General features: G+C 44.8%; 1 protein-coding gene across 1 annotated transcript; it reads right to left on the bottom strand.

Annotated features, from left to right (window-relative positions):
• Window positions 1–1,899: 1,899 nt before the first annotated feature.
• LOC135210217 (SWI/SNF-related matrix-associated actin-dependent regulator of chromatin subfamily B member 1-like) lies at window positions 1,900–101,838 on the bottom strand. The gene is made up of 9 exons (XM_064243053.1): window positions 101,679–101,838; window positions 83,261–83,366; window positions 54,257–54,395; window positions 53,719–53,862; window positions 52,331–52,458; window positions 30,724–30,890; window positions 22,574–22,764; window positions 22,100–22,231; window positions 1,900–2,042 (listed from the first exon to the last, which is right to left on the bottom strand). The coding sequence occupies exons 1-9, from the start codon at window positions 101,754–101,756 to the stop codon at window positions 2,003–2,005; spliced, it is 1,125 nt and encodes a 374-aa protein (XP_064099123.1). The 5' UTR covers window positions 101,757–101,838; the 3' UTR covers window positions 1,900–2,002.
• Window positions 101,839–123,453: the final 21,615 nt, after the last annotated feature.

Below are 123,453 nucleotides of genomic sequence, written 5' to 3'. Positions count from 1 at the left end.
TTCTAAGGTATCACCAATCAACGGTGCATCAACTGCAAACGTCTGCTACATACTGGCAGAATATTGATTGACTAATTGGCTTAACGATTATGTATGGTTTACGTAATCATTTTTAAATGACATTGACTTACACTATTAGACAGTCTATTTGTCGTCAAAAAGGGAATATTACCAGTTAGGTAGAAGGATAACCGTTTAGTGTTAAACGATGTATTGGTGCGCTATCTGAAAGTGTTGAAGTATATTTGAATCCTGAATAGTCATATTTTAGGTTAATTTTTTGTATTGGTCCTAGGAAAGAGGAACATGAGGAAAGCCCCATGTTCTGAATTTACTAAGTTAGTAACATGAACTATAAAGCTTTGGTTTTGCTCTTTCATTTCGATTGTGACTTTGCCCATAATATACTGCTTTAGCTTCAAGGCTAACCATTATATTAAATCTCAATAGGGCACCCTGATATACTACATCTTCAAGGTTAACATAATTCTGTTCAATAACTAACAGGGGCAAGTCACATATTAATTCATTCAACCAAGATTGATTTAACATACTTTCAATGTTATATTTGGCCTTTTTTAAGGCGTATTCAATTTGGAGTGAATTTATGGTAAGCCGTAATTTGTAACAGTAAGCACAGTCATGCACAAAAAATGATAACACGAAATTCAGGTCAACTATTTTTGTGCGCTTTGGTCGACATTTTTTTTTTTGTAGTAAATCATGCTCTAGACCATTTATTTCATTAGTGACAAGTTTAATTTCCTTTCAAAGCATTTTGTTTATTTTGCTACCAAAATCCTTATACATAATGCTTTTGTGTTAATTCGTTGAAAACAAGATAAATCAATAAAAAGTAGGTTAATCACTCCTAAAACATAAAACTCATGAAAAACATTGACGATTTTACGACACTGCCAATTTTATTTTACAGGTTTTAATGTTATTTCTATTTCTTAATTTTTACTTGGCTGGAGAAATCGACACAGAGGACCAAGGGTGCCCCAGAGGTTGATAGGCTGACGATTCGTATTCACAATACAGATATTAATCCCATTCAGGATGAGTCCTATCCATACAGTGGGGTCGTACAAGGGGAGGACCAATATTGGTATCTTTAAAAAAGCATCTGCCATAGAAAATACCATGGAATAATACACCTTACCCTCAGTGCCTTAAGGGTCATCAGTCAGGGCAAGATTTAAATAAAAGTTTCCCTTTGCTTGGACAAGTTAAGTACCACAGTTGTGTGGCGGGGGAGGATTGTTGAGTTATTTCTAACTATGTCCCTTTAAAATTTCAAGAGCAGTAAGCTATCATAAATATAATACAGTGAAACCCCGTATTTGTGGGGGATGCGTTCCAGACTTCCCCGAGAATACTTGGAACCCCTATAAAAATGCCTAAACCTGCCTATTTTGTTAGTTGAAACTCAAGAAAAACCTGCCAAACATGCTTATACCTGGTATTTTTAATAGTTTCATTACAAAAAGTATGATCATGAAATTGATATGAAAATACAGTAATTTGTGGATATCTCTCATAGAAGAATACCGCAAATTCACGAATTTCCCATTAACAATGGGTAGATATGGTCCATAGAGAAATCCGTGAATACACGAGTCCGCGAATGTCGAAAACACAAATACAAGGGTCCACTGTAACAATTTTTACTAGTCCCATACATGAATATGCACCCCTCGATTACTGCTTTTTGGAAAAGCACTTGAGTTATAAGAAAATTCTATTCAAGTATAATTTAGAATAACCAAACTATTAATTTTCTTCTTACAGTACATTGAATTTTATACAATGTACAATTAAAGTTTGCTTTTTTTCTGCATTAAATATTAATGTACCAAAAACGAACATAACTATGGTATTGATGAATAAACTATAAATATAAATTATGTTTATTATAACTGATGACTACACGTGCCTAAAAAAATTCTGCTTTCCATGATTAGTGGGTTAAAACTATGAGGGTATGAACTGTTCCCCTTTACCATCCAGGAGTAGTATTTGCAAGACGACGCATTCGCCTGAAAAGAAAAAAAATTTTTTTTTAGTAAAATGTCAGGACAAAAATCATTGAAAACTAACTCTACTGGTTACATTCATTAATATCACAATTTGTCGAAAAATGATATTGTTATGATACAATAAATTTTCATACATACTTACCTGGCAGATATATAGTACTTAGCAAAGACTCCGTCGTCCCCGACAGAAATTCAAATTTCGCGCCACTCGCTACAGGTAGGTCAGGTGATCTACCGGCCTGCCCTGGGCGGCAGGACTAGGAACCATTCCCGTTTTCTATCATATTTTCTCTCTTCCACCTGTCTCCTGCGGGGAGGCTGGGTGGGCCATAATCGTATATATCTGCCAGGTAAGTATGTATGAAACTTTATTGTATCATAACAATATCATTTTCATACAATCAACTTACCTGTCAGATATATACTTAGCTGATTGGCACCCTTTGGTGGAGGGTAAGAGACAGGTACTTCTGGAACAGACAGGTAAACAACATATGTTGTAGGTATAAATAAAACCTTGGTTCCTACCTGGTAGGTGGTAGACTTCGTGGGTGTTACCCAGTAGTCTGCATCACCTCAAGAAACTTTAGCGAGATATATGATCTATGGCCAAGAGTTCTTGTGGGTCTGCCGATGGGGTCTTATCCGCTTACTCGGCAGAGCCTGAAAGGACTTTGTCAATGGGTGCTGATCCACTTATATGACAATACACCTTATGAAGGAGCATACAACCAATCCTGACCACCTGATCCTAACCACATGTTAGTAATAAAGATTGTTCCGAGTTATCCCCCGAACTCTTCACAACAACCATAACTCAAAAAACACAATACGCACACATACATAAATTTTCAAAAAAAATTTATACTCATCTAATAAGATATCACAGGAGTTTCTTACTGAACAACAATGACTGGCCGCCAGTGCGACACCAAGCCCTTTTTGTTAGAAGACTCTAGAACATATCTAAAAAGAAGGTAAGTATATACTTAAGGATTGGTGTTGGCTCCTATACCCAGGATCGTATCCGCAGACACGAAAAGACCTAGAGAAAAACATTTCTCATAGGTCACACGAACGTCTCTCAAGTAATGAGATGCAAATACTGAGTTGCATCTCCAAAGTGTCGTATCCAAGATGTTTTTAAGTGACATATTCTTTTGAAACGAGAGAGACGTCGCTACTGCTCTCACTTCATGAGCTTTCACTCTCAATAGTCGAAACTCTTCGTCAGGACAGATCTTATGCGCGTCTGTAATGACGTTTCTCACAAAGAATGCAAGAGCATTCTTGGACATCAGTCTTGTGGGGTCTTTTACCGCGCACCAAAGACCTTGTCTAGAGGCCCCCATCTGGTGTTTTCTCTGAAGGTAGAACTTTAGAGCTCTTACAGGACATAGAGACCTCTCTGCTTCTCTACCTACGAGACTCGATAAGCCTTTAACCTCGAAGGTCTTAGGCCAGGGATTTGCGGGATTCTCGTTTTTAGCTAAAAACAAGGTTTTAAACGAGCAAATAGCTGAGTCCCCCTTGAATCCTACTCTATCCTCCAGAGCATGTAGTTCACTAATTCTCTTTGCTGTAGCTAAAGATAATAGGAATAAGCATTTCCTAGTGATGTCTCGAAACGACGCCAGATGAAGAGGTTCGAACCTTTCGGATGACAGGAATTTGAGTACTACATCTAGGTTCCAGTTAGGAGGAACCGGTTCCTTAGACTTTGTAGTCTCAAAGGATCTTATGAGATAGTGGAGATCCTTGTTATCTGCCAGATCTAATCCTCTATTCCTGAAGACTGCCGAAAGCATACTTCTGCATCCCTTTATTGTGGATACAGATAGATGAGATTCTTCTCTCAGGAACAGCAGGAAATCCGCAATTTCCGTTACAGAGGTAGTGGAGGAGGACAACTTCTTAGATTTGCACCACCTTCTAAAAACCTCCCACTTGGACTGATATACTTGTCTAGTGGAGGCTCTGCGGGCTCTCGCGATCGCGCTTGCAACTTTACGAGAAAACCCTCTTGCTCTGACGAGTCTTTCGATAGTCGAAAGGCAGTCAGAGCAAGAGCGGGGAGGTTTTGATGATACCTCTGGAAGTGTGGTTGTTTGAGAAGATCCATCCTTCTTGGGAGGGATCTGGGAAAATCTACCATCCACTCCACCACCTCCGTGAACCAATCTTGTGCCGGCCAAAAGGGGGCTATCAAGGTCATCCTTGTCCCCCCCCTTTGAAGACACAAATTTTTTCAGAACTAGTCCAAGGATTTTGAAAGGAGGAAAAGCGTAGACGTCTACGTGAGACCAGTCTAGTAGGAAGGCGTCGACTATTAGAGCTCTGGGGTCTTCCACGACCGAGCAAAAGACTTCCAGTCTTTTGGAGAGGAACGTGGCAAGGAGATCCACATGAGGAGTCCCCCAAAGAGACCAGAGATCTTGACACACATCTTTGTGTATGGTCCACTCTGTGTGAAGGACCTGGTTCCTCCTGCTGAGTCTGTCGGCCCTTACGTTCCTTTCTCCCTGAATGAACCTCGTAAGCAGGGAGATGTTCCTCTGGGACGTCCAAAGCAGAAGATCTCTTGCAAGTTCGTAGAGGAACAAGGAGTGAGTCCCTCCTTGTTTCCGATTGTAGGCAAGTGCTGTGGTGTTGTCCACATTTACTTGAACTACTTTGTTCGAAACAAGAGGTTCTAGACTCTTCAGAGCCAGGTGTACGGCGAAGAGCTCTTTGCAGTTTATGTGCCAGGACACCTGCGCTGCTTCCCAGGTGCCTGACACCTCCTTCGACCCTAATGTTGCTCCCCAACCTTTCTCCGAAGCGTCGGAGTACAACACTAGGCTTGGGTTCTGGATTTTCAGGGAGATTCCCTTGTTCTCCTTCAGAGGGGGCAACCACCATTCCAAGTGAGGTCTCATCTCCACTGGAATGGGAAAGGCGTCTGAATGAAGTCCGGTCTTCCAACTCCAAGACCTCGAGGAAGAATTGAAGTGGACGTAAATGAAGTCTTCCTAGCGGGAAGAACTGTTCGAGAGAGGAAAGGGTCCCTAGAAGGCTCAGCCATTCCCTCGCCGAAGTCTGTTCCTTCCCTAAGAAGAGAGAGACTTTCTGCAAGCCTTTTGCGATTCTCTCTTGCGAAGGAAATGACTTCTCGAGGTTTACGAGTAATCCCAACGATCTGATCAGGTTTAGTGTCAACGTAAGGTCCTCCAAACACTGTCTCTCTGATCTGGCCCTGATGAGCCAGTCGTCCAGATACAGAGAGATATTTACACCTTTGAGGTGAAGAAACCTCGCCACATTCTTCATCAGGCTTGTGAAGACCTGAGGAGCTGTGGAAAGGCCGAAACAAGGCTCTGAACTGAAAGATCCTTCCCCCCGTCATGAAACGGAGGAACTTCTTCGATGAAGGGTGGATCGGGACGTGGAAATAGGCGTCCTGGAGATCCAGAGACACCATCCAATCTCCTTGGCGCATAGCCGCAAGGACTGAGGCCGAAGTCTCCATAGAGAACTTCTCCTTCTGAACAAATTTGTTCAGAGCGCTGACGTCTAGTACTGGCCTCCAGCCCCCCGAGGCCTTCGCAACCAGAAAAAGGCGATTGTAAAACCCCGGGGAGTTTTGATCCAGTACTAGTTCTATCGCTCTCTTGTACATATGATCCACCATCAGTCGAAGAGTATCCCTCAGCACAGGATCCTTGTACTTGGCTGACAGTTCCCGCGGAGTTGAAGTCAGGGGAGGACTGTCCAGGAAAGGGATAAGATATCCCTTCCTTATCACAGACATTGATGAGGCGTCCGTGTTGATACGTGCCCAGGACTCCACAAATCCCAGGAGCCTGGCACCTACTGGTGTTTGGAGGAGAGAAGCATCACTTTCCCTTCTTAGAGGGACGGAAGGCAGACCTACCTCTCTTCTCAGGAGCCTTCCTTCTTGAGGGTGCTCTGGAGGTAGGGCCTCCTCGAAAGGGCTGAACCGACGTACTCGGTCCTTTCTTTTCCACCGCAGTCGCAGGTCTCTTCTTCCTTGATGACTGGGTAAGAAGGTCTTGAGTCGCCTTCTCAGTTAATGAACGGGAAATGTCTTTCACTAACTGAGAAGGAAACAAAAAGTCCGATAAGGGAGAGTACAACAGTGCTGCCCTTTGAGAGTGGGAGACTGCTTTAGTCAAAAAAGCACTGAAGACTGTCCTCTTCTTAAGAAGTCCCGTTCCAAATAAAGAGATCTCAAACGAGCCATCCTGTACCGCCTTGTCGATACATGACAGAATACACAGGAGAACTTCTGGGTCGAGTCCTTCTGAATCATGGGCCTTCTTGGACATCACCCCAAGGGACCAATCTAAGAAGTTGAAAACTTCTAATACATGGAAGAGTCCCTTGAGGAGATGATCCAGTTCTGAAATGCCCCAAGTCACACGGGCAGAGTTCAATCCTTGCCTTCTTGACGCATCGACTAAAGTCGAAAAGTTCGCTTCAGCCGAAGACGGAAGAGAAAGACCCATATTCTCTCCCGTCTGATACCAAATGCTCCGTTTACCAGTGAGCCTCGCTGGGGGCATGCAGAAGACCGTTCTGACCAGCTCCTTCTTCGAATCCATCCACGAATTCAAAGACTGAAGAGCCCTCTTCATAAAAATGGTGGGCTTCATTCTTAGAAAAGATGAAGACTTCTTCACCTTTGCGCTCGAGAACAGAGAGCGCGGAGAAGGAGGAGCGGCAGGGGATAAAGCGTCTCCGTATTCTTCAAGAAGCAGGGCTGTCAAGACTTTGTAGCTTGACAGTCCTTCTCTTCCACGATTCTCGTCTTCCGAGTTTTCCTCCAACTCGGGGTCTAGAGGAGACTCCGTAGACAAATCAGGACGTCTTTCCTCTGGGGGAGACAAACTCCTGATAGGAGAGGGACTAAGGGAATGATAATCCCTCCTCTTCAAAGTTTGAGCTTTGTGAGAAGCTTCCCTCTTGGCTGGCGCCAAACGCCTAGGCTTCTCCCCATAAAAGGATGACGCCTCGCGCTTGGATGACGCCTCTCGTCCGCCGAGCGTCCTGGTTGACGCCTCGCGCTTGGCTGACTCCTGATGTCTGGATGATGCCAAAACCTTGGCTGGCGCCTCGCGCTTATATGACGCCTCGCGCCTGGAAGACGCCTCACGTCTATCTGGCGTCACGTCTCTGAAATATGGCTCTCTCGATCTCGATCTAGAAAGCAAAACTTCTTCAGCATGTTTGGAAGACGAAGCTTCATGTCTGAAAGACGCCTCGCGTTTGGCAGGAGAGAGAGGACGAGACTTTTTGATCGGAAGAGAAACGTCCTTCTTACGAGGAGGATCTCTCACCAAAACTCCCACCAATGAGGCTAGCTGTTCTTGTACAGCAAGAAGAATTTTCCTTGAAGCTTCTCCCACGTCATCTTCAATGGGGGGAGAAGTCGAAGGCAAGTGGTCCGCTACGTCCATGTAGGGAGACGTTGACGCAACCTTCACCTTTTTGATAGAAGAGGGAGCTTCATCTGAGAAGCGCTCCGGGCTTGAATTCAAATCAGGTTCTCTCAAATGCCTTTTCAGTGGCCTAGAAAGGTCCGAATCCTTCCACCCTTGTTTAGGTGAAGGAGAGGGAGAGGAAGAGAAACACTCTCGCAGGACGCTTTTTCTATAGCGGCCCTGAGCAGCCTGAAGCGAAACAGACCTCCTTAAGGCTTTCGACTTTCCTTCTCCTCTGGGCATGGGAGCTTGGAAGAGGTCTAGGCCTGGGAGCGTCGCAGGGACGATCAAACGCCCCCTCCACAACACTGGGAGCACTCACTTCACTGAACACTTCACTTTCACTATCCTTACCTTGTAAGACGGCCATTTTGGACTTCATCTTATGGATAGTAGCCTTCAGATCGGCGATTTCAGAGGCCGATTCTGAAAGTAAAGCTTGTGAATTCGACACAGAGGGAGAATCAAAATCATCAAGGTTAGATATAGGGTCAATAAAAGGCTCAATAGGCCTTGTACTCACACTCTTCAAACGTCTAACCCTATCCCTCTCTAACTTCCTCAAATAAGAAGTTAGAGTCTTCCATTCTTCTGCATTTAACCCCTCACATTCATGACAGGTATTAGTAGAAGAACATTCAAACCCCCTACATTTACGACATACAGTGTGAGGATCAACCGAAGCCTTCGGTATCCTCACCCTGCAGCCTACATTCACACACATTCTCACACTCACATTTGAGTCAGACATACTGAGAAAAATCAAAAAGCAAGTCCAAATTCAGTCCACAGTAGCGAATGCCCAAAAACCACGATCCAGATACGTCACCAAAAGCCGAAGAAACGATGATCAAAAGGTTGAAATAAGAATCTAAGTCAGGAGGTAGTAACAACAATGTTGATACCACCGGCGACAGAGAAAATATGATAGAAAACGGGAATGGTTCCTAGTCCTGCCGCCCAGGGCAGGCCGGTAGATCACCTGACCTACCTGTAGCGAGTGGCGTGAAATTTGAATTTCTGTCGGGGACGACGGAGTCTTAGCTAAGTATATATCTGACAGGTAAGTTGATTGTATGAAATTGGATTTTTCCTAACTATACAAACCTGAGGTCCTTTAACAATGGAAAGGTAATCAGTGCCAAGCTGAAGCGGTCGTAAGCTTAGAACAAGGGGCTCGATGGTTAACTGCTTGTCCGGCAGTCGGGAGTTCCGCCCGACAGAGAGGTGAAGAGTCACTTTGCTTTAGGCCCAAGAAAACAGATTGAGGGGTGGCATGAGGTGGTACTATGTGTAAAGGACCTCAGGTTTGTATAGTTAGGAAAAATCCAATTTTCTACAAATTGTGATTTGTTCCGATACGTAATACAAACCCTCGGTCCTTTAACAATAGGAAGACACTTATTGGTGGGTGGAATCTGAGTCTTATGAACAGACTGGTGTTCGTCCAACCTTGGTTCCCTCCCTGGTCGTAAGAGCAGAGGGAGGGATCCTAGCCTCTGTCCAGCTGATCGGGGTGTGCACTGCGGGTTCAGTGGCCAGACTTCTGCACCCAATTCATAAGAGGGAGGCAAGCGTGCCTCTTATGAATAGCAAGCAAGAAATAGTTCCTACTTCAAGAGCCAATATGAAGTTATGGCTTTGTCTCTTGTTGGCATCCACTCCCCCCCTTTTTAGGGGAGTGGTGGATAACTGCTCCTATCCCTACTGAAAGGGATAGGCTGGAGCTTGGTCGCATAGCTTACCTGCATCTGCCTCCTGTCCAGCGTAGTGATGACCCCGGCCCTCTGCCCACAGGTAGAGGAGAGAAAAGAGGAGGAAGAGAAGCCAGTCACACTCTCTTTCACTCGTCCATTCATGCAGTCACACAAGGATGCGATGCTGTTCTGTCCGCTTGGGAGCTGGGTAAGCTACACAACCTGCTGAGCAGCCACCACAGGTCCCAAGGAAAAGGTGTCCAAGGACCTGTGGGCAATATCCCGAAGGTAGAAGGAGGTAAAGGTGGTCTGGTTGGCCCAAACCCCTGCCTTCAGAACCTGCGCCATGGAGAAGTCCTTGCGGAATGCAAGGGTTGGACCAATACCTCTGACTTCGCAGGCTATCGGACGAAGGGTGCGGGTGTCGTCACTATCATCCGCGTTGTATGCCCTCCTGATCACCTCACGAACTCAGAAAGAAAGAGTGTTCTTGGATACCTCTTTCTTGGTAACCCCGGTGCTAACGAAGAGGCGTCAACACTCAGGCCTGAGGTGCCGAGTTCTCTTCAGATAGCGCTGTAGCGCCCTCACAGGACAAAGCAGCATCTCATCCGCATCATTATCAGTGAAGTCCTTAAGGGAAGGGATCGTGAATGACTCGAACCCGAAGGGTCTTCGAGTCAAACTCCTAAGGACGAGAGTCACACCCCACCCCGGGGGCCTGAGTTCCCTGGGTGGGCAAGACCTCTCGAAGCTCTTCATAAGGAGGGAGATCTCAAAGGAGGAGGAGATATCCACTCCCCGCAGTTTAAGGACTAGGGCCAAGGCGGCTCTGTATCCTTTAACTGCGGAGATGGAGAGGAGCTTCTCTCAGTGAAGGAAAACGAGGAAATCTGCTACCTGCTGAAGAGTGGCTCTGAGAGGAGAGACCCCGTCCACGACACCAACCACACAAGACTCCCCACTTTCCCTGGTACACAGCTGCAGAGGACTGTCTGAGGTATCCAGCCATCTCTGTTGCTGCTCGGCGAGAAAAGCCTCTCTCGCTCGCAAGAGATGGTGGATAACAGCCAGCCGTGAAGAGACAGGGATCGAACCGATCGGTGGTACCGTTCCATGTGTGGTTGGCACAGGAGGTTGTGCCAGGGGGGAAGCTCTCCCGGTGCTTCGGCAAGCAGAGCCAGCAGGTCCGGGTACCAAACGGCCTGGGGCCATTTGGATGCCACCAGAGTCATCCGAAGATTCGTGGTGACCAGCACCCTGCTGATCATCTTGCGAATCAGACAGAACGGGGGAAAGGCATAGACGTAGAGGTTGTCCCACGGACGTTGAAGAGCATCCTCTGCAGCTGCCCATGGGACCGGCATTACTGAGTAGAAAACCTGAAGTTTTCTGTTGTGCCGGGTGGTGAACAGATCCACGATTGGAAGCCCCCACAAGTTGAAGAGACTTTCCACCACGTCTGGGTGGAGGGACCACTCGGTCCCTATCACCTGATCCTGACGGCTGAGCTTGTCTGCCACTACGTTCCTCTTGCCTGGAATGTAGCGAGCTGACAGCTTTATCGAGTGAGCCACGGTCCACTCGTGCACCTGCATCGTCAACTGATGCAACGGGAGGGACACTAGGCCCCCCGTTTGTTGACATACGCCACTACCATGGTGTTGTCGCTCATCAACACCACTGAGTGTCCCATCAGACGGTCCTGGAACTCTTGGGAGTGCGAAGAGGCACTCCTCTTACAAGGTTCCTGTCGTCCAGCCACCAGGCTAGGTCCTGCCTCACCTCCGTGAGAGACACGGGAAAGTAAGGCGGGTCTCTTGCCTGTGACCAACTCTCCTTTAGCCTCCACTGAAGAGACCGCAGGTGAAGACGCCCATGAGGGACTAACTTCTCGAGAGACAACAGGTGACCGATCACGACCTGCCATTGCTGAGCTGGCTGTTCCCGTAGACAGGAACCGTCCGGCTGCCTCCCTGAACCTGTTGATCCGCGAGTCTGCGGGGAAGACTCGCCCTGCTACCGTATCGATCAGCATGCCCAGGTACTTCATCCTCTGCTTGGGCTCGAGATCTGACTTCTCGAAGTTTACCATAATCCCTGGCGAGCGGGAGCTCGCCAGGACCAGCCAATCGTCGAGATACCTTAGAAGACGTATCCCTACTGAATGGGCCCAAGCCAACACCAGAGTGAACACTTGCGTGAACACCTGTGGGCGGTTGAAAGACCGAAACAAAGTGCCCTGAACTGGTACACCGTCCCGTTGAGGATGAAACGGAGGTACTTCCTGGAGGACTGGAGGATGGGTATCTGGAAATATGCATCCTTCAAGTCCACCGAAAGCATGAAGTCGTTCTCCCTAATGGACTCGAGCACTAAGCGTGTTGTTTCCATCATGAACCGAGTCTGGCGATTGAATCAGTTCAAGGGAGAGAAATCTATCACCGGACGCCAGCCCCCCCGAGGACTTCTCCACCAGGGAAAGTTGACTGTAGAAGCCCAGCAACTGATCCCATACGATCTCCACAGCTCCTTTGCTCAGCATGGCTTCTACTTCCTGCCGAAGCGCTACGTCCCTGGCAGAACCGGGGATGTACGTACGAAGATGGACCAGGTTATAGGTGAGGGGTGGCCGTGACTCGAAGGGGATAGTGGATGTCCTCCCAAAGGACATCCACTATCCAGGTCTTGGCTCCATAGCGCTGCCAAGTTGCCCAATGGCTCACCAGGCACACCCCCACTTCCGGCAGCAGGTGAGGCGGAACGCCTTCCCTAGTGTTTCCCTCCTCTCTTCGACTTCTTCTACCAAGCTCCTCCTCGGGAGAAGGAGGGCTGGTGACGGTCACTCCTTAGCAAAGAAGCCGAAGACTGAGTCTTTCCTCACGACTTCGACAAGGACGTCGTCTTGGTTGAAGAGGAAGCGCTAACTAAGCTCTTGGGCTTAGCCGCAGTGGCTCAAGGCTGCCCAACTGCCTTCGAGACTGCCTGGTGGACTAGACGGTCACTGTCGTTAGTGCACCGTTGCTCCAACGCAGCATCCACCATCTCTCTGGGGAAGAGAGGGGAACTCAGCACTGGTCCGTTGCGGAGGCCCAAGGCCGCCTCACGCCCTGCCGACCTGATCACTCGGGTAAGGACTGCTTCCCTACGCCTCAGAACTAGGTTGGCCCACAGGTTGGCCGTCTGGTGGGCCAGGTAGGAAATCACCCTACCACCAGACTGGCACAGTCTCCCGAAAGCCGGGTCTCCTTCAGGCGTGATGTTTCCCGAGGAGGCCGCGACCTTAGACACTGTGAGGACCACAGGTCTAACCAAGAGACTGCTTGGAACACTGCCATGGCGGTTGATTCCAAGGCCAGTGCCTCTGACAGCAGGTGCTGAAGAGACACACCCGGAGTTAGCCTAGCTAGCTCCGGGTTAACCTGCTTGGGCGGCAGAGGGTCCTCCGATGGCACATAGAAGCGCCTGTCGTGGTAGAGGTGGGGGAAGGAGCTTGGATGCCCTGCCGGACCAAAGCGTCCTTGGTTCCCTCTTGGGTCCCCAGAACGACTCCAGCCTAGACGTAGGCTCGGAAGGTGGGATCAGCGATCCTTCCCTGAGGTCATTGTGCTGATGAATCAGCGCAATTACCTCCGCAAAAGACCTCTGGATCTCGGGAGTGACTGCGTCCTGAGGAGATGGGCCATCAAACCCATCCAAAGAGAATGCCTCCCGCGATCCTCCTCCTTCCACAGGAGGAACCACCACAGACCCCTCATGGTCTCCTCCAACCACTTGGGCGTACGATCTGATCGGTCCTAGGACTGTGCCAGGTTCGTAGGCCCTCGTGGAGGGATTGCGAGAAGCGCACTCCTCGCAATCACTCCTGATTGCCTCGCTCTTCCCGGTGTAGCCCGAGGAAGTTGAAGGGATAGGAGAGGCAGACCTGACGCTGCCCCCTCGCCCACCAGCAGAACTGGCGTGCTTGAGGGGCTGCAGGTGATCGCCAACCCGCTGTGGCGATCACGCTGCAGGCCTGGTCGCTCGGCTCTCCAAGGGAGAGCAGCTGGACCGAGAACAGCGGCGGCGATCCTGAGCGTCAGAAGAGCTGCTGCTGGTCCCCCTCTCCGACCAGTCCCGGTGGGAGTGGCCACGCCGCCTGAACCAGCCGAAGCTGGTCCTGGCGACCGAGGGGACCGCTTCCTCGCCTCAGATCGCGGCCGGTCTAGGACCGTCGCATCAACCCTGGGTACCAGCAGCTCACCACGAGAGCAATCACTGGCCTGGTGGGAGTCACCTGCGCGACTCCCGCCAGTCTTCCACTCCGTGCCTGGATCCTGGAGTCAAGCGGGCTTGGCTGCCTGGATCCTGGAGTCGAGCGGGCTTGGCTGCCTGGACCTTGGCTGCAATCACGGTCACCCACAGGTGACAGTAGATTCGGTACCTCTAGTGAACGAGAGGCTGAGATGGATCCTGGTGTAGGGGCAGAACCCTTGGCGCCAGGCGAGCAGGTACCGGTGTTAGCTGGTACCCCTCTGGTCCCCGTCTTCCTCCTTGCGGAAGGAGAGACGGGCCCCGTTCCCAAAGAAACAGGAGAACCAGTGGAAGACCCAACCTTCCCACCAGAGTGGGGCGGACCCTTAGAAGTCTCAGAGCGAGCTTTCTTAGGGGGGGAGGAGGCTGCCTTCTTCTTCCTCAGCTGTGGGGCCTTGGAAGTTGAAGGGGAAGAGGCGGCAGCAGACGACAACAACACCTTCCTCTTCTTCTTCTTTGTCAGCTTCCTCAGGACCACCGTCAGGTCTTCCATCCAGGACGGAGCCGGGGCAGTTGCCGAAGCAACAGGGCCTGGCTGCACCTGTCCGGAAGGACCTGGGATGGGGGCAGCAACAACAGTAGCAAGGATTGGTACTGGAGCGGCAGGCACAGGAACAGGCGGCGGAACAGGAGCCAGCGACACCTTGGGCACAGGTCGAGTGGGGAGTTCTTGGGACACCGAAAGTCGGGGGCTGGAGCAAGAGTGATGAAACTAGGCGGCGGGGTAACCTCCATCCTCTGCGGAACCACGAGCGGAGCCTGCACTGCAACTGTCGGGGTCACCATGGCCACCACGTGCTGCGTATACACGAGATGAGGGGGCGCAGCATACCCTGGCGTCGACATGGTGGTAGATGTCGACATCTCAGGACTATGAGTTACCGGCCTGGAACTCTGCGCGAGGTGGTAGAGAAGCCCCGAACGCTCGGTGTCCCCTGGAGCCCCAGCGAGTACCAGACCTGGCCAAGATCGTCACCCACGGCAGAAGCACCTGAGGATGGACAAGCAGTTAACTATCGAACCCATTGTTCTAAGCTTACGACCGCTCCAGCTTGGTGCTGATTACCTTCCTATTGTTAAAGGACCGAGGGTTTGTATTACGTATCGGAACAAACAATTTTCACTTAAATGACTCAAAAGTTTTGAACGTTCAACATAATTGTAAAATGGTCAACACTTTAAGCTTGTACAAGTTAGCATGTGTTCAGTTAGGAAGTCTGGTAAACATGGGTTTAGTATTCAGCTGAAAGCCATTTAAATAAATATGATATTGTTAAGATACAATAAAGTTTTGTACATACTTACCTGGCAGATATATACTTAGCTATAGACTCCGTCGTCCCCGACAGAAATTCGAATTTCGCGGCACACGCTGCAGGTAGGTCAGGTGATCTACCGCCCCTGCCGCTGGGTGGCAGGAATAGGAACGATTACAGTTCTAGAACCAGATTTTCTCTTCCACCTGTCTCCTGAGGGGAGGTTGGGTGGGCCCTCAATCGTATATATCTGCCAGGTAAGTAAGTACAAAACTTTATTGTATCTTAACAATATCATTTTTGTACATGGAACTTACCCAGCAGATATATACTTAGCTGATTGACACCCTTGGCGGTGGGAAAGAGACAACTATTTACTGAATAGACAGGTAAACAACATACGTTGTAGGTAATAAATAAATAAAACCTTGGTTCCTACTTGATCAGGCGGAAGACTCCATGGCTAATGCCTAGGAATCTGCTTCGCCTCAAGAGCCTCAGCGAGGATGTGACCTATGGCTAAGAGTTCTTGTGGGTCTGTCGATGGGGTCTTATCCATTTACTCGACAGAGCCTCTTACATGACAATATGCCTATGCCAAGTGGCATAATTAAGGAGCACAACACCGATCCCGATCACCTGATCCTAACACGAGGGTTAGTGCTTAAGTTGAAAAGAGTTATCTACAAACTCCTTTCAAAAAACCCAAAGAAAAAACACGTTAAATAAAATTTAACTCACTAGTTAAGGATCAGTATCTGCTCCCTATCCCAGCAATGTATCCGCTTAGACACGTATCAACCAAGAGAGAAGGATCCCTCGAAGGTTATCTTGACATCCTTCGGATAATGGGAAGTCAACACAGAGTTGCATCTCCCGTATGTGACAGCTAATATGTCCTTATGACATATTGTTAGGGAAAGAACAAGAATTCGGAAAAGCTCGCACTTCATGTGCTTTTAATTCTCAGCTGTTTGAAGGAATCATCAATGCACTTATCAAGTGCTTAGGAGATCACAATGTCTCAAAGAAGGCCAGGGCGTTCTTTGATATAGATCTCTTCTGGGTGAAGCCTGGAGCCTGGCTAGCGCTTCGTGCCTGGCAGGCGCCTAGCGCCTGTCTAGCGCCGTCGGAGCCTCGCCGCCTTGGCTGGAGCCTGCGCGGCGCCTGGACATGGCGCCTGGGCGCCTGGCTGGTGCCTGATTGGCTCCTCCTTCCTGGCTAGCGCCTCGCGCCTGGCTGGAGCCTTGCATCTGGCTGGTGCCTTGCGCCTGGAAGGCACCTGGAGCCTGGCAGAAGACTTCATGATTACTGTCTATGAGTCTGCATGCCTCAAGAGTTTCAGCGAGGTAGGGACCCATGACTGACAAACCCTTCTGGATCATGTCAATGGGGGCTAGCCCGCTTACACGACAGAGCCTTCTCGGATCGTGCCAATGGGGGCTGACCCACTTACATGGCAGAGCCTTACCTGTATCATATCAATGGGGACTAGCCCTCTTACATGACAGAGCTTTAGGTTTCTCTTTACTGGAAGGAGCCTTGCGCCTGGATGGATCCTCAATCCTGACTGGAGCCTAGCCTTGAAGGAGCCTGGCACCTGGATGGCGCCTGGCTGGCTTCTAGAGCCTGGGCTGGCTCCTAGAGCCCTGGCTGGCTCCTGGAGCCTGGCTGGCTCCAAGAGCCTGGCTGGCTCCTAGAGCCTGGCTGGCTCCTAGAGCCTGGCTGGCGCCTCGCGCCTGGCTTGGCTCCTCCACACTTGCTGGAGCTTCGAGCTAGGAAGAGTCTCTAGGCTGTCTGGCGATGTCCACATCGGACACTCTTATATCTGTCCGATTTGTTCGCCTCTAGGTTGGAGGCCCGCTCCTTCTCAGTATCCGACCATGACAGAGTTCCTTGGAACTGTCCGCCTCTGGCGTTTTTCGCCTGTATTGGCATTTGGCACTTGGCTGGCGCTACATTGTCCGAGAGACCTGAACAACCACATAGTTTATCAGGAGACTGGAGAAGGGTGGAAGAAATTCTTCCCCTTTGAGCTTTTGGCCCCTGGCAAGGGGAGGTGATTTTTTAGTCAAGCTACAACCCAGTAAACCGACAATAATACTAGCAATACAAGAGAGAAGAGTCTTCCTCCGAGGAGGATCCTTCGTGAACACTTCTTTTGCTAACAAGATCTCTTCTTACATGTTGATGAGGTTCCTCGTTGCAGAATCTTCCCTATCCTTGCCCGAAGGAAGGGAAGGAGTCTGGAAGTCGAAGGAGACTCTGAGCTGAAATTGGGCGGAACCCTGATTTCTAGCTCTTATTGTATCCTTCTGAATACCTTCTGGGAAGCATTTTGAGCCCTCATCGCACCCCGAAGACTCTGTAGGCAAACGTTTAAACCATCTCTTCTTCTGTAGATGAAAATGCAAGTACCCTGCCTGGACAACGAAGCTTCTATCTGAAAGCGTTGCGTCAGGAATAGAGGGATTTAGTTCTTTTGCCAGACATACTATGCTGGCAAGAACCCATTGCCGAGTCTCCATTGAATCTGATGCGAGATTCCAATGCACAAAAAATTCACTTGTCTTCTTGGTCGTTTAGGGCTAAGAGAAACAAAGAATTCCTTCATTAAACTTCCTCAAAGAAAGTTTTGATGAGGAGCAGTTCCCTTTTGTCGGAACACGGAATCTGTGGCCACAAAAAAGATCCCATTCGAAGTACATGATATCCTACTCTTGTCGTATTGCGGTATCGTATAAGATCCCGAAGATCTTAATCCTCTGTTATCTCTAATTCCCCTTGTAGAGACAGAGTATAGCCTTTTACTGCGTTCTTTGATAGCAGATATATACATAGGTGATTCTTCCCTCTGAAAGTGAAGAAAAAACCTCGCTATGTGGTTCACAGAGGTATCGGAAGAGGACAGTTTCCTCATTCCATCTAGCACGATCTGCAGCAATTCTATGTCTTAGCCATGACTATTGTCATTTACCTTGAAAAAACCTCTCATTCATGTCCACTTCTGGTCAGTCTGCACGCGGACAGACTCAGAGTGGAGAGGTTTTATAGGTCTATTTATAATAGATTCTGATAGAATATCTGTTAAGAATTTATAACTAGGGGAAAAAAGACTAAAGTTTATTCCCCTTCTTTAAATTTAAAGATGTCTTATATTGCTACCTCTCTTGGTTCGAGGAAAAAGAAGCAGTCTAAAGGAAGCCTGTTCGTCTTCTACCTTACAAAGAGATCTATGAAGAAGACTTTCCGCAGGTTCTCACAACTCTTTTCAATAAATGTTAGACATACGTTAACAGTTATTATCTTCGATCGAGAAGGTTCTCACGGACATGCAAAATCTTGCATCGAACCTCTTAAGGATCGTTACGTTCCGTGTCTGTTCCCAGATAGGTTCTCTTTTGTTAACGCGAACAGGGGCGAAAAAAGAGATTCTCGATGCTCTTTGCGATATGAGAGAGTCGTGGAATTGGCCTAAGTGATTAAAATAAATCATTTCATCATTCCTTGTAAGCGACCCCTTTTCAATTAAATGGGTAACGAAATCAGGAACGAATCTTGCCGTTACCGAGCCTGCTGTCCGAGAGGCTACTGGACTCTTAGGTTAATAACTCGTATAAAACGAGAAAATATCTTGGATGGTGCTTCTGGCGCAATTTGCGCCAGGCTGGCGCTTCCTTCTAGTTCTTTTTAGGTTATGTGCCATAACATCTATGCCTTTATGGTACCCGACATCCTTCACATGTTAATTCCGTTCTTAGTGGGAAAAAACTTTTATATACGTAGTATAGTCCATTCAGGGAAACAACTTCTGCCACAAAGAGAATGTTTCCCATCCGACTCACCCAACTTCTCTTGAGCAATATCCGATTCTAAAAAGGTTGTGTGCGTTTCTATAAAGGATGAGAGAATTATATATATCGCGCTCTGCCGTATTAGAATCCTTTATAATACTGTCACATTGTGGTAAACAGCATTAATCTAGGAAACCTTTGTAAGGATACTAGGAATTCTGTAGTTAACCTCGGTATGTGCATAAGACTTGACCATACCGTAGTCTTAAAGTGAATTCTCTACTACATTCATCTTCTCACTAAGCATGTACTCTAATAAGCCATGCTTTCGTAAGCATGAGAGCATTATACAATATAGAGTTCCGTTGCGTTAGAATCCTTTAAAAATGTTACCTACGGTAAACAGCATTGAAATGTTGTAATATCTTTCTTATTGAAAGTTTCTTAGCAAAAGGCAGACAATATTTTTATTTATTTTTTGTTTTTTTGCTTAACTATCCCTCAATCCGAGGCTAAAACCACGATTGTAGGGGAGAGACACGGTTAGTCATTCCATCCCGCAGGAGAGAGACATGTAATCGACCACTCATGACCGACACCTACATGATACTGCGTTGGTGTCTAAGGCCTAAGCGATAGCAGTCTCGTTAGCCGACTGGCCTTACTCTTCCAGAGTTGCCAGCTACTCCATTTAATAAAGGAATCTTATAAAATTATTATCGAACTTCAGGAAGTTCTTATAATGCATATCTAAGCGAAACAAGACTTCGATAAATCTAGAAGCTAAGTAGGTGTTGTCTTAACAATCCCTTTAAGCGTAGTCCTTCCTAGGAAATTCCTGGAAGGATACTGGTAATTGAGTTGCTCAGCAAAGAAGTAACTACGGTATGTGCTTATGATTTGCCGTATCGTATTCTCATACAGCAGATACTCTACTACCTTCTTTCCCTGCCGAGTCAGATAGAGAAAGGAAAAATTTTTACTATCTTCGTTCTTTTCGTTGATAGAACGATAGAAAGAAGTTAATCCAGGAACTCTTTAAATCTTCGTGATTTCCTTATAAATCGTGGAAGAGACAGAATTCCTGTTCATCTGTAGGGTTTATGGAAGGAAGTAGATATTTCCTATCCGCCACCATACCCAAACGTCGATGAGATTCTTATAAGAAAAACTCCAAAAGCTCTTGCCTCTTCATAACGAGGGAAGAGCATGAATGAAGGAGAGAGTCCTCTGAATAATGAAAAAATGGCTTCTCTTAGTATCAGAATCCTTCAGGCAAAAGCGACGGCCGCCTGTGCGACATCTTGCACCTTTGCCAGGGGAAAGTTGCTCAAGTTGAAAACTCAAAGAGGAGCCTCGCGACTGACCTCTCTCTCATAAGAAGATTAGGAATATTCTGGCACCTGGCTCCTTGCACCTAGCGCCTGGAATGTTCCGCGCGCCTGGAATGTTCCGCGCGCTAGAAAGGAGACTCGCTCCTGGAACGTTCCGCTTGCGTGGAAGGTCCCGTGCGCCCTGATAGTTCCGAGCGCCTACTAGAGCCCTTTTAGAAAGAGCCTCTTGCCCGGAAACGTTCAATGGAAGGATCGTTCTGATTGCCACTCTACTATAAGGCTCCTTGCTCTAGCCGTCTGTTTTTCTGGCGCAATTTGCGCCAGGCTGGCGCTTCGTCTCTTTGAAGGCGCCTTGCGCCAAGAAAAATTTTCTAGAACGCGGCTCGCGTTTGGTTGTAGGAACGCGGCTCGCGCTAGTCTGTTAGCTGGAACGCGCCTCGCTGCTGGCTATTGGAACGTAGCTCACGCTAGCTTGCTGGAACGCGGCTTCCTGGCAGCGGCTGGCTCTTGCTCAGTGTTCTCTTAGTTTTCAGAGAACGCGCTAGATCATCGAAACTCCAAACATACATTCTTCGTCTTTTCGGATGTAAGATGAAGAGACGCACTTTTTTAAGGATGCCTTATCAATGGCTATCCTTGGCAGTCTGGGACGTTCTACAGAACCTGCCGAGGGGACGCCTGACCGGTGGGGTTCTCCCTAACCTTCCTGCGGCTGTCGACTTTCCTCCTCCACTGGGTCTGGGAGTTTGGAAGAGGTCTAGGCCTGGAAGCGCTACGGAGCCGATCAGACGCACCCTCCACTGCACTGGGAACACTATATTCACTTCTTACCTTTTTAGAGCTCGCCTTTTGAGCTCCATCCATTTATCTTCAAATTTGCACATATGAATTTGTAGATTCTGTGGAGTAAGAAGGTGATGAGGATGCAACAACTACTAGAATTGTCAATACTCTAACTGCTCGTTAGTACGAGAGCTCTTAAAGCTTCTAAAGGAAGCGTATCTAGTTATATGCTTTCTGACTTCCTAAAGTAGGAAGTTAGATCTTATATTTCCTTCATCAAGTTCTAACACTTATACACGTATTAGTGAAAAAAAAAATCAATATTTCCCTTATTGCAAAATATATGAGTGTCTACCGAAAAATTCGGTAGTTTCACGTAATATATTCTTCGAAATTTTGAAGCCAAATTCATTAAAAAGTTAATAAAAGCGTATGCCAAACCAAAGACCCAGTACTTCCCTGCAAAAGACAGCCCAGAAGGTCGATGGCGATGAAAAAACGAAAATCAAGTCAGGAGGTAGCAACAACGTATGTTGACACTACCGCGACAGAGAAAATCTGCTTCTAGAACGGTAATCGTTCCTATTCCTGCCACCCAGCGGCAGGGGCGGTAGATCACCTGACCTACCTGCAGCGTGTGCCGCGAAATTCGAATTTCTGTCGGGGACGACGGAGTCTATAGCTAAGTATATATCTGCTGGGTAAGTTCCATGTACAAAACTGACAGGATATGGTTCAGCTTTCATGTTTGTAAACAAGTCCCTTCAATGAATGACTTACTGCTACCACTGACAATATACAGAACAATTAGGGAAGTCTGACAGATCAGTACAAAATCCATCAACAAACCATACAAGGAATTTCATCTGCTAGGCAAATACATATAACAGGCACACTTAAGAATGGTGAACAACACCCCCCCCCCCCCACAACTAGATCCTCAGCCAACCAAAAATCCGTTAATACTTAAAACCCCTCTAAAAATGCTTATAACTGCCTATTTTGATAGTTCAAACACAAGAAAAAACCCTCTAAAAATGATTAAACCCAAATATTTTAATAGTTTTTCACAAAAAATGCATTTAAGTCATGAAATTTAAATGAAAATACATTATTTAGTGAATACTTCTCTGTGAAAACTACTGCAAATGGGTGAATTTTCCACGAATAATGGGTAGATATGTTCCCTAGAGAAACCCGCAAATCTTGAGAAAGCAAACACAGGGTGATAAGCAATGCAGCTGGGACTAAAGTGAGACTGCAAAGATAAGATCTTTCAGCAAAATCTGCTGTGACTTGCAAGGACCACCATTAATATCATATCCTAAAACTATAAACTGATTTGATGCACTTTAAGTGTTAAAAATTATACATTCTCATCGATATCCTGAATAAGACAGAAGGACTAGTTACAAACCTGGTATTTCTGTCCTGATCTCTGATTTTCTTCTCCATTTCAGCATCTGTAAGGGTTTCCAGGAATGGAGACCACTGGTCTGCTTCACTCTGAGATCGGAATGGTACTTCAACACATGGAAGGGGAGCTTCACTGTGAAGGAAAAAAAAAAAAAAAAAAAGTGAAAATATTTCTGTAAAAACTTTGATTTTGTATCAGTGCTTTGTTTATAAAACAGAATTTTTTTATTCAAACCTATTTCTTGTACAATTATGTATGTTCATGATTCACTATTAAAAAAATTGTACAGACTTGGTATTTTCAATGTCTGATAGCTGTGCATACTTTAAAGTCACTGTATTAGCAAATGACAAACCCTAGCATAGTAGATAAGGAAAGCAAACCATCTCAAATGAAACATAAGATCAAAAATTCAGAGGGCAAGAACAGCCTAAACCTTGTATGTGTCCAAAAAGAAAAAAAATCTCAACATACCTGAAGGCATATGTTCGCTGATGCCAAAAGAGTTGGCCCCGTACAGAATATGCTATTGCCGTTACAAACTCTCCTCCTAGGCCCAGTTCAGAGCATAATTTAGAGGCAAAATCCTCAGGAGAATTTTCAGGTTCTGACATGTCCCATTCAAACTGATCATTAAGGGAAATGTTCCCAACATGGATATTTAACTGAAATGGAAATTAATATGATTATCTGTAGATGTACAGAGAAGTGGTAAACGTCATCAAATTCACATAAAAGGAACTGAAATAACTATATGCTACCTATTCTGACTCGCTTCAATATAAGTAGAGCATTTCTAATTACAAGTGATCATATAGCTTAAAGTGAATTGAAACATAGTTCTATACTACAACATTCGGGTTACTTCACTCATTCTGAATAACAATTAAGACATTGCATTGCAGTTCTATACTACGACATTCAGGTTACTTCACTCATTCTGAATAACAATTAAGACATTGCATTGCATTGTGTATATAACAAATCTATAAATAAATTAAACTTCCTATTAATGCAAATGACAGTCTTGTTATCCCTAGCTTGAATGTCTGAGATCGGTGTTAACACAATCTCTAGTATTTTGTCACCGTCATCTAAAGGGCACCACAAGAAAATTCTCCTTATGCTTACATATGCATATCTCCTAAAGGAATTTCCCTAAATGAACTTTCAGATGGAAGGAATACTTAGGTGGCTTTGAGATCCCAATGACTCAGAGATCTGCAGGGCAGCGTCTTGTCTAGCTGATATCTTAACTAACTACGAAATGTTCGACCAACTACCGAACAAGCAAACAACCAATGACAGGTACCCAAGCTCTATCACGCATATACTTACAATCTAATATATGAAATAACCAAACACAAAGCTTTTTACAACAAGTAAATACTAAGTACAATATAGCATAATATCTTCCTTTCACACAAGACACATTTCCACTTTATGTAAATCAGGAAAATATACAACTACGTTACAACTTGCGACAAAGTACAATCTATCTTGTCGAAGTTTCGACATATGTACTCCCCCGCAAGAAAAACTCATATCTACATTATTTACAAATAGTCCTGTTCTTATCAATGCCTTCCTGGCTTTTGTAATTTCTGAGCAGTCCTTCTTGGGCGGGTGCTTGACTGAATTTCCTCTTTCGCAGGATTAATTACTTCTATCTCCTGCCACAGCTCTAGGGGATATAACTTATTTACAGGTCTCACGAGCTATGGGCTGTTCTTATTAACTTGATCACTTGGTCCAACTTCCACTTGCTCCTTGGCCCCTCATGAATGTGGACTACTTCCCCTATCCTGTGCCAAGAGCTATGCATCATTCCTACTCGATGGGTCTCCTAATTTTGTTAAATACTCCCTCTCCCACCTTTTACACAGGTTGTCGCACAACCTGGGCACATAAGGGATCTATTCTCGGTGAACTTTCTCTGTCCATAAGTAAGGTCACCACAGATCTTTCCCCAATTTACTACTTCTCTTGGGAAGGACTCTTTCCCATGAATCAAAGGGTAAGGGGTTAAAATTTCCAAGTGATTCAAATCCCTGGGCATGTAACTTAATGGTCTATCATTGATGATCCCTTTCAGCTCCACCAATACACAGATTAGTTCTTCAAAGCTGAGTACGGCCCGGCCTACGATCTTTTTTTAGGAATGACTTAGGAAGTCCTATCAGCTTTTCCCATATATCACCAAACCATGGTGATCTTGCTGATATGAACTTCCAGTTACACCACATATTTAACAGATGGGAAACCTCTTCTGCTGCAGAACTATCTAAAACTCGCGAGGAGTTTTAGTGAATACTATACTTTTACAAGAGGCAATACCCAATCACAAAGTTACTGCACCTTTCAAGGACGATACACCTTCAGAAACTTTGTTTAATTTCTACAATTAGTATAAGTTTTCATGCTTTTTCACCCTCAGCAAACATTACGTAAATATATACATGTTTTCTTTATTTTATGACTGACTTATGAAGTTTACCTATTGATGTAAAGAAAACATCTTTTACTCTGAGGGAAAAAGAAAATGGCATCCCATAAATTGGCTCCCGGACATTTGGCCGATGGGCATTTGGTCGATGGACATTTGGCCGAAAATGAGTAAATGTACCTACACATGTCACACCCGCAATCGTTCTTTTAGTTATAACAAGCAATCTTAACAGTTCGAAAACAATCAGCATTGAGTTAACCATCTCAATTGTTTAATTGGGTAACTGCCATTTTCAGCTCAAACCCTTTGAACTAGCCATGCTCAAATGAAACCAACTTGTTAGTTACCTACCTCAACACTGATACAGTTGCTGGTCAAAAGCTTTAAAGCTAAGTTTACGTTTTCCCAGTTTTTATTTTCAATGGCTGCTATCTGTATTTATATTTATGTACTATATTACTGTGTCATATATATATATATATATATATATATATATATATATATATATATATATATATATATATATATATGTAAGTGTTTACATAATAAAAATATGGAATGTTTAGTCCATATATATAAAAGATTGCTTGCAGGAATGTGATCAGACTAGAGACGCTAAGATGACGTATACAATAAAAGTAGGCTAAGATAACATGCCGTCACCTGTAGTCATTCAATTGTATAAACATTAGTCCAAGCTCCCTGCTTGAGACAACTACCCCGACCTATGATTCAAACGGCCTACGTGATCTGTAGCGTGTCTCATTTGATTGTGTTCGTATGAAACTATGTCATTGGTATGTATGTTCATATGTTCGAACTACTGTCTGTTCCTTCATAACTTGTAACAGAGATGGTAGACAGGCAGAAGAGAGTTAGCTATCGTCATTAGAAGACCTGTACCTCTTTACCTAAGCTTTATCATGTAGAGGAATAGGATTAGCCATCATCATTGGCAGAAGCGATCCAAGCTATCGTTATTAGAAGACTTGTACAATCATATCTGATCTTCACCATGTAAAAACTTCAGAAGAATATATAATTTTTTATACTTAGTGTTTTCTACAAGAACCTCACCGAACCATGAGTTTAACACATCGTCGTAAAGATAATACCGACTTCGTAAGTGATCTACAAAACCCCAGACACTCCATTGAAGATGGAAGTGCAATACCAACCGACTTAGCGTATAGATTATCGCAAGTCTAACTTACCTCATAGGGCGCCTTATCAACCAAGGGGCACTAGCCCTAATATTGGTGGCCAGCGTACCAGAAGAACTCTACAACGTCCTACGAAGAAAAAACCAGAATAATAAATCATGTATCATAAGAAGTCAACGACGACGGAAGCAGCAGATTCTTCAAGCACCTAGTATCATCGTTAGTGAGGCGACTTCAGAAAACAATAAGAAACTTTTCAACGACGACGAAAGCAACAGATTCGTCAAGCAACTTAGTATCATCGTTTAGTGAATAACTTCAAGAAACAAAACCGACGTGTCCTTTTCCTACGGCAACGGAAGCTTCGTCTCTCATTAGAATCATTCAAGAAAACATCGTTAGTGAGCGTTTCCGCACTGCAAGAAACAAACCGAACGCGTCTGCAGCATCGGATCTTTCAAGGGCTCGAATCATCGAAACAACGCGCACGGGGGAAACTGAAGCCAAACCAGGTCATCCGCTAAATAGAGAAGGAGGACCAAGGCCGTGTGTCGTTATCGGAACACCGTGACTTCCCACAAAAGCAAGCTAAGTACAATTTTATTCATTTGGAGTAACTTTGAGTGTTTCCTTTGCAGGTCCGAATTTCGTTATTCCTGTGCTGAAGTTACGAGACATTTCTTAATCTTACTTTTTTACAGAAATTATCTACATCATTGAGGATTTCGCTACTGCGAGTTTTTTATCTTTGAGTGTCTGTTTCCAGAAGTTCTACTGAAATATCATAATCATATACTATGTTAATTTTATCATTTTTGGGTGATTATTATTAATCCCTTACGTAACAAATCATATTAAACAGTGAATATGCGTTTACGCAGTGGACGTCTGTATTTATACAGATGCATGGATAGGGTCGTTAAGCACCGTAGTGATTAGAAAACACACAAAAAACAAGTGGAACACCCGTACAAATCTATATAAATTAGAGGTAACACTATTTCGGGTCATGACAATAAATGCTCCTTTGCAAAGTCCCGATCGCAGTTTTAGCCTTGAGTTTTTTGAGTTATATAAAATATCGAACCTCAATGACTCAACTCAACTTTAAAAATATGGCTGGATTGCAAGGAATAACATGTCTGTAAAAAAACTTTCATCAGGCTAAATGCGCTGACCAGGATCCCTCACTATTTCAAATTTTAGCAAAGAATGAAGTACAAACAGTTAATATTGTATGCAGTAGTGATAACTTGTCTTATTAGTAATCGCTCAGTTCCTAATAGTTCGTCATTCATTGCTTTATACGTAACCACACAACATAATGCTAAAAACACACAATACGTTGCCGATGGTAATAAAGAGAAGGATCCTAATTATTACAAAAAGAAATAGAAACAGTAGCCCGTTCAGAATCAAACAAGCAAACTCGGTGACTGTGTCACCTAGTCAAGCGGTCAAGGTCAGTCAAAAAACTGCCGAAGTGTTCAAAGCATAGCAAATTCCACACAATAAGCGACTCTAGCAGAGTGGGGAAAAGCGATGTTGGTTTATACATGCCAATATCTTTTTGAATTAAAAAGGATTTTTCCTATGAAACACACGACCGTATAAAGTAATCAGAGCAGGTTTTCGTTTTTTTTTTAATACGTAAGTTATTATAAGTAGTGGTGGATAAAGCCCGACTGTACGCGCTGTAAAAATTAGAATATCTTGTTTATTTCTTTAGTAGACGTAATATCCTGTATTTACGGACTCACCGTCTGTTGTTCGAACTTCTCTAATGAGAAGTCCGGATAAGCGAGCGCTTACAGATACCTCTATAGTTATAAAAAACGTTGATCTGTATGTAGTGTAATTGTAAGATCCATCTAGGGGTATACAAAATATTATCTTACATCCTGCAAAATAAGGCGTGTTTATCAAAGGAAAATCCTATAAACCTTCAAACATATTAAAATCCGTTTGAACAAAAATGAGACAGTTAATCAAATAATAACTTATATAAAAGAACAAATCATTTTCTCATAAATCGTAACATTGTTTCAAATGACCCAACAGAATTCTCCCAACAACCGCAGTCGCACTTTGCACGCAAAATCTCGAGAAGCATGCACCCTCGAATGTCTCATATACATATACATATACATATAACAAATATACATACACATACACACACATATATATATATATATATATATATATATATATATATATATATATATATATATATATATAAGATATCACATATACATACACATACACATCATACATATACATATATATATATGACACAGTATATAGTACATAAATATAAACACAGATAGCAGCCATTGAAAGTAAAACTGGGAAAACGTAAACTTAGCTTTAAAGCTTTTGACCAGCAACTGTATCAGTTTACGTTTTCCCAGTTTTTACTTTCTTTCAATGAATGGCTGCTATCTGTAATTTATATTTTATGTACTATATTACTGTGTCATATATATATATAATATATATATATATATATATTATATATATATTATATATATATATATATATATATATATATATATATATATTTATATATATATATATATATATATATATATATATATATATATATATAATCACCAACCCTTCTATTTGCTAAGGAAAGAGCAATTAAATTGGGAGTTGACAATCAAGATGATAAATTCAGGGGTTACATTGAGATCATCGGAGACATCAGATATTAAACACAAGGCTTGTGTCTGTCACTGAGAAATATGAGCAGTATCAAAAAATAGATTTTCTGAGAGCAATTGCACACAATCTTTAAATACTTACTGTATTTTTTTATTTTATGGTGTTATTTTTTGGCAATAAACTGTTAATTAAAATACTTAAAAGAATTTTTTGTTACTATTCACACTTGTAAATTTTTGGCCAAATGTCCGTAGGCTAAATGTCCATAGGCCAAATGTCCGGCCACACATGAATTAGGGGAAACATTAGTATACATACATACATAGTAGTTACTGTAACTAGTTTATGTCAACCATTTATTTATTTTTTAATGGTATTGTACTAACCTAACTTTTAAATCAAATTACAGAAACTTTAATTTCATTTAAAAGTTAGCTTAATACTTAGGGAGCATGATTAGGGTCATATTTAATGTTCAAACTCTAAAAGCAAGCATTTTTAGAGAACGTGCCAAACTTCCGTGAAAATTCCATTTGCACAAGGGGGTCTGGAACCTAACCTTGTGCAAGTTCAGGGTATTACTGTTTAGGAAACTTAGCAGCTTCAGGTAACTATACATGTTCTAGTCTATCCTTACATCTTATTACCCTGTTGTCCAAGTAAAGATTCAACTGGTGTATGAGAGCTAGTTTTGGCTTTCTTAACCCTTCATCAAACTCTCGTGCTCCTCTTGGAAAAATTCCTTTTGCATGAGGACAATAGTCTTATTCTTTGCCACTTGTAGTTCTTCCAAGGTCAATTCACCAGTTATTTTCACATTGGTTGAACTCCTAAAATTATTAAAACAAAATGGTAGGATCCATGTTGTGGTCCTGTAGACCTTTTTAACCTTGCTAAATCTTTCCCAATTCCCCTGTAGGGGGGGTAGTGCCATCAGTGCACTGTAGGCATTACCTAAGGTTCTTTGTAGCGTGCCTTAGGCCCCTAGCTGGAACCCCTTTTGTTCCGTTTACTGTACCTCCTTTCATATTCTCTTTATTCCATCTTACTTTCCACCCTCTCCTAACAATTGCTCCATGGAGCAACAGCGGGGTTTTCCTCCTGTTACACCTATCAACCCTTTTGCTATCAGTTTCCATTTCAGCACTGAATGGCCTCATAGGTCCTAGTGCTTGGTCTTTGGCCTAAATTCCATATTCAATTCAATTCAATCTTTCCCAATTCATAAAGTGAGTATCATCAATCAGGTTTTCCCCTACAGTATTGGCCAAAATAATCTCTTCCCTACCCTATACAAGTGATCCACCCTCCCATGACCTATTTATTGGTCAAGTTTTTTTTTAACCATAGAGGTCCCTCCCATCAAAAAGAACTAGCTAAGATCATTTCTGTCCTTTTCCCATGTCACCAGTCACTGGGATTATCATCCGTAGGCACGTAAGACAAGACCGCCCCTGGAATTAAAGAGTTTATTTCCTCACAAATACAGGGAGAACACTTTTCAATACTAGCCAACTTAGGGTGACTTTACTGTCTGACCAAATGAACAGTTCAATAAACTCACCCTCCTTGAAAGATTCCTTAATAAAGTTGGCCATTCTTGCTGCCAGCAACAATGCCATCAACTTAACTTTTGGAACAAAATTCTTTAATGGGCAATACTCTTGCCTTCACCATCATTAAATGAGAGTTTTTGTTCTTAACTCTTTAAGCTACACAACCACATGCTGACTCACTGGCATTGCAGAATATGTGTATATAAGGAAACCCCCTCTCCTAGGTTAGTATTCCTAGGAAAAGACATATCAAGACACTTCTCCAAGTGAAGACATATCAAGACACTTCTCTAAGTGTTCAGATAGCTAAACCCATTGCTTCTGTAATGGGTCTGGGAGTTGATCATTCCAATCTAATTGTTGCTTCCACAAATTCTGCAAGTATATCCTTGGCCTAATTAGGAGCAGGTAGAAGTACTCCTAATGGACCGTAGATCTGTGCAACTGTTCTTGGTCTGACTAAACTTTTTAGTAGGCTGTAATGTAAGGTATCTTTCTCTTTGTCCCAATTCAGGCCTAAGACCTTATGAGTTGCTTGTTCTCTGGCACTAATCCCAAAATGCTCTAGTTATAATTTGCAATGATTCATTATTACTATTACATTCCCTCAGGTACAAATGTACCTATGCAAATATCTTATACTGTCTTATGATGACAGCTAATAGGCCTACAGTAATTACTGTAAATACAATACTGCACATACAAACCAATAATAATATTAAGAACAGGAAAAGTAACAGCAGAAAAGGAGACTATGTACGGTACTATAAGCCTGACATACAGGCTTACCTTAATAACTATTCTGGTATCAGAATTTTCTGCAATGATTGACTGAGATGGATATTGGTCAATTTGCTGTTTTATGGCTGTTGAAATTGCTGGCACAAACATAATGGGGTTCAAATCCAAATCATCACACAAGAGCTCTGCAAACTGTTCAGGGGTGATGAGCATTTCTGGAAATTTAAAACGATTAAAATTATGGTGAAGGAACATAAAAAAAAATGACATTTTTATAAAAATATTTTTTATATATACTTACCAGTATATATAAGTTTCTACTGGATCAGCAGTTAAAAATTCGGAAATTTGCGATAGCGTGCTTTTGTTTTGGTATAGGTAACTACATGGTCCCCACCCATATCTGGGGAAGAGTAAGTACAATAGTGCTGGAACTCCAACTTGTTTGTGCTTCATGTCCATAAGAGGGGAGGTAAGGGGGGCTTTGATCATGTAGTTACTTGGTATATATAAAACCTAATTTTATTATAAAAGTAATTTTTATATAAGTAACTTACTAAGTAACTTAATTTTTATATAAGTAACTTACTAAGTAACTACATAGATGAATCCCACACTGACAGGAGGTGGGATACATGGACATGTTCTACTCAAAAACATTCAGTAAGGAGATGAATTGGAAATAGAAGGTAGCTAGCATTGGTTAAATGGGAGTGTTTTCCTTTGCCAAATGGCCTTTAGGAAGAACTGTAGGACTCTTGTATGAAGTTTTCCTACAAGCACAAACTTCTTGATGGATGAGTATGTGCCCAGCAGACTCATCCATTCATTGGCTGAGCAACAGGTTAGAGATGAATTCCCTTACTTGTCAAAGACAGGCTTGGATCCTTTTATTGTATGGAAAAGCCCAAAAAGTCAGAGTATTGATCCTCTTCCCAAATAGAGAATCAACTGTGTCATACATTGTTGTGATTTCTGATAACTGACTGAAAGTCCCAATTCTTGGGCCAGGAGAAATGCCTTTTGCAGGTCCTCAGTGCATTTTTCCTTTGATGGGGAGTGTAGTAGCAAGTCATCTAGATAGACATGTTGATTCTCATTAGAAGGAGCCACTTCGATAATGGAGCTGTAAAGAGACCGAAGCAAAGGACCCAAAACTGAGGGACCCTGCCCTGGAATACAAACCTCGGATACTTTCTGGATTTTGGGTGTATTGGAATATGAAAATATGCATCTTGCATATCGATCATCACCATACAGTCTCCCTGATGGATGGATAACAAGACTGGTGGTTTGCACAAAGATGGGTCTGTTTCAATTTTGACCTTGGTGGTTTGTATAAAGAAGTTCAAAGTGCTGACATCCAGGACAGATCTCAATCATCCTGATGCCTTGGGAACAACAAACAGTGTTGTAAAAGCCTTCTGTGTTTACACCTTCAACCACCTCTACAGCTCTTTTCCTGAGTAGCGATGAAACTTTTTCCTTCAGGGCTGAAAACTTAACTGAGCCTATTGAGCACGCTGTTAAGCTGATGGGAGAGGCCGACAAGGGAAGATTTTTCTTGAATGGGATGGCGTAGCCCTCCTCGAGGACTTTTGCTACCCAGGGCTCTGCATTACTTGCTTCTCATCTGTCCCAAAAAGGGCAAAGCCTGGCCCCTACTGGGACACACAGGACCGGTACTCACTTGTGAGAGGCTGGTTTGTATGATTTCTTAGTAGCTGCAAAGGTGAGACTGTCCTCATACTAAAGGAGACTGAGGGATGATGGGTTGGTTCGGTGGTATGTCTTGTAGATTGTGTTAAGAGATTCTGTGTAGGCTTTTTCTGTGAGTCAGACGTGATGTGTTCTAAACCCTTGAGTACTCCTTGGAGAGAGAATAAAGCAGCCAGCTCCTGGTATCCATCCCTGATGGCCTTATCTGCACATGAGAGCACTGCCAACCAATTCGCAGAGAAGTTCTCCTGAAGGCACTTACAATCCTCTATCTTCTTTGCTAGTGCGCTGATCGTTTAATCCATAAAGCTAAAAATTTCAAAGACCTTAAAGATGTCCCTGACAATCGGTCTAACTCCAAAGAGTACCTCCTTGGCATCAAACGAGTGGGAGGAACACTAAATACAGCTTTACCAAGCTCTCTTTTCTCTTCTAACCAGCTGTCAACATTCACTAAAGCTTTCCTAGATCAGGAAAGCACCATCTTTGGTAGCCTGGCAGACTCTACAGGCTGTCTCATTATGAAGGCCAAGCCTGGAGATGAAGGTGCCCAGGGAGAAAAGAATGTTGGGTAGCAGAAAAGAAAGTACTTTAATAGCAAAGCATATGACGATGTAGTCTGTTGATCAACAACAACTTCCATTTCTTCATTCAATTAAATACCGAAAGAACGAAGTCTGGATCCTCTTGAGCAGTTGATGGGTGTTTCTGTAAGACCCACAATATGATCCAGCTGCCATTGGATAGGATCCAAGGAAGGATCTGAGACAGCAGAAGTTGGCGCTGCATGGGCCGAAGGGAGTACTGCCACAGGTGAGCAGGCGGACAGGGGGAAACGCACTGGCACTGGGAGGACAGACACCAGCTCACCTTCGACACACCACGCTTCTTTGATACAGAAAGCCGCTTTGATGCCAAATACTGGCATTCAAATACAGAAGAGACTGGGTTAACACATTTGGGACTAGCCCAAAAGTTGCTTGATGGAAGTGGACTATGCTCCTGTTCCTTGGGGAGCTTACGAGGAACGGCGAAGCCAACAGGCGGAAAATGCCTTTTCAATGGCCTAGACACTGTCGAGGAGCACTTATGTCCCCTGTTAAAACTTGAATCTGAATCACTAGACGACAAGGTATGAACATATCCAACGGTGGTCCTCTGAGTCCTGGAACTAACCGCAGGCTTGGGTGACAGAGCAACTACCTGTGGGGAAACCCCACCGACCTCCTCTAGACCTCTGGTTTGTCTCCTCCCAGGTTTGATGGAGTTTGACATCAAACTATTGCCCAGGAGCATCACTGGTGGGACGAGCAGCCACCCCATCCAGTGCACTTGCACCAACACTGACACCATTAACTTATCGATACAGGCCAGTAAGACCTAATTTTGGCTACAGAATTAGCAAGTACGCCAAACTTACTTTTCATCCTAGCTTCTAGGCTGGCAATGGCATTGGGATCAGCAGGAAGGGAGCCAGGTGATGGAGTAGGAGGTAAAGTTGGAGGGCTAGTGATAGGGGAAAAAGCAGTCACAGGTGTAGAAGGTACAGATGGAATATCAACATCCAATTTTGGAGTGGAACTGTACTAACTAATACCCTAGCCTTGGCTCTAACAGCCACTTTTCTCTGTCTTTCTTTCTGAAGTTTATCAAGTTGAGCTTCTAAAACTCTCCATTTGCCCTGGTCCCAGTCTTTGCATTCATCACATTTTAGTTCAAACGAGCAAATCTGCCCTCCGTAATTGGAATATGTTTGTGCGAGTCATAAAGAGGAAGAAAGTCTAGTCTTACAGCCTTTACTGCAATACCTAATACAGGCGGCTCTCGGTTAGCGGCAGGGGTTCCATTCCTGGACGCCGACGACAAGCAATTTTCGACACTAAGCGATTTTAAATCCTATGGCCACCACACACCTTCTTTCGGAATACTAGACCAGTTAACAGCATCCTAGAACCAGTCAAACGGCGCCATAATCCCACAATGGCGCAATAAATAAAATTATATTTATGCAGTATAGTACTATAGAATTTACTGTACAGTAGTACTGTACAGTACATTATAGTATTATAAATACTGTAAAGTAAAAAAAGCCTAGCTTTAATCCTTTGGGTGTCTAGAGTATGTAAAGATATACTAATAAGGTTTTATACAGTGTACAGTAGCTGTAGCGTTCAAGTTATGATAATTCGTCTTACAATAATCCGATTTTATGAGAGACCAAATTACAATAGCCTAACTTTATCCCATCTTCGAGTTATTCGTTTTAACGTTATACTCGTTGCGTAAACTTGTACAGCCATGAACAACAGAACGAGAAACAACTTTTTTATATTTTATTTTTAAGTATGACTGAATTGGATAACAACATCCATTTGCCTTGTATTTCAGTCATTGTACTATAGCATACTATTACTGCAGTTGTTATAAATGACATTATGCAGAATAGGACTGAGATATCTTAATGTAATAACTTTATTCGCCATAGATCAAAGATCAATCGGGAAATATACAGTTAAATTTAAACCTAGTTATAGCTGAAGCTCAGAAAACTGTTCAAGCTGCTAATGACCATTATCATGCATCGGCAACAAGGATAAAACTCCAGTAAACGTATGCCATCAAACACAACCATAGATAAAATTGAGATTAAATCATTTTAATCAAAACTACTGTGCTTGAAAGAACACTTTTTACTGTTGGTTTCATGCCGATATAAGATAAATAATGTAAAGTTTGTATTATGATGATATAAAGGAAAATTGCGAACAAAATCACACAATTTTTTTACTCCATAAACATGATGCCAACATAATCTGTTAACGATAAAAAAATTAGTTCACAATCACAATGAGACATATTCAAGTCATATTTCCACCTAAAAACACGTTGTAAAAGGAAAAATAACCTTGTCTAATATAAGGCAAGTATCTAGATATTCGTTTATGCTAACTAGAAGCAAGAAAATTAGCTCAGAATTGCATTAAATATGGCGAAACAAACTCGTATTTGCCATAAGCTGATTTCCAAACCAAAACATTGGCTGCTCCGCGGAATACTGGCTTAGATTTACCATAGTATTTTATAATACAATAATATGAGAATATGATATTGTTATGATACAATAAAGTTTGTTCATACTTACTGGCAGATATATATATAGCTTGTATTTTCTGAAGTCCGACAGAATTTTTAAAAAAACTTCCGACACACGCAGTGGTCGGCCAGGTGGTTAGTACCCATTCCGCCGCTGGGAGGCGGGTATCAGGAACCATTCCCATTTTTCTATTCATAATTTTTATTTCCACTGTCCCCTGAGGGAGGTGGGTGGGTACTTGATTATATATCTTCGCCAGGTAAGTATGAACAAAAAACTTTATTGTATCATAACAATATCATTTTGTTCATGAAACTTACCTGTCAGATATATATATAGCTGAATCCCACCTTTGGAGGTGGGAAGGGACAGAATAGAAGGATTTTGGGAAACAAATGCATGCAGATGATTTTGACATCTTGGTTCCACCTGTTTAGCATAGCTGGCTTCGTGGTTACTGCCACGTAAGTCTGCTTGTGCTACTAGAGTTGCCAGCGAGGTAGAGACCTATATAGCTGGTGCACTCCAGATGATCTGTCAAACAGGGGCGAGACCACGACGTGACTAGACCATATTGACCATACCATGAGGGCTAAGAAGTAAAATAAATATATATATATATATAAATATATATATCACCACCTGACCAACCTAGCCAAAGTTAAGGTGTGTTAACTAAGGCTTAAGAGTTAAGAAGTCGCCGTTGTCGGCGACTCAACAACTAAATTAAAAGCTCTTCCTAACCATTTTCTACAGGATAGGATGAGTGGTACTTCTTGCCCCCAAGATTGTGTCTGCAGCACGTATGGCCCTAGCGAGCAGCAGTCTCATATGCCATCTTCACATCTCGCAGGGAGTGTGAAGTGAACACAGAGTTGCTTTCGCTAAAACATGGTACTCAGGATGTTGCTGAGTGCCATGCTCTGTTTGAAATGCTTCCGAGGCCGCGCCCTCAACCTCGTGAGCATTCAGATAAAAGATTCAAATCTTTGTGCAAACACAATGAGGGCATTTTTGAAAGAACTCCCTTAACACTAAAGCCAGGCTGTTCTTCGATATGGGCAAGTCTGGTCTTTTCGGAACACTGCAGATTGCCCGATTGACTTCGACTTTCTTGAGTTTTATGTAGAATAAAACTTGAGAGACCGACAGGGCACAGGACTCTCTCTGGCTCCTGCCCACTAACTTGTGCCATCCTTGCTTCCAAGCTCCTGGCCCAAGGACAAAACGGGTACCATTCTTAGGCCACACGGAAGGGTTAGAGAGCACACCGCCTTGTGTTCTCTAAAGCCAAAAACTTGTGACGATGGCTTAAAATCTCACTAACCCTCTTTGTCGTATCTAGGGTTGGTTAGAAGAAGGGCCTTCCTGATCACATGCAAGAAGTTAACAGGTAGGAGAGGTTCGAATGCTTTGACATCAAGAACTTCAGACTACGTCTAAGTTCCATATTGAAAGCTTCGATCTGGACATGCACAGTCAGTCCTCTGTACTAAAGTCAGGGTACCGACCGTTGACCAGTCAGACGAATCAAGGACAGCAAGGCTGTACCCTGAAGACCATAAGGCACTATTCTTCGCTGAAGGATGAGTGTCTGGACTGCCTGGGCGATTCAATCTAAGCAAACCTTGGGGTGTATCAACGCAACCCAACGTCGTCAGCGAATCAACTCCGACTCGAGCTTCTGGTGCCAGGAGAAAGGAGCGAGGAGCAAAAAGGCGATTCAGTCCCGAAGGAAGAATGCCTGACAGTCCAACCTGGTCTCATGTTACACATCATCGGGGGTGTATAAACGCAACCGACTTCGTCAACAAGAAACTCAGGGCTACTATATTGTCGCCTGATCTCGCACGAGTGTCTGACTCCGAGAAAACAGGTGAGACAAAAAGTAGATGGTGAGCGAGGTTCGAGATTCCACAGAACTCAAAAGGATCGAGGAAGGGCCTTTGTTGTTTGACAGACGCAAATCTCTGAGCCCAAAGCCGTCAACAACATATTTGCGTATTCTTTAATAGTTGTGACTGCCAGCTTATCCCATTCTTCAGACGGAAATGGAAGACGGTAATCTTATTCCTGTCAACATCTCGATAGCCTGAAACGTAGTCCAAGACTCCAGAGCGGAGAGGTTATAGGTACCTTTCGAGTTAGAGTAGACCGACTCTTCTTCGGAAAAGGTCCTTGGACAAAGTGGAACTAGGAAGTATGTGACCTCTGTGAATCCAGGATCCTGAAGGCCCAAACAGGGGGGCGATCAGCGTCATTTGTCCTTTTTTGCTCCCTGGTTACGCATAAATCCTCTTATTACATTTCCTCAAGCGATTGAAAAAAGGGGAAAAAGAGACTAAATATCCATCCCCGTTTCAATATCATAGGATGGCTGTTTAATGGTACGATCCCGGATCGAGAATAAGGGAGCAGAGAAGAAGAAGCCTCTTCGTCCTCAACATATCGAAGAGAAGAATGAAAGGGCGTCCCTAAAGTCTCCACAACTCTCAACTTACTTCTAAAGAAAGATTCCACTCGGAAGTCAATAGTTGCTGCCGTCGATCGAGACGATTTGTACGGACTTTTGCAATCCGGTAAACGAACCTCTAGAGGATCGTTACATTCTACGCCTGTTGTTATAATAGGCTTTCTCGTAAACTCGAACAGGGACCGAGAGAAGATACTTCTTAAGATAGAGAGAGCTGTGGAATATCAGAGTTGATCTGGACCACTGGTTCCCAAAACTCGTTACGAGGACTGGAGGGACTACCGAATCGCTTTTACTTTCTTTCAGATTAAGATCCAGGACATCTGAAACCCTATCCAGATGTCCGGCACTTCTTTCTATCACCTCAGGTGATAAACGCACTGAGAGATGTTCAGAATCATTCCTAGATCTTGAATAATATTTCAGTTTCCCGGTAGGAAAAAACTGTGGTCTGAATTGCAGTCTATTTCGGGGAAACAAACTTCTTCAGGAAGGAAATGGTCCCCAGCAAGCTCATCCAGTTCCCTCACCCCGAGGTATGCTTACTTCCCTAATAAGGCTGCGCTTTGCCTAAGCAGGAGAGCATATACAAGTGCAATGTTGCGGTAGACTCGTAGTGTTCTATACCGTTGCTGTTCAACGAGCCACCGAAAGGATTAAGAGATAACTCTGTTTGAACATAGTAAGGCAGAAAACGAATTGCAACGTTTACGTTCATTCACGGTACGAAATCCCCTCAATCTTAGGCTAAAGTCCGTGATTGTAGGGCAGAGTTACAGTTAGTCAGTCAATCCCGCAGGAGAGACGTAACCGCCAGCACAGAGATACGGTTAGTCAGTCAATCCCGCAGGAGAGAGAGAACGTAACCTACGGCGCATGACAGCGCCCGATCTGTTACTGGCTCGGTTGGACTGGAAGACAGACACAGCGTGACAGCAAAAGCAGCCAGCAGCTTAATTACGAACGTCGTCTCTTAACTTTATGTCTGGGTTGCCAAGCTAACCCTATTCTACGAAGAAATAGGTCCGTTATTTTTTGAGCCGAAAAAGACTCTCAAGCTGGTATATTTAAGCGAAACAGAAACGCTAAATATATAGATGCGTTTGTGTCGTCAGAACACTACCATACAACGGTAAAAGATAAATCGGAAACTCCTGGAAGGCTGCAGGGAGTAACGATTAAATGTCCTAAAATTAGACAATAGACCTCTCGGTTTGTGCCATCCGAAGAGGTAACTACAGCAAGCGTATATGACTTGAACCAACCAGAAGTAAAATAACGCAAGGCAAAATATGAAATTATATCACAATAAAGTTTGTTCATACTTACCTGGCAGACATATATAGCTGAATTCGGAAATACAGCTACATACATATCTGACAGGCAAGTTTCATGAACAAAACTTAAGAGAATCGAAGCAGTCAGCTCAAGCTTCTTATGTTACCTGGACATAAGCGTTCATTGACGTAGTCTACAAGTCTATTTCTTGTACGAGTCTGCGAATGACGAATGAGAGCTCTTCCGAATCTTGTCAATAAGAGCTTATTCGCTTACGCAATATCAAGTTAATGAGAGTTTGTCAATGAGATTTGTTTGTCATGAATACCCATTTACGGGACAAAGATATTGTCAATGAGATACCCACTTACTTGACAAAACGAAAGTATATTGTCAATGGGGGAAAGTCACTGAATTGACAAAACGTAATCCGGGAGTCAAGCATTTAATTTTTTCGATTCCCGTCTCAAACGAGGAAGGGGCAAGAATCCTGTTAAGAGACTGGGCTTACGGCAGGTAGAATGACGATGTTCAATTCGGCAGCGTAGTCCCGACTAGAAACTAACAAAATCTATCATCTGAAAAACCCTTTCAGATGGGCTAAAAAGCTTGCAAAATTATCCTATGGGAAGAGGAAGAAACTCTCCAACCAGCTTCCTCTCCCGTATCACAACTAATGCCTGCTAAAGCTTAAAATTTATTGGCAGTATGGCAAAGGAAGTCCTGTCTTGCGCTTTCCTGAAGAGCTTCCTTTTGATGAGTGCCTTTGCAAGAATCCCACTGAACGTTGCCAAGAGTCCTGACGTGCAGGACATCGAGCCTTACATAACCCGTAACTGCCTTATCGCAAAGTCTTGACTGTGGTAGTGGCAACTTAAATTTATTGGCCGAATGGCAAAGGTTGCGGTAGAGCAAACGAGATCTTCCCTTGAGCTTTCCTTAACTCCATCCACCTATGCGAAAAGCAATATTAATTGACAGAGACCTCTTGAATTCACGAAACCCGATGTCTTGCTGGGTTTCGAAGAAGAAGTTGTCTGTTCACTTTAAACTTCCTCCGAAGCACTGCCTACTTCACATTCTTTGCAGGTGAGGTAGAAGGTATCACCGGAGGTAGAGGTAAACATTCTTTAGGCGGCCCATATCTGAAACAAGAGCTTGAAGAGTTCAACAGAAACGTTCAGCCAGGCGACACACCTGGCGTGCGCTGGTGCACGTCGGTTTTTTTTTCGTCCACTGGGGGCGCGCTCGCTCGGCGTCACTGGAACGCGCTCGGCGTCCACTGGAAGCCGCTGGAGCGCGCTCGGCTTTGACCCCATGGCGCGCACTTGGATTCGTGCACCCGCGCGCGCCTGGAGTCCCATCCGAGCGTCCCGGGCGTCCGCCTCTCAAAAGCTTCCTGCTACTATGACTTCTTTTACGTATTTCTCGGTGGAAAGACGGACACGAGTTCAGGCGACGTTCGCCTTCTTACTTCTCATTGAAACGCATAACGAGAGAGAGAGAGAGGACGTGAAGCGTCCTCTTCTATAAAGCTTCTATTTAGAGGCGCGAGTCCTTCCGAAAGCTCCAACCCCTGCATGGGGAGGACGCTTCGGAGGACGAGAAGCAATCTTTCAGGATTCGTGCACGCGCACGCACTTTGGCAGTCTGGGGATTTCATCAGAAAACTGCCGAAGGCACGCCAGATCGGTGGGGGTTCCTTGTAACCCTCCTTAGGCTTTCGACATGCTCCCTCCCCGGGTCCTGGGAGTCAAGCAGAGGTCCCGGCCTAGAGGCGAAACGAGGCCGATCTGACGCACCCTCCACTACACAATGGGTATCACTGCACTTCTGCACTTCACTTTTACTCTCTAAAGCAAGCACTTTCGATTCTAAGATACGAATCGAAAGAGTATCAGAGAAGAAAGGGTAATTCCTCTACAGACACTGCTTAGGGCCCGAAGGCAACACTGCAGGGGTTAGGAGTAACAATTACAGAAGTAGCACTTCACAGCAATGAAGGAGAGCGAGCACCTATCGTAGACATATTCATAGCCCGTAGGCCATACTACAGGGTTAGGCAAAATAAAGTCTACAGGAAGGTTAGCAGGTTCACTACCCTGACTTTTGTTACTGATTAATTGCGTACATACGAATCATACTCTTCCTTACGGAATTAGACATGTTTACTGATTAATTGCGTACATACGAATCATACGTCTTCCTTACGGAATTAGACGTTTACTGATTAATTGCGTACATACGGGAATAGTCATTCCTTAAACGGAATAGACAAAGTCTCACAACTCCTTACATGACAAATCTCAACAAAGAAGCAAGACCCATACCCCTCGTACATACCAAGTGCGGATCTACCGAAGCTTTCGGTAGCCACACCCTATCTTTGCAGACACACCCCGTCTGAAACTAGCCTAACTAGATTCAGATATTTTATGCAAAAATGAATCAAATTCAAATCAATTTAAGATAGCGTATGCCTCGCCACAAATCCCACAAATCCAAGTAAATAAATCAAAAGACAATTAGGATACTTAGCGGCAATGAAGTTTCCAAAATCCTAAGACGGAGGTACTGAAAACAGTGTTTCAGCACCAGCGACAGAAAAATTATGAATAGAAAATGGGAATGGTTCCTGATACCCGCCTCCCAGCGGCGGGAATGGGTACTAACCACCTGGCCGACGCCACTGCGTGTGTCGGAAGTTTTTAAAATTCTGTCGGACTTCAGAAAATACAGCTATATATATATCTGGACAGGTAAGTTTCATGAACAAACATACAATATTGGATACAGTGAAGTAATGTATAACTTTTTAAAAGATTTATGGAAAAGATGTCTCGTACCTCAATTTTATGCTAGAGTAACAAAGCAAAAAATTGACCGAGTTGCACAGTTACATTTTGTACTTCTATCCCATGGAAAAACAAACAAATTGCAGTGTTGCAAAATTGAATGTATAAGCGAGTTTTGTCTTAAAATAAATTTATGTAACAATTGTAAATATAATGTTATAAAAACGTGATTCAATGATATAAATTAAAATTTTATTATTTGGGCATGACTGAACAACCTATTGTTTTCATCATGTGAAGGGCTGTTACAAAGACTTCAAATGGACATGCATACTGCCACTATCATATTTATGTACAAAAATAAAAAAATACCCTGTAATTTGTTTTTCATACACATTTTAAACGTAAATGCAAGAAAAGCTGACGTTTCATTAACAAAATGAGTTATAATTAGCTCCCAAATTAATAAAATATAACCATGTGAAGTCTTTGTAAATTAATTTTTCAGAACAGCAATGGACAAGAACGAACATGAAAAAACATCCTCTCATAACGTGGGGGGCAGTTACAAAAGCTGCCTTAATTTGTCTCATATTTATGTACAAAAATAAAAATACCCTATACGTAATATATTTTCATACACATTTTAAACATAAAAGCATGAACATTTATAAAATCGACACATCGATTGCTAAATTTGCTCTTTTCTTAACTCGATATTTTTGGAAATGTGGCAGGCGGCGGCTTACAAGAACGAACATGAAAAAGCATCCTATTTGATAACGTGAAGGGCAGTTTCAAAAGCTCCCTTTGTATCATATTTCTGTGCAGAAATAAAAATACCCTATATGTAATACATTTTCATACACATTATAAAAATAAAAGCATGAACATTTATAAAATAGACACATTGATTGCTAAATTTGCACTTTTTTTACCTCAATATTTTCAGAAGAGTGGCAGGTGGCGGCTCACGAGAACGAACATGAAACAACATCCTCTTTGATAACGTGAAGGGCAGTTTCAAAAGCTGCCTTTGTATCATATTTCTGCACAGAAATAAAAATACCCTATACATAATACATTTTCATTCACATTTTAAACATAAAAGCATGAACATTTATAAATCGACACGCCCATAGCTAAATTTGCACTTATTTAACTTGATATTTTCGGCATAGAACAGTGTCAGAGGTTTATATTTTACCCTAATACCTATGAAATAACTCTCAATAAAAATTTTTAATATCATTTGCATAACCTTTATGGTCTGAACGGTATTTATACAAATGTATGTACTCGTTAGACATAGCAGCACTATTAACTGAAAATTATGCTTTAAAATTACCTTAAAATACCTTATTTTATAAATGAATATTTTTGATGACAGCCATAAAACCGATTCGCTAATAAGCGATTGCGCCGTTAACCGAGGGCCGCCTGTACTAGGAAAGCTAAAATCTGGCATACTGAGTCAAACTAGTCAAAAAAGGGATTTTGACTGTAAGGAAAATCTATTTCTGGGCGATTGGCTCGTGTCGCCAGCGAAATATCCTTTAATCCATTATTTCTAGGGTAAATGTACTAACACATACCAGAGAATAAATAAATAAAGAAAAGGTCAGTATAACTGACTCGCTCACTCTCCCAGAGAGTGTCGGTATGAACACTATGGCGAGTGAGACCACTACCACGAGCCAAATGCCAATAGAATTCTCCCACTACAAAATCCCCCGCCAAGAGGAGAGCCGACCCACAGAGTGGGCAGCACCTACTACTACTACTCCATCCCATGCTGACGACTGCTGCGCCTCTGGTGGCCATCCTGAAGTTAGCAGACAATCTTGGCGATGGGATGGGTAGGCGGGTATTTCGCTGGCGACACGAGCCAATCGCCCAGAAATAGATTTTTCCTTACGTCAAAATCCATTTTCTGGGCTCAGCTCGTGTCGCTGCGCGAAATCGTACCAGAGAAATAGCACAAGATTGTAAAGAAATTTAACAAAATATACAAAAGGTCCTCAAATAAAAGATAAAATAAAATAAATCAATATAATTGCTAATAAAGATACATATACACAGTGATACAAAATAGAAATATGACTTAATTTTATACTTAATTCTAATAACATTTCTTAACTTAAAGTATACATATATACAGGAGAAATGTATCATATATGTACAAAAATGGTATCTGTGTAAAGCAATGTATCAAAACATTCTAAAGCAATTAACACAAAAGTTGAATAAAACAAACTCAACAATAATAAAATATAAAGGAATGTATATGACTTAATATACAAAACCCGTAATCATTATAATAAGATTTATCTCCTAGCATAAAAATAAGAGATGACATCCACGAGATCAATAACCATCATCAAATGTGAGTGTCCCTAGCAAAAAAATAAGGGACACCCACTACATCATCATAAAAGCAGCTAAGACACAAGGTGACCGTAAATGAACAAGGCAGGAATAGACGAACTGTTGGGTGAGGCAGGTAGAAAGGAGGACTGGATCTTCTACTAAGGATTAGTGAGAGTCAGGAGAAACTATGTTCCCCGCTGCTACTGCTGAAAATTTCAGAGCTTCCAATGGCTTTAAGTAATGACGTTTGAACACTGTCGGCGATTTCCATCCAGTTATACTTTTTTCAACTCATCGAAGTTCATATGTTGGAAATAGTTAATTGAGGTGGCTACTGCCCTGACATCATGTGCTTTTTGGGAAAGAGTCAGGATTGGCTTGTTTAATGAAGTACAGGATTTGTTGCCTGATGCCTTTAATAGATAAAGTGCCACCCCTTTTTCTCTCTTAAAGAGAGGACCCGATGAGGATGAGAGGAGGTCCTAGATAGAAAGGCTCGTAAGGCTGAACTGGCAAAGAGATACATCTTGTGGAAGGGGTAGTACCTTCCATGGTTCCCACCTCATCAAAGGATCTTCATTCTTAGCTATAAAGCTACGTTCCGGAGAGAGTAGCACTTCCCCTGTGGGAAGGAACTGAATATGATCCGGATCTCTGGATAAAGCCGACAGTTCTGAAATTCTAGCTCTGAGGCCAAGCTTAATAAAACATGTTTTTCTTAAGAGCATTATAAACGAGCATGTGTCATTATTGGTTTCTGAAGACAGCTTTAGAACATCGTTTAAGAACCATGATACTGAACGTAGGCCTTACAGAGGTCTAAGTCTAGCACACGCCTTGGGAATAGACGAGAAGTAGGAATCTGTTCAAGTCTATGTTGAACCCAAATTGAAAAATCTTTTTCAAGGCTGACTTGTTTGTCGTAATTGTGCTAGCTGCTAAGCCTTTTTCAAATAAGGATCTGAAAAGGATATAGCTGAATTGATTGTCATGATCCTAATATCTGATTCTTTCAGGAAGGTTGCTAACTTTTTGACAGCAGCATCATACTGTCTCAAAGTTGAATCTCTTTTATCGGATTCCAAGAAGAGAATATTCTGAGGGTCAATATTCGCATCCCTTTTCGCTGCAAACTTCATGAAATCCATAAAGTTAGGGTTTTGAGAATCCCTGAGGAAGCGAACACAGTCTTCGTTGTACTGACTGGGAGAGCCTGGGATTGGGGATCCGAAGAGGGCGAAGACCAGTTCTAGAATGAGAGGGTACCAATTGCTCTTCAGCCAGTCAGTGGGGCTACTAGAGCCACTTGACCCTTGAACGTCCTGAGTTTGTTTAACACTTTCATGAGAAGATTCACTGGAGGAAAGACATAAATCTTCTCCAGTTGTTCCAGTCCTAGAGCCAGGGCGTCCGTGGCATAGGCCAGAGGGTCCAGGTTGGGGGCCACATAATACGGGAGTTTGTGGTTCGCTTTGAGATGCGCAAGAGATCCACCTGTAAACCTGGAACTCTCTGAAGAATCCATTGGAACGAACTGTTGTCAGTGACCATTCCGACTCTAGAGGTACTGATCGGGATAGAGCATCTGCTATGACGTTTTCTCACTCCAGCTATATGAGTGGATGGAGAGATGCCAACTGAACTTGTCCGCCAGGGAGAAGATGGCTACCATGACATGATTTAGATGACGTGACTTGGAGCCTCTGTTTACACAATGTACTACCACTGCGCTGTCCAGGACTAGCTTTATGTGGGAGTACTTTTGGCGGACGTAACCTTTTTTAGAGTCAAGAACACTGCCATTGCCTCCAGTACGTTTTATATGGAACTGACGGAACTGAGGTGAACCACGTTCCTTGGACCTTCTTGAACTGGGAATCCTCCTCCCAACCGCTTAATGAAGCGTCTGTGTGGATGGTGAACCCTGGTGGAGGAAACTGAAGAGGCACTGACACCGACAAGTTCTTGACTTTCGCCCACGGCCGGAGTCGATTCTTTAGAATCAGAGGGACTGAGGACAATTTGTCCCTGGACCTGACATTTGCTCGTGAGCGCAGATTCTGGTTAGGTCTTTCAGTTTGGCTTTCATTAGGATGTTCGTCACTGATGCAAACTGGAGAGAACCCAGGATCCTTTCCTGAGATCTTCTTGACGCCAGTTTGTGACTCAGAAATTGCTTGACTGACTTCGCTATTCCTTCCTCTTGGATGATGGAATCGACAGAGTATGGGAGGATAGATTCCATTGAATGCCTAGCCACTGAAAGTTTGACTCTGGAGTGAGTCTTGACTTGGTCCTGTTTATCTTGAAGCCTAGATATTCCAGGAACTGAATCACTTTCAGTGTTGCTCTGTTGCACTTCCTCGACTGTTGAAGCCCAGATCAACAATCGTCGAGATACGCTACTACCATAATCCCTTGCGATCTGAGTTGTTGAACTACTACTTCCGCCAGCTTCGTAAACACCCTGGGTGCTACGTTGAGCCCGAAAGGAACTACCTTGAAGAGAATGTCTGGTCTCCTATCTTGAAGCCCAGATACGGACGGAAGGTTGTCTTGCAATAGGGATATGATAGTAAGCGTCTGTAACGATCGATAGAGGTGGTGACGGCCCCACGGGGAAGTAAGGTCCGTACCTGCGAGATCGTGAGCATCTTGAACTTGTCGCAGCGAATGGCTAAGTTTAAGCGGGACAAGTCTAAGATTACCCTTCTTTTTTTGTGAGCCTTTCTTTGGCACGCTGAACAAGCGTCCTTGAAATTTAAACCTTTTGATCTCGCTATAGCTCCTTTCTGAAGGAGATCCTCCGCATACTCCGTCAGTTCCTTGGAAGGAAGTTGGCGAAAGGTCTGGATGGAGGTGGGTTCGTTAACCAGCTCCAACCCAGTCCTTTTTGACACAATGCTGTGAGCCCACCCCTTGCTGAAAAGTTCCACCGGCCGGTGGCGAAAGTGAAACAGCCTCCCTCCTACCTGAAATTCCTCATTGGTTCTGGTAGCCTCTCCCCGGCCTCCTCTGAAATGTTTTTTCCCCTATTAAAGGACCTCCCGATCCTCTCCACGAAAGGATCGTTTACCTCTGCCTCCCTTACCGAGCGGTCATACTTCTGTGAAGCTTGACTCTCGAAGGATTGATTGTAAGCTGGAGAGAGGGCGTAAGAGGTGGATGGGCTGAGGCTGAGGGAGATAACATAAATAGGCTGTGATTGAGCCTTTGAGGTGGAAGGTTGGGCTGTTTACACTAAGGGGACAGCCGGAACTTGCTGAGAAAAGCGTGCTGCTTTTTCTGATAGGGCTGGAAACGTCTGGGTTTCCTTTGACCCTTACCTCTAGCTGCTTGATCTTGCCGCCTCTTGGCCGTAAGACCCCAACGGTCCCTTAAGGCTCTGGTTCAACCTCGTAGCCTCTGATTGAACTCCTTCACCATCGCTTCTGGGAAGAGGTCTGCTCCCCAGATGCTCGACGCAAGTAACCTATTCGGCTCGTGCCGAATAGTTGCTTCTTGTAGGACATTGCTTCCTACAATTCGTCCTAGCAGTGGCAAACTCAAACATATCTGACTGTACCGTTTGAGTCAGAGATTTGGTCATAAGTTTGAAGAGCGGTTCTGAGCCATAGGCTATGGTAGCCACCTCGGTCATAGCCATGGAATAATAGATCTGGCTAACCGTGATTTGGCGTCAAATTCAGCCTGAATAAGGCTATCTGGAAGCCTAGGTAACTTTTCACCAAACTGCTCCATAGCACAGTCCGGTTTGAGTTTGCCAGCTGAGAAGGTGTTAGGTAAGTCTTCCCACAATTCTCCGGCTGAAGGAAGTAACGGAGATGTAGGATCTGCTTCCTTCAGTTGAGGCATGGGGTCCCCCTTCTGGGCCGCTGGAATGGTAGACGTCGCGATCTTTGTCAGGAAAGGGAGCGGGGTACTCTCATCCATCGTAAAGATCGTAAACGGACTCTTGAAAGGTTGGATTTTCGTATTGGAACAATCCATGTCCTCTAGACACCTGAAGCCATTCTCTCTTGAGCCTGGTCACGTGAATAGAGGACTGTCTCCTTTGGAACTTTATCATCCGAGTCATGGCTGAGGCGGTGAGCCTTGGCGTAGCCGATGAACGGAGGCTGAAGATCTTCCGGTAGAACTCGAAGTCCTCGATCCTCCGAGTTCCACATTCCGGGATAGAAATGAGTCCGTCTTGGAAGGGGGCTATGACGCTACTCTCCAAGGGTTGTTCATTGAGAACGGAGGTAATAGAGTCATACGGGGGAAGCTGGGCTCCACCTGTATTGAAAGGTGGAGGAGAGGCTAGAGGAGCTTGGCTCAGTCCGGCTATAATGCTGTCTTGGGAAGTAATCCTATCCCGACAACCGAGAGATCCATTTGTTCCATGCTACTTTTCGAGACCAACCAGGTGCCCGCCCACCTGTTTGTAAAGACCAGCATTGGAGTCCAAGCCGGAGCTGCTGCGGAGGTGGAGGGTGCTCTGAATTGGAACCAAAGGTAGCGGAACTGACGACTCTGCCGCCGGAGTGTGAGATCTCTCTCTGGAGGATTTACTCCTCGAGGACTTAGAGCCGGACCCAGAAGCTTTAGATCTCTCTGCTCCGGGATTCCTAGCCGGAGACTTACGAGAGGAAGATGACGCCGAAGCCGTCTTCTTAGACGACGACGACGTCTTTGTCAAGGATTTCACTGCTTGACCCTTGACCTTGGGTCTAACTGAAGCGTCAGGAGGAGTATATAGTTCGTCACCCGTAAAGCCTTGGAAGGATGGGAGAGGTTGCAGGAGTAGAAGAAACAGTTGCACCCAAGGGTATCCCTTGGGTGTCCACCTTAACCTACCTCGACCAACAGGTCGTCTACACCTACCATAGGTTCTACATTGATATCCAACGTCGCGACTTCCGAGGAGATGTCCTGGCCTTGGTCAGTCAATGAGGCAGCCAGCTGTTGCTGGATAAAGGCGAGTAGTCGGGGCAGCCTCTACTGGATCGACGTATCCTGTCGCCTTGCCTCCGGGGAAGATTAGTACGCTAACCTTTTCTCCAGATGTAGGGCATACCCTTGGCTGGCGTTTTTTCCCGAAACCGCCGACCCAGGCCCGCAGGTTGCCAGTGCGGTATCCCTCACGGCTGGCGCCTGGAAGAGAGGGTATTGATTAGATTTAAGAATAACTTAAAACTAAACTAACTTAAAGCATAACTTAAATTATAGGGGTATAAGGCCCCTTGAATTTACCTTAAGTTAGAGTGATTGATGTAAAACTTAAGCACTAAAACAGATGAAGGACCAGCTACCGGAGATGGTATACTTACCCCGTCTAAAAGCTGGCTCTCCCAGATCGTAACATATGGTACACGTCTCATGTACCAGACCTGGATGTCCCCGTGTGGAGTCGCGCATGGAGCATGGGACCGGCAAACTTCGTGTCCACATGGGTCCTGAAGTTGTGGCGGCGCATCCCGGATGCTCACAGTTTGGTGGTCTGTAAGTGGAAAGACACATGAGTATCTTAAAGAACATCACTTACAGGCTAAAGGACAAGAAGAACTCCGTTGCATGCCGGAGCTCGGAAAAAATTTGGGCATAGCCCCTCCTTAATCGCCTGAATAGGCTATAAACCCCGGAGGTATCCGGTGAAACCATGAAGGGATTGGGGGAATGGTTTAAGGTACTTAAGATAAACTTAATAGTTTTAACATAATAGAACTTAAACCTAAAGCTCGAACGTACCGGACTAAGTCCAGTGCGTGGCGGAGTGTATAACTCAGTGGAAACGGAGAGGTCAGAAGGGACCGACTGTATGTACCTGGTCCACCCCGTGGGGTAGACTAGCACCTTTCCGCTGGATGCCAGGTCTCCGGTGGTAAAGGAGCCCTAGTAAGGTGGGAAAGAGCAAGGGGCATACAGACTCGGGCTAGTAACGGAGCGACGGAGTAGTAACGGAGGGGGGGGAAAGGCCAGTCCCCCCCACCTTACCATCCGACCGGACCGAGAAGCCGGAGAGGTCGAGTCCAGTCTGGGTCTGTCCCGTCCCTCTACCCCCTCCGCCTGGGGGGAGAGAGGGAGGCAGGCTCGGGTATGCGGAGCGAGCATGGGCAGGCCTAACCACCCCCCCCGACCCTATGGAAGAGCGGGAGGGGGGCAAGGTGACTGGACAGGCGTCTGGCTGCCTCGTGATCACATAGTGACCACGGGGCGATAAGAACAACAACTAAGCCTAGACCACAACCAACTGATCAGAGAGATGCTATCGGGAAGCAACCGAGCTGAAAAGCGGTAACATAGAAGCCCAATGGGCCATGAACTAGGCTAAGCGAGCCAGACGCCTAACTAACCTAACAATATCACATAAATATACAAAATAAATAACAAAATGAAAGAAGAAACAAAATAGTAGGAGAAAAAAATCCAGGAGTGTACGACTAACCGAAGGCAAGTCTACCACTCAAAGCTAGCCGAGGCCGATACTAGAGCCGTGGCTAGGTCTGGATGGAAGAGCCTACATAAGGTAAAAGGACATGCATGCATGACAAAACCGTGTAGACCTTACCCTAACAAAGCGGATAATAAAAATAGAGCGTACAAAGCCAGGGGAAGTTCTGGGTATGGGCGACCCAGAACGGACCCACCACGGGCAGAACCATGCTGCCATGCTTCCGACCTAGAGACCGTATTTATACCTAAAAAAACGGCAAATACGTGCTCAGGCCGGAAAAACCAATTAGGCATAAACATTGAGTAACTTAACTTAGCTGCTGCGATGGCTGCACGCTCCATGGTAATAAAATCCAAAGGAAAGGGCACAAAAACACAGAGAAGAAAATGGCACGTGTGTCTCGTGTGCGCTAACTGAAAAGGATGGCCACCAGAGGCGCAGCAGTCGGCAGCATGGGATGGAGTAGTAGTAGTAGGTGCTGCCCACTCTGTGGGTCGCTGGCCTCTTGGGGGATTTTTGTAGTGGGAGAATTCTATTGGCATTTGGCTCGTGGTAGTGGTCTCACTCGCCATAGTGTTCATACCGACACTCTCTGGGAGAGTGAGCGAGTCAGTTTATACTGACCTTTTTCTTTATTTATTTATTTCTCTGGTATGTGTTAGTACATTTACCCTAGAAATAATGGATTAAAGGATATTTCGCGCAGCGACACGAGCTGAGCCCAGAAACTTCTAATAAGGTAACGATGATTAGCAAGAAACCTAAACGGATGAATATATCACCAAAGGTGAGAGATACAACCATCCAGCAAAATTCGAGTCAGAGCTGCCCAACAACTGATATATAATTGTTGACCAGCAAAAATGAACTGGTGTTCCAGCACTGTTGTACCTACACTTCCCCAGACATGGGTGGGGACAAATTACCTACACCAAAACAAAAGCGTGCTACCGTGAATTTTCTCATTTCGAACTGCTGATAGAGTAGAAACTTATAGCTATGTAGTTACTTGGTAAGTTACTGAAATAAAAAAGTTGTTGACCAACTACATACCTAAAATCGAATATAATCATGAACCTAATTTCTAAATTGATCAGCCTTTATTGGGGTTTGTATATATAATGCATAATGCTATAGGTAATTACAGTCTTTTTGCCTGTAAAAAGGTAACTAAATTAACTACTGTATTTAATGGGGGTATAAGACCACCCTAAACTTACAAGGGAATATTAAAAAAAAAATAATAATAATTTTTGCCATTGCAATAACCATCTATTATAGGTAAGCAAATCATACTTCAGTGTGTAACAAAAATATAGTTTTTTCCTCTAAAATACATCACACATTTAACCAAATTTAATGTAAATCCAGACTATGGAGCAGAGACTCAAGCATGTCATTTTTAAATTTTGTTACATCGGATAGTAAAAGATAACATAAAAGAACAAACTGCACTAATAAAATTTAAATACTTTTGCACTTCTACGTACCATTTTTGTTCCAAGTGAATGTATCCCTAAGCTTCTGTCCCTCAATCTCCATATCTAAACGAATTGGGACAAGCTCTTCCCGCTGACATGAATTTTCGTGAATCTGGGCAGGATCTAAGTCATCATAACTGGAATAAATACACAACTCATTATCATAACACTGTAGTGACAAAACATAAGAAGATAAATTCTTTAAATTAAGCAAATAAAATAAATAGCAGTTCTTTTCCATTCTGTGACTCAGCAGTCCACTATTTATAATTTTGCAGCACTGCAAGTTATCAAAAATTATTATTATTAAAATTATTACGCATTCAGTAGATTAAACCTTTTCATATGGAAAAAAGGCAGAGGGGTCATTAATTGAAATTTAAGCTTCCAAAGAATATGGTGTTCATTAGGAAGAATTAAGAGGAAATAAAGTGAAATACAGAAAGAAGACCTCCCACTTGATAAAAAAAAAGTATTAAAATGCAAGAAGAATATTATTAGAGTAGTAATGCATTACATTTTTGCTTGAACTTCAGAAGCTCCAACTGCACAACATCCTCTGGGAAGCTGTTCCACAGTCCAGCGGTGTGAGGAATAAAGGACCTCTGGAACTGATTAGTTCGACAGCGAGACATTTACTGCATATTGTTGCAGCTATTCAGTGGATCTGGTTGCTCTTGGCTGATAAAGGGGATCAGGAATCAATTGTGAATGTGAAAGATCTCTGCTGATATACAACTTATGAAATAGTGACAAACAAGAGACCATCCATCGATGGTCCAGTCAGTCATAACTGCTACTATTAGGAAACAGAAACCTACCACCATGAACCACTCTATCTAAAGATAAATCTCTAGCAGAAGCAGACATCCACACCAGAGAATAGTATTCCAGTAAAGGAAGTACAAATGACCTAAAACAGGTTGCATTGATTTCATCAGTTATAAATAAATGAGGTCTTATGAAAATACCTAAACCACACCAACTACACCATTCCCTGATCCAGTCCATGTCCTGATTAAGGCTGAGGGCAGCTTCATTTCTCATAAGTGAAGACTACTATACCCACAAGTGTTGCACCATAGGCATACTGAACAATCTTTTTTTCCAGGCCAACAACCATATCACTTGTATATTCACTAAAATAACAGTGGACCGAGAACACTGCCCTGTGGATTTCCATACACAATAAGTTTTGGTTCACTAAAGATCCCATCCACAGCTACTCACTGCTGCCTAACTGTAAGGAAATTTTGAAGTACACTTCATATAAAAAAACAATTTGCAAAATGCATCTGTATAAGAAAATTCAATAAACTAATCTATTCAAACTAAACATCAAAAGATCCCTGTAGAAAGAATTATGCTACAACACATTTCAATAACAATCAGCTCACCACATGGGGAATGTTCGAATCTTCTTGGAAATGATACGGTTCCTGTTTATTGGTGTTGCTTGAGGGACAGCGTCCAAATGAGATGAATTAGATATTGTTGGCACCCATGGGGCAGCTGGTTTCTTCACCTGACGCTGTTCAGCTCTGAAAGAAAGTAGTTATATTATAAACAACTATACATATATTTTGTCTAATAATAGCTAATAAAAAGAGTAATTATTATTATATATAAAAAATTTACATTCACTGCCCAGTTCACTTAAATGTTTACAGTGATGCCTAAATTTTAATGAAATTGTAACATATGAAACTATACCATTCTGCTGTTTTCTAATATAAAAGTAAATCTTCAAAAGAACCCTGAATATCTTACAATGAAACACACTACTTTAATGTAAAACTACACATAGTATAGTACACTGATTAGATCTACAATGCCAAAAAAAAAGTATAAAGCATCCCCACTTTAAAGGACCTCATCTTTTTCCTATCCAGACAACCTGAATGCTTTAAAAAGCAAAGATTGACTGAGCCATACCTTGCAGCTGCTGCTTCTGGGTCTTGCTGCTGGCGCACAGAGACAGCTTTGTACTTATCTTCATTACCTTCAATGATATCTTCTACCTCCGATGCTCTCAGCAAAGAAATGTTTGACGCCAAAACGTGCTGGGTAAGACCTGAAGTATTAAGGAAATGATTACAATACATACAATATTAAAGGTAAAATGACCAATTTGTCGAAAATTGCATTTTTCCTAACTATACCAACCTGAGGTCCTTTAACAATAGGAATGGTAACTAGCGGCAGCTGGGACGGTCGTAAGCTTCGAACAAGGGGAGAACGGTAGTTAACTGCTTGTCCGATCGTGCGCACGCCCACGCGCCCGAGAGGTGAAGAATCACTTTTGCTTTAGGCCCATGCAAAAGTTGCAGAGTGAGGGGTGGCATGAGTGGGACTATATGTAAGGACCTCAGGTTTGTATAGTTAGGAAAAATGCAATTTTCGACAAATTGTCATTTGTTTCCGATACGAATACAAACCCTCGGTCCTTTAACAATAGGAAGACTCACTTCTTGGTGGGAGGAATCTGAGTCTTTTTGGTGAACAGACTGGTGTTCGTCCAACCTGGAGTGCCTCCCTGGTCGTAAGAGCAAGGGAGGGATCCAAACCTATGTCCGATTGATCGGGGTGTGCACCGCAGATCAATGGTCAGACCTCTGGGCCAAGTACTAAGAGAGAGGCAAGCGTATCTCTTCGTACCAGCAAGCAAGAACTTGTTCCTGTTTGCAAGAGACAATCATAAAATGTGGGTTTGTCTCAATTTGGCATCCACTTCCTCCCCCTTGTTGGAGGAAGTGGTGGATATTTACTCCTATCCCTACTGAAAGGGATAGGATGGTGCTCTATTGAGTAGCTCACCTGCATCTCGTCCTTACCCAGCAGGGTGACGACCGTGTCCCTCTACCCAAAGGTAGAGGGAAGAAAAATGGGAATGAGGAGCCAGTCACACTCTCATTCCTCATCCATTCTTACGGTCACACCAGGACTCGATGCTGTTCAGCCTGCAGAGGGTCTGGGTTAACTACACAACGTGTTGAGCAACCAACCACGGTTCCCAAGGAAAAAGATCCAAGGAACTGTGGGCAATATCCTGAAGGTAGAAGGAGGTGCATGCGGTCCGGTTGGACCAGGCGCCTGCCTTCATTACCTGCGCCACGGAGAAGTTCTTGCGGAACGCGAGAGAATGATGAAGAGGCGTCCACACTCATCCTGGGTGTCGAGTTTTCATTCAGACAGCTCCGTCGCACCTTCACAGGACAAAGCAGCATAGCCTTCGTATCGGAGGCGGTGACGTCCATTAGGGGAGGGTATTGTGAAGGACTCGACCAATCGTCAGTTACCGAAGGGTTCTGAGTCCTTCGCTACGAAGATCGGTACGAAATCGAGCGACACAAATACCCCATCCCTTTGTGCTTGAACTTCTCAAGAGAAGTCATGCAGTTACCTAAGACGAAAAGAAGGGAATAGTCGTATGACCTATCCCTCTTCTCGACTTTGGTTATGTACAGTTACTCATACTGACAAGCTATTAAGACGAAGTAATGATTGCTCTGGAACAACCGAACTAAGTCCACAGCATAGTTCGTAACTGACTCGGACGCTCTGACAGCTGCCGACTGACTGGTTCGGAATCAGTAGAGGCAAGTTGTCCAAGCATCCGGTAAGTCACGTGACCTTCGCCCTTTAAAGAGTTATGCTGATAGACCAAACAAATAAAATATTTGTTAGTCACCGATGCCGGACGGCGCGGCGATGATTCTCTTAATGCATAAGCTCAAAAGGCGAAAGTCAATTGCCTTCAAAAGACCGAGGTCCCTGATGGCAAGAAAATCTCATAGACGTTTGAATCTCAGCTTAAGGAGAAACAACACTATGTGACGTTGAAGACGAAGGTAGGCAATGAATGCAACCTACGTCTTCCAGCTGAATCGAGAGAAGGAATCTCAAGATTCTAAACCTGTGCTTACAAATGACTGAAAACGCTAACCGCCATTTCATTGCTGTCCGTTGTGCAATGAAAGCGGGGCGTTCTTCAGTAATGAAACACAGGGGAGAGCCGCTTGAAGAACTGCTTCTCATGGGCTGAACGTTTGGAAGTAGAGCTGGCAGGTGTGGGAGTAGGCGATGTCTTTCAATACATCTGCTAACTCCGGGTGAACAATGAACAATTGTACACCTCCGAATACAAGATATTTTGAGGACAAACTCAGATTCCGCAAAAATCATTCGCATTATCGGGATACGATGCAGCAAGAGACTATTACAGAATTCTGTTACCGTGCGGTAAACAGAAAGAGAGTCGAATAGATATCTCTGTTTAAAATTCTCGCAATACCGAAGACGATGAATACTAGCGTTCTCAGCAGAGATGGTCCATTCATGTATGCGAGAATCCCCGTTAATCAGAGACTTAAGTCCGTGATTGTTGGGCAGAGATACGGTTGTTATTCAATCAAAGCAGGTGAGAAAAGACATAAACAACCGTCTATCTCAAAGCGGCAGCTGATACTGAATGCCTCGGGCAATTCAATACGCAGTAGCTGTCGCTGACTCGTCATCCTGAGTTGCCAAGTAATCCTTTCCACGAAGGAATGCGTTCGGCTAGAACCACCGAGCATAAAAAGATATGCTCGAGCAATTATATTTAAGCGAAACGAATTTCGGTAAATATAAAAGCTTAAATGGTGTTGTTGTGACAACACCATAAGTATATAAAAATTGAAACTGGAAACTCCTGGAGGTTGCAGGCAACCCGGGTTGCAGTTCAATTAGAATACTTTTCGTCTAAGTCGCAATCCGTAGAATAACCAGGATATGCGCCTACCCCTCGGACCATTCAACTGCTTAGCAGAATCATGTCGCGAGGTTATATACGTAGTATATTTGTAGGATTCTGAACAACGATCTCCATCCTAAATTCTTTCCTTCAAGAAACAAAATAAGGATTGGAGATCGACCACCTTCGTTCTCTATTAAAGAGAGTGAAGGAGAAGTCTTCCTCGAAGGAAAGCTTCAATGGTGAACAGAATACTAAGACGATAGTTCCAGCCAAACTGGATATTCCCGTCCGTTCTTCTCTATTCAGGTTGGTCGCCTACTGTGAGATAGTCCTTCTTTCAGCAGACAGTCTTCTTCCTAATGCTAGAAATTCCAGGAATTCGAGCATAGGCGAGGTTCCCGATTATCGTGTAACATATCGGGGATTCTCGTCTCGCTCACTTTGGACCGTGGTCTCGCCTAAGTGTTTGGAGATCGTAAGAAACTCTAAAACACTCTGAAATGCGCTAGAAATTCCGTAGAATTCTAAGCAGTCTGCGAAACCCCCACCGAATTCGTCAAACGATATCGGCTGGTGGTCCTCTCGATTCCCGTAGAAATCGAGAATGGGGCTGGATCCCTCCTCTAACGACCGGGCTTACGTCGGTAGGACCCGAAGGTGTCCCCCCTGGTAGCGCAGTCCCCAACGTGGGATCCTACAGAGAAATCTCTGTAGGATCCTTCCCCTTTCCCTCGTAGCCGTAAGGAGAGAGGGAATGGGGGTTGAATTGGATACTCGCTCGCCTTCCCCAGTGGAACTAGCAGTTGGAGAGAAGAGTAGGAGCAGCCATCGCCTTGCGGCGATGGCCTCTCAAGTCTGGGAAAACGTATCGTCAGGAGAAAACGTTTTCCCTGAGGAGGGTTACGAACTCTCACTGTAGGTAAGGGTCTGCCGCCACTGTGAACGTCGTCTGGGTGGGGCTGATCGACACCTGACAGGAGAGAGCCGATACCGTCCTCCGACTCATTCCAGTCCTCGTCGAGGTCGAAACCTCTCAGGAGGACCGAAGGAGTATTTAAATACGGTGTCCGAAGACACGTAGAAACGCCGCTGTCGCAGTAGAGGAGGTGGAAGTAGCTTGATCGACCGGCCAGAACGAGAGAGCCTTCTTGTCCGGAGACGAGAGACTCTGTTCAAGACAGAATCGTAAGCTCCGATCGCGGCATACCCACCGTCGGTTTGGGTTTCCCTCGCGGCCCCAAAACGACTCGAGCAGAGACATGGGGCTCTGCTGGTGGGAGCGGCGATCCTTCCCCCCGTCGTTTTGCTGACGAATCAGTGCAATAACCTGGGTAAAGTTACTCTGAATCTCGGAAGTTACAGCGTCTTGAGGAGTAGGACCGTCCATCCTTCCAACAAGAGCAGCTCCCAGGACCCTCCTCCTTCAGAAGAAGACCAGCAACAGATCCCTGACGGTTGCCTCCAATCACTTGCGCGTACGTCCTGGTTGGTCCTAAGACCAACCTGGCACGTGCGGCGTCGTGAGCGGGATCGTGAGCGGCGCATCTCTCACGATCACTCCTATATACCTAGCTCTTCCTGGCGTATGCCGAGGAAGTTGAAGGTATCGGAGAGACAGAACTGACGCTACCCCCTCTCCCCTGACGGTCGCCTCCAATCACTTGCGCGTACGTCCCTGGTTGGTCCTAAGACCATACGTGGCACGTGCGGCGTTGTGACGGGATCGTGAGCGGCGCACCTCTCACGATCACTCCTAGCTACCTCGCTCTTCCCGGTGTAGCCCGAGGAAGTTGAAGGTAGTGGAGAGACAGACCTGACGCTCCCCCCCCCGCTCGACCAGCGTACGTGGGGGGCTGCAGCCGATCACCAACCCGCGGTGGGGATCGATCTGCAGGCCTGGGCCGTGCCGCTCACCTGTGGCGAGCGGCTCGACTGAGCACGTCGACCCCGGTCCCCCGTGCGTCAGACGAGCTGCTGCTGGTCACCGTATCCGCCCGTCCCTGTGGGAGCGGCGGTCAGGTGACCTGCAGAGCTCGCTTTCCGCCGTGAGACCGGTGAGCGTCCTCGCGGCACGTCAAACCGCTGGTACCAAGCCGAGGCTGGTACCGTCGGTCGAGGGGACCTGGGGGACCTCTTCCCAGCCTCAACCCGTGGCCGGTCAGAGACCGTCACGTCCACCCGAGGTACCGGCTGGTCGCTGCGAGAGCGGCCGCTGGCCTGGCGAGAGTCACCTGAGCGGCTCTCGACAGTCTTCTGCTCCGTGCCTAGGTCATGACGCTGAGCGAACTCAGGCGTCTTAACTTTGGCTGCACGGTCACCCGAAGGAGATCGTACACTCGAACTTCTCACGGACGAGAAACCGAGCCGGTACCTGGCTTAGCAGCAGAGCTGCCAAGACCAAGGCGAGGGTGTACCACGGTAGCCAGCACACCCTTGGTCCCCGTCTTCTTCTTCTTCTCAGAGGGGAGACGGGCCCCGTTCCCGAAGGAACAGGAGGACCAGCAGAAGAACCCCCCCGTCACACCGGAATGTGACGAGCCCTTCGAAGTTCCCGAAGGAGTCTTCTTAGGGGGAATAACAAAACCCGGTTACCAGCTGGTCCGCTGCGAGAGATACCGCTGGCCTGGCGAGAGTCACCTGAGCGGTTCTCGCCGCCTTCTGCTCCGTGCCGTGGTCTTGGCACCGAGCGAACTCTGGCGCCGAAACTTTGGCTGCACGTCTCTCCGAGGGAGAGCGTACACTCGGGATCTCCCGCGAACGAGAGACCGAGCCGGAACCTGGCGTAGCGGCATCGCCGCTAGCACCAGGCGAGGAAGTACCAGAGCTAACCGATACTCCTCTGGTCCCCGTCTATCTCTTCCTTACGGAAGGGGAGACGGGCCCCGCTCCCGAAGGAGCAGGAGGACCAGCAGAAGGACCCCCCGTCCCACCGAGGTGGGACGGGCCCTTAGAAGTTCCCGAAGGAGACTTCTTAGGGGGGGGAGGCAGCCTTCTTCTTCTTCGCTTATGGCCTTAGAAGTCGAAGGGGAAGAGGCAGCAACAGACGAAGACGAAGATGACACCTTCCTCTTCTTCGTCAGCTCACGCAGGACAGTCGTCAGGTCCCTCCATCCAGGCCGGAGTCGGGCCTATTGCCGAAGCAACACGGCCCGACTGCACCTGTCCGTAAGGACCTGGACTGGGGAAGACACACCATGGGCAGGACCAGCATGGACAGGCGCAGGAACCAGGAGCGACAGGAACAGCAACCAGCTCAGGAGCGGCAGGAACAGCGGCAGCGGTAACACAGAAGGGACAGCCAAGCCAGTAGCGGGAACCACATCAGCGACAGGTACGGCAGGCCCAGCCATCGCCTCGTAGAATCATCGCAGCCAGCGTGGTACTGGCGCCGTCCAGGGCGAGCTGCTGGAACAGCGGAAGTCTGGGGCAGGCAACACGAAGAAAACAACGGCGGCGGCGGCATACCCCTCCTCGGTACGGCAGCGACCGGCCCCCTAGAAGCGGCACGACGGCGTCACCGACACAGATGGGGAGTGTAGACCAGCGGGGGGGAAGCTGCATAAGCGGCCCGTGAAGGTTGTAGTGGAGACCACTCCAAGGTCACCGCCCCAGACCTCGCTAGACTCTGCAGCAGATCGTGGATGCTAGGCACGCCCTGCAGCCGCAATGGTCCATAAATGTCCAAGGTCGTCTCCCACGGCTGTAGCACCTGCGGTAGCACAGACAGATTAGTAAGAGGGGTTCCCTCACGCACGGGGAGGGGGGGAGACATGCCCCACCCCGAACGGAAGGAAGACCCAAAAAGAAAAACAAATACGAGGAAGCTTGAGCTGGGGGGCAGGAAAGAAGGACGAAGAATCGGATACCAAGGGAGTCGCGGGAGAGCTTTCCGACGACTTCCTGGCAGACCTTCGCTTCCCCTACCCCCGCACAGCAGTGAAAAGTAATATGAAAATGAAACAGAATACTGCACTTGCGATTCACCTCATAGAACTTAAAGAGGGAAAATCAATTCCCGGTAAGAGCGGAAACTTGCATCCATAATAATATGATGCTATCATAATATATATGGAAAATGAACAATACTGCACTTGCTATTTTCACTTTCACAGCAATAAATCGTAAGGATTAATTCCCAGGTAAGAGCGGAAATTGATCCAAAATTAAATTTGATGCAATTAATAAATGAAAATGAAAAGAAACCGCATTGCGAATCCACTTTCATTGCATTCTATTCATACAAAATAAGAGGTCTCTTGCCGAGCGCAATCAAGCTCTCGGCAACGAACGCACAGGGCAAAAAATATAATGAAAAAGAGTACTTACATCTTTCAATTACACACTTTCGCCCAAATACATGACTCGGCGCGAGTGCGCCCGCCCTCGGCACCGAGACATAATTCAAGGGTTCAATTCATGAAAAGAGCGGAAATCGCCGTCCTCTACGGCGATAGCTCCATGTTGATTCATAATTAAGTTAATGAAAATGAAACAGTGTACTTACAGTTTCATTTTCAAGTCAAACCAAACCATTAGTAGAAAAAACACAATATAAACAAAGCATACGACGACGTTAAGCGGGCAGAGAGCGATGACGAACACGTCTTCACACCCGCGGCCGAAAGCAAAAGTGGTTCTTCACGCCCGCGCGCACGATCGGACAAGCAGTTAACTACCGTTCTCTCCCCTTCGAAGCTTACGACCGTCCCAGCTGCCGCTAGTTACCTTCCTATTGTTAAAGGACCGAGGGTTTGTATTACGTATCGGAACAATGTACTTTTTCGTTACACAACAATACCACAACTTACATATGACTTTAATGCAATAATTACATAAGGTAAAATGTTGCATTTTAAAACCATTTACCATATATAAAATCTCAAAACATATGAAAACATATTATTTGACTGACTCTTCCATTTTTACATACAACATGACCAATTAGCCAATCAATCATTTTCTGGCACTCACTGAGATGCATAGGACCTTAATGAATTCACACAACCACATTCTGTCCTGGGCTAACTCCTCAAGATCTCCCCCAGCACATATATCCTGCCTCCTGCCTCATTGCCTTCAACTGTGTCTCCTTTGGCCTACCTCTACCTCTTCTACCAAGGGCAACCCACACTGTTGTATCTCGTACTATTCAGTTTTCTATACACATGGCCTAGCCACTTCCAGCGTGAGAATCTAACATATTTATCGACTGGCTGCACCCGCATTCTTTATTTATGTTATTTGATATCCTATCCCTCCAATTAATTCCTAATATTCTTCTGAGCACCTAATTTTCAAATGCTAAGAATATAGCATGTGATACATTTTTAAAATAATTTAGGAGGGGTGCCCTGAATAATGGCCAATGCATTTAAAAGTGTTACTTTGATCAAAGAAAGACTACCGAGCTCTGCTTTGGTTTTGCCTAGTTTTGCTGAGAGAAGGTAATAAAGTAATAAAGAAATGTTATTGTCATGATACAATAAAGTTTTATGCATACTTACCTGGCAGATATATACTTAGCTATAGACTCCGTCGTCCCCGATAGAAATTCGAATTTCGCGGCACACTCTACAGGTAGGTCAGGTGATCTACCGCCCCGCCGCTGGTGGAGGGAATAGGAATCATTCCCGTTTTCTAAGACAGATTTTCTCTTCCACCTGTCTCCTGAGGGGAGGTCGGGTGGGCCATACACCGTATATATCTGCCAGGTAAGTATGCATAAAACTTTATTGTATCATGACAATAACATTTTTATGCATTCAACTTACCTGTCAGATATATACTTAGCTGACTGGCACCTTTGGCGGAGGGTAAGAGACAGCTAATTTACTGAAATAGACAGGAAACAACATATGTTGTAAGTAATAAAATTAAAAACCTTGATTCCTACCTGTGTTAGCGAAAGACTTCATGGCTACTGCCTAGGAGCCCGTATCACTTCAAGAGCCTCAGTGAGGTAGTGACCTCATGCTAGGAGTTCTTGATGGTCTGTTACAGGGGTCTTAACCACTTACACTTCAGAACCTTAGGATCTTTGTCAATGGGGTCCTATCCACTTACATGACAAAACACCTTGCATATTGGCATGATCATAGAGCACGACACTAATCCCGATCACCTAATCCTAATTGGGGTTAGTACTAAGATTGAAAGGAGTCATACCCGAACATCCTTTCAAGCAACCCACAACTCAACAACAATATGATATTGTTATGATACAATAAAGTTTGTTCATACTTACCTAGGCAGATATATATATGCTGTATTTTCTGAAGTCCGACAGAAATTCAAAAACTTCCGGCACACACAGTGGTCGGCCAGGTGGTTAGTACCCATTCCCGCCGCTGGGAGGCGGGTATCAGGAACCAGTCCCATTTTCTATTCATAATTTTTATTTCCACTGTCCCCTGAGGGGAGGTGGGTGGGTACTTCAATTATATATATCTGCCAGGTAAGTATGAACAAACTTTATTGTATCATAACAATATCATTTTGTTCATGAAACTTACCTGTCAGATACCCTGAGGGAGGTGGGTGGGTACTTAATTATATATATCTGCCAGGTAAGTATGAACAAACTTTTATTGTATCATAACAATATCATTTTGTTCATGAAACTTACCTGTCAGATATATATATAGCTGAATCCCACCGTTGGAGTGGGAAGGGACAGAATAGAAGGATTTTGGGAAACAAATGCATGCAGATGATTTACATCTTGGTTCCACCTGTTAGCATTGCTGGCTTCGTGGTTATTGCCACGTAAGTCTGCTTGTGCTACTAGAGTTGCCAGCGAGGTAGAGACCTATATAGCTGGTGCACTCCAGATGATCTGTCAACAGGGGCGAGACCACGACGTGACTAGACCATATTGACCATACCATGAGGGCTAAGAAGTAAAATAAATATATATATAAAAATATATATCACCACTGACCAACCTAGCCAAAGTTAATGTGTTTAACTAAGGCTTAAGAGTTAAGAAGTCACCGTTGTCGGCGACTCAACTACTAAAATTAAGAGCTCTTCCTAACCATTTTCTACAGATAGGATGAGTGGTACTACTTGCCCCAAGATTGTGTCTGCAGACACGTATGGCCCTAGCGAGCAGCAGATCTCATATGCCATCTTCACATCTCGCAGGGAGTGTGAATTGAACACAGAGTTGCTTCGCTAAAACATGGTACTCAGGATGTTGCTGAGTGCCATGCTCTGTTGAAATGCTTCCGAGCCGCGCCCTCACCTCGTGAGGCATTCAAATCAAAAGATTTTCAAATCTTTGTGCCAACACAATGAAGGAGCATTTTTGAAAGAACTCCTTAACAATAAAGCCAGGGTGTTCTTCGATATGGGCAAGTCTGGTCTTTTCGGAACACTGCAGATTGTCCGTACGACTTCGACTTTCTTGAGTTTTATGCAGATAAAACTTGAGAGACCTGACAGGGCACAGGACTCTCTCTGGCTCCTGCCCAATAACTTGTGCCATTCCTTGATTCCAAGCTCCTGGCCCAAGAACAAGACGGTTTCCATTCTTAGGCCACACGGAAGCTTAGAGAACGCACCGCCTTGTGTTTTCTCTTATGCCAAAACTTCTGACGATGGCTGAAAACCTCACTAACCCTCTTTGTCGTATCTAGGGTGGTTAGAAAAAGGCCTTCCTGATCACGTGCAAGTTAACAGGTAGGAGATGTTCGAATGCTTTGACATCAAGAACTTCAGACTATGTCTAAGTTCCATATTGAAAGCTTCGATCTGGACAATGCACAGTCCAGTCAGTCTGTACTAAAGTCAGGTGACCGACCAGTTACCAGTCAGACGAATCAAGGACAGCAAGGCTGTACCCTGAAGACCATAAGGCACTATTCTTCGCTGAAGGATGAGTGTCTGGACTGCCTGGGCGATTCAAGCTAAGCAAACCTTGGGGTATGAACGCAACCTAACGTCGTTAGCGAATCAACTCCTGAGCCACTCCTGACTCGAGCTTCTGGTGCCAGGAGAAAGGACGAGGAGCAACAAAAGGCGATTCAGTCCCGAAGGACGATGCCTGACAGTCCAACCTGGTCTCATGTTAAACGATCATCGGGGGGTGTGTAAACGCAACCGACTTCGTCAACAAGAAACTCAGGGCTACTATGTGTCTCCTGAATCTCGCACGAGTGTCTGACTCCGAGAAAACAGGTGAGACAAAAAGTAGATGGTGAGCGAGTTTCGAGATTCCACAGAACTCAAAGATCGTGAAGGGCTTTGTTGTTTGACAGAAGCAAATCTCTGAGCCCAAAGGCCGTCAACAACATATTTGCGTATTCTTTAATAGTTGTGACTGCCAGCTTATCCCATTCTTCAAACGGAAAGGGAAGACGGCAATCTTATGCTGTCAACATCTCGATAGTCTGAACGTAGTTCAGACTCAGAGCGGAGAGGTTATAGGTACCTTTCGTGTTAAAGTAGACCGACTCTCTCGGAAAAGGTCCTTGGAAGGACGTGACCTCTGTGAATCTAGGATCTTGAAGGCCAACATGGGCGGTTACGTCATTGTCGCTCCCTGTGATGGTATTAAATCATCTTATTACATTTTTCCTAAGCGTTTGAAAAAGGGAAAAGAGACTAAACATCCATCCCTGTTCAATATCATAGCGAAGAGATATGAAATGGACGTCCCTAAAGTCTCCATAACTCTCAACATACTTCTAAAGAAAGATTCCACTCGAAAGTCAGTTAGTTGCTGCCGTCGATCGAGACGATTCGTACGGACTTTTGCAATACCTGTAACGAACCTCTAGAGGATCGTTACATTCTACGCCTGTTGTTATAATAGGCTCTTTCTCGTAAACCCGAACAGGGACCGAGAGAAGATACTTCCTAAGATATGAGAGACTGTGGAAGATCAGAGTTGATATGGACCACTGGTTCCAAAAACTCGTTTCCAGGACTGGAGGGACGACAGAATTGCTTCCACTTCTTTCAGATTATGATCCAGGACATCTGAAACCCTCTCCCGATGTCCGGCACCTTCTTTCTATCACCTCAAGTGATACTTAACGCACCGAGAGATGTTCAGAATCATTCCTAGATCTTTAATAAAATTTCAGTTTCCCGGTAGGAAAAAACTGTAGAGGTCGAGTTGCAGTCTATTCAGGGAAACAAACTTCTTTAGGAAGGAAATGGTCCCCAGCAAGCTCATCCATTCCCTCACACAGTATGTTTACTTCCCTCCAAAAAGGCTGCGCTTTGCCTAAGCAGGAGAGCATATAATAGTGAAATGTTGCGGTAGACCTCGTAGTCCTATACCGTGCGTAACGAGCACCGAAAGGAGTAAGAGATATCTCTGAGAACATAGTAAGGCAAAACGAATGCAATGTTTATTCATTCATGTAAGAAATCCCCTCAATCTTAGGCTAAAGTCCGTGATTGTAGGGCAGAGATACAGTTAGTCATCAATCCCGCAGGAGAGAGAGAGACGTAACTGCCAGCACAGAGATACGGTTAGTCCAGTCAATCCCGCAGGAGAGAGAGACGTAACCTACAGCGCATGACAGCGAACGAGCTGGTACTGCCTCGTTTGGTGGCGGAGAGGACAGTGACAGCAGCAGCTTACGATCGTCGTCTCTTAACTTTATGCCTGGGTTGCCAGCTACCCTATTCCTACGAAGAAATAGGTCCGTAATTTTTTAGCATAAAGAGACTCTCAAGCTGGTATATTTAAGCGAAACAGAAAACGCTAAATATATAGATGCGTTTGTGTCGTCATAACACTACCATACAACGGTAAAAGATAAATCGGAAACTCCTGGAAGGCTGCAGGGAGTACGATTAAATGTCCTTAAAATAATAGACAATAGACCTCTCGGTTGCCATCCGAAGAGGTAACTACAGCAAGCGTATATGACTTGAACCAACCAGTAGTAAAATAACGCAAGGCAAATATGATATTATATTGCAATAAAGTTTTTTCATACTTACCTGGCAGACATATATACTATAGCTGAATTCGGAAATACAGCTACTACATATCTGACAGGCAAGTTTTCATAAAACAAAACTCAAGAGAATTGAAGCGGACAGCTCAAGCTTCTTATGTTATTGGACATAAGCGTTCATTGACGTAGTCTACAAGTCTATTTTCTTGTACGAGTCTGCGAATGATGAATGAGAGCTCTTCCGAATCTTGTTAATAAGAGCTTATCCGCTTACGCAATATAAAGTTAATGAGATGTTTGTCAATGAGAACTAACCCATTTACGGGACAAAGAGATATTTTGTCAATGAGGGGATACCCACTTACTTGACAAACGATAGTATATTGTCAATGGGGGGAAATTCACTGAATTGACAAAACGTAATCCAGGAAGTCGAGCATTTTATTTTCGATTCCCGTCTCAAACGAGGAAGGGGCAAGAATCCTGTTAAGAGACGGCTTACGACAGGTAGAACGACGATGTTCAATTCGGCAGCGTAGTCCCGACTAGAACTAAACAAAATCTATCACTGAAAGCCTTTCAGATGGGCTAAAAAGCTTGCAAAATTATCCTGGGAAGAGGAAGAAACTCTCCAACCAGCTTCCTCTCCCGTATCAAAATTTATTGGCAGTATGGCAAAGGAAGTCCTGTCTTGCGCTTTCCTGAAGAGCGTCCTTTTGATGAGTGCCTTTGCAAGAATCCTACTGAACGTTGCCGAGAGTCCTGACGTGCAGGACGTCGAGCTTTTACATAACCCATAGCTGCCTTACCGCAAAGTCTTGACTGCGGTAGAGCAAAAGAGATCTTTCCTTGAGCTTTCCATAACTCCATCAATCCTGGACTTTACGAAAAGCAATATTACTGACAGAGACCTCTATAATTCACGAAACCCGTGGTCTTGCTGGGTTTCGAAAACGAAGTTGCCTTTTCACTTTAAGCTTCCTCCGAAGCACTGCTTACTTCACATTCTTCGCAGGCGATGTAGAAGGGATCACCGAAGCTAGGTAAAAAAAATCTTTAGGCCCAAATCAGCTTGAAGACTTCAACAAAGAAACGTTCAGCCAGGCGACACACCTGGCGTGCGCTGGCGCGCGCGCTCGGCGTCCACTGGCTAGCAGCGAGCACGCTCGGCGTCCACTGGCTAGCAGCGAGCACGCTCGGCGTCCACTGGCTAGCAGCGAGCACTCTCGGCGTCCACTGGCGCGCGCCGCTCGCGCTCGGTATCCACTGGCGTGCGCTCGGCCTCGGCGTCTACTGGTGCGCGCTTGGCGTGCACCCGCGCGCGCCTGGCGTCCATCCGAACGTCCCGTCTAAGCCGAGCGTCAAAAAAAAAAACGTGCAGAAAAGCGTCACGCTCCTGACAGGCGTCAATGCAAGCGAAACTGCCTTCAGGGAAGAGCATTAGACATCTCGGAGAGAAAACCGACTGCATGAAGCAGTCTCAGGTGAAGGGTTGATCGTGTGAGAATACGCGGGGCGAGGGAACGCCTTCTTATTCTCACAGCAACAAAGCTAGGACGTCCGCGCTCAAAAGCGTCCTGCTAATATGACTTGCTTTCCCTCCCCCTTTCTCGGTGGAAAGACGTACACGAGTTCAGGCGACGTTCGCCTTCTTACTTCTCACTGCAACGCATGACGAGAGAGAGAGAGAGGACGTGAAACGTCCTCTTCTATAAAGCTTCTATTTAGAGGGCGCGAGTCCTTCCGAAAGCTCCAAACCCTGCGCAGGGAGGACGCTTCGGAGACGAGAAGCAATCCTTCAGGATTCGGTGCACGCACTTTGGCAGCCTGGGAGTAACTTCAGGTCTGCCGAAGGCACGTCAGATCGGTGGGAGTTCCTCGTAACCCTCCTTCGGCTTTCGACATGCTCTCTCCCTGTTCCTGGGAGTCAAGCAGAGGTCCCGGCCTAGAGGCGAAATAAGGCCGATCTGACGCACCCTCCACTACACAAGGGGCACTGTCACTGCACTTAGCCACTTCACTTTTGCTCTCCAAAGCCAGCACTTTCGATTCTAAGTTACGAATCGATAGAGTATCAGAGAAAGGTCAATACCCTCTACAGAAACTGTTTAGGGCCCGAAGGCAACATTACAGGGTTAGGAGTAACAACTACAGAAGTAGCACTCTTCACCACAATGATAGGAGAGCGAGCACCTTAGATTCCAAGATACAGATGGAATCTATAACGTAAAGGGCATTACCTCACGAGACATATTTATAGCCCGTAGGCCATACTACAGGGTTAGGCAAAATAAAGTCTACAGGTAGGTTAGCCTACCCTGACTTTGTTTACTGATTAATTGCGTACATACGAATCATACGTCTTCCTTACGGAATTAGACAAAGTCTCACACTCCTTACATGACAAATCTCAACAAAGAAGCAAGAACACATAGCCCTCGTGCATATCGAGTGCGGAACTACCGAAGCTTTCGGTAGCCACACCCTATCTTAGCAGACAACACCCTCTGAAACTAGCCTAACTAGATTCAGATATACAAAATGAATCATATTCAAAACAATGTAAGATAGCGTTTGCCTAGCCACAAATCCAAGTCAATAAATCAAAAGACAATTAGGATATTAGCGCATGAAGTTTCCAAAATCCTAAGACGGAGGTACTGAAAACAGGTGTTTCCAGCACCGGCGACAGAAAATGGGAATGGTTCCTGATACCCGCCTCCCAGCGGCGGGAATGGGTACTAACACCCCCTGGCCGACCACTGTGTGTGCCGGAAGTTTTTGAATTTCTGTCGGACTTCAGAAAAATACGCTATATATATATCTGACAGGTAAGTTTCATGAACAAAATTAAAAGTAATTATTAAAAATATAGAAAACAAAATTAAGGATCAGCGTCTGCTCCATTTCCCAGCATAGTATCCGCTGATACATAAGGTCCTAGAGAAAAACATTTATCGTATGTTTACTCTAACATCCTTTAAATAGTGGGATGCAAATACTGAATTGCACCTCCGTAATAAGTTGCTGCTAAAATGTTTCTCATGGACATATTCTTCGTAAAAGAAAGGGAAGTTGCTACAGCCCGGACTTCGTGAGCTTTTACTCTCAGCAGCTTTAAAGAGTTCTCTTGGCAATTCCTGTGAGCTTTGGTAATTACATTTTCTGACAAAGAACGCCAGTGCGTTCTTTGACATAGGTCTTTTGGGGTTTCCTCACCGAACACCAAAGACTTTTGTCGACATCCCTGAAGCTGTGTTTTCTTTTTTAAATAGACTTTTAAGGTCCTGACTGGGCAAAGGGACCGATACCAACTCTCTACCTACCAGAGAAGAGAGTCCCTTGACTTCGAAACTTCTAGGCCAAGGTTTAGAAGGGTTTTCATTCTTTGCTAGGAAAAGATCCTGGAAAGAAAAACAGCCGAGTCTTTTATAAAAAACCACCCGAGAGTCCAAAGCATGCAATTCACTGATCCTCTTAGCAGTTGCGAGAGCCAACAGGAATATGCATTTGCTAGTAAGATCTCTGAATGAGATTTATCTAGAGGTTCGAACCTGTCCGAAATCAAGAATTTTAGGACTACGTCCAGGTTCCAACTCGGGGGAATAGACGATCTCAATTTCGTAGTCTCGAAAGACCTGATGAGATCATGAAGATCCTTATTATTCTCGAGATTCAGCCCTCTGTTTCTAAAAACAGCTGAGAGCATGCTCCTATATCCCTTGATAGTGGATACGGCCAATTTGGATTCTTCTCTTAAGAAGAGGAGAAAATCCGCGATTTCGGTTACAGAGGTATTGGAAGAGGACAGCTTCTTCGACCTACACCATCTACGAAAACTTCCCACTTCGATTGGTAGACCCGCAAGGTAGAGGCTCTGCGGGCTCTAGCATTGCAGTTGCCACTTTCTTTGGAAAAGAAAACCTCTTCGCTCTGACCAGTCTTTCGTAGTCGAAAGGCAGTCAGGGAGACTTTGGATGTTTTTGTGGAACCTCTCGAAGTGGGGTTGTCTGAGCAGATCTGTCCTGTTTGGTAGAGATCTGGGGAAGTCCACCGCCCATTCCAGTACCTCTGTGAACCAGATTCTGGAAGGCCAAAAGGGAGCAATCAGTTAGTTTCGTTCCCTCTGATGCCACAAATTTTCTTAGTACTTCCCCCAGCAATTTGAATGGGGGAAAGGCGTAGGCGTCTATGCCTGACCAATCCATGAGGAAAGCATCGATCACCGTGGCTCTGGGATCTTCTTCTAGCGAGCAGAAGTTGTCTATCTTCCTGGAGAGGAACGTGGCAAACAGTCGATCTGGGGTCTTCCCCAGAGGGACCATATTTGTCTGCAGACTTCTGAGTGGAGCATCCACTCTGTCGGGAGTAACCTGATTCTCTCTGCTCAACCTGTTCTGCCCTTAGGTTTTTTACTCCTTGAACAAACCTTGTCCGCAGAAATATGCCCCGTTCCTCTGTCCAAGTTAATAGATCTCTCGCTATTTTGTTCAGTGAGAAAGAGTGAGTGCCCCCTTGATTCCGGATGTAAGCCAGAGCTGTGGTATTGTCGGAATTGACTTGAACTACCACTCCTCTGACTTCTGCTTCGAAGTATTCCAGGCTAGATGAATAGCCAAGAGTTCCTTCGCATTGATGTGCAGAGTAGTCTGTTGTTTGGTCCAGGTAACTGACACTTCCTTTGGACCCAGTGTTGCTCCCCAACCTGTTTTCCGAGGCATCGGAAAACAACACTTGGTGAGGGTTCCGAATCAAGAGGGACACCCCTTCGTTCCTTGCTAATGGGGTGTACCACCACTTCAGGTCGGATTTTTATCCCCTGTTGAATGGGAAAACGTCTGACAAGTCCCTGTCTTTTGACTCACATTTGTTTGAGATAAAATTTGTCAGAGGTCTGAGATTTAATCTCCCTAGGGAAATGAACTGCTCTAACGATGAACGGTGCCCAGCAGACTGAGCATTCCCTCCCCGAGGTTTCCGTTCTTTCCCAAAAGTTCGAGATCTTTTCTAAGCCTCGAGCAATTCTCTCCTTGAGATGAAACGCCCAAAAACCCGAGAAATACCATCGTATCCCCAGATAGACTATGTTCTGTCTGGGATCAATTGTGATTTTTCCTCGAGGTTCACGAGTTATTCCCAGAGATTTTGTCAATTCAAAGTCTTCCCTCCAGTCTTTCAAGCCCTGACGTTCCATTTTGCTCTTATTAGCCACGTCCAATGAAAGGGATATATTTCTTCCTTCTAGATGTAGCATCTCGCAACGTTCATCATTAGCTTCGTGAACCCTGAGGGGCCGTAGACAGGCCGAAGCTAGGGCTCTGAATTGGAATACTTTTCCTGCAATCATGAACCGGAGATATTTCTTCGATGATGGATTCAGGGGACATGAAAGTAAGCTCTTTAGATCTAAGGAGACGCACCAATCTCCTGGACGAAGAGCCGCAAGAGAACCGATTTTTGATGTTTCCATAAGAACTTTGTGTTCTCTCTACAAATCGGTTTTTCAATCGCTCGACATCGCGAGGACCGGTCTCCACCCTCCCTAGGATTTCGGAACCAGAAAAAGACGGTTGTAGAATCCTCGGAATGCGGATCCTGAACCGCTGCGATGTCCCTCCTTTTGCAACTCTGTTCTAACCAGTTGCAATAATGCTTTTCTTTCTTGGCAGGGTCCCTGTAATTGGCTGACAGTTCCCTTCCCTGCGGTTCGTTGTCAGGGAGGCCTGTCTCGAAGGGATCATATATCCCTTTGTTACCACTGAAAGGGACCATCTTTCTGCTGTCTCCGAGTCCATTCTTCGGAAAATTTCCCGAAGTCTGGCTCCCTACCGGTACTTGAAAGGACTGGTGTCTCATTTTTGCTTTTCCTTGATAGTCTGAATGAAGACCTACCTACTCTATCTGTACTCCTCTCTTCTTAAAGGAGGGTCTGGGTCGAGGAGCTCCCTCGAAAGGGCTGTTTTGAGGAGTACGTTCCTCTCTCTTATTAGGCACGCGAATTCTTGATTTCTTTGCAGATTGGGCCAGAGATCTGTGTGGCCTTTTCTGTCAAAGAATGAGAAATGTTCTTACTAGTTGTTCAGGAAACAATTGGTCGACAGAGGAGCATAAAGAAGATGACCTCTGAAGGGAGTAACTGCTTTTCGTCAGAAAGGAGCTCTAATAAGACTCTCTTTCTTCAGACTTCCCAGTTCCAAACAGCGAGGCCACCTCTCCTGATCCATCTTGAACCGCTTTGTCCTGCAGGACAGTACACTATAGAGGACCTCTGGACTAAAGAGATTCCTTCTCTTGAGTCCTTTTTGGCCAACACCCCAAGGGACCATGTCTAGAAGTTCAAAAACTTCTAAGCCTTACCCAATCCCTTGAGGAGTGTTCCAACTCAGAATCCCCCATGTGATCGTTGCTGTGACAAGCTTGTCCTCCTTGGACGAATCCACCAGGTTCGAAAAATCTGCCTTTCGGCAGTGGTAGGGACGAGCTAGACCCAGTGATTCGCCGCTTCGTCCAATTCCCTTCTTTCCTGAAGTCCTTAGAAGGAGGTGGCAGGCAAAGACTGTCCTTCCCCGCTTCTCCTTGATTTTAAAACCAATTTCCTACGAATTGAGAGCCTTAATTCAGGAAATGGTTGGCATCATTTTAATGAAAATGATTGCTTCGGGACCGTTTAGTACTTGTAAATCAGAACTTTGGAGAATGAGGCAGTCGGGCTTAAGAGTCCCCAAACTCTTGAAGTAAGAGGGCTGCCAGTGTTCTTGTAATCTACGAAGCCTGGAGCCGAGTGGTTTCAGATTCCGAAATACTTCTTCAATCCAACTCCATTTCCGAAGAGGATTCCTTATTTTCCATAGGAGACGGGTCTTCTTGCCGTATCTGCCCCACTCTCGCAAGAACGACGACCGCACTGTGCGAAACTTGTGTCCCTACGAGAGATAGGTTTTGATCCTGCAAGACGACCTTAATCCGTTCTCCCTGGCAAGAGTGAACGGTCCGCTGTGCGACACCTTTCTCTCCTGTCAGAGGAAGGATGTCCTCTACTATCGCCTTCGCCGGAACCACCTATATCCTGACAGGGCTACGGCCCGCCCTTGCGACCACTAGGTTCCCTTTCCGGTAAAGGTTTTCCTTCCGAAGCTAGACAAATCCTCCTGCTTAATTGTCTTGTTGGAAGAAAGTCCGTATCTTAGATGCACTTGTGGCTCATTTCGCCAGGTTGGCGCTCGTTGTGCTTCCTTGCGCCAGGCCTGGTGCTTCTGGCGCCTTGCGCCGGGGTGGCGCTTCTAGCGCATTGCGCCAGGCTGCGCTTCTGGCGCATCTGGCTCTTCTGATCGTAAAGGAACTTCTAGCGCATCTGGCTCATTCTTCTTCGCATCCTCGTTGGAATCCGAAACTTCTTATTGTCTTTTCCTTCCCTTCGTTTTCTTTATATCGGGGAAGGAAAGGAGTCCTTTTCCTGGGAGTCTCCTTCATAAAAACTCCTACTAAAGCCGAAAGCTGCTCCTGTACATTTCGGAGAATCTTCGGCCGCAGCATGTCTCTTCTCCTTTCCTGATTTCAAGGTGAGGGAGGTCTATAAGAGGTAAGGAGACTCCGTTTACGTTTCGGACTAATTTTCTTTTGCTTCCTTTCCATGGAGATCCATCGAGAAAAGTTCAGGGCTTGAATTCAAAGTGAGCCTTCCAACTCCTCGTTAACGGGCGTGACAGTTCCATCAGAGTCTCCAGCCCCTTACTTTAGGTAGATCTGACGAGAAAACACTTTTTCAGGATGCTTTTTTCGATAGCATCCTTGGCAGTTGGGTCGTCACAGAATCCTGCCGGGGACGCCTGAATCGTGGGGCTTCTCCATAACCTCCGTAAGGCTTTTTGAACATTCCTTCTCCTCTGGGCTGTGAGCTTGGAAGAGGTCTAGACCTGGGAGCGAGATGAACCGATCAGACGCACCCTCCACTGGCACTAGAGACCTTCAATCACTATCACTGTGCTTAACTTGTAACGTCCAGCATTTTACGTTCATCCTTTGTAGTGCAGCTTTAAGATCTTTGCAATTCCCATTGCTCGATTTTGCAGTCTTAGTACTAGAGGAAAAGATTAACAGGTTTAGGGTTAGGTGTTAATTTAATAGGCTCGTTAGAGCGAGACCTCCTTACGCTTCTAGAGGAACCCTCCTAGCCGCTAATCCATCTCCAATTTTCCTTAATAGGAATTTAATTTCTTCCCATTCTTCCTCATTCAAACCAACACATCCTCACAAGTGTTAGATATAAGGCATTCATTCATTCTACACCCCTTCAACTGTGTGTGAGGATCTCCGAGCTTTCGGGGTAGCCTCACCATGCATCCTCATTTAACACTGTCTTCTAACCAGTAGAAGCTAGAATCCGACATTGTGAGAAATCCAAAAAACCAAGTCCAAATAACGTTCCACGAAAGAGTATGCCAACCAAAGATCCAACACGTCACCAAAATAACCAGCTTAGAAATCAATATCGTGCAAACATTGACAATTGTCAAAATTGCATTTTCCTAACTATACAAACTGAGGTCCTTTTACAATAAGGAGGTACTAGCGGCAGCTGATAGGTTCCCGTAAGTCTTTTCGAACAAGGGGTTCGGTATTAACTCTTGTCCGACAGGCCGCGCGCGCGCGACTGGAGGTAAAACAAATCACTTTTGCTTTTGGTCCCAAGCAAAACTGCAGAGTGAGGGGTGGGCCATGAGGTGGGCTATGTGTAAAGAACCTCAGGTTGTATAGTTAGGAAAAATGCAATTTGACAAATTGTCATTTGTTTCCGACACGGCATACAACCTCGGTCCTTTTACCAATAAGAAGACTCACGTTCTTGGTGGGTGGAATCGAGTCCCTTTGTGAACAGACTGTGTTCGCCCAACCTTGGAAGCCTCCCTGGTCGTAAGAGCGAGGGAAGGGATCCAAGCCTCTGTTCCGATTGATCGGAGTGTGCACCGCAGGATACTGGTCAGACCTCTGCCGAGTAGTAAAGAGAAGAGCAAGGTATCTCTTCGTACCAGCAATGTAAGAACTTGTTCCTGTACAGAGCAAATATAAAGTCATGGGTTTGACTCTTGTAGGCATCCACTTCCCCCCCTTGTAGGAGGGAGTGTGGATATTCTGCCTCCCCCTAGTGAAAGGATAGGATGGGGTCTGTCATATACTCACCTGCATCTCTGTCCTCATCCCAGCGTAGTGACGACCGTGGCCCTCTGCCCCACAGGTAGAGGAGGAGGAAAGCCGGAAGAGGGAGCCAGTCACGTCACTCATTCCACATCCATCCACCAGGTCCACCCAGGACTCGATGCTGGTTTCAGCCTGCGGGGTCTGGGTTTTGCTACAACACAACTTGTTGAGACAGCCACCACGGGTCCCAAAGGAAAGGTATCCAAGGACCTGTGGGCAATATCCGAAGGTAGAAGGACGTAAAGGTAGTCTGGTTAGAACCAACCCCTGCCTTCAGGACCTGCGCCACGGAGAAGTTCGTACGAAACGCCAACGAGGGCCCAATACTTCTGACTTCGTGAGCTCTCGCTGGACGTACGGAATGTCGTCACTACCATCAGCCTCATAACATACTCCCTCCGCTGATGACCTCACGCAGCCAGAATGAAAGTGTGTTCTTGGATACTTCTTTCTTGGTTCCCCGGTGCTAACGAAGAGGCCTCGACACTCAGGCTGAGGTGTCGAGGTTTTCTTTCAGATAGCGCCGTAGCCCCTCACAGGACAAAGCAGCATCGCATCCGCATCATTATCTTGAGTTCCATTAGGGAGGGAATCGTGACAATGACCTCTACCTGTCGTCAGGGATCGACGGTTTCTGAGTCTTTCGCAACGAAGTTCGGGACGAAATCGGCGTCCAGATGCCCCTCCCTGGAAGGTCCGTAACATCATAGGAAAGACCATGAATTCCCCTAATCTCTTCGCCGATGCCAGGGCCCAGCAAGAAGAGGGTCACTTGAGGGCAATCCCTGTCTGACGACTCTCGAGTGGCTCGAAGGGTCCTTCTGAGTCAACTCCCTAAGGACGAGAGTCCACATCCCACCCACCCCAAAAAAAAAAAAAAAAATGGGGGCCTGAGTTCCCTGGGTGGGCCAGACCTTTCGAAGCTCCTCTGACAAGGAGATCTCGAACGAGTGTGAGATGCCATCCCTCAGTTTCAGACGAGCCAAGGCGTCTCTTGTATCCTTTGACTGGTGGGGGACTGAGAGGAGCTTCTCTCGGCGAAGAAAACTAGGAAATGCCGCTACCTGTTGAGAGTGGCTCTGAGAGGAGAGAGACCCCGTCTACACACCAACCACGAAGACGGCCCACTTCCCCTGGTACACGCGGCATGAGACTGAACGGACGTTTCCATCCATCTCTTTTGCTGCGCTCTGAAAAGCCCTCTCGTTCGCAAGAGATGGTGGATAACCCCAGCCGTGAAGACGTAGGACTGGACGCTCGGTGGTAACCGCTCTACGTGTGGTTGGGCGAGAAGGTTGTGCCAAGGGGGAATCTCTCTCTCTCGTTCTCCTGCGAGAAGAGCCAGCAGGTCCGGATACCAATGGCCTGTGGCCAGTGGGAGGCCACCAGGATCATCCCTGAGATTTCAGGTGAATCAGTGCTCGACGTGATCACCTTGCAATCAGCTGAACGGGGGAAAGGCATAGACGAAGAGGTTGTCCCCCGGGTGTTAAGAGCGTCCTCTGCGCTGCCCATGGGTCCGGCACGGCCCGAGAAGAACACCTGGAAAGCCTTCCCTGTTGTGCCGGGTGGCTAACAGAATCCACGACTCTGGTCCGCCCCACGGTCAAAGAGCCTTTCGCCACGTCCTGGTGTAGAGACCATTCTCGGTCCATATCACCTGATCCCGACGGCTGACGTGTCTGCTACTACATTCCGCTTCCCTGGAATGTAGCCCTGCCGACAGCTTCTATTGAGTGTGCCTCGGCCCACTCGTGCCCTGCCGAGTCAACTGGTACAACGGGAGAGACCTAGGCCCCCCTGTTTTGTGACGTGGCCACCACGGTGGTGTTTGTCGCATCTCAACGACCACTGAAGTGTCCCATCAAGCGGTCCGGGAACTCTTGGAGAGCGAGGAACGCTGCCCTTGAGTTCCGTACATTGATGTGAGGTGCTTGTCGTTCTCGTCCCACACTCCTGAAGTCAGCAACTCCTCCAGGTGTGCGCCCCATCCCTTCGGTCGAAATGCGTCTGAGAACAGCTGCCTGTCCCGGGGGGGGGAGTGCGCAGAGGCAACTCCTCTTAAGAGGTTTCCTGTCTTCCAGCCACCAGCTAGGTCCCCTGCCGCCCCTCCGGTGTCCAGTGACACGGAAAGCTTGGGGGGTCCGTCGCCTGTGACCAATCTTCCTTTAGTCTCCACTAAGAGACCAGGTGAAGGACGCCCGTGAGGGACTAACTTCACGAGTGACGACATGTGTCCGATCACGACTTTGCCAATCGCTGAGCTACCTGTTTCCTGGCCGAGAACAGGAATGGTTGGCTGCCTCCCCGGATCTCTGATCCGCGAGTCTGCGGGGAACACTCGCCCTGCTACCGTGTCCGATCAGCATACCAGGTACTTCCATCTCTATGCTTGGGCTCGAGATCGGACTTTTTCGAAGTTCACAAACGATCCCCCAGATCGCGACAGAACTCGAGGCAGTCGATCCCTGTCTTAGCACGGCGAGCGAGAGCTCGCCAGGACTAACCAAATTCGTCGAGATAACCTCCATCAGGACGTAATCCGTGCGAATGGGCCCAAGCAGAACAACCAGAGTGAACACCTCGCGTGAACACATGTGGGGCGGTTGCAGTAGACCGAAAGCAAAGTGCCCTGAACTGTTACACCGTCCCGTCAGGATGACGCGGAGGTACTTTCTGGAGACTGTGAATGGGTGATTTGGAAATACGCATCCTTCAAGTCCACTGAAAGCTGAAATCGTTTCTCACCTGATGGATCGAGCACTGAGCGTGCCGCTCCATCGTGAACCGGGTCTGGCGAACAAACCGGTTCAGGGAGAGAGATCTATCACCGGGCGCCAGCCTCCCGTAGGACTTTTCCCCACCAAGAAGAGTCGATCTGTAAAAGCCCGGTGACTGATCCGTGACGATTTCTACGCTCTCTTGCTCAGCATTGTCTTGTCTCCTGTCTCAATGCTACGTCCTTCGTGACCCTGAACGTACGACTGCTGTTGGACCGGGTTGGAGTGAGGTTGGCGAGATTCGAAGGGTAATAGATATCCCTCCCGAAGGACATCCTACAATCCAGTCTCGGCGCCGTAGCGCTGCCAGTTTGCCCAATGGCTTGGCCAGGCACCCCCCCACTTCGGAGCAGGTGAGGGGAACGCTCCCTAGCGTTTCCCCCCTTTCCTTTCGACTTCTTCCCAGAGCCTCCACGGGAGAGGAGGGCTGGGCGGAGGGCTGGTTACGGCTTCCCTTGGTAGAAGTCGAGAAGGACAGAGTCTTTCCCCGGGGCTTCGACGCAGCTTTACCGCTTAGCCACCGAGGAGCGCTAGCCCGGATCTTAGACTTGGCCCGCAGTCCGAGGCTGCCCAGAAGCCTTCGCGACTGCCTGGATGAACCAGACGGTCACTGTCGTCAGTGCGCCGTCTTGTCCACCGCAGCGTCCCACCATCTCTTCCTGGGAAGAGAGATGTGGAACTTTCCGTAAAGTCCGTTGCGAAGTCCCCAACGCCGCTTCACAGCCCCGGCCCGCCCTGAACCCGAGTAAGGACAGCGTCCCTTCGTCGGAGAACCAGGTTGGCCCACAGGTTCACCGTCTGTGGCAAGGATAGGAGAATGGCTCCTTGCCTCCAGACTGGCAAAGTCTCCTAAAGTCCGAGTCATCTTCGGGCGAAATTCCCCCGGAGTGTGGCTTGCGACCTTAGATACTGTTGAGGACCCAGATCTAGCCAGGAGACGCCTGGAAAGCTGCCATGGCGGTAGATTCCAGGCCGAGTGCCTCTTTTTGCTGCGAGAACCATAGGTTCTCGACAGGAGCTGCTGCAGAGACACACCCGGAGTCAGCCTGGCTAACTCCGGGTTCACCTGTTTGTGCGGCATCCGGGTCTTTCAGTATGGACACGTAAAAACGCCGCTGTCGCCGCAGAGGAGGGGAAAGCCAGCTTGCTCGAACCTCCAGACTTGAGCGAACCGTCTTGGGGGTCTCGAGCTAAGCGATTCAACCTGGTCCACCACTGGGGGGGGAGAGGGGGGGGGAGAGTCCGCAAGCTCAGAACGCGGCAAACCCCACCGTCTGTCTGGGTTCCCTCGTTTCGGGCCCCAGAACGACTCGAGCCGGGACGTGGGCTCGGAAAGGTGGGAGCGCGATCCTTCCTCGAGGTCGTTGTGGCTGACGAATCAGCGCCATACCTCGGCAAAGTTCCTCTGGATCTCAAGGAATGACTGCGTCCTTCAAACAGGAGCATCTCCGAGACCCTCCTCCCTCAGGGGAGGAACAGCGACAGACCCCTCTCGGTCTCCTCCAACCACTTGTGCGTATGACCTGGCTGGTCCGGAACCGTGCTGGTACGTACGACGACGTGGTGGGATCCAGAGGGGTGCACACCCTCACATCAATCCTCATACCTCGCCCCTCCCGGTGTAACCTCGAGGAGTTGAAGGTATGGGAAGAGGCAGACGCTGAACGCTCCTCCTCGCTCGCTGGCCAGAACCATGTGGGCTTGAAGACTGCAGGCGATCGCCAACCGCGGTGGCGATCGAGCTGCACGCTAGTTCGAGCCGTCTCGCTGTGGAGAAAACGGCTGGACCGAGAACAGCGGCCCCCGGTCTCGTGTGGTCAGAGAGCTGGTGCTGGTTGCCGTACCCCGATCGCTCTCTGTGAGAGTGCGGTCAGGCGACCTGGCGAGCTCCACTGTCAACGGTGAGACCGGTGCGTACCTCCCTGTGCGTCAGTTTCCATGGTCCAGCCCGTGGCTGGTGCCGGCGAAAAAAACGGGGGGACCTCTTTCAGCCTCAGCCCTTGGCCGTCATGGGGGGGGGACGTCACGTCCGGCTCCGGGTACCAGCTGCTCGCCGCGAGAGCGAGAGCTGGTCTGGTGAGATTCCGTGAGCGGCTGTCACCAGTCTTCCCGCTCCGTGCCGTGAACCTGACCTGAGCGGACTCAGAGGTCTGGTTCTTGGCTGCAACGCCGTTGTTAGGCGACCGTACACTCGGTACCTCTCGCGAACGAGAGGCCGAGACGGACCCTGCTGCCGTGCCGACCACTAACAGCAGGTGAGGAGTGCCGGCTAACACCGCAACTCCTCTGGTCCCCCGTAGTCTTCTTCCTTGCGAAGAAGAGACGAGGTCCTGCTCTCCGAGAAGCAGGTGACCCGTAAGAACCCCCCCGTCTCACCAGAGCGAGACGGGCCCTTAGAAGTTCCCGAAGGAGACTTCTTAGGGGGGGGGGGGAGGGCGACCTTCTTCTTTCGGCGGGGAGCCTTAAATAAGAGGGGGAAGAGGCGGCAAGACGACGACGACGACGAAGAGAGACGATGAGCGACGACGACACCTTCCTCCGCTTCTTCTTCCTTCTTCGTCAACCTCCTCCAGGACCGACGTCAGATCTGTCATCCCAGACGGAGCCGGGGCTGCTGTTGCCGACGCAACAGCCCGGACGCACCTGTCGCGAACAGATCAGCATCGGAGCAGCGGCGCCAGGAACAAGGGGGGAAAACAACAACGTCAGCAGGTGCGCATCACAGAAACGGCAGTAGAACGGCAGGACCAGGAGCAGGTACAGGAACGGCAGCAGTGGTCAACGTCACGTCCCGTGACGTCGGCATGGGCAGGTACGCAGGACTGTGCAGGCGGTCCGCAGTGGACGGACCAGCGGCAACAGCCATCCTTGGTCTGGTGGGCGTCCAGGACGAGCTCTTCGGGCACACGAATTCCGGTCCGCGGCAGCACGGGCAAACCCAGGTGGCGGCATCACACTTCCCCCGGGTACGGCGACTGCCCTGCACCGATTGTAGTAGTGTTAACAGAGACCGCAGTGCGGGGTGTACACCAGTAGGAGGTGAAGCGTAGCCAGGTGTCTGTAAGGGTCGTGGTGGTGTCGTAACCCGTCGCATGGGTGACAGCCACGGAGCCAGCGAGATGGTAGTAGCAGCCCCCTGGACACTCGGCAAACGCACCGCAGCCCCAACGATGCCCACACCTGTTCCGAGGTCGTACCTTCGCGGCATACCGCACCTGAGGAAGCAAAAAGTCGGGTGATTAGAGGAATCCTCTACCCGCTCTGGCGAAGACGAAACGGATAGAGGACCCAGAGTACAACCCGACGTCAGGGTACTAAGCGCCCTCCTCCACAACTCGACAAGTCAGGTGAGGAGAAGTACCTAGAACCCCCCCGAAGGGGAAGGCGCCAAACGTGAAGCTGAGCGGGTGGCAGGAAGAGACGAGTGTCCGTAACCAAAGGAGTCGCGGAGAGCTTTCCGACGACTCCTTTGCAGGCCTTCGCTTCTTCCTGCCCTCATACAATCCACTGCGCCTCCGAACCATTATTACAACTTACACATGCTCGGCTCGGGTGGCATTCGCGCCCACCGACACCGAGCGCCAAAAATATGAGGGGTCAAATCTCCGGAAATGAGCGGAACTTTCCGCATTTACGCCCTTCGGTACCCGGCATAGTCTCCGTGGGGTAGCGAGGCGAGGAGATTCCATCATTGCCAATAGTATCACAATTAATTAGAAAGTAGAGAATGATTGTACTTTACAATGGATTCTTCATACACAAACCAACATATACTCAGGAAAGCAAACGCCGAGAAGCGGGCAGAGAGCGTCGACACACACGTCCACTCTCTGTGAGGGCCGAAAGCAAAGTGGTTTGTTTACCTCCCCCAAGTCGCGGCGCAAGCGCAGCCTGTCGGACAATCAAGTTAACTAACGAACCCTTGTTCGAAAGCTTTACGGCCTAATCCCCTGCCGCTAGTACCTCCTATTGTAACAGGACCGAAGTTTGTATGCCGTGTCGGAACAAACACGAAATCAATCAGGATGTACAACAACAAATGTTGTTTGTCCACGGCCGCCATAGAGAAAATCTGTCTTAGAAAACGGGAATGATTCTATTCCCGCCACCAGCCGGCGGGGTGGTAGATCACCTGACCTACCTGTATGAGTGTGCCGCGAAATTCGAATTTCTATCAGGGACGAGCGGAGTCTATAGCTAAGTTATTCTGAACAGTAAGTTGACTCATAAATTATGTTTTCATAACATATAATTACATGATGCATAAGTTTCTCAGATGTTAACAAAACAAAACAAAAATGCTTACCCAATTCCATTAACTTCTTTCGTTCATCATTTGTAATTGATCGGCGGTACATACCAGGAAATTTCTTGTAAAGTGACCCTCGAAACAGTCGAAGGTAGTTACCAACCTTGAAAAAAAAATTACCATTAGTTATAGTATAAGGTAAACTTCTGTAAGCTATAAGGAAATTGCTTATAAAACTACTACCCAACACATTAATGTAGTCATCAGTAGTAAAGACAAGACAGAAGCACATTTCCAAATGCTTTAATTACAATGGAAAAACTTGTAAAACTGCACTTAGTAGGCAAGCTTTTTTCTATGGATACCTTTAGGGATCATCCTAGTCTAAGCTTCCTTAACCTAACCTAACTTAGGGTGTTGTCACCTGACCTGGCAGGTGCTCCACCCCTGAATAACCCCATCATTATCAGTTTTAACACAGACAAAAACTAACCTGCCTTTCACTTAACCTAACCTGATCTAGGATATCATGCCCTAACCTGGCCAGGAAGGCCTATATGAAAAAGGGAGACCTGGAAGAATGGAAATATTTTTGAAGGAGGGTCGAGGCAATAGGGAACACCCAGAAGTATACTGCTCCCAGGAGACTTAACAAACGCCAGGAGGTTAAACTCCTGACAAACCACGGATTACAAGGGTAAATTGGAAAGGGTAGGCCTTTAAAACTCGAGAGAAGTACATTTGGCAACGTGGGGGACCCACCTAAATCTCCTGAAGGAGCATAGGGTATGAGGGGAAAACAACTGACTGGACTAGCTGAGCCAATTTCCACCGTGTTTGAAGCCACCCTCCGAAAAAGTACTTTAACACGTCCTGACACCGGAGATGGTCATCAGTCAGGAGTTGTTAGTGGTGAGAGCAGGAGCTTGAGAACCTCCACTCTCCTTTCGAAGTCGAAGTAAGTATTTTCTCCAAAGATGACAATTTGTCGAAAATTGCATTTTTTCCTAACTATACAAACCTGAGGTCCTTTTAACAATAGGAAGGTAACTAGCGCAGCTGGGACGGTCCGTAAAGCTTCGAACAGGGGGAGAACGGTAGTTAAACTGCTTGTCCGTCGTGCGCCGCGCCCGCTCGCCCGAGAGGTGAAGAATCAACTTTTGCTTTAGGCCATGCAAAAAGTTGCAGAGTGAGGGTGGAATGAGGTGGGACTATATGTAAAGGACCTCAGGTTTGTATAGTTAGGAAAATGCAATTTCGACAAATTGTCTTTGTTCCGATACGTAATACAAACCCTCAGTGGGGGTCCTTTAACAATAGGAAGACTCACTTCTTGGTGGGAGGAATCTGAGTCTTTTGGTGAACAGACTGTGTTCGTCCAAACCTGGAGTGCCTCCCTGGTCGTAGACAAGGGAGGGATTCCAACCTCTGTGTCCGTGATCGGGGTGTGCACCGCAGGATCAATGGGTCAGACCTCTGGGCCAAGTACTAAGAGAGAGGCAAGCGTATCTTCTCTTCGTAACAGCAAGCAGAACTTGGTCCTGTTTGCAAGAGACAATCATAAAATGATGGTTTTGTCTCAATGGCATCCACTTCCTCCCCCTTGTTTGGAGAAGTGGTGGATATTTGCTCCTACCTACTGAAAGGGATAGAGGTGCTCTATTGCGTAGCTTCACCTGCATCTCGTCTTACCCAGCAGGGTGACGACCGTGCCCTCTACCCAAAGGTAGAGGACGAAAAAAGATGGGAAGGAGGGCCGTCACAACTCTCATTCCTCATCCATTCTTACGGTCACACCAGGAACTCGAATGCTGTTCAGCCTCGAGGGTCGGGTTAACTACACACGTGTTGAGCAACCACCACGGTTTCCCAAGGAAAAAGTCCAGGAACTGTGGGCAATATCCTGAAGGTAGAAGGAGGTGCAATGCGGGTCCCGGTTGGACCAGCGCCTGCCTTTCATACCTGCGCCACGGAGAAGTTCTTGCGGAACGCGAGAGAATGATGAAGAGGCGTCCACACTCATCCTGGGTGTCGAGTTTCTTCAGACAGCTCCGTCGCCCTTCACAGGACAAAGCAGCATAGCCTTCGTATCGTACGCGGTGACGTCCATTTAGGGAGGGTATTGTGAAGCTCGAACCCAATTCGTGTCAGTTCCCGAAGGGTCTTCTGAGTCTTCGCTACAGATCGGTACGAAATCGAGCGTCCAAATCCCTAACCTTTTGCTTGACTTCTCAAGAGAAGTCATGCCAGTTTTACCTAAGACTAAAAGAAGGGAATAGTCGTATGACCTATCCCTCTTCTCGACTTTGTTTGTACAGTACTACTCCTACCTGACAAGCTATTAGACGAAGTAATGAATTGCTCTGGAACAACCGAACTAAGTCCACAGCATAGTTCGTAACTGACTCGGACGCTCTGACAGCTGCCGACTTACTGTTTCGGAATCAGTAGAGGCAAGTTGTTCCAAGCATCCGGGTAAGTCACGTGACCTTTCGCCCTTTAAAAGAGTATGCTGAGAGACCAAACAATAAATATTTGTTAGTCCCGATGCCGGAGGACGCGCGATGAGTCTCTTAATGCATAAGCTCAAAAGCGAAAGTCAATTGACTCAAAAGACCGAGGTCCGCTGATGGCAAGAAAATCTCATAGACGTGAATCTCAGCTTAAGGAGAAACACACTATGGACCTTGAAGACGAAGGTAGGCAATGAATGCAACCTACGTCTTCCAGCTGAATCGAGAGAAGGAATCTCAAAGATTCTAACCTGTGCTTACAATGACTGAAAACGCTAACCGCCATTTTCATTGCTGTCCATTGTGCAATGAAAGCGGGGCGTTCTTCAGTAATGAAACACAGGGGAGAAGCCGCTTGAAGAACTGCTCTCATGGGCTGAACGTTTGGAAGTAGAGCTGGCAGGTGTGGGAGTAGGCGATGTCTTTCAATACATCTGCTAATCCGGGGTGAACAATGAACAATTGTACACCTCCAATAAAGGATTTTTGAAGGACAAACTCAGATTCCCGCAAAACATTCGCATTATCGGGAATACGATTCAGCAAGAGAACTATTACAGAATTCTGTTACCGGCGGTAAACAGAAAGATGAGAGTCGAATAGATATCGCTGTTAAAATTCTCGCAATACCGAAGACGATGAAATACTAGCGTTTCTCAGCAGTAATGGCATTCATGTAATGCGAGAATCCCCGTTAATCAAGACTTAGTCCGTGATTTGTTGGGCAGAGTACGGTTGTTATTCAAATCAAAGCAGTGAGAAAGACATAAACAACCGTCTATCTCAAAGCGGCAGCTGATACTGAAATGCCTCGGGCAATTCCCAATACGCAGTAGCTGTCGCTGAAAAAAACCCCCACCCCCCCCCCCCTCGTCATCCTGAGTTGCCCAAGTATCCTTTCCTTCCACTAAGGAATGCGTTCGGCTAGAACCGCACCGACTAAAAAGATATGCGTCGAGCAATTATATTTAAGCGAAATCGAATTTCGGTACAATATAAAAGCTAAAATGGTGTTTTTTGTTGTGACAACACCATAGTATATAAATTGAAACTGAAAACTCCTGGAGGTTGCAGGCAACACCGGTTGCGTTACAATTATAATACTTTTTCGTCTAAGTCGCATCCGTAGAATAACCAGATATCGCCTACCCCTCGGACCATTCAACTGCTTAGCAGAATTCATGTCCGCGAGGTTAATATACGTCGTATATTTGTAGGATTTCTGAAACAACGCTCTCCATCCTAAATTCTTTCCTTCAAGAAAACAAATAAGGATTGGGAATCGACCACACCTTCTTCTCTATTAAGAGAGTGAAGGAGAAATCTTCCTCTAAGGAGCTTCAATGGTAAACAGATACTAAGACGATAGTTCCTAGCCAACTGGATATTCCCGTCCGTTCTTCCTCTATTCCAGGTTGGTCGCCTACTGTGAGATGTCTTCTTTCAGCAGCCCAGTCTTCTTCCTAATGCTAGAAATTCCAGAATTCGAGCAATAGGCGAGGTTTCCCGATTATCGTGTAACATATCGGGGATTCTCGTCTGTCAACTTTGGACCGTGGTCTCGCCTAAGTGTTTTGGAGATCGTAAGAAATCCTAAACACTCTGAATGCGGCTAGAAATTCCGGTAGAATTCTAAGCAGTCTGCGAAACCCCCACCGAATTCTCAAACGATATCGCTGGTGGTCCTCTCGATTTTCCCGTATAAATCGAGAATGGGCAGGATCCCTCCTCAACGACCGTGGCTTACGGCAGGTAGACCCGAAGGTCCCCCCTGTAGCGCAGTCCCCCAACGGTGGGGATCCTACAGAGAAATCTCTGTAGGATCCTTCCCCTTTCCCTCGTAGCCGTAAGAGAAGGGAATTGGGGAGGAATTGGATACTCGCTCGCCTTCCCAGTTGGAACTAGCAGTTGGAGCAGAGTAGGAGCACCCTCGCCTTGCGGCGATGGCGCCTCAGAGTCTGGGAAACGTATCGTCAGGAGAAAACGTTTTTTCCCCGAGGAGGGTTTACGAACTCTCACTGTAAGTAAGGGTCTGCCGCCACTGTGAACGTCGTCTGGGTGGGGCTGATTCGACACCTGACAGGAGAGAGCCCGATACCGTCCTCCGACTTCATTCCATTCCTCGTCGAGGTCGAACGCTCTCAGGAGGACCGAAGGAGTATTTAAATACGTGGCCGAAGACACGTAGAAAACGCCGCCTGTCGCGTAGAGGAGGTGGAATTAGCTTGATCGACCCGCAAACTGAGAGAGCCTTCTTTGTCCGGGAGACGAGAGAGAGACTCTGGTTCAAGACAGAATCGTAAAGCTCCGATCGCGGCATACCCACCGTCGGTTTGGGTTCCCTCTCGGGCCCCAAAACGACTCGGCAGAGACATAGGCTCTGGGCTGGTGGGAGCGGCGATCCTTCCCCCCGGTCGTTGTGGCTGTGACGAATCGTGCAATAACCTGGGTAAAGTTACTCTGAATCTCGGAAGTTACAGCGTCTTGAGGAGTATGACCGTCCAGTCCCCTCCAACAAGAGCAAGCTCCGACCTCCCTCCTTCAGAAGAAGGACCAGCAACATATCCTGACGGGGTTTGCCTCCAATCACTTGCTCGTACGTCCTGGTTGGTCCTAAGACCAACCTTGGCACGTGCGTCCGTCGTGACGGGATCGTGAGCGTCGCATCTCTCACGATCATCCTATAATACCTTAGCTCTTCCCTGCGTATGCCGAGGAAGTTGAAGGTATCGGAGAGACAGAACTGACTCTACCCCTCTCCCTGACGGTCGCCTCCATCACTTGCGCGTAACGTCCTGGTTGGTCCTAGGACCATAGTGCACGTGCCGGCGTGTGACGGGATCGTGAGCGGGCGCACCTCTCACGATCCTCCTAGCTACCTCGCTTCTTCCCGGTGGTAGCCCGAGGAGTTGAAGGTAGTGGAGAGACAGACCTGCGCTCCCCCCCGCTCGCTGGCAGACCAGCGTCGTGGGGGGCTGCAGCCGCATCACCAACCCGCGGTGGGATCGATCTGCAGGCCTGGCCGTAGCCGCTCACGCTGTGGGCGAGCGGACCTCGACTGAGCACGTTCATATCCCCGGTCCCGTTGCGTCTACTAGCTGCTGCTGTCCCCGTATCCGCCGGGTCCCTGTGGGAGCGGGCGGTCAGTTGACCTGCAGAGCTCGCTTTCCCCATTTCGCCGTGGACCGGTGAGCGTCCTCGCGGCACGTCAAACCGCTGGTACCAGCTAGGCTGGTACCGTCGGTCGAGGGGACCTGGGGGCCCTCTTCCAGCCTCAACCCGTGGCCGGTCAGAGACCAGTCACGTCCACGGCCGAGGTACCGCTGGTCGCTTGCGAGAGCGGCCGCTGCCTGGCTGAGAGTCACCTGAGCGGCTCCGCCAGTCTTTCTGCTCCGTGCCTCGGTCATGACGCTGAGCGAACTCAGGCGTCTTAACTTTTGGCTGCACGGTCACCCGAAGGAAGATCGTACACTCGGAACTTCTCGCGGACGAGAAACCGACCCGGTACCTGGCTTAGCAGCAGAGCTGCCAAGACAGGCGAGGGTGTACCACGGTAGCCGCCACCCTTGGTCCCCGTCTTTCTTCTTCTTCTCAGCAGGGAGACGGGCCCCCGTTCCACGAGGAACAGGAGGGACCAGGCAGAAGAACCCCGCCGTCACACCGTAAATGTGACGAGCCCTTCGAAAGTTCCCGAGGAGTCTTCTTAGGGGAATAAAAAAACCCGGTTACCAGCTGTCGCTGCGAGAGCGGCCGCTGGCCTGGCGAGTATCACCTGAATGGTTTCTCGCCAGCCTTCTGCTCCGTGCCGTGGTCTTGGCGCCGAGCGAACCTCTGGCGCCGAAACTTTGGCTGCCGCTCCGTCCCGAGGAAGCGTCACACTCGGGAATCTCCCGCCGACTAGAGACCCGAGCCGTAACCTGGCGTAGCGGCATCGCGCTCGCACCAGCGAGGAAGTACCAGAGCTAACGTACTCCTCTGGTTCCCGTTCTATCTCTTCTTTCGGAAGGGGAGACGGCCCCGCTCCCCGAAGGAAGCAGGAGGACCACAGAGGACCCCCCGTCCACCGAGGTGGACGGGCCCCTTAGAAGTTCCCGAGGAGACTTCTTAGGGGGGGAGGCAGCCTTCTTCTTCTTCGGCTTATGGGCCTTAAAGTCGAAGGGGAAGATGCAGCAACAGACAGATGACACCTCTCTTCTTTCGTCAGCTCACGCAGGACATTCGTCAGGTCCTCCATCCAGGCCGGAGTCGGGCCTATTGCCCGAAGCAACACGGCCGACTGCACACCTTCCGGAAGGACCTGGACTGGGGAAGACACACCATGGGCAGGACCACATGGACAGGGGGCGCAGGAACCAGAGCGACGGAACCGCAACCACTACATGAGCGGCAGTGGAACAGCGGTAAAAAAAAAAAAAAACAAACAGCGGTAAACAACAGAAGGGACAGCCCAATCCATTAGCGGAACCACATCAGCGACAGGTACGGCAGGCCCAGCCATCGCCTCGTAAATCATCGGCCGCCAGCGTGCTCTGGCGGCCGGTCCCCAGGGCGAGCTGCTGGAACGCGGAAGTCTGGGGCAGGCACACGAAGAAAACACAGGCGGGCGGCGGCATACCCCTCCTCGGTACGGCGGCGACCCGGCCCTAGAAGCGGCAGACGGCGTCACACCGACCAGCATGGGGAGTGTAGACCAGCGGGGGGAAGCAGCATAAGCGCCGTGAAGGTTGTAGTGGAGACCACTCCCAAGGTCACCGCCCCAGACCTCGCTAGACTCTGCAGCAGATCGTGGATGCTAGGCACGCCCTGCAGCCGCAGTGGTCCATACCTGTCCAAGGTCGTCTCCCACGGCTGTAGCACCTGCGGTAGCACAGACAGATTAGTAAGAGGGGTTCCCTCACGCACGGGGGGGGAGACATGCCCCCCACCCCCACCCCGAACGGAAGGAAGGAAGACCCCAAAAACAAAATACGAGGAAGCTGAGCGGGGGGGGGCAGGAAAGAAGACGAAGAATCGGATACCAAGGGAGTCGCGGGGAGAGCTTTCCGACGACTTCCTGGCAGACCTTCGCTTCCCCTACCCCCGCACAGCAGTGAAAAGTAATATGAAAATGAAACAGAATACTGCACTTGCGATTCACTTCATAGAACTTAAAGAGGGAAAAATCAATTCCCGGTAAGAGCGGAAACTTGATCCATAATAATATGATGCTATCATAAATATATATGAAAATGAACAATACTGCACTTGCTATTTTCACTTTCACAGCAATAAATCGTAAGGATTAATTCCCGGGTAAGAACGGAAATTGATCCAAATTAAATTTGATGCAATTAATAAATGAAAATGAAAAGAAAAAACTGCATGCGAATCCACTTTCATTGCATTCTATTCATACACAATAAGAGGCTCTTGCGAGCGCAATCAAGCTCTCGGCAACGAACGCACAGGGCAAAAATATAATGAAAAAGAGTACTTACATCTTTCAATTACACACTTTCGCCCAAAATACATGACTCGGCGCGAGTGCGCCCCGCCCTCGGCACCGAGACATAATTCAAGGGTTCAATTCATGAAAAGAGCGGAAATAAACGCCGTCTCTACGGCGATAGCTCCATGTTGATTCATAATTAAGTAATGAAAATGAAAACAGTGTACTTACAGTTTCATTTTCAAGTCAAACCAAACCATAGTAGAAAACACAATATAAACAAAGCATACGACGATGAAGCGGGCAGAGAGCGATGACGAACACGTCCTTCACACCCGCGGCCGAAAGCAAAAGTGATTCTTCACCTCTCGCGCGCGGGCGCGCGCGCACGATCGGACAAGCAGTTAACTACCGTTCTCCCCTTGTTCAAAAGAAGCTTACGACCGTCCCAGCTGCCGCTAGTTACCTTCCTATTGTTAAAGGACCGAGGGTTTGTATTACGTATCGGAACAATTAGAAATTAAGGCCATATTGTAAGATTAAACAGAGGGTAATGAAAAGTCTGGCTCTACGCAGTGCACACTACCTTCATGACGCTTTTGAAATTTTTACTTACAACTACCAATATTTCAAAGATTGACGCCGTCTCAATATTTGCGGAGTCACTTGTGTCAACAAACTTCCCATTTCCTGTGCTAAATCCGCACACCACTTGTACCCATAGATGCTGGGGCACTTTCATCATAACAATCTTAAGCGACTTCCAACCACTACTTTTTTAAGGGAACGACGATTTTTGGTCGAAGAAGTAAAAGAAGCATGCACTAGATCATTATTTAAATAAAAAGTTAAATGGAAGTATAAGGTCATGAATTGCATAAATATTTTTACATATTCATGATTAATAATTTGAAAATATTTGTTGTTGAAAAAGTAACTAGATTCCTGACTCAAATATCAAGTTTTGCTTGTGAATGGTACCTACGGTGTTCTTTGCGCTCTTCAATTGTTTATCAGTGTTGCCAATTGGTATGTGTTTAACCTCCAAACTGGGTATAAGACTTAAACAAAACTGGGGAAATAAGTGAAATTAGCTATACCTGTTTGTAGTATATAGTATACATATTAGAGCAATTTTATCATTATTGCATTACTATGACAACTAGAATTCATTTTAACAGTTTTTGTAAATGCATTGGCATATGTGAGAAGCTCCACTAGATTGGCAACGATGAGTCATTTTGCCGTCGTCTGCTCATATGTACTTCAGAAATATGACAATTTGTCGAAAATTGCATTTTTCCTAACTATACAAACCTGAGGTCCTTTAACAATAGGAAGGTAACTAGCGGCAGCTGGGACGGTCGTAAGCTTCGAACAAGGGAGAACGGTAGTTAACTGCTTGTCCGATCGTGCGCGCGCCCGCGCGCCCGAGAGGTGAAGAATCACTTTTGCGCTTTAGGCCCATGCAAAAAGTTGCAGAGTGACGGGGGTGGCATGAGGTGGGTACTATATGTAAAGGACCTCAGGTTTGTATAGTTAGGAAAATGCAATTTTCGACAAATTGTCATTTGTTACCGATACGTAATACAAACCCTCGGTCCTTTAACAATAGGAAGACTCACTTCTTGGTGGGAGAATCTGAGTCTTTTTGGTGAACAGACTGGTGTTCGTCCAACCCTGGAGTGCCTCCCTGGTCGTAAGAGCAAGGGAGGGATCCAAACCTCTGTCCGATTGATCGGGGTGTGCACCGCAGGATCAATGGTCAGACCTCTGGGCCAAGTACTAAGAGAGAGGCAAGCGTATCTCTTCGTACCAGCAAGCAAGAACTTGTTCCTGTTTGCAAGAGACAATCATAAAATGATGGGTTTGTCTCAATTTGGCATCCACTTCCTCCCCCTTGTTGGAGGAAGTGGTGGATATTTACTCCTATCCCTACTGAAAGGGATAGGATGGTGCTCTATTGAGTAGCTCACCTGCATCTCGTCCTTACCCAGCAGGGTGACGACCGTGTCCCTCTACCAAAGGTAGAGGGAAGAAAAAGATGGGAAGAGGAGCCAGTCACACTCTCATTCCTCATCCATTCTTACGGTCCACACAGGACTCGATGCTGTTCAGCCTGCGAGGGTCTGGGTTAACTACACAACGTGTTGAGCAACCACCACGGTTCCCAAGGAAAAGATCCAAGGAACTGTGGGCAATATCCTGAAGGTAGAAGGAGGTGCATGCGGTCCGGTTGGACCAGGCGCCTGCCTTCATTACCTGCGCCACGGAGAAGTTCTTGCGGAACGCGACGAGAATGATGAAGAGGCGTCCACACTCATCCTGGTGTCGAGTTTCTTCAGACAGCTCCGTCGCACCTTCACAGGACAAAGCAGCATAGCCTTCGTATCGGAGGCGGTGACGTCCATTAGGGAGGGTATGTGAAGGACTCGAAACCAATCGTCAGTTACCGAAGGGTTCTGAGTCTTCGCTACGAAGATCGGTACGAAATCGAGCGTCACAAATCCCCATCCCTTTGTGCTTGGCTTCTCAAGAGAAGTCATGCAGTTACCTAAGACGAAAAGAAGGGAATAGTCGTATGACCTATCCCATCTTCTCGACTTTGGTTATGTACAGTACTCATACTGACAAGCTATTAAGACGAAGTAATGATTGCTCTGGAACAACCGAACTAAGTCCACAGCATAGTTCGTAACTGACTCGGAACGCTCTGACAGCTGCCGACTGACTGGTTCGGAATCAGTAGAGGCAAGTTGGTCCAAGCATCCGGGTAAGTCACGTGACCTTCGCCCTTTAAAAGAGTTATGCTGAGAGACCAAACAAATAAAATATTTGTTAGTCACCGATGCCGGACGGCGGCGGCGATGATTATACTTAATTGCATAAACTCAAAAGGCGAAAGTCAATTGCCTTCAAAAGACCGAGGTCCCTGATGGCAAGAAAATCTCATAGACGTTGAATCTCAGCTTAAGGAGAAACAACACTATGTGACGTTGAAGACGAAGGTAGGCAATGAATGCAACCTACGTCTTCCAGCTGAATCGAGAGAAGGAATCTCAAGATTTCTAAACCTGTGCTTACAAATGACTGAAAACGCTAACCGCCATTTCATTGCTGTCCGTTGTGCAATGAAAGCGGGGCGTTCTTCAGTAATGAAACACAGGGGAGAGCCGCTTGAAGAACTGCTTCTCATGGGCTGAACGTTGGAAGTAGAGCTGGCAGGTGTGGGAGTAGGCGATGTCTTTCTTTCAAATACATCTGCTAACTCCGGGGTGAACAATGAACAATTGTACACCTCCGAATACAAGATATTTTGAGGACAAACTCAGATTCCGCAAAAAAAAATCATTCGCATTATCGGGATACGATGCAGCAAGAGACTATTACAGAATTCTGTTACCGTGCGGTAAACAGAAAGATGAGAGTCGAATAGATATCTCTGCTTTAAACTTCTCGCAATACCGAAGAGATGAATACTACGTTTACTCAGCAGTAGATGGTCATTCATGTGATGCGAGAATCCCCGTTAATCAGAGACTTAAGTCCGTGATTGTTGGGCAGAGATACGGTTGTTATTCAATCAAAGCAGGTGAGAAAGACATAAACAACCGTCTATTTCAAAGCGGCAGCTGATACTGAAATGCCTCGGGCAATTCAATACGCAGTAGCTGTCGCTGACTCGTCATCCTGAGTTGCCAAGTAATCCTTTCCACGAAGGAATGCGTTCGGCTAGAACCACCGAGCATAAAAAGATATGCTCGAGCAATTATATTAAGCGAAACGAATTTCGGTAAATATAAAAGCTAAAATGGTGTTGTTGTGACAACACCATAAAGTATATAAAATTGAAACTGGAAACTCTGGGAGGTTGCAGGCAACCCGGGTTTGCAGTTCAATTAGAATACTTTTCGTCTAAGTCGCAATCCGTAGAGTAGAATAACCAGGATATGCGCCTACCCCTCGGACCATTCAACTGCTTAGCAGAATCATGTCGCGAGGTTAATATACGTAGTATATTTGTAGGATTCTGAACAACGATCTCCATCCTAAATTCTTTCCTTCAAGAAAACAAAATAAGGATTGGAGATCGACCACCTTCGTTCTCTATTAAAGAGAGTGAAGGAGAAGTCTTCCTCGAAGGAAAGCTTCAATGGTGAACAGATACTAAGACGATAGTTCCAGCCAAACTGGATATTCCCGTCCGTTCTTCTCTATTCCAGGTTGGTCGCCTACTGTGAGATAGTCTTCTTTCAGCAGCAGTCTTCTTCCTAATGCTAGAAATTCCAGGAATTCGAGCATAGGCGAGGTTCCCGATTATCGTGTAACATATCGGGGATTCTCGTCTCGCTCACTCTGGACCGTGGTCTCGCCTAAGTGTTTGGAGATCGTAAGAAACTCTAAAACACACTGAATGCGCTAGAAATTCCGTAGAATTCTAAGCAGTCTGCGAAACCCCCACCGAATTCGTCAAACGATATCGGCTGGTCGGTCCTCTCGATTCCCGTAGAAATCGAGAATGGGGCAGGATCCCTCACAAAACGACCGGGGCTTACGTCAGGTAGGACCCGAAGGTCCCCCCTGGTAGCGCAGTCCCCAACGTGGGATCCTACAGAGAAATCTCTGTAGCCGTAAGGAGAGAGGGAATGGGGGAGGAATTGGATACTCGCTCGCCTTCCCAGTGGAACTAGCAGTTGGAGAAGAGTAGGAGCAGCCACGCCTTGCGGCGATGGCCTCTCAGAGTCTGGGAAAAACGTATCGTCAGGAGAAAACGTTTTTCCCGAGGAGGGTTACGAACTCTCACTGTAGGTAAGGGTCTGCCGCACTGTGACGGTGGGTGGGGCTGATCGACCATGACACTGTGAACGTCTCTGGGTGGGGCTGATCGACACTGGACAGAGAGCCGATACCGTCCTCCGACTCATTCCAGTCCTCGTCGAGGTCGAAACACTCTCGGAGGACCGACCAGAGGATATTTAAATACGGTCCGAAGACACGTAGAAACGCCGCTGTCGCAGTAGAGGAGGTGGAAGTAGCTTGATCGACCGGCCAGAACTGAGAGAGCCTCTTGTCCGGAGACGAGAGACTCTGGTTCAAGACAGAATCGGTAAGCTCCGATCGCGGCTACCCACCGTCGGTTTGGGTTCCCTCTCGGGCCCCAAAACGACTCGAGCAGAGACATGGGCTCTGCTGGTGGGAGCGGCGATCCTTCCCCCCGGTCGTTGTGCTGACGAATCAGTGCAATAAACTGTGGTAAAGTTACTCTGAATCTCGGAAGTTACAGTGTCTTTGAGGAGTAGGACCGTCCAGTCCCTCCAACAAGAGCAGCTCCCAAGACCCTCCTCCTTCAGAAGAAGGACCAGCAACAGTTCCCTGACGGTTGCCTCCAATCACTTGCGCGTACGTCCTGGTTGGTCCTAAGACCAACCTGGCAGTGCGGCTCGTGACGGGATCGTGAGCGGCGCATCTCTCACGATCACTCCTATATAGTACCTAGCTCTTCCTGGCGTATGCCGAGGAAGTTGAAGGTATCGGAGAGACAGAACTGACGCTATCCCCCTCTCCCCCTGACGGTCGCCTCCAATCACTTACGCGTACGTCCTGGTTGTCCTAAGACCATACGTGGCACGTGCGGCGTCGTGACGGGATCGTGAGCGGCGCACCTCTCAGATCACTCCTAGCTACCTCGCTCTTCCCGGTGTAGCCCGAGGAAGTTGAAGGTAGTGGAGAGACAGACATGACGCTCCCCCCCCCGCTCGTTGGCAGGACCAGCGTACGTGGGGGGCTGCAGCCGATCACCAACCCGCGGTGGGGATCGATCTGCAGGCCTGGCCGTGCCGATCACCGTGTGGCGAGCGGCTCGACTGAGCACGTCGACCCCGGTCCCGTGCGTCAGACGAGCTGCTGCTGGTCACCGTATCCGCCCGGTCCCTGTGGGAGCGGCGGTGCAGGTGACCTGCAGAGCTCGCTTTCGCCGTGAGACGGTGAGCGTCCTCGCGGCACGTCAAACCGCTGGTACCAGCCGAGGCTGGTACGTCGGTCGAGGGGACCTGGGGGACCTCTTCCCAGCCTCAACCCGTGCCGGCGACGAGCCGTCACGTCCACCCGAGGCCCTACGGCTGGGTCGGCTGTGGCCTGCCGGAGAGCGGACCGCTGGCCTGGCTGAGAGTCACCTGAGCGGCTCTCGACAGTCTTCTGCTCCGTGCCGGCGACTCAGCGTCGTTCTTAACTTTGGCATGCACTCGGTCATGACGCTGAGCGGAAACTCAGGCGTCTTAATTTGCTGCACGGTCCCCCGAAGGAGATCGTACACTCGGAACTTCTCGCGGACGAGAAACCGAGCCGGTACCTGGCTTAGCAGCAGAGCTGCCAAGACCAGGCGAGGGTGTACCAGCTAGCCAGACACCCCTTGGTCCCCGTTCTTCTTCTTCTTCTCAGAAGGGGAGACGGGCCCCGTTCCGAAGGAACAGGAGGACCAGCAGAAGAACCCCCCCCCGTCACACCGGATGTGACGAGCCCTTCGAAGTCCCGAAGGAGTCTTCTTAGGGGGAAACAAAACCCGGTTACCAGCTGGTCGCTGCGAGAGCGGCCGCTGGCCTGGCGAGAGTCACTGACGGTTCTCGCCAGCCTTCTGCTCCGTGCCGTGGTCTTGGCGCCGAGCGAACTCTGGCGCCGAAACTTTGGCTGCACGGTCTCCCCGAGGGAGAGCGTACACTCGGGATCTCCCCGCGAACGAGAGACGAGCCGGAACCTGGCGTAGCGGCATCGCCGCTAGCACCAGGCGAGGAAGTACCAGAGCTAAACCGATACTCCTCTGGTCCCCGTCTATCTCTTCCTTACGGAAGGGGAGACGGGCCCCGCTCCCGAAGGAGCAGGAGGACCAGCAGAAGGACCCCCCGTCCCACCGAGGTGGGACGGGCCCTTAGAAGTTTCCCGAAGGAGACTTCTTAGGGGGGGGAGGCAGCCTTCTTCTTCTTCGGCTTATGGGCCTTAGAAGTCGAAGGGGAAGAGGCAGCAACAGACGAAGATGACACCTTCCTCTTCTTCGTCAGCTCACGCAGGACAGTCGTCAGGTCCTCCATCCAGGCAGGAGTCGGGCTATTGCCGAAGCAACACGGCCGACTGCAACCTGTCCGGAAGGACCTGGGACTGGGGAAGACACACCTGGGCAGGACCAGCATGGACAGGCGCAGGAAACCAGGAGCGACAGGAACAGCAACCAGCTCAGGAGCGGCAGGCAAGCAGCGGCAGCGGTAAACACAGAAGGGACAGCCAAGCCAGTAGCGGGAACCACATCAGCGACAGGTACGGCAGGCCCAGCCATCGCCTCGTAGAATCATCGGCAGCCAGCGTGGTACTGGCGGCGGTCCAGGGGCGAGCTGCTGGAAACAGCGGAAGTCTGGGGCAGGCAACACGAAGAAAACACAGGCAGCGGCGGTCATTACCCATCCTCGGTACGGCGGCGACCGGCCCTAGAAGCGGCAGACGGCGTCACCGACACAGCAGGGGTGTAGACCAGCGGGGGGAAGCAGCATAAGCGGCCGTGAAGGTTGTAGTGGAGACCACTCCAAGGTCACCGCCCCAGACCTCGCTAGACTCTGCAGCAGATCGTGGATGCTAGGCACGCCCTGCAGCCGCAGTGGTCCATACCTGTCCAAGGTCGTCTCCCACGGCTGTAGCACCTGCGGTAGCACAGGACAGATTAGTAAGAGGGGTTCCCTCACGCACGGGGGGGGGAGACATGCCCCCCACCACCCCGAACGGAAGGAAGACCCCAAAACAAAATACGAGGAAGCTGAGCGGGGGCAGGAAAGAAGACGAAGAATCGGATACCAAGGGAGTCGCGGGAGAGGCTTTCCGACGACTTCCTGGCAGACCTTCGCTTCCCCTACCCCCGCCACAGCAGTGAAAAGTAATATGAAAATGAAACAGAATACTGCACTTGCGATTCACTTCATAGAACTTAAAGAGGGAAAAATCAATCCCGGTAAGAGCGGAAACTTGATCCATAATAATATGATGCTATCATAAATATATATGAAAAATGAACAATACTGCACTTGCTATTTTCACTTTCACAGCAATAAATCGTAAGGATTAATTCCCGGGTAAGAGCGGAATTTGATCCAAAATTAAAATTTGATGCAATTAATAAATGGAAATGAAAAGGAAAACTGCATTGCGAATCCACTTTCATTGCATTCTATTCATACAAAAATAAGGAGGCTCTTGCCGAGCGCAATCAAGCTCTCGGCAACGAACGCACAGGGCAAAAATATAATGAAAAAGAGTACTTACATCTTTCAATTACACACTTTCGCCCAAAATACATGACTCGGCGTGAGTGCGCCCGCCCTCGGCACCGAGACATAATTCAAGGGTTCAATTCATGAAAAGAGCGGAAATCGCCGTCTCTACGGCGATAGCTCCATGTTGATTCATAATTAAGTAATGAAAATGAAAACAGTGTACTTACAGTTTCATTTTCAAGTCAAACCAAACCATTAGTAGAAAAACACAATATAAACAAAGCATACGACGATGAAGCGGGCAGAGAGCGATGACGAACACGTCCTTCACACCCGCGGCCGAAAGCAAAAGTGATTCTTCACCTCTCGGGCGCGCGGGCGCGCGGCACGATCGGACAAGCAGTTAACTACCGTTCTCCCCTTGTTCGAAGCTTACGACCGTCCCAGCTGCCCGCTAGTTACCTTCCTATTGTTAAAGGACCGAGGGTTTGTATACGTATCGGAACAAATCTGAAATTTTTTGGGGTTATTTGGTTGCAAAAAAGGGATAATAGACATGAAATAAAAATTTTGAAGTAACAAAGTAAATTTAAACTAAATAATGAGTAAAGTAAACAATAAAAGGAAAAAAGCTTTGCACCTCATTAAACTGTGTACTCGTGTGCTGCCCGTAACTGTGTTTGTGGAGTGAGCGCTTAGGAACCAGGAACCACAACGTAGTTCAAGTGCAATTTGGAGTGAATTAAGACCAAAACATGTATAATTACAATCAAATAAGCACTGTGGAGTATCAGTTGTGATGGTAGTAAGGATAAAACTACCGATTACAAGGTAAAAATGAATTTCAGTTCAAACCATGACCCCAGGAATAAGAAATTTCATACTTTCACTAATAGGGTAAAAAACCTCATGGTAGAGGGGTGGACCATGTACGATCAATGTGTACAACCCCAAGAAAAGTACATTATAAACGCGTCCTGACACCGGAGTAGAGGTCTTTAGCTCCGTTTCTTACCAACAACAAGTCGCGTCTGATGCCCATCTCCAATGTCAGGACGCGTATAATGTACTTTTTTTGGGGTTGTACACATTGATCGTACATGGTCCACCCCTGTACCATGCGGTTTTTTACCCTATAGGCAAGAAAATGTAGTTTTATTGTGCTGATTGCAACTGCAATCTTGAGTAAGATAAATAAACGTTACATATATACGCTAACATTGTTCAAATGAGTGCTGGGAAGGCTGGGAAAGATGATGGCTTCGTTGTGCCTACGAACGACACCTCACGCGGTTGCCGCCATATTGGATTTCAAAACTGCCTTGAAAACATATCTTACGAGGAGCTCACATGCTTATTTTAGTTTGTGTGGCGCTTTCATATACCACATTATGTTGACAAAACTTCAATCTTTTGAATGGTATGGTTAAAGATGTAATTGTATTCTTGTTTCACCAATTAAATATTGAGTTAATAAGGCTCATCCACACGATGACGATGGCTCCACTGCGGTGTTTCCCCCTAAGCTGCAGTTAGCCTACATCAAAATGTTCTTGTAGGATAACTTGCTTATGAGATTAAAAATTCACTGCAATCACAGTGCGACAGTAAATTCTGGAAGCTGTTTCACTTCTCTTGGGTTAGGCCAGGCACCCGTTTCTGGATACCTCTAATAATTTGTTTGGAACTGTTGAGAGGTATCCATATCAAGTCACACTGAAGCCTGGGAGTGAATGAAGAGAGAGGGTTCATGGCTACTGTAGTCTGGTAGGCATTTCAGAGGGAATAGGTATGACCTAACCAGACTTACCTTTACCTATCCTGACCTCGGATGCTGAGCCCTAACATGGCCGGAGGGGTCCATAAACCTGCCTCCCTTCCTTAAAAGAAGTTGTGACCCCAAACAGTGCATTCTACCCGAATCCCGTTATCAAGGAGCACCCAGATTCTAAACCAATGACCTGAATAATCTGCCTTGGGCCATCTACCGTACCTAGCCTATAGGGCTAGCTGGGTAGTTTAGCCAACCGGCACCTACCCTAATGTATGGTACCTAGCTACTATAGGGTACCTCCAGCCTGGAAATAACTTTTCCTTTCATAGGAATACATAGCCTAACATAAAAAGGCCATCCTTTGTGGGCAGCAAAGTCTATGCAACGCCAAATTATGATCGCCCAACCAATCAGCATCGTAACTCAAGAGGTCCGTACAGCCTAGTTTATCCTATCCATAAACATTCCTATACGATCCAGGAAACTGGTTTTATTCTATTTTAATCCTCACCTCGGACCCAATGCACCAAAATTCTCCATTTTCTTCCAACTGGAAAGACACGGGTTTATCTCCGTAAGTTTTGGCCATTGTTGGTCGAAGTAAATAACGCTGGACAGCAGAAGAAGCCGCTTCGGCCACCAAACAATAACAACCAAACGGACGGTTGTCTTCTATCAAAGAAAGGATTGGTGGTTAGCGCAACTCATTTGTAGATAGCACAATCACCACTATTGCGGGTGAGCGTTTAAGGTTGTTTTTTAATGTATGTGTCGTTTGCAAGCACTTAAATACCGTAAATGTCTATACTTTATTATTAAGGTATGATCTAAAGTTGTAAGATGATTCTTTTGAATGGAAATTAATTGTATTAGATTTGTTATTAGCGTCACTTATTTGTAGATTGCGCAAAATGGCAGCATTTTAGGGAAGCGTTTAAGCATATTTCTGACTTATCATCTAAAAGCACTTAGAAAATGCAAACACATAAATATTATGGTTAAATTATAAGTTAAAATTATAGCTTATTTCTCCCCTTTTTAAATTAAACGTGTAGATTCCGAGATGCAGCCAATCGTTTGCGGTTTCTTTTTTGAATGAAATGCACGCTAGAGCATGAGCAATCCCGAGATGACGTCACCGGGCGTCTGTCTAAACTGAATACAGGCGGTAGAAATGAAAGCGCTGGAGGACTTAGACTCGAAAACTCTCCAAGAATAATATTCTTTACAATATCGAATAACACAAGTACGTAGTAGGAAACTAACCAGTCTTCTGGCTTGAATATGCGTGGGTCTGGTGCAGAAGAGAAGAAATACACGAGTTTATTTAAAGGACTGCATTTAATAAATTTACTTTGGTTACAAAAACGCAGGTAACTAAGTGAAAATTTTATTTTTAGGCACTCTTTCCACCTGGATTCTTCTATTAGCTGCTGAAGGCAAAATCTGCAATAAAAAATTAAAAAGGGTATTTTAGTATGCATCCACAAAAACAGCTACTGCTTGCAAACTATTTAAAAAGCTAAACTAAGTCTCATTTAATAGCTGAAGAGTGTGTCAACAATCTTTATTGAGTACATTAGAAAGTTAATGTTATTATTTTTGAGTTTAAAATTGCAATAAAAATCCGTTATGTAAATAATGTAATATAAGATAAAGAAAGAAATATTTTCAAAGATTGACTCTGATAAACTTATATATAGAACTTTTAAAGACAAATACAGTAAGAAATTGTGGAAATCGGATGAAAACTAACGAAGCAGTAGTAATTTAAAGGACAATAACTCCCTTTTGAGAAAATCGCAGTTGAGGAGACAATTAAATCTGGTGCAGTGAGACAAAGAGGATGGGATAGATTTTGTATTAATAATGACCAAGAGTGACTGAGTCTACAGTACTTTTGCAAGGTGTAGAACTAGAGAATGGGTATAATAAGGTTGAACGATACAGGATAAAAACTGTGGTAAGGTTCAAAGCCACTCACAAATGCAACGCATTTCCAACAGTATCTTAATGATCTTATATTGAGTTTGTGAAACCAGAAAAAGGAAGAATGCATTACTGACTGTTGGGATTTTCTATGTACTTGGGTGTGGCACTGAAGATAAAGAATGTTTAGCAGTTGATTTGCTTAAGGAAAAAAATATAGATGTCTTGGCAAATATTAAGTTAGAAGTAAAATTATAACATTTGCATAAACAGGAAGGGTACAGTAATACAAATATGGTAGTTCTAGGAATGTATGGATAAGATTGAGTCTAGCAGGCATAAATGTCTGTAATGGTGAGTGTGTAAAGTTCAGAAATGGAATAGAAAGAGAGTAAGGGAATATATATATATATTTTTTTTTTTTGAGAATTAGTGACTTTAGCCTGTTGGTTTGGAGAATACCAAATGATGGTCGTCCTTGGTGATTTAAATGCATCTCTCTCTCTCTCATTTATCTAACTTTTAGATGACCTATTTTTGCCCAACCCTGTCTTATCAATCATAGAAGACACTTCAATAAACCCAACGTTAATGCATTAGATATCACGTACTACGTGTATTTCTCTCTAGTTTATATATCTGATGTATGCTTTAATTTTTTCAGATAACCGTTTAAGAATCTACTTCGTCTTCTCAGCTTAATCCTTAGTTGAGGACGTTGATTTAAATGAGTCTTTTCCAGGTCTTTCTATTTTATCTCGTATCTTCCCTTCGTCTGTTCCTCTGTCTCTTCTGTCTTCTTGGATTAAGTCTCTCCATCTTCTCATTGAATATCTCATTGGGATACCCCTCCTTCGTGTCCTGTACTAACACCCACTCCCCCCTCCCCCCATCACCCTACCTTTGATTGGAATCAGGGTTATCAAAAGACATAACTGGAAACAAAAAGATTTATTTAACAAAAAAAAAAAAAAAAAGCTACTTCTCAGGCATAATTTTTATACCAATTCCTATAAATTTCTAGTTGACTCATATATAAAGATTTTAAATCACAACAAACATATATCTAAGAAATTAAAGTTTTTAGCCTAACAAGGACGTTAACCCAAGGGAGTAAAGGGTTGGACAACCCCACCTGCACCGCTTCTCCGATTTTCGAAAAGCCTTACACTCATTACAAATTCTTCTATAATATGACATGATGGCCCTCTCTTACTGACACCATCATCCTTCCCCTGTCCACTCTCCTCTCTACAACTAAAGATATTTCCAATTTCAAAAAAACTAACCATGTACCTAAAGAATCTTTTCAGATCACCTACGGGCCGAACAAGGGAAAGGCCCGTGCCAACAAAGAAGTGTTGGCTTAATACAACAACAACAACAACAACAACAACAACAACAACAAGTTAGCCACACGTGCCAAGGCAAGGTGACGGCGGAGGAGCTGTATAGCATCATGGGTGTGGTGGAATCCATCCGTTCTCCTCGATGCTGTTCTGGATAGACTGAGTTATTCATGTTTTAAGGGTGCTTGGTCATTTAGAAGGCGTCCGGGAGGACCTTAGAATGCCATGCCTCTCTCTCTTTCTGTCTCACACACACAAACACACACACACATACCCACATAATCCTTTTTTTTTTTTTCAAATATCACGATTTCCATGAGATATTTGAAATTTGTACTCGAAAAGATGTGAGCAGGTTTGCTTCGTTTGGTGAATCTTGTCTAAGTTGAATAACTTAGATTTCCACCTTAAAAGCGATATATATATATATATAATATATATATATATAGATATATATATATTATATATATATATATATATATATATATATATATATATACATATATATATATATACATATATATATATATATATATATATATATATATGATATATATATATATATATATATATATGATGACCAGCTAAAGAAATTATGGTTGTTCTATTGGAAGTGGAATTAAATTTAGGATGCACGTCTGAAGGGGGAAAAAATAACCCGAACAAATTAAAATTGAAGTCATTGTTATTGAATTGTAATCTAGGGGATCATATTTTTGCGAAGTTTTAACATTGCGCTTATGATCCCAAATGGAAAATGTGTAACTCACAATGACGGAAAGCTTAGAGGGAAAACAAAGTAATTTTAGAAAAGGTATGAGTTATACAGATCAAATATTTATGTTAAAAATCTCTGCGATGTTTTTTGTTGCTGATTACAAAAAAACATATTTTGTAAAATCTGTAGATTATTTTCATTGAAAGTCTTGCGTCACTGTGGCATTACCATTATATAAGAACTTAACTGAAATCATTCATGAAAATATTGGTTAATGTGATAAAATCTTTTCAAGTGAATTTGATAGCCTTAGTAGATGGAGATAAAGATGATTTAATTAGCAAAGCACAGCGAGATCTATCTAGTAGAGGATTAGTCACTAGTGCTTCAGTGTCTGGTGCACTGTAAGTATTACCAAAGGTTGTTTGCAGTCTCCTTTCGGTCCCTAGAGCTGCACCAACGTTTTAGCCTTTCATTTTACCTCCATTCCCACTTCCTTTCTCCCATCTGGCTGTCCAACCACACTAACTTCATCTACCTAGTTACGGTCTGAAGCGCTGAATGAATAAAAGTAACTTAGTGCTAGGCTTTATAGCTAAATTTTCATAAATCACAAATCGCCACAAGATTAACAGAGCTTGTACAATAAAGTATTACATCATATGCCGAGAAAGACGGGACTCGATTAAAATTTAATATATAGTCAACGAGAAGTAATGGGCAGAATTTGCCCAAAGAGATGAATGTTCATAACGACCGTTGACGGCGTTGAGTGTTGAGTCGTCGACGCAACATTTGAAAACATCCACATTCCACTGTCCACAAGACAAGAGACAGTTGCACTGAACACTAAGACATCCTGGACATAGAAGACGTGTTTGTCTGTCGATAGTTATACGTATGATGAAATTTATATTTTTTTGTACGGAAATGAATGTTCGTGATATTTGCGTGTCATGATGAGAACTAGTATTTTATGATGACACGTTGATATGAGCAGAAGACCACTGTGGATGGTAGGTAAGAGCATTTAGCCTACCATCATTCAGACTCGAGGTGGCTATGTATGTTTATGATAAATGTTAACTACCCATGCTTATTTCTCTTACAGCATTGCAGATTATTCACTTAATATTTAACACTGGGTATCTAGGGTACTTATCCGCGGCGGCCTATAGACTATGGCACTTGCGGTTTTTCCTAGCAGATTTACCTACTGAACAAGAATTTTAAGTAATATTTATTCGGACGACTGTAATTAACACCCCCGGGGGCCAGTACTAAACACGGCGAAATACATTGGACGACCCAATCCCTAGTGGATGTCGTATCCTCGGTTACGTTCCTTGCAGTCCGTGCGGACTGCTTCTGTAGAAATACCGGCTAGCAAATAGGCCTAGGCAATTGAGCATCGAGTCTTATCCCAAACGTTGTGCCAATCCTAGACAGATTCAGTCGAGTTTCTACTAGTCCTATGTTGAATCAATGGCTGTTAAATCTATTGCAACGTTCCTTTAATTAGTGTGGTGGGGGACCACGATGGTAGCGAAGCCAGGTTTTTTAGTGGTTAGTAGCCATTGGATCGTTAAGGACAAATGCATTCACCTGACTGGGGTGACTGTGCTCCTTGTACTTTTCATCAAATTTGACTTAGGCCTTGGTGCCCATATATTGAATGAATTAGCCATAGGGATACATGGAAATTTGCCTTCCCTAACTTAACCAAACCTAACCTGGGTTATTAAGTCTTACCTAATCAGCGCCGACCCCTTTACTTAACCTGACGTAGGGCACCATGAATTACTTTAAAGGAGCTGTGTTTCTTTGCTTACCTATGTTCCTTGGTTATTTGTTGTCCATTTATTGTTTTGTATTCCTTCCCATCTTTTCCGTTGCAGACTATCCACTATGTTCTCATATTAGTATTAGACTAGCGTTTGCAAGTGTGTATGTGCTTGCATGCATGCATATGTGTGTGTGTCCATGTGTGTGTTTGTAATGGGGTAACCCACCAATTCGTACTGAATTAATGCCAGACACTATACGAAAACCATATTTCACTCTTAGAATCCCGCACTTCTAAAGTGAGCTTCGTTTCCAAAACATTCATGTCACATAACACTGTACATCGAAGATTGGAGGAACCGAGATGAAATTTGCAGACGGGTTTTAGAGCCTTTGAGATTGCTACGCCTAGATTGTTCAATAGGCTGTTAAAGAGATTAGATCGTTGGCTAACGTTGGTTCATTCAAGAGGAAACGGGAGACTTACATGTTTAACGTCGACTTTACTACAGATGATAATATTGCTGTAAATTATAAACTTATGTGGTACTTCAGATGATAATATTGCTGTAAATTATAAACTTATGTGGTGTAGCATTCTGGGGAGCCCCTGCAGATCGTCCATATGGGGTGGAGTAGGGCCTTTGAATGTCCTTCAACAATAACAAAAAGTGTCCTAATACTGTACAGTATAAAGTTCTATTCTTGTTTAAACCAATAAAATTCACATGCAAAATGTCAGAATACTCTGGGCCCATTTCATATTTAAAATTATTGGCCTCCTAATTAGGCTTGGTCCAAGCTACCCAGTACCCATATCAGATGTGTATCTGTTATTACTTAGTCTGTAACAGATTATCCACTGTATGGTAGCTTGCCTGTAATGAGTTTTTTTTGCCAAAGTACAGATAATTGTGTCTTCCTAGTGGTGTTGTTTTGCAACCATCTAAGAGTAAAGTTTAGAGTTTTCATTAATGTTAATTGCATTGCACAATCCCTGCATTCTCAGTAGTGGAGTGTAACAGTTGTCTAATATACGTATGTTCAGATGTGTGCATATGGAGGTCTTAGCAATCCATGTGTTGAAAGAGGTATGTCTGCAAGGCAGGTTAGGTCTGCTAAAGTTAGGTTAGGCTGTAGCAGTACAGCATTTTAACTTATAAGTTACAAAGGTTACTAATATATTATTATTTTTTTAATTTAAGATATTTGGGTAAAAGACTGAAAACCATTTCTATACTGGACTGATGAAGGTATTATATATTATGGCAATGTATTTTTATGCCGTATTTTGATGATTATTAGAATTTAAATTGTGATGATAAGTTTTGAGATATTCACATTTGCGTTGTGGATACAATAATGGAAATACAGTAAAGTACTGTATTTGGAAGGTGTTATTTTTACTATTAGATAAAAGTTCAGTCATTGAGTTTCAAGGCTTGACTGTATATAAATAGAAGTTTTAAAGACACCCCCTTTGGAGAATGGCTAATAATAGTATATATAGTATATATATATATATATATATATATATATATATATATATATATAGACCACACACACACACACACACATATATATATATATATATATATATATATATATATATATATATATATATGTGTGTGTGTGTGTGTGCTGTGTGTGTGTGTGTGTGTGTGTGTGTGTATGCCTGAAATACTGAAATATATTGTTAAAACAGAGATGAGATCCATATAATAATGTTAGCCTCTCTCTCTCTCTCTCTCTTTTCGCTCTCTCTCTCTCTCTCTCTCTGCTCTTCTCTCCTCTCTCTCTCTCTCTCTCTCTCTATATATATATATTATATATATATTATATATCCATGGGATATATATATATACTATATCACATATACATTCAGTTATTCCATTTGGCTGTCTACGTCAGAAGAAGTGCTATTGCGGAAAATAAAATCCTTTTCCCCTCTGTTTCCCTTCTTTCTCTAATTATTCTCACTCTCTTCTCTTTCCCCTGTAATTCTTTAACCTTGCTCCCCCTTCCTCCTCTAATGTCCTCTCTTTCTCCTATTAACCTTCCTTCCCATTCTTCCTAATATTCCTGTAACCCTCCTGTTCTTTCCTTACCTAGCCTACTCTCTTGTCTTAGTTTAAAGTACTTTTCCTCTCCTCCTTAACTTCAGTCCTCCGGTTTTAAACTCCATTCCTCACTCCTCATATAACTTTAGTCCCTAGAGGATAAATACAAATATGTATATAAGAAGGCTTCTTCCAAAATTTTATTTTCCACAATGGCACTTCTTCAGGCGTAGACAGGCAAATGGAATAACTGGATGCGTGTGATAAAGTAAATACAGGCTGTCCCCGGGTTATGTCATTCTGAGTGTACGTTGCTTTTCAAATATATTCAAAGAAAAATTGGTTCTAGGTTACAGCGGATGTTCCGAGGGTCAATCTTCATCTTGCTCTGCAACGGAATAGTAAAAATATGTACAGCTACTATATAAAGTCAAAATCCGGAAGATTTTGGATCCACACCACATCAAAATGCAAGTACGGTACATCCAGAAGATTAAAGGTAAGGCTTTCATCACTATTTTTCATTTTGATAAAATTTTCTTACGTTCTGGGTTACGTACATCGTTTTCCGGTTTACATCGTGGCATCGGAACGGAACCTCCGATGTAACCTGGGGACTGCCTGTAATTTAAAAAAAGGTGTTGCAATGCTTAAAACTGTGCAGCTGAACTTCAGTTGTATTTATTTATTATTTATGTACATTTGGGAGTAATGTTATTGTTAATCATATCTATAAAAGTATACCCCTACCGTCAGTAGTTCACAGGCCCGTACCCTGAGTTTTTTTTTATTGGGGGGGGAGTCGTTTTTCCCAAAATTGGACCCTTTCTTCTATAAAATGTCATTGCATATACTTGAAAATATGGACTTCCAGATTTATTTTGTTCGGGGGGTCGTTCGACCCCTCTGACACCCCCCACGGTACAGGCCTGGGTCAAGATGGTATGTCCCAAGCCTAGAGAAATTATGTAACCTCTTACTGCTTACTGTCGCCGGGCTGGACGACGCCAATTCTAACATTTCCTAGTGATTTCTTTGTCGGTTTTTGTTGTTCTTTACTAAGAACAAACTTTTGGTAGCAAGAATTTCTTTTCATTTACACCAGTGTCTTGCATGTTTGTGTTTTTATCCTTACTTTTAATAAGAATGAAGTGTCATCTTTTAATCTGTAGAGTTCTATCTCTTTCCTTGTTCTTCTTCCCAAAAATTTTCTGTTTTTCTCACCGATTTTGTTTCCTGCTTTTTCCTGTTTCTTGTACCCCTTCTTCTTCTTCTTCTTCTTCTTCTTCTTCTTCTTCTTCTATAATACGTGGGAAGAAGATGCTCAAACGTCATGCCGTGTTGTCCATTCTTGTAAGAGTCCATTCTTCTCTTTACAAAGCACCCCGCGGATGATTTTAACTCTCTCTCTCTCTCTCTCTCTCTCTCTCTCTCTCTCTCTCTCTCTCTCTCTCTCTCTCTCCAGGGGGGCGTGTCCTGAAAGAGATGTCTAGGAAATGTAAAATGGGACAGGACAGTAATACCGCTTTTTGATTCTTGTTACGAGGCAGATAAGGTGATGTTAAGGAGTCAGTAAGGTACGTAAGGAGAGAGATATTGATTGTAATATCTTTCTATTATTAACTTAAAAAAGAGTAGGGCAAATAAAACACACCACACACCCAGGGAGTTAATTACCACGTGTTAGACAAATGAAGTGAACGCATCATAGAAAGAGAGAGAGAGAGAGAGAGAGAGAGAGAGAGTTGACTTAATGTTGTGTATTTCAAAGGACTGAAGGCATCTGCAATGCGCTGAAGTAGGCGTGTGTGCTGAGGCACTTTCTTCCCCCTCCCCCTCCTCTTCCTCCTACTCCCTCTCCTCCTCTCCCTCCCCTCCCCCCTCCCTCATATTTAATTTCAAACTGTGTAACGGTTCTAACCGACGCTTAATATCTCGGTCGTATGAAAGGAAATTATCTTGGGGAGGGATCAGCGGTGTTCGTTTTTTTTTTCTTAATTTTTTTTAGGTTTTACAATGGGGACGGTCCTTATAATTCATTTTCTTGAAATTTATTTTTGTCCTTAATTTTAAAGTATTTGTTTCAATACTTTTAATTATCAGCGGTTTTTGTGGACGTAACTTTTAATTTTTCACCATATTTGTGTCCATAATTTCAAGAAACTGGTTTCAGTACTTTTGATTATCATCTGTTTTTGTTTAAATGTTATTATATTTTTATTTCACTGCCAACGTATAGCTTTCGATTATCAGTAGATTGACTGGGTATCATTCAATCAAAAAACTCTTACTTCACTCCAAGGCAGTAGTTCCTAAACTTGACCATTCCAAGTACCCCAAGATATGATGAGTTCCAGCCGAGGGCCCAACCCAATCAAAAGTTACCACTACTATACTGGGATACCCAGCACAACGTATAGTACATTTAATATTTGCATATTCTTGCATAAAGTAAATATAAATAAGTATATAAAATATTTACAATATTTTTATTGCTTTAAATTCAATATAAAGTAAAATTGGTGAAGCCGCCACAATTTTTTTTCTGGAGATAATAAGTTCTCCCCAAAATGTTGGTCCTGTCAGAACTTGAATAATTCTCGCAATTGCAACCTACTTGCATAACGTACTTAATACAGATTGCTGAGGTTTAATAAATGAAGGCAAGAATTAAGTGAAATTTAATTTTTTTGGAACTATACAAATGCAAACTATTACTGGTATGATAAATTACGGTCAATCTAACTGGCATAATTAATGATTTACGGCGCTGAATGGCATTTTTGGCCCCAGAGCCTGGGTTTTTGCCCTAAATATTATACATCCATCCATCCATAATTAATAAAACTGATATTTGGGATGTGTCATCCATTGTTACCATCAAAAGTGACCGTAATATGCTCTTTTTCTCGGTAAAGTTGAAGTGACTATAGTAGATTCACATCAACCGTGCATTTGATGTCTAGGCCAGTCCCTTACGACGCTCCTGATTGGCTGTTGAGAAGCCAGTCACAAGGCTGGAAACTCTCAGTCTCTCGAGAGAGTTCACATAGGCAGGATGTGTGTTCCTCCTCTCCTGAGGGATACGTCTTTCAAACGTGTACCTCGGGAGAGGTGGAACACATATCCTACCCATGCGAACTCTCGAGAGAGACTGAGAGTTTCCAGCCCTGTGATTGGCTTATCAACAGCCAATCAGGAGCGTCGTAAGGGACGGGCCTAGACATCAAATGCACGGTTGATGTGAATCTACTATAGCTTGTAGAGTACCTGGTCGTGGGTTGGGTTTCAACTCTGTCAGGTTGACGGGTTTTGTCAGATATTTTGCAGTCGTGAGTATGGATTCAGTTTTCATATTTTTTTCTCTACATCGCCTGGTGTTCGTGTTCACATTGTAAGCGTTTGCGTTATGAAGTTTGTTTTTAAGTATGATTAAACTTTTTTTTTTGCTTATAGATCATTTAAATTTGCTAGGGGTATTAAGCAAGTTCGGAAACCAATGTATTTAATAATATATATATATATATATATATATATATATATATATATATATATATATATATATATATTATTCAGTTGTATTCCACATAGGAAAATGAAAAAAGGTATATCTTCAGAAAATGCCCAACAGTTTCGTCCTCCAATGGACCTCTTCTTGGAGCGTTTATTAAGATTTAAGAATAAAACGCTCCAAGAAGAGGTCCATTGGAGGACGAAACTGTTGGGCATTTTCTGAGATATACCTTTTTTCATTTTCCTATGTGGAATACAACTGAATTACTATATCTTCGTGCCTAAGAAGATTACCAGTAATATATATATATATATATAATATATATATATATATATATATATATATATTATATATATATATATGTGATTATATGTAGTTTGTGTGTGTGTCTGTCACATTTATGTATGTAAGTTATATATATGTACACACACACAATATATATTTATATATATATATATATATATATATATATATATATATATATATTATATATATATATGTATTCTCTGTTCCCCATGTTCGTGATGTTAATTTCCTTACATTATTTTCATAAGAGTGTAGATGTCTTGGACCCCCTTCTCATTAACCCTTCGTTTGTTAAAAGTTTAATAAATGAATGAATTACTTAAATTCCATCCAAGGAAGAAGAAGAAGAAGAAGAAGAAAAGACTCATTATTTACACCACTTCGTATGTCAAGTCCTTGTTTAATGTAAGTGACCTAAGGCAATGTATCTTTATTTTTTTTTTAGAATGGGGTCATACTTAAGCCTAACGAAGCAATTAGGGAGAGAAGGTTCTGTGATGTTGAAAAGGGGGAATTTTTTTTTTAATCCATCTATCAACACCATACAAACAACAAACAAACAAAACAAATCAACTCGTGGAGGTGTTGGTCGTGTGTTGCTATTTTTCGTCAATTTTTTTTCACTTGGAGAGTGAAATTGGAAGGTGGGAAGTGGATGTTCTTCTTTGTTATTGTTTGGAAAAACTCGTCAATGTGTGAATGTAAATCTAGTTTTTCAGATGCAAGAATAATCTGTTAATTGCAATGTGCACTTTTGATTATAAGTTGACATCCGCAGTTTGTTCTTCCTGGGGAGACATTGATTCAGGTGATTAATGGGTCAAGATGGAAGGAAGATTTAAGAATACCAAAGTTCGTTTAATGTTTAATAGGACTCTTACGTCAAGTAAAGCTTTAGCAAGACGTAACATTATTTTTTCATATATAATTATTGTCTTAGATATATTAGCTTTGCCAATTGATGTAATAGAGTCACAAACGACAACAAAATAACCCAAAAGGCTGTCGTCGTATTTTGATCCTTTCCTCTACGTGAAAGCCCCTGTCAGTTTGGCAACGCTTTTCGGGGACGGATGAGAAGTGCCCCGGGCCCTCCAGGGGCCCTGGGGAATGGGTTGGGGGCGGGGGGACGGGGAGGGATAACAAAACGCCTCTGGTGCTTCGTCCCCAGCTGAAAGAAGGACCTTGCAAAAGAGGCGCCATCCACTGGAAGAAGGACGAAGGACTTTTCCTCCCCGTTCCGTCTCTTTGCGAAGACCCCATAAATCTTTTATGATTTGTTATCCTGGATTCCTGCTTGAGGACTCTTACGTGCAAAAAGGCTGCCCCGCTACTTCGTATTGTGACTCTCGCAGCCTATACAAAAGGGGGAAAGATGTCTTGGCAAAGAATGACAAACATTTTCTTGTTTACAGTAGTTTTTAATGTGTTTTTTTTTTGAGTAAAGTCATGAATAGAAGGGCTGTAGAGACCATTAAATATTGTTTTGTTTTGTTTTTTCTTTTAATCCTTTAAGCTAGTATTTTCTTGATTATCTACTAATTCACATTAACAGCTGTCTGAAGGATTTACAGTTTCATTCCATTAATCTTTCTCTGTTGGCTCATTCGGAGAGAATGACTTTTATTTACTTATCAGTTTTGCCTCCGAGTCTTCCTTTCTACAAGTTCTCTGAATCTGTTTTTGGGGAAAATGTAATATTATACTCAAAACAGTGATTTTTGATAATCAAGTTACTTCAGACTTGTGTTGGAGAGAGATACCAGATATTCGAACACCATATTCTTTGGAAGATTGAATTTCAAGTCAGTGGCCCTTGCGGCCTTGTTCCATGTAAATATGGCTGATTTTCTGAATAATAATAAAAATAATAATAATAATAATACCACACACTATAAATACCAACCAGTCGAATTGGAGGACTGATAGAGCAAAAAAAAATAATGTTCCTTATGATTAGGGGTGTGTCTTCTGAATAATAATAATAATAATAATAATAATAATTAATAATAATAAAATAATAATAATATAATAATAATAATATAATAATACTTTTACATGCATATGCTTAGAATTTCAAAAGTGGAATATATCACAACTGCATGCACGTGGATCACTTTAAATAAAGACAGTAAAAAAAAAATGCAACATTGACAATTTTCCTTGGGTTTATGGCAGGCTGGCGCTCGTCTTCCGTTGGCTACTTGAAATGCAGAAGAAAGTAGCAGTTACGTCATTTTATTATTTAAAGCGAGTAAGGGAAAGAGTTGTGACCATTACCCCAATTTTTTGCCTGACGGTTTGGACGTTAATGCATGGGGGAGCAGATTGTAACTGCAGTCTTTGTGTAATATATATAGTATATATATATATATATATGATATATATATATATATATATATATATGATGTGTGTGTGTGCACACAATTCTTCTCTCTCTCTCTCTCTCTCTCTCTCTCTCTCTCTCTCTCTCTCTCTCTCTATATATATATATATATATATATATATATACACATATATACATATATATATATAGATATATATATATATATATATATATATATATTATATATGTATATGGTGTGTGTGTGTGTATTTGTGAACGTATATAATGAGAGGGAAAAAAACATTAGTACTTTCATACTAAACAATGTTTTGAATGTGTTCAACTTCTCAAAAATGTCTTCGCGATGATTATCTTAACATAGAGAATGTATATGGAATAATCTGCAATGCAGTAAGGGGATATTCATTACCATTTAGCAGACTGAACTGACAAAATGAATCTGTTTAATGGCTATCCGCTTGGTAGCTTTTTTTAAAATTCTCCTTTGGGGTAATTAGAGCGACCTTGAGTTTGGTTTTCTTTTTTTGAGTTTGGTTGTAATTTTTTATCATGTTTTTTATGTTATTTATTTTTTGTGTGTGATGTTCAGATGCCTTTTAGGTGTCTGAAGTTTAGGGAATAAAAGTCTTTATGGAATTTTGTAATCAGATTTTGGGATGGTGTAAGAGCAACAACAGCAACAATAGTAATAATAATAATAATAAAGATAATAATAATAGATCAGTTATTATTATTATTGTTATTATTCAAAAGAGATACACCCCTATTCTTATGGAACATATTGTTATTATTATTTATATATATTTTTTTTTTATTTTGGTCTATCACAGTCAGGCCTATTCGACTCAGGTTTTTTTTTTTTTTTTTTTGTTTTTTTTTTTTTTTTTTTTTTTGAAGGGGGACGTCGGCGGGGGAGGCTTCCGGGTTGCATCCTGCCTCCTTGGGAGTCCATCACTTTTCTCACTATGTGCGCTGTTTCTAGGAGCACACTTCTGCTCGCGTTCCTGGAGCTACTTCAGCCTCTAGTTTTACCAGGTTCCTTTTTAGGGATCTTGGGATCGTGCCTAGTGTTCCTATGATTATGGGTACAATTTCCACCGGCATGTCCCATATCCTTCCTAATTATTATTATTATTATTATTATTATTATTATTATTATTATTATTATTATTATTATTATTATTATTAAGAAGAATAAGTCCCCTAGTCATTTGGAATTATTGAATAAATTCGTAGCTCGGTTTACGTAATTATGAGTTTAAGTTTAATTATAATCGATAAATTAATAAAGATCTTGGAAGGAGTAATTTCAATTCGTCTATGGTTTCGGTTTAAATTTTTGTTGATTTCATGATGACTTTCATGTCATTTTAAAATCTCTCTCTCTCTCTCTCTCGCTCACACACACACCACACACACACACTTTGCTTCTTCTGATACCTGGTTCTGTATGCATTTCTCATATGATATAATACTTAATATATTATTATTTATATATATATATATATATATATATATATATATATACACATACATACATACATCTATATAAAGCTGACGGTCGTGACTATGTATGTATGTATAGGTGTATGTCCGCTATAGACGGCAAAACTACTGGATCGAATTGAACCGAAGTCGTATCACATATGTAGATTTTTTAGGGGTTGGTTTTTATTCGTGTTTCGTTTTGATCCGGATATCGGGCCGAATGCTAACTTCTTTTATTATTATTCGTAGAGAAAATAAAAAAGCATTATTCTGAACGAAGTTTTCAAGAGGATTCTAAATATGCTCTTATTTTTCTTCTGCGATTGAAAAGTAACGATTATATGAGGGGATGGTTTTTAGCCTGGTTGCTTTGATCTGAATATCCGGCCATGCTAACTTCTTTGATATTAGCTGTAGAGAGAAAAATAAAATATCATTTTGATATAACTTTTCACAAGGATTTCAAATATGGTCTTACTTTTCTTCTACGATGAAAAATAACGATGATATTACGGTTCAGACAATGCCTGCCTGCGGTTGCCCGCTGGGGCTAGTGTGTATGTATATATATATATATATATATATATATATATATATATAACATATATACACACCACACACACACACATATATATATATATAATTTATTTATTTATTTATAAACACACTTCACTACTTGAATACAATTAAAGGGCCCATACGGTCACATCATCCCCTAATGAAAAAGGTCCACGGCGAGATGGGAGTCATTCCCAGCCGAGATAAATCAACTTCACGAGACTACCGTTTAATTACAGCCCCTAATGGTATTCCAGATGAAGCCTTGGGTCCTTGTTCTTGCCAAGGGTTCTAGAGCATTAACCGCTCTAGGTCTTGTCATTATTGCGTTGAATTAGCGGTTTCCTTAACATGTGCTGCAGTCTCGTTGAGTGGAGTTCGTCTTCGTGTCTCTCTCTCTCTCTCTCTCTCTCTCTCTCTCTCTCTCTCTCTCCTTGTGGAGTTCGTCTTCACCTTCTGTGTCACATTTCATGAAGTTAATCTGCCTCTCTTCCTCTCTCTGAATAAAACTTGAAGCGGTCATATACGTAAATCCCTCTCTCTCTCTCTCTCTCTCTCTCTCTCTCTCTCTCTCACTATTTCCACGTTCGAATAAGACTTACTTAACTAGCATCTAAGAAAATTCTCTCTCTCTCTCTCTCTCTCTCTCTCTCTCTCTCTCTCTCTCTCTGTGGAGTTCCTCTTCGTCTTCTGTCTCATTTCGTAGAGTTAATCTGTCTCTCTCCCTCTCTCTGAATAAAACTCAAAACGGTGATCTACGAAAATCTCTCTCTCTCTCTCTCTCTCTCTCTCTCTCTCTCTCTCTCTCTCTCTCTCTCTCTCTCTCTCAATTTTCAAGCAAATAAGACTTAAAACGATCATGTAAGAAAATTATCTCTCTCTCTCTCTCTCTCTCTCTCTCTCTCTCTCTCTCTCTCTCTCTCTCTCTCTCTCTCTCTCTCTGTGCTTTATTATGTGACTAGTGCTATGCGACATCTAAAAGTGTAGCCTGTTGTCAAGACGAATTCGAGGATCTCCAGTGAAATGTTGTTGTGAGAAAGTGGTGGTGGTGGCGGCTCCTATAGTGTCTTTAGAAATGTCTTTTTAAAAATGTTTATTTATATTATCGCAAAGGACATTTGTGTAGTAGTGTTCTCTTCAGTTAAACAGTTCTGTTATTTTTTTGTAAGTGGCAAGTTGGGTGAAATTTGGATGAATTGTGTCTTGTTAAAATGATGAATATTTTATTTTTATATAGTCGCGTCATTCTCTATTCTTGCTTGTGTCTGTGTTATGTAGTGTATTGATATCATCAGCATCCTCAAGTTTTTCATTTTAAGGATTTTCATCTTATCAGTCTTATCTAAATTTCAGAATCTGTTTTATATTTAGGTTCTTAAGGTAATACTACACGATATTTATCATATGTAACATATATTTTTGAGGGTTAAAACTTATGGTTATTAACATTAAGATATCGTTTACCATAGTAGATTCACATTAACCATGCATTTGATGTCTAGGCCAGTCCCTTACGACGCTCCTGATTGGCTGTTGATAAGCCAATCGCAGGGTTGGAAACTCTGTCTCTCTCGAGAGTTCACACAGGCAGGATGTATGTTCTACCCTCTTGAGGGATGCTTTTGAAAAAGGTATCCCTCAGGAGCGGTGGAACATAGATCCTACACATGTGAACTCTCTCGAGAGACTTGAGAGTTTCCAGCCCTATGATTGGCTTATCAACAGCCAATCAGGAGCGTCGTAAGGGACTGGCCTAGACATCAAATGCACGGTTGATGTGAATCTACTATAGTAGGCTTTTGATGCAATTTTGAAACTATCGGAAGAAAATCACACGTACTTACGGTCAAAGGTAGGAGGCATTAAAACCTATGATTAACAATGAAACATCCTTTATTGATAAAGAATGTCACGACGCCTACCAGTAGCCAAATGTAGGAAGAAATACCTGCGCAATTAGCAAATAAAAAACCCGCGCATGCACTAAAACAGATTGAAAACCCCTGTGACACTCAGATCAGCTGATCATTCTCATCAGCTGATCTCACTTTGATGAGCTGATCTGCCCTATTGCAACCCACAAAAGTCGTCACATTATCCGCGCTGGGTCGCAGAAGTGTCTTATTGCGACTTCCGGGTGATGCCCGGTTCATCCGCTGATTGGTCGTCGATTGTCTGAATTACGGCGGATAACGGCTTCTCGGGCGATTGCTGTCATCAATTGCGTGCGTCGCGACAGTGTCTGGTTCGCTGTATCGATGTATGATGTAACGAGGTTTTCGCTTCTATGCCTTGGTGAATTTGGTGCGAATGAGTTGAGTCTCTCTCTCTCTCTCTCTCTCTCTCTCTCTGTTGCGGGAGAAATGCACGGAGGGAGTAATGATCATAAAACGAATACCTAGTCATCAAGAGTGAAATGAGCTTAGAATGAATACGTCTCATTTCTGAGAAATGAGACTGTAATGCTGATACTCTCTCGTGACTGGGAAACGAATGGAAAATGAAGGGAAAAGGAATGCTCTTTACGTCAAAGACACATAAGCGGGAAATGAAAGATTTTTGTGGGCAAGAAATGACTAGGAAATGAGTAGCATTTTACAGAGAACAATATGCTTTTGATAGGATAGTAACTGAGAGATCGACTCGTATTTAATGCTGGTCTCTCTCTCTCTCTCTCTCTCTCTCTCTGCTCTCTCGTCTCTCTCTCTCTCTCTCTCTCTCTCTCTCACCTGCTTCACATTAGAGGTGTTTGGCTTGTGTTTCGTGTCTTGCGATTGCTAATTAGCCTCCATGAGTATTCATGTACATCCTACCAGAGTTCCTAGTTCCTGCAAAGGAAGTTCGGTTGGTAAATCAGTCAAGAAGGATTTCCTCTCTCTCTCTCTCTCTCTCTCTCCTCTCTCTCTCTCTCTTATATGAAAGGGGAGGAGGGAAATGAAAGATTTTTGTGGGCAAAAAATGACTAGGAAATGAGTAGCATTTTACAGAGAACAATATGCTTCTCTCTCTCTCTCTCTCTCTCTCTCTCTCTCTCTCTCTCTCTCTCTCTCTCTCTCTCACCTGCTGCACATAAGAGGTATTTGGTTTATGTTCCGTGTCTTGCGATTGCTAATTAGCCTCCATGAATATTCATGTACATCCTACCAGAGTCCCTCGTTCCTGCGAAGGAAGTTCGGTTGGTAAATCAGTCAAGAAGGATTTCCTCTCTCTCTCTCTCTCTCTCTCTCTCTGATACACGCAGGAAAAGGATATAAAGACATTTTCTTTTGGGATGGGTTGAGTCTCTCTCTCTCTCTCTCTCTCTCTCTCTCTCTCTCTCTCTCTCTCTCATATGTGAAAGGGGAGGAGGGAAATAAAGGAATTTTCTTTGGAAATGGTCGAGTCTCTCTCTCTCTCTCTCTCTCTCTCTCTCTCTCTCTCTCTTCCTCCTCTCTCTCTTTCGTGTTGGAGATTATTTGTTAATTTCTATGATGTCGAGACGGTGATGCATATTTTGCCGTCTGATCTTGTCTTGTTGGTCAGACAAGGTCAGAGCTTGTCTGGATGCCAGACAAAAGTATTTGAGGGAAATAATAGAACGGATTGCGGTCAGTGTTATTGTTCCTGTTATGTAAGAATGCAGTTGTATTAAACAGTGTTCCTTACTTTTCGGGTAACACTGTTACTTTTAAACTCGCCGTTCGTCTTTCTAAGTAACAGAGAAACTCTGTTACTGTTACAAGAGTCTACGAAACTTGATACTCCTTGGATGGTATAGTCAAGGTATATAGAATAAGGGTCCCTTATTCTATATACCTTGGGCATAGTCATACCATACCTGGGACTCTGGAGAAACAGCAGCAGTAACAGTAACAAAAACATGATTAACAGCAAACAGCAGTAAAAAGCAATAAACAACAGCTGCTGTTTGTTGCTGAAGGTCTATACCAGACCTTCAGCCGAAAGGCTGCAGCTGCATTGTGGGTCTTGCACCGCTTGTTACTGTTTTATTCATTGGACGTTGCCAGGCTTTTAAATGCTCTCGCCTCTTCACTCCATGAACGTGCCTTTCATATATATCAAAGATCCCTCCTCCTCCTCCTCCCCCTCTTCCTTCCCTCTCCGCCAAGCCGGTGGCAGACGTGGGCGGGGGAGGGGGGGGGGGTCCCCCCACTTATCAGTATGGGTGGGGTTGGGTTGGGTGGGGGGAAGTGGCTTTTATTGATCAGCTCTGTGATCTGAAACGTCGTAGATGGTAATGTTTGTTCATACTGATTTATGTATTCGTTTTTGTTCTCTCTTCCTGGCAACAGAATCATATCTACAAACATCCATGATGAAAGGTTGTTTTGAATTTAATTACCGGACGAATGGTAGATACTGAGATACAGGCACATAAGTTGTTAGTTTTCTCTCTTTTGTAGATTATACTCTTTGAATCTGACGTTTTTACTTATTTATGAAAGTATAACTCAATCGAATGGTTATTAAACGAATTAACAATGACCGTTCAGTGTTGATCATAAAGTTTATTGCTTTTTATGAGAGGTCAATTAAAAGGAACTCATTACCTGACTGAAACTTAATGACGCTATCCACCCGTCTTCAGTTTTTGTAATCTCTTCTGTTTTTCGGTTAAAATCTTTTTCATTCTACGTTTCCTCCTTTTGTTTAATCGCTTACTCGGTGAGTAAGCCAACAGATTATTTTGTTGTTGTTGTTGTTGTAGTTGTTGTTATTATTATTGTTCTTGTTAATGTTCTATAGGTAGGAAAGCCTATAAGGGTCTGACAAAAGTCTTTCGCGTTGAGTTAAAGAGTTAATTTTAGGATAGGATATTTATGATTTATGTATTAGAGTGAAACTGTTAAAAATAAATAATGTGCATGTTAAACAGCGCAGAAAAATTATTTATAATAAAATATAGAATATTTATTTTTAATTTGCGTTGGTGAAACAACGCTTTATTTGACCGTAGTAAGTTGGAGGTTGGATCACGCACTCCTTGTTGTTTTATTGTCTTGTTTTGATGTTTTCTCTGTGAGCCCTTGGCTTCGAATTTCCTTCTTATCTGCTATTCCATAAAGAGGGAACACCCTAATCACTCGTTTTAATAAGTATCGGTGTCACGTTAAGAATATTATTTCTTAAGGAAACATCCTTTAAGTAACATAGCATGTGTCATGGCTTAGGTCGACCTAGAATCACGGTCACTGGGATCCAATTAAAAAAATTTGTAGGCGAGTTTTTCATTCACATTTTTGTCAGTTTTTTTTTTTTTTTTTTTTTATCGGCGAGTTTTCCTTTCACATTTTTGTATATTTCAGTTTTGGTTGAGCCTTGACTGCTGTCATTTTTATGTGCCTATTGATGCCTTTAATTTTGCAAAGAAAATCTTGCATTGCTGTACCTTTTTTTTATGAGCGACGTCTAAATTTATGGTAATATTTATGGATATTTTTTTGTTTTATAATTTTTTATTTCTTTAATTTTTATACCTGTTTTGTAATCTTCAGTTTTATCGACTAGTTTCTGTAGTGTTAAATTGTGTATTTACTGTAGACGGGGGTCACAGATGTTAATTTTTTTGTATTTTTTAATGAATACCCCGATTTGCCTATAAATTTCATGTTTATGAGAAACATTGTATAATATTTGTCATTTGTCAGACATTCATGCAAGTACCTATATAAACACACGAGTGTACTCTATAAAAACGCAATGTATTCTTGAACGCAGTTGCTTTCAGTGCATTCAATATGTAATAATGGTACCCGTGGTCAGCTGGTTTTATCATCGTTTTTCATTTAATTTTTCTTATTCTGTGTCTGATTCCACATTATTGGATCTGGTATGTTAAGATTTACTTTTTATTTTTTTTATTGTGAATCTTAATCTCTGAAATGTAGTGTTGAAGCTTTAAAATATTAGACTTGAAAAGGGATGTCACTCAACATACTCCTTTCGCTCCTGTGATAGAGTTTTAGCAAGTCCTCGGGGAACATTTTTTATTTCGTAACCTCCAGTACTGATGATACAGGCACTCAGATATCTTAACGTTATATGTATGTATGTATGTATGTATGTATGTATGTATATATATATAATATATCACACATTCGTGTATGTATACACACACACATTTATAATATATATATATATATATATATTATTTATACACATACGTATGTATGTATATATATATATAATGAATATATACACACATGCATTCGTGTATATATATATAATATAT

This window comes from Macrobrachium nipponense, chromosome 39 (assembly GCF_015104395.2).
Source record: "Macrobrachium nipponense isolate FS-2020 chromosome 39, ASM1510439v2, whole genome shotgun sequence".
NCBI classification, from domain to species: Eukaryota; Metazoa; Arthropoda; class Malacostraca; order Decapoda; family Palaemonidae; genus Macrobrachium; species Macrobrachium nipponense.
The sequence above is the reverse complement of the archived record's forward strand: the minus strand, read 5'-3'. Positions and strand labels throughout refer to the sequence as shown.

Bases quoted from the DNA above. Each gene is read 5' to 3' on its own strand.
- LOC135210217 (XM_064243053.1), bottom strand. From the start codon at position 101,756: ATGGCCAAAACTTACGGAGATAAACCCGTGTCTTTCCAGTTGGAAGAA. The intron at 52,459-53,718 runs GTGAGCTGATTG...TATTTATTCCAG, and splicing joins ATTCGAACATTCCCCATGTG to TTATGATGACTTAGATCCTG. The intron at 22,765-30,723 runs GTAAGCCTGTAT...TTTCCATTTCAG, and splicing joins ATACCAGAATAGTTATTAAG to TTAAATATCCATGTTGGGAA.